Source organism: Alosa sapidissima, chromosome 2 (assembly GCF_018492685.1).
Source record: "Alosa sapidissima isolate fAloSap1 chromosome 2, fAloSap1.pri, whole genome shotgun sequence".
Taxonomy (NCBI): domain Eukaryota; kingdom Metazoa; phylum Chordata; class Actinopteri; order Clupeiformes; family Clupeidae; genus Alosa; species Alosa sapidissima.
Window position 1 is genome coordinate 26,576,082 of NC_055958.1, and position 144,179 is coordinate 26,720,260.

The 144,179-nt window shown below is 42.6% G+C and overlaps 4 protein-coding genes and 2 long non-coding RNA genes across 26 annotated transcripts; 3 read left to right on the forward strand and 3 right to left on the reverse strand.

The window, feature by feature from the left end:
- The first annotated feature begins 25 nt into the window (after positions 1-25).
- Positions 26-1,275, forward strand: LOC121704030. Its single transcript, XR_006030211.1, has 3 exons — positions 26-812; positions 895-1,006; positions 1,187-1,275. It is a non-coding gene; the product is annotated as an uncharacterized LOC121704030 (long non-coding RNA).
- Positions 1,276-19,609: 18,334 nt separating this feature from the next.
- On the reverse strand, positions 19,610-28,337 carry nmi (N-myc (and STAT) interactor). 4 transcript variants are annotated; one of them, XM_042066593.1, is made up of 10 exons: positions 28,223-28,337; positions 28,011-28,059; positions 27,300-27,359; positions 27,059-27,217; positions 26,700-26,816; positions 26,276-26,438; positions 25,841-25,947; positions 21,609-21,795; positions 20,815-20,918; positions 19,610-20,483 (listed from the first exon to the last, which is right to left on the reverse strand). In XM_042066593.1, exons 2-10 carry the CDS (start codon positions 28,047-28,049, stop codon positions 20,283-20,285), a joined length of 1,137 nt encoding a protein of 378 aa, XP_041922527.1. In that variant the 5' UTR covers positions 28,050-28,059; positions 28,223-28,337; the 3' UTR covers positions 19,610-20,282. The 4 variants fall into 4 exon arrangements, with proteins under 4 accessions (XP_041922527.1, XP_041922510.1, XP_041922534.1 ...); XM_042066576.1 differs by having other exon boundaries at positions 27,300-27,362; XM_042066600.1 differs by having other exon boundaries at positions 28,155-28,288.
- Positions 20,692-42,290, forward strand: parp14rs3 (poly(ADP-ribose) polymerase family member 14-related sequence 3). 4 transcript variants are annotated; one of them, XM_042066542.1, is made up of 30 exons: positions 20,692-20,702; positions 28,504-28,690; positions 28,861-29,051; positions 29,251-29,272; positions 29,388-29,579; positions 31,189-31,259; positions 31,454-31,478; positions 31,609-31,770; positions 31,901-32,137; positions 32,341-32,577; positions 33,029-34,563; positions 34,843-34,915; positions 35,041-35,145; positions 35,409-35,471; positions 35,581-35,757; positions 35,856-36,022; positions 36,117-36,168; positions 36,344-36,448; positions 36,708-36,770; positions 36,890-37,066; positions 37,437-37,609; positions 37,769-37,862; positions 38,412-38,531; positions 38,645-38,707; positions 38,806-38,982; positions 39,067-39,249; positions 39,341-39,988; positions 40,171-40,334; positions 40,465-40,639; positions 41,726-42,290. In XM_042066542.1, the coding sequence occupies exons 2-30, from the start codon at positions 28,519-28,521 to the stop codon at positions 42,019-42,021; spliced, it is 5,919 nt and encodes a 1,972-aa protein (XP_041922476.1). In that variant the 5' UTR covers positions 20,692-20,702; positions 28,504-28,518; the 3' UTR covers positions 42,022-42,290. The 4 variants fall into 4 exon arrangements, with proteins under 4 accessions (XP_041922476.1, XP_041922485.1, XP_041922466.1 ...); XM_042066551.1 differs by lacking the exon at positions 20,692-20,702 and adding an exon at positions 27,691-27,856; XM_042066532.1 differs by lacking the exon at positions 20,692-20,702 and having other exon boundaries at positions 28,362-28,690.
- Positions 42,291-42,501: 211 nt separating this feature from the next.
- Positions 42,502-49,458, reverse strand: ubxn4 (UBX domain protein 4). Its single transcript, XM_042066570.1, has 13 exons — positions 49,272-49,458; positions 48,419-48,521; positions 48,285-48,313; positions 48,007-48,125; positions 47,535-47,727; positions 47,076-47,208; positions 46,854-46,908; positions 46,563-46,727; positions 46,353-46,480; positions 45,666-45,768; positions 44,748-44,879; positions 43,928-44,151; positions 42,502-43,334 (listed from the first exon to the last, which is right to left on the reverse strand). Exons 1-13 carry the CDS (start codon positions 49,351-49,353, stop codon positions 43,196-43,198), a joined length of 1,605 nt encoding a protein of 534 aa, XP_041922504.1. The 5' UTR covers positions 49,354-49,458; the 3' UTR covers positions 42,502-43,195.
- Positions 49,459-53,043: 3,585 nt separating this feature from the next.
- On the reverse strand, positions 53,044-100,372 carry LOC121692492 (R3H domain-containing protein 1-like). 12 transcript variants are annotated; one of them, XM_042071198.1, is made up of 27 exons: positions 100,234-100,372; positions 82,005-82,207; positions 81,548-81,761; positions 78,430-78,462; positions 77,908-78,000; positions 76,346-76,481; positions 76,112-76,190; positions 75,862-75,921; positions 75,368-75,508; positions 74,800-74,908; positions 74,558-74,653; positions 74,384-74,412; positions 74,197-74,250; positions 73,829-74,046; positions 70,876-71,151; positions 68,336-68,460; positions 67,019-67,198; positions 65,735-66,154; positions 64,280-64,424; positions 61,135-61,292; positions 60,782-60,933; positions 59,320-59,423; positions 56,192-56,364; positions 55,673-55,817; positions 55,350-55,438; positions 54,864-54,948; positions 53,044-54,469 (listed from the first exon to the last, which is right to left on the reverse strand). In XM_042071198.1, the coding sequence occupies exons 3-27, from the start codon at positions 81,719-81,721 to the stop codon at positions 54,387-54,389; spliced, it is 3,357 nt and encodes a 1,118-aa protein (XP_041927132.1). In that variant the 5' UTR covers positions 81,722-81,761; positions 82,005-82,207; positions 100,234-100,372; the 3' UTR covers positions 53,044-54,386. The 12 variants fall into 12 exon arrangements, with proteins under 12 accessions (XP_041927132.1, XP_041927133.1, XP_041927130.1 ...); XM_042071199.1 differs by having other exon boundaries at positions 75,368-75,505; positions 78,430-78,465; XM_042071196.1 differs by having other exon boundaries at positions 78,430-78,465.
- Positions 99,040-102,217, forward strand: LOC121692577. Of its 4 annotated transcripts, none has more exons than XR_006025276.1 (5): positions 99,040-99,354; positions 100,316-100,389; positions 100,493-100,648; positions 101,325-101,524; positions 101,713-102,217. It is a non-coding gene; the product is annotated as an uncharacterized LOC121692577 (long non-coding RNA). The 4 variants fall into 4 exon arrangements; XR_006025277.1 differs by lacking the exon at positions 99,040-99,354 and adding an exon at positions 99,375-99,607; XR_006025275.1 differs by lacking the exon at positions 99,040-99,354 and having other exon boundaries at positions 100,314-100,389; positions 101,400-101,524.
- Positions 102,218-144,179: the final 41,962 nt, after the last annotated feature.

Genomic DNA, 144,179 nt, shown 5'->3' on the forward strand with positions numbered 1-144,179 from the left:
CCAACTGAAACATTTACTGCGCAAACCTCATTTGCCTTTACAGCAAATAGTTAAAAGGCTTTCTGAAAGAGACCCTCAGACACCCCAAATCGACAAAGGCCACAAATTCATGCACCTCCATCATGATGGTCCATTGGTGCCTCATTTGGGACATGGGGATCAGTATAGAAAGGTTGTAACTAAACATTTCACCTTGTCATGTAGGTTTGGGGATAATTGCATCCAGATAGTTGAGGACATCGCTCTTGTTGACAACATAGTAAAAGTAGCTGAGGAAACATATGTGATCTTCCGGAAATTTACAAAGAAGGAATCTTATGTCCAATACCCCTTCGAATCAGCCAACATTGGCTGTTACAAAGTGTGGGACTTAAGCAGCGGTGTCGGTGTTGTAAAGCTCCAAATAATAAAAAACAAATATATACTTTTCCCCGATAAAAAAGAGTTCATAGCCATTCCCCTCATACATACAAAGTAAATATTTTTTCTAAAAATTCATAAAAATCAGTTCATAAAAAGCAGTTCATAAAAAGCAGTTCATAAAAATCAAAAATCAGTTCATAAAAATCAGTTCATGTGTTAATAACCATCATCTTTACCATAAAAAAATAGCATGAAGCAGTGGTGCCTTGTAAGGTTCAACAGTGGTGGAACAGAAGTGGTGCCACACATATGGCTTCAGGGGGAGAAGGTTTTCTGGCCTCCATACCCTCCAAAGGAGTCTGGCAAGGTCCGTGCTGCCATCAGGAGGAGGGAGGAACCAAATGAAAATTGGCAGACTTATGAGCCTGTCAGGGTCCTCATAAGCCGAGGTGGTATTTTTATGTATATTGACATTTTATCATAGCCCTTTGTATCAGTATCAAACAAATCAAAACAACTCTGTGTCTGCAGATAACTTTGAGGAAGCTGAGAGGTGCCTGGAGAGATATGTGAAGCAGCAATGTGACACCACCGATATCCAGTCAGAGGAGGAGTGCCAACAGCCTCTGAAAAGGAGAAAGAAGTAATAATTTCCAAATTCACAGTGCAAAGTTGTTGAATTGTATGTGCACATGGCAATCCTCAGAAATATATTTGTTTGCTGTAACATCGGAATAGTTGACATTTTGAATATTTCAGTAACTACAGATGAACAAATGTAAATACTGCAGTGTATTTATAGTTTGTCCACGTTCACTTCTAGACCAAACCCAATCTACCAAAATTTGGATGACTCTGAGGAAGATCAACCTCGGAGTAAATATCCTCGAGCTCCAAAAATGTTGTTCCCAGGTACAGTATAGTAGGTGTTACGGTTGTGTTCACTGTGTTGTCTGTTCTCCTCCCATTCTCTACCTCTGCTCAGGTGCACTGCATCTGAGGACCTTGATTAGCAGCACCTGACCAGCTGATTGAGTTAAAGGCTCCAGTATCCTGTTCCTGACGAGAGGCCTTTGGTGTGGGGACTGCTGGCTGTCTTGCTGCTTCTCAGCCTGTGATTTTGTCTGCTCTTGATTTGGACTTTGTCACGTATTAGTTTAGTGTCTTGATCTTAATAAATCCCACTGGTTGGGTGATTTTAAAAAGGTGTTATTATTAGGAATTTGGGTCAATAGTGGGTTTTTGTTTGCCCCTAAAGGGCTGTCTAAGGGTGGGGTGTAACATAGGCCACATTGTAGTGTGTGTAACAAAGTAAGCAGAGAAGCTAATTCAGCGTAATAACCTGTAACGTCTTTTATACCAGTATTCAGTAGAACTGTAATTGGGTATTATTTGATTTTTCGTTACTCAATCAAAACAACAAAACAGCAATTTGATTGATATTACCTTAACTACACAATTACAGAACGTGAGCTTTTAATGTTTTTTAAAATGGAGATATAGCGTTTTGGAACCAAACTCTTAATTTCTTTATTTTACGCTTCTTTACATTGCAAAATAAAGGAATGCTTGCACTCAACCCAAAACTATTTGTTATTCCTGTCAATAGATGTAACCTTGCAGAAACTGCTCACCACGGTCACAGAGTTGACTAAGGAGGTGAGGGACCTGCGGCAGGACTTCAGAGAGTTCCGCCAGTCCTGTAGGTGTGGCCAAAGTGCTGGGGTGGTGGGCTTGACTGAAGAGCCACTGCAACTGCCTCTACACTGTATGGAGGAGCTGGAGAACACAGAGGTGATACTCCAGTCCCAGGAGGCTAGAAAGGCAATGGTAATTATTTAATGATTAAATAGTGGTCACATTATTTTTCTGATTGAACTTACCTCAGTGTTTCCCATACATTGACTTATTTGTGGCGGCCCACCACAATATCAACATTGACCACCACACAATGATTTTCCAGGTTGCACTAAATTGTGCTTACATCTGATTAGCATCATAACCACGCTGTGCTAATTTGTTAAACTGTTCTATTCAAGTTAATTCTGCAAAACAACCACCACAAATGGAATTCAATTCTCTGGGAAACACTGTACCTGACTGCACAATTTTGTTAAACTGTTTAACAAATCTGTTAAACTATCTGTGTTTAAGCTCATCCCAGACGAGGATACAAACAAATCAGCCTTTAATATATCCCATTCAAAAATGTCTGTTTTGGCACATCTTTATCAATCTGTTAAATTTAGACTTGACAAACCTACATAGAGCAACATTAAATCATCTTTGAAAAAGAGCATTGTTTATTTTTTAAACTGAAGTTACTTTTTTTATTTTGATAGGTGGCCCGCTTCACAGTTATTGGGGGGACCACCCTGGAGATCAGGGTCCGGCGCATGCTGGCATACAGCATGACCAATGAGCTGGCCTCAGGCCTAAACTGGGCTGGCAAGAAGAACAAGGATGTGGCCAAACAGAAGCGGCCCTTTAAAGAAATGGCTCTCTGCAAATGCATGTTTGGTAAGTTATTCTCCTTAAGTATGAATGCAGTGCAGTAAAACAGTATGCCCTCAATTGAGTAAATAAACTCAAGCTTCACACTTCTGCCCCATCCTATTCAATTTACAACCAATTGGACTATGCAACAGGGAATTTCTTATTTATTTAGTTGATCATTTTTTCATTTTGTCTTGTCTATTGGTGTAACGGGTACGCTGGCAATTACGCCGCTCATTTATGCATCTCTTGTCTTGTGTGTCGTTACCACTCCGCACACCAGTGTCGCACTTTGCCGCTGCCGTCGTGTATAGCCTACTATTTAGCTCTATTTTGTCGGCGGCGCTCCATAATACATTGTTGCCAGTTAAAAACTTCGGCGCAGATGTGCGTGCCTAATGACCGCGCACTCACGTGGGCACCAGCATCCACAGTGGCACACTTGCCACGCACATCAGCGCAGACGTTTTTTAACTGGCAAACACTGGAAAATAATGGATTTTAAATAGCAGCGCCAAATAAATAGAACTGATTCGTAATCTAATCGGTGGCGGCAAGGTGCGACTGGTAGCACAACTCGACAAGTAGCCCAGTTTGACTGAACCGATGTGCGTTGGCCTTTAAACGAAAATGGGAATGAGTGAAGCCTGCTCCTAATTCGGCCAATTCGCTTTTCTAAAGTGTGTTGAGACATACCGAGAGTGAATGTATGTCTCATAGCCCATCTCTGCTTGTCCACTGCACTCCAAAATCTGGCGCTAGTTAGCCGATGCTACCAAAAGCTTTTTCAATGGTGGTGCTTCGGCATCGGGCTAGCCATGCAAATAAATCACTGTTTTACACCATTTACGAGGCTCAATGTATCTCCACACTTCATTGGTAGAATTCCGAGGGCCCTGACATTTAAAACGAGACATTGAGAACTTTGAAAAAGCACTGGTAGTTTACTTACAAGACGATTTATGCAGACAGTATCTTCACGAAGTTTAGCGTTTGCAGCCATCTTGAATTTAGTCACGATAAGTTGAGCGACAAGTAAGAATGAACAGGTATGATAAGGGATCAGATTCCAAAAATAATTCAGTGGAAATGGATTCCATGGATTCCAGGGATTCCAGTTTTTTCCAGTAGCAGCAACTGGAATCCATGCATTTCCACGGAATTATTTTGAATAAAAGTGTGAAGTGTGGAGATACATTGAGCCTCGTAAATGGTGCAAAACAGTGATTTATTTGCATGGCTAGCCCGATGCCGAAGCACCACCATTGAAAAAGCTGTTGGTAGCATCGGCTAACTAGCGCCAGATTTTGGAGTGCAGGGGACAAGCCGAGATGGGCTGAGACATACGTTCACACTCGGTATCATGTTTCAACACACTTTAGGTCAATATCACACCGGAATTCTCCTTTAATGAAAGACATATACTGTTGATAAAGGGTCATGCACATAGGCTGTTCATTGACAGTAATATTCTTTGCCATTGGGCTATATTATATCTGATGCAGCAAAGGATAATTCTGTAGCCTGGCTTATAGACAGCTAATAATTATGACCGCTGCGCAGCGAAGCGGCGGTCATATAGGTTTAGTAAGATTTTTCTTATTTTTTTTCTTTTTCGCATGTCCAAATTTCCGTCAAGGATTCCCGGGATACTGAAAGACCGGGGTAGACGAAACTTGGTGGGCATGTAACCCCATATGGATAGCATGGAACCATGGTTTTTCGTTTTGATCTGTAGCCCCCCCGCTGGACTGGACCCCCTGAAAGGAGGGTAGGGCAGACACAGTTTTAGTGTATATCTTGAGAACCGTAGGGCCTAGGATGACCAATTTTTTCCGTATGTTTGCCTCCAGGGGTCATGTTAACCCATTCCATGTGCACACATGTGCATAAACAGATACACACGCACACACATACATTTACAGTAATCATACGTATGACACATACTCACACAGTAGACATATGTACGCATGCATGCAAATGCACAAACACACATACGCAGGCAAACACACAAGCACGCACACACACACATAAACATAAACGTGTACATGCACACAATTCATGAATTTCTCAGAATTATGAACAGGCAAGATGGGGGTGGGGTTGTATAAAATGAATTTTACATGTGAAATCTATGAACTAATCATGTTTTGGTACTTGTTGTCTAGCAGATACCAGTGAGAATTGAGTGTGGATAATGCAATTTAGTGAGACAGTTAGAATCATATAGGCCTTTCAGCGTGATTTATTTTTGTGGAAAAAATGTGCTGGACTGGGCGGCGGTCATATTTTGTACCGCTCTGCGGTACATCTAGTTAAAACGGCTTCATGTGTCGACGATTGTCCATGAATGTCAAATCAACTGTGTGCTACACAGATTAAATACTAGGTATAAATGACAAATTGAAAGCCATTGCATTCCAGATAATTATACTGTATTTCAAACAGTTTGGGACTTATGGGAGACAATACTATTATGTTGATACTAATTTATTTTATGGCCACCTACACCTAGATAATAATTTGGAATGAACTCTTTTACAGTAATCTAAGAACGTAGGCTATAGATAGTTTTGAATATCCATATGCCAAAGTTGTTTTAAGTTTATTTATTCATTCACTCGTTTTGTTCAAGCATAGACTGTATGACTGTAGAGAGTGAAGCTAATCAAACTCGCAATTTATTTCAAACCATTAGCATTGTTGTTTTAAATGTAGGCCTATGCTTTCATTATTCTCAAATTTCTGTAGGCAACTATCATTTTTTTTCTCTCGATGTTAAATTTGATGACTTTCGATGAAAATCCTGTAGATGGCGCTTGCCAAATCGAACAGAAATCGTCTAGTATTGTCTTCATTTTACGACATATATCCTCTTTTCGTCAATCTACTGTTTTGGTCTACTGTTCTACCTCGTGCACGAGCAGAGATGAAGCTGAACTTGAAAATGTAATGCCAGAGGAATTACAATAGTGGATGGAAAGCTGCTGGCTGTTGGTAGGGAGATTCCTGGAAAAAAAACATTGAATCACTTAATCTTTGAGTTCATACAAACCCTCGTACCAAAAAAACCTTGTGTGTCAAAGCGTTCTTGAGATATAACACTCAAGGTGTTTTTCACATTGACATTTGACCTCCAACATCAATTCACTTCATCTTTGAGTCCATACAAACACTCATACCAAATTTCAGGCATGTATGTCAAGGCATTTTTGAGATATCGCGCTCAGAGTATTCATGGACTTGACCTTTGACCTCCAACATCAACTCACTTAATCTTTGAGTCCATACAAACACTTGTACCAAATTTGAAGCATATGCGTCAAGCCGTTCTGGAGATATAATGCGCTAAGAATGAGATATGGCTGTGACTTTTATTTTGACAGACGGGAAACACTTAAACAGGATCTGTAGTTTTAGGGAGCGCCACATTGTATGCATTAGAAGCTGAGACGGTTGAATTCACAGGTGACACCTGTGCCAGTGTTCTAATTAGCCCGGGAACTTCTCTGGGAGCTTAAAGAGTGCAGCTGGCTTTAGGCCATTATGACATCACAGCCATACAAGTCTATGGGGGAAAAATTCGCTTTTTGACATTTTTAATCCCCTATTTCTCAAAGTATAAACTTTTAAGAAAATCTGAAAAAGTAACTCTCTTGTCCAACTCCAGACCTACACAACGGTTATTTCAACATGTCTGTACGTTAAGCAGTTAGAGTCGCATTCATTCTTGAAAAGGTAAAAAGAAAAGGTTATAAGAAGAACTAGAAAATGTAATTTCAAGGAAATTACCAGTGCATGAAAATATAAATATACTGTATATTAACATAAAGTGCAAAAAAAAACTTTTACTTGCAACAGTTGGCAGGAGTCATAGTTGATAACAACTGACACTTGAAATGTCTAAACAGTTAAATAGTTGAGTAGTTAAATAGTTCAATTATTTAATAGTGAATTATTGTAGTGAGGACATTTATTTTGAAACAGTTGTGGGCAGAGGAAATAGGAACAGAATCTGTAGTCTTAATAGAGCCAGATTGTATGAATAGACAAAGTTGAATGGATGTTGATAGGCAGATTGCTTAATGGATGTTGGTGGATAGTTTAATGGGTGGATGAGTGAATGGTTTGAAGAGGATGAATGGATAGAAAGTTGGATGGAATGTGCCTTATATCCTTGTAGAATGGAGAGACACAGAGAGAGTTGGCCTAGTTAAGCAGAAAGCAGTTGATACAGGTGCAATCAGTTTAACTGGCCCTTTGATGGGTCCTAGTAGTGAGCAGCTCGAAGTTGATACAGGTGCAAATCAAGTTAATTAGCCCATTGTGATGTCATCAGCCCATGTTAAGTCTATGGGGAAAAATAAGCTTGTTTTTTAATAATATCTCAAAAAGTATAAAGTTTACAAAAGTGAAAAATACATTCCCCACGTGTCCTTCAAGACCTACATTACAAAGTTTGAACGAAGTTTCTACGTTAAACGGTTAAAGCTGAATTAGATGCAGAAATTTGGTGGGAAGAAGAAGAAGAAGACTTCGAATAACAGAACAGTGCATTTTCATGCACTGTAAAAAGAAGCCAGATTTCAAGATCCACTATAACTAAACCTCGCTTGAATAAACGAGGTCAAGATGCCGCTAACTTGAGTTAATGGAACGGCTTCAGCCCCAAGTGAAAGTCTACGCTAGTTCAAGCTAGGCTATTAATAAGCGCCGCCTTTATTAGCGAGGTTGATGGTATACCCCCCTGGTATGAAACAGGGTGTAGCTGGACTTTGGTTTCTAAGGGGGAATACCCTCTGTCCTCAGGGGTCAGTATGAGATTTACTTTACACTTACAATACTACAAGTACTACAAGTTATATGTTTTGTTTTTACATAAGCTGACTGACTTTATTGTTTATGTTTGTCTTGACTAAGAGTGTATCTCACATGTTTTGCTTTGTGCAGTGTACACATTAATTCATGTTTTTATTCCATCAAGTTTACATAATTTTTAATGCCTCTGAACATCGAAGTTCATGCGTTTTCATGCCATTTTATGCCTGAATTTTCACAAAATCTATTTAATTACTTCATGCTTTTTAATGACCCGTGGAAACCCTGAGTACAGTGCATACGGTAAGTATTCACAGCGCTTCACTTTTTCCACATTTTGTTGTTTCAGACTCATCTTTAAATTGATTCAATTTTTATTTTTCTCATCAATCTACAGACAATACTCCAACACCAAGGGTGGTGGCGGCTGATCCACAGCTTCAGACTGGGTAAGGACACAGGACTTTTTGTGGACCTCACAATCAGTGAGTTAGTCGACGGTCTGCCTAGCCCACTCCTCACTGTGTATCTCCTGTAAGGCTTGCTGTAAATAGCTGGAGCTGTTCCCTGCTGTTCTTGGGCGCAACATCGCAACACACCTCCTGTCCAGTGCCAAATGGGTTGTGAGGACCGTAACGGTGGCAGGGATCGAGCTGTTTTAAAATGTCAGTGCTCCAAGGGCAGACGGGATTCATGCATTCACTGCACCTGGGATAGTCTCCACCCACCAGGTAATACTTTGAATCCATGTCAATTACCTCCCTGGCTTTTGTGTAAATGCCAGAATGGTGCATCTTCCTATTGCACTGGGTGCATTTCAGAGGGATGCCCCACATCCGCATTGGAGCCCACAGCAACATCCACTGGCGGAAATAATGATGTGGAGGAAGAGGTGAGGTGGGGCTGGGGGATGAAACCAGCTCTGAGACAGGTTTTGTTTCAGCTGTCCTACTGTCACATACAATGTGGGCGATCCACTCCTGGTCAGCTGGCTGGATGACTCTGGTAAAGAAAAATCACCCAGTTTACCTCAGGAGCTGCAGAGTGAGGGGGTGTCGTGGTGGTGCCGGTGACGTCTCATGGGCTGTGGGAGGAACAGGGGCAGGAACATCGGGTGGGTCACTGTGTTGCTGTGGAATGATAGGAGCAGCAACATCTGTTGGACAGCTCAAAAGGTGACACTCCTCTAGGTGCAACAATCTGCACTGCCCTGAGAACCTGTAGCTGCTGCACCTGCACTGGCCTGTGAAATCTCATTTGTTCCAGCTACAGCACTGGCTTGTGGAGAAGGAGCTCTCCCAGCTGCTGCAGTGGCCTGTGAACCTGGAGCTGCGGCGCCTGCACTGGCCTGTGAACTATAATTTGTTCTAGCTACAGCACTGGCCTGTGGAGCACTCAGCTGACCTGCACTGGATGCTGCTGTCCCTGCCTTCTCTGCTGACTGGAGAAAACAAAACTGGGTTTACATTTAAAGTACATTTCCCCTAAGCCTAACTCCTTAGGGGGGGGGGGGGGGGCAGGGGTAATGTAAGAGTCCTGTGTTGTTTTGTTTTCCCTGTTTAGTGTTTTCCTTCATGTCTGCTCCTCTTGTTTACTTCCTGTGTCCTGGGGGGTATTCCAGAAAGCAGGTTTACTGGCTTAACTGGGTATGTTAACCCAGAGTTAGCGGTAAACCTGGGATTTCAGTTCCAGAACGCTCAAATATGATCAGGCTATGTAAGTATGGTAACATAGGCTCTGAACTTAACTGGGTATGTAAACCCAGAGTAAACGGTAAACCTGGGATTTCAGTTCTAGAAAGCTCAAAAATGATCAGGCTATGTAAGTAACTATGGTAACATAGGCTCTGAACTTAACCTGGTAGGGGGTAGTTTTTGTTCAGGTTATGTTACATTTTGTTCGGTTATTTCAGTGCATGTTCAACCAGGCCGCTATTTTTACACTTTTGACAAAGAAGCACAAAATCATGTAATATTCATCCATGCAATTCACCGTGAGAGGGCGATAAGACCACAATATCACATGATGGCCTATCCATTCTTTTCCAAACGAGTTTTTCAAGAGCGCTAGAGTCTAAATCTAATCTAAATTAATCGCATATATAATATTTGCTGTGAAAGTATTTTAAATATTTAAATTCAAATGAATCATTGAATAATCAGCATTAATGACATTAAAGTTCAAAAACTCTTTTATTATTATTTTAATAATGGCCATAATAATCTATGATATGACCTAATATGCTGAGGAAATAAATTCAAAAGTGCTTCGGGAAGAACAGAAGAACTACAGGCCAGTCCCGGCCCTGTCACTGCAAGCGTCTCATGCTTGATCACCCTCACCCTCATTGTTCGGAACATTTACATTTTAAAAACGGCCTGATGGTGTTGATAAAAATAAAGTGTTGAAAATAAAGTCCTCTGCAATGTCTGCAGCAAGGAATTTGCTTATCACCGGAGTTCATCAACTCTATAGTCGCACATCAATGCAAAGAAATAAGTGTTGACATTGAGGGGAGTGTTAATTTATTTTCATTGTGTCCCCTAGGTTTTATTTGTGGCCTGAAATGCCTTGTATGTGAAAAAAAAACTTCCTCCCGAAGCACTTTTGAATTTATTTCCTCAGCATATTAGGTCATATCATAGATTATTATGGCAATTATTTGAACAGTGAAAATAATAAAAGAGTTTTAAAAACTTTAATTTCACTAATGCTGATTATTCAATGATTCATTTGAATTTAAATATTTAAAATACTTTCACAGCAAAAATGATATATGTGATTAATTTAGATTAATTAAATCACAGAGTATGTAATTAATTAGATTATTTTTTTTAATCGATTGACAGTCCTAAAAAAAGCCTAACTTTCCCTAACTAAATGTCTTGCGCGCCCAAAGACAATATGTGCGCTGTTTTGAAATTTATATTGCGAGAACGACAGCTTGAATAATCCATCAGCAAGCTGCAAACAGGGTTGATGCAGCCAGAAGTGACACATGTCAGATCTAAAGATTTTTCACGCAGACGCGACTACCAGAGGATGATTAAGCACAAACTCTTATTTGCCGCAAGGTAACGTCACCAAAGCAAAGAGAGTTGTTCGTACATACTTTCACGACATTTTGAGTTGGCATGCAAATATTCAGTCCAAAATTAAACAAATAACATAACTCTCACCGAGATTCGTACCATAGATCCTGAAGCCATATCGTGATTATCTCTCCACTACACTTAGGCGGAACTACACTCCGCTGCGCGTCGGAGTTCTTTGCCTCTCGCCCTCGTCCATTAATTCCGTATAACAGGACACCTCGGCGGCCGTTATCCCTTACATAACAAGCCTAGCATACAACTTCTGTAATTGCTGTGTGTGTGAGTTGTTATTCTCTGTCCTGCTCAAACAAAAGCTGTGCGTGCATATAGTTTGCATTACGTTGATTTTACAGAAAATTGTTGTCATGCAGTTAATGGGATAGGCTACTGTGCAGAGCTGGGAAGTTATGGTAATATCAGCTAAATTGGGCCACATTTTCACATCAGTTGGGAAAATAATATAATACTATGGCTTTTCCAAGTGTTTTTATGATTACTAATGACTGTTTTTGATCATTTTGTGTCGATGTCATAAAATATAATTATTTAGGCCCTACAGTTCTTGAAACATCAACTGTGCCAACTTTTTTTGCATAAGCAGTTTCAGGTATAATGGGCCAGCATCTAAGGTAAAATGGGCCAGCTGTTTCAGGTAAGCATTTGGCCAGTCAAAATGCAAAGGGAATGGTAATTTATCATCAATTTTAATTTCAAAACACAATATTCATATGTGCAAACTCACATATTCAAATGTGCAATTAAAAAAGACCATTTTGGAACAGCACAGATTAGTGAATAGATCAGTGACAGATCAGTGTGTGTGTGTGTGTGTGTGAACACATTTTGAACGAAATGCACAAATTACAAAAATTCATACAAAACTGGTAACTGATATATTAAAAAAATAAAACATTGATATCATTAGTACGTGTGTATGCGATGAAAACATGTTTCAAAGACAGTCTTTGCAAATGAACCCATCGTCAGCACAGATCCCATTCTCTTCGCCACAGGTTTCGTGAAACCAGGCAGAACAAGGGTCACATTTTACCCATTCCTCAGTAGTCTTAGGATCCTCTGGGTCACCATAGTGGGTGTTGCAAACTTTGCAAGGTGACTTGCTTTTTTCCTGCTTTTTTTCCCCTTTTGGTTGCTTGCTGAGCGGGCACTTGCTGGCTTGCTTAGCTGGTTTCTTGCTGGATGACTTTTTTATTGTGATATAGTCTATGTGTTCCTCACTTGTAAGATTATATGAGGGTGGCTTCACACGTTTTCTGATGGCTCTCTCCCTTTGTGGCACTGTGATCAAGTCAGTGAATGTCACAGACTGAACAAAAAGAAAATAACAAAAAGAGCCTATGTTATTGCAAGACATAGGATAATTATTTTGTGTACATTTTATATAGCCTAGAAATCTAGACGCGCCCCTAGCGGCAGCAAATTACATCAGGGCTAGTCTAGCAACTCTCCATTGGCTTGTAAGCTCCAGAAATTGAAACTCAATCAGGCCAATGAAATTGTGTATAGAGTTGTTAGGTGGGCTTAACATAATGATTGATGGCAGAGTTGCAACGGTTTGGCTTGAATTCCCTGCTACTTGAAAACAAATAAGATGGATGTTGCTCTTGGCGAACAGTGTGACACAAGTTAAGCTTTTATTAAGTTGACAAACGTTTGAACTAGCCAACTAGCTCCGCTGGTGGGAAACGCATGGGACTCATAGCGCTGCCGCTGTCCTATTGCGTGCAGAGGGAATTTGAAAGACAACTGATTATCCCGCCCCTCGGACTGAGCACTGCGAACGGTGAGTGCCCAGACCCTACATTTTAATGTGGGTCTGGCTCGTCAGGCTACATTTTATATGATTAGGGACTAAATTGTGTGTATGTGTGTGTATGCATGAATGTGCATGTGTATGTTTGCGTGAGCATGCATGTGTAACATGTCAAGTTTGAAAGTAGTATAAAATATCACTTACTGTGGAGGTGGAAGGTCCCTCATCCGGGGAGTGTGTTTCTTCCTGTGGTGTGAACTGGTTGAAGAGATCATTATCTTCCTCCGGTACTTCCTCCAACACCACCTTCTCATCATCTGGATGGGAGGGCTGATGTCCAGAGAGCAGAGCTGATGGCTGGCAGGCAGAGTGGGTCAAGGTCAGCAGGGGCGACCATGGTCCAGTGGGCAGGGGTGGGAGGGACTGTGGTCTTGTGGGCGGGGTTGGGAGAGACTGCTGTCTTTATTGAGTGGGAACATCCCTGTCCCCCGGAACCCTGCCTGGGCATTTTCAACAGTGGCAGCCTTTGCCCAAGCCCTGCTGAACACCGCAAAAAATTCCATCCATGACAGCTTCTGCCCCGCCATCATCCTCGTCCACTCCAGGTTATAGACATGTCTACTGTGGCCGTCAAGGAGGAGAAGGTGGGGCCTGGGGTCATCCTTAGGGAGGGACTGAATGAACATTTGACCCCACTCCAGAAAGAGGTCAGAGGTAATCCAGCCATTGTCTGAACACCTTACACTGGTGTTCTCCGGGCACCCCTGTAGCCACTCAGAATGAACACGCTTCCCCTTAAAAATAATCATGGTTCGGCTGTATATGCCTTCTGCATTGAATGCTGCCAGACAAGTTGTTGTCTCCCCCTTCTCTCCAGCACACACCTCCACACATTACTGGCCAACCTGCCCAACGACCTTTGTGGAACTGAACTGGTCCTGAAGGCCAGACTCGTCACAGTTCCAGATATGTGACGGTGTGCCCTCAATACCCAGCTCGACCAGAAGACTCTCATATTGGGTAAACCACTGGTTGACCACCACTTTGTTAAGTCCAGCAGCCCATGCTGCAAACAGGACCTCTGGTTTTCGCATCCCAAGCTCTGGGTTGCGCTTCAAAAAATTGTGGAACCAGTAGTATCCAGCCCTCCCTGCTGTCTTGGGGAAACCAGATATCTGGTTCTTAGCTGCGAAATCAAAGGCTACCTGCTGCACATCGCGTTTGGTGAATGATAACCCCCTCTGCACCAAGGTCTTTAGGGTGGCAGCAAGCTCCCTTTCAGCCTCCTGTGGAAGGTAGGGCTTCCGCCCTGACACGTGTTTGCTGCTCGTCACCTTTCCACTAATGCGTCTTTGCAGCATGGAACGCGGCACACCCCATGCACATGACAAGAGGTGCACACTCACTGGAATTCCTGTCTTCACTCTGTACCTGTATTCATCTAAGGCCCCCTTCATCCTCTCCACTTTCCACAGATTGTAGTTGTTTGGCCTTCCTTTCTCTCCCTGTTTTATCTTTGTATCCTCTCCTCTCTGGCCTTTGCTCCTCCTCTCTTTTCTCTCTTTCTGTCTGTTTTCATTTCCTCTGCATTTCTTTCTCCTCACCTGTTCTCTCACTTCCTGCTTGTCTCCTCTCTGCTTGTCTCCTCTCTCATCCTTCCTCCTCTCATTTCCTCTCTCTTTCCTTCTCCCTCTCTCCTCTCCTCTCACTTCATTTGCATTTGCCATACTCACTGTAAATAAAATATCGACCACCATTATTAGGGGGGGGGGGTCATGGTGAGTGTGTGTGTCTACGTGTGTTTGTGCATGTGTGTGTCTACGTGTGTTTGTGCATGTGTGCGTGTTGGTTGGTGTGCGAGTGTGTGGGTGAATGCGTATGTGCATGGGTGTGTGTACACACACACACACCCTCACACACATGTGTGTTTGTGAGTGACACAGAGGATGGCCCATTTTACCTCAGTGGGTTAAGGTAAATTGTGCTGCTAAGAAAAACATCACTTTTACAAAAAATAAGTTCATATACCAAACTAACAGCATTATTTCTGGTAGATGCCATCAAGACAGATATTATGCATAGTTTTTTATGTGCATGTTTTTTTTTTTTTATAGATTTATCATCCTTATAATAGTTTAGTTAGATTTGATATGCCAGGCTACTTACCATGCAGCTTTCTGGTGCAGTCTTGATTTGAACTATTGCCCCGCCCACCATAGCAACCATAAACAAATCAAATCACCAGAGGGGTATTCCAGAAAGGAGGTTTAACAAACACTGAGATAAAACTTAACTTCTGGGTTGTCTGAACCTGTGGCGACTAAACCCGAGCTGTCGGTTCCAAAACACCGGTTACCAGTTAGTTCAATCAACCCTTTGTTAGATAACCTAGAGTTGTGCGCGTTCACGGCGAACTTATAAAGGCATCATCTATTGAGAGTCGAAACCATGAGTGAAACCGGCGAAACGAAGAGCACTGTATTTTTCAGAGGCGGAGTAGTGAGGCTTACAAGGAGGAGAGAACTGTAATAACAAAAAAAGAGCAACAGGCTACTTAAGCGTCTGCGTCCGAGACCTTGCTTGGCAGAGAATAGCCTAACTGACCCCTGAAATGCGTTGACCTACGTTTAGGATAGCCTATTTAATGTCAAAAGCACAATTAAATAATTCAGTGGACATCACGTAGGCTATTGTATCGACTGCTTTAAATGATGCTTTATTAAACTAACCTACCTTGTCACAGATTGAGTGGGCCATAGAATTCTTTGAGAATCCCAAATGTAATTTTCTATTTTAACGCAAGTTAAACTTTTACGCCTCCATCATCGGAAGGGTGAAGAATGTCGGAAGGCATGGGTAGCCTATTGGACACATTTCGGTGCACATTTGGAAAATTTAAGAAGTAATGCTGACCTGCCAGTTGGTGAAATTACACTCAAATGATCCTCGTGGGTTTGTGTCCAGGAAAACGAATGAAGTTGCGCAGGAACTGCTTTAGCGCAAGGCAAACTTTACGCACCGACCGACAGCTTGCCGATATGCTCTGCGTCTAAATTCCCTGTCGGAGAGCGATCATCGATGCACATAATTTCAAGTATTTGGAGAGAGGCAAAAAGTGTAGCCTATTGAAAAACTATTTTATCCCAAATGCCATCAGCATTCTTAACCAAACTAGTGACAACACGCATACCTGGCTGAGCTGTTGTGTAGGCCTAGTCTTTAAACTTATTTATTCATTTTCTATGTTTTCCCTTTTTTGTAGCCTACTGCACTGTAATTATATCTTCAGTGTGTCTGAGATGTTTTTGTCCATCCGATGTCTGGTGAGCCAAAGGCAAATGTCCTATGGTGTTGGCTATCTATAATTTATTTTATTATATTCTAATCCATGCGTAGCCTAATGTAGGGATGCAGTAGAGAATGCTTTTCAAGTAGCCTAGCCCAATTTAGGATTCAGCGGAAAAACTATAGCGCTCTTGAAAAACTCGTTTGGAAAAGAAAGGATGGGCTATCATGTGATGTCGTGGTCTTATCGCCCTCTCACGGCTAATTCCACGGATAAATATTACATGATTTTGTGTTTCTTTGTCAATCGGACCTTCTTCAAAATGAAACGTCATTGCGTGACAAGTGTAAAAATAGCGGCCTGGTTGAACATGCACTGAAATAACCGAACATAATTGAACATAACCTGAACAAAACCTACCCCTACCAGGTTAAGTTCAGAGCCTATGTTACCATAGTTACTTACATTGCCTGATCATTTTTGATCTTACTGGAACTGAAATCCCAGGTTTACCGTTTACTCTGGGTTTACATACCCAGTTAACTTCAGAGCCTATGTTACCATAGTTACTTACATAGCATGATCATATTTGAGCGTTCTGGAACTGAAATCCCAGGTTTACCGCTAACTCTGGGTTAACATACCCAGTTAAGCCAGTAAACCTGCTTTCTGGAATACCCCTCTGTTACTTGTCAAGCACAGTTATGACAACAGTTTGAAATCCTTTGCAGTCATTGGCTCTAAATTCCAGAGGGGCTCCCCCAAACCTTAAATGGCCCATTTTAGCTGATAGCCCATTTTACCTGATATCACCACTATTTTTCATTTGTGTAAAACTATACAGGTGGTTTTGTGTGTTTTTACTGGTTTTGTATGACTTATTCCCAAATGACACGTATTTCCTTGAACTGTTGAATTTCTTACCAAACTGGATACATCTGTCTTTTATTGTAAGAAATCAACCTACTTTTTACTGACTTGATTGAATATCATAGGAGCAGCTTCAAGGCAGGACGAGTGTAATTTTGAACTTACTGAAAGTAAGTCCGGAAATGGGTGCGAACAGGTCAAGGGGAGCCACGGAACTGGGGCAGTCTGTAATGGATACACACAGAACTGAGGTGGCAGGGTAACAGGAGTGTCTGAGACCTGTGTTGGGGCTATCTAAGGTGCTAGGCTGTCCTGCCAAGTTGGGGGTATGGCTCGGAGGGTGAGACGTGGGGAAAGCGCCTAGAGTGCCAACAAGGGCCATCACTAGTAAGAAGGTGCCTGAACCCAGCTGGCGAGTGACTTGGGAGAGGAGAGGAGCAATATTAGGCCAGTTTGTATCCTCTGTGGGGCCTACAGATCCCAGCCCAGTCTGAGGCATGGACGCACCCCAAGATCAGCACTTACAACAGGGCTGTGAAATTTGTGGGCATGGATGAGTGTTGTTGGTGCAGCATGACAGCCGAAGCGTCCATGCCTCAGGGTTCCAGCATGTCACTCTGGATGGGCTGCAACAATGGGATGGGAGTGGGGTTGTGTGTGTCTGTACAAACTTGTGCGCACTGTATGTGTGCACCGCCTATGGTGTGCACACATGTACACGCATGTGCGCTTGTCTGTCTGTATCTTGTGTGCACCAAAGTCATAAAAATTGTGACAAACAACAACACTGATAAAAAAACAGACGATAGATCCAAGTACCGTGTCAAATCTAATTTGTACTCTCTAACGTTACCACTATGGCAACATCACGTCATGTTCCTCAGAGCCGTATATAGAGTTTGGCCAACTCAAATCATGGGCGCCATGTTGGAGACCAACATCAGATGACTCAGCCTAACCCAATTTTAACCATTAACAGGCATATAAATGTTACTATCAATGTTTGTCAATATATAAAAAGGCCCTTACAAAAGAATGTCAGTGTATATTTATCTTTTATATCTTAAGTGAGCCTGTAAAATGTCCATTGTAGTGAATAGTAAACAAAACACCAAATTAGGGCTGTCAATCGATTAAAAATAAAAATAAAATAAAAAATGTTTTACACTATTTACGAGGCTCAATGTATCTCCACACTTCATTGGTAGACTTCCGAGGGCCCTGACATTTAAAACGAGACATTGAGAACTTTGAAAAAGCACTGGTAGTTTACTTACAAGACGATTTATGCAGACAGTATCTTCACGAAGTTTAGCGTTTGCAGCCATCTTGAATTTAGTCACGATAAGTCGAGCGACGAGTAAGAATGAACAGGTATGATAAGGGATCAGATTCCAAAAATAATTCAGTGGAAATGCATGGATTCCAGTTTCTTCCAGTAGCAGCAACTGGAATCCATGCATTTCCACAGAATTATTTTTGGACAGGGGCAGCGGCTGAAGTGCCCTTGAGCAAGGCACCTAACCCCTCACTGCTCCCCGAGCGCCGCCGTTGAAGCAGGCAGCTCACTGCGCCGGGATTAGTGTGTGCTTCACCTCACTGTGTGTTCACTGTGTGCTGTTTGTGTTTCACTAATTCACCGATTGGGTTAAATGCAGAGACCAAATTTCCCTCACGGGATCAAAAAAGTATATATACTTATATACTTATACTTTGGAATCTAAAATGGAGATACATTGAGCCTCGTAAATGGTGTAAAACAGTGGTTTATTTGCATGGCTAGCCCGATGCCGAAGCACCACCATTGAAAAAGCTGTTGGTAGCATCGGCTAACTAGCGCCAGATTTTGGAGTGCAGGGGACAAGCCCAGATGGGCTATGAGACATACGTTCACACTCGGTATCATGTTTCAACACACTTTAGGTCAATATCACACTGGAATTCTCCTTTAATGCCACTTGGTTAGATTTTTTTTTGCAGTGTTTAAATTGACACGGAGGAAGCAACATTGTCTGAGTGAATTGAAACAGAAACACAGCAAGTAGTGGTGAATAAAAAGTTCCCCTTTGATGAAGTCTTGGGTCTGACATTCACCGATTCTAAATTGTAAGGAGAATATCTGCCTTAAGGAGATGATGATTGACAATCTATTGACAATGGAGAGTGTATGGAAAAGGTTAATTGATTTAAGACTTCAAGCATCACTAGCAGTGAAATTGAACTAAAGTTACGTATTTCTAGATGGCTGGCATGACTGGGGCAGCTGTGGCCTACTGGTGAGTGCTTCAGACTTGGAACCGAAGGGTTGCCGATTCGATCCCCGACCAGTAGGAAAAATGTGGGCGGGGGAAGAGCACCGCTCTCCCATGCCCCCATCCACAGCTGAAGTGCCCTTGAACAAGGCACCTAACCCCTCACTGCTCCCAGAGCGCCACTGTAGCAAGGCAGCTCACTACTCTGGGTTAGTGTGTGCTTCACCTCACTGTTTTCACTAATCTACGGATGGGATAAATGCTGAGAACAATTCCTTGCAAGTATACTTGGCCTATAAACCTGATAAAAAAAAAAAAAAATTAGATGAGTACATTTACCCCCTTCATAAACTCACTCAATATTTTTTTTAATTTCCAGTAGGACTTTATCTCTGACCATTTTCAACTCATAGGCTTTTGAAATCAAAATCCAATGTTTTTTTTTTTTTGGTTCAGAACCAAAAGCTTCTGTTCCTTATCAGCCAAGTGGGGATAAAAAAAAACCTTCTATGTGACCAAGCTGCACTAGCAACAGTCATCACAATATGACCAAGCTGCACTAGCAACAGTCATCACAATGTAGAGTCAACATGAACAGCTATTCCTGTCCCGTCAGTACTAAGCAAGCAATAACTTGACTTCAAGATGAAAGATGTACAGTATGCGGATTTATTACAAGTTATTACAATCCATATGATGAGATATTTCCTGAGAAATATACATTCAACATGTTTATAACTTTCCACATACATTGTGTCCTGTATCAAGTGCATTCACACAGCAATAAACAAACCAATATATCCCATGCAGCAGCATAATGAAGTACCATAATTATATCATATCAACATGCAAGTCCATGTAAAGTCACTTAAAAATGTCCTTTTTAGAATCAGCTCTGTCAGTTTTACTGCCATGATTTCTGTACCCATATACTGTAGACTACACTGGGAACTGGGTTATGATTTCAAATTCAAAGGTTTTGGCTAAAATCAAACGACTGCTTAATATGTCAGAATTCCGAAAAATATAGGTTACCCTGATGAGCAAGAAAAAAACAGAACTACGCTGAAGTGTAATATAGTACAAATACAAACATGACTGACAACAGTACTACAGAACCAAAAGAACCATTCACACACTTCCTGAATGCAAAATGCAGACATGCCCCATGTATGGTTTAATGAACTAACAAATCAGCATAATTTAAGTAATTAAACTGAACTTGAAGAAACCTATTGAATAACAGCAGTGATTAAAAATGAGAAAATTCTTCTTCTAATTATCTGGTCTATGCCTGTCAGCCTTGTGCAGATTTGACACAGTTGAATTTAAGCCTCCACACCCACGTCTTCACTGAAGAAGGCCTTCACCTCATTGCCTGTGGAGACGTATTTGATGCTCTCTATCTCTCCCCCATAGTTGCTGGGCTTCTGGAAGTGAATCTCCAGGTGGTCCTGCAGATCTTCCTCCTCCATGGAGTCCTGGATGCCGCTCAGAAGAATGGAGCGCTTCGGAGTGCCACAGTAGGTCTGCAGCCAAACAAAGACATGCGTCACAATATAAGGCATGTGTTTAAAGGTGTGTTTAAATAACTAGGAGTAAAAAAGGAAGGCAGTTCAGTGGACAGTACAATAATCCTATGCTCAATCTGAAATCGAAAATATGCTGTAACACTCTTTATCGCATGGTATTCTGCTACCATGTTTATTCTTCCTGAATCTATAAGGTATCTGAAACTTGGAAATGAGGTAGAATTAAACTACTATTATAGCAACACTGTGCCTCTATAAGTGGGACCAGTAAAGTCCAAAAGAAAACAGCCCTACATCAGCAGTCTCAAAATAGCATATAGAAACTGACCTGGAACTTTTTCAGCCGATAGTTGTAAAGTGGAGCAACATCCACTATCATTTCTCTGCCAGTATCCACAGGGTACTTCCCTCTCAGAGCCAGCCTCTCAGCAACTGAAGAAACAAGAATGGTTAGTATTCCTTTTGTTTACAGAAAACTACGAAAAGAAAGTCAGAAATACAGTAAATTAATGGAGGAACCATGCAAGTTAAACTAGATCAACCTGAGTAGTTTAAAAGCATAAGATAAAACAGAAAAAATGTTTCAAGTTCAAGTTAATAACTTAGGGCTGAGCTACACCAGGCGCGTAACTCAAGCGTTCCGTTCGCGTTGCGTCTGCTGCAACAATTAGCTTTCATTATAATCAATGGAAGTAGCTACACCAGACGTGACAGTGGGGCGTACGTTCGAAAAAAATAGACCGTTCATCTAAAATGGATTTTACGCGTTGTGAACAGCGCGCTTCAGTTACGCACCTGGTGTAGCTCACACCTTAAAAACAGTATCATCTAATTTAGCTTTTTAGACCTCCTGAATTACAAGTGTTTTTCAGTTGTATGATATTAAGTTGTTGCCTTCACTATTATAAAAAAAAAAAATTACAAAAAAAAAGCAGCTGTTGAAACTGAATGAATTATGTTTAGGACATGGAATCAACATGTGTTAGGACACATTTTGTATCGTGATGTTGCAGGCCATACCCAACTCTAATAGGACATGATCATTACAATGGAGGCCTTTTCTGCACTAAATAATGCATCTGTATTGGGCATGTTATTAAGCAGACAGACTCCTGACCACACCTCCAGTGTTGAGGAAGGTGATCTCAGCAGTCCCAGATCTCTTGTCGTACGAGACCCTCTCCACTTCGCCCCCTCCGCGACTTGGCCGGGAGAAACTGATCTCCAGTCTGTCCCTCATGCGCTCCTCGGGTAGGAAAGGGGGAGCCTGAGATACCTGCACAGTCTTCTTCGAGACATTCAGGTGCACCTAAAACACACAGGTCATCTGTCAGTGCCAGTGCAGTCTGGGTTTGTCCTCCCTGCTGCATAACTAAACCAGAGACTTTCTACACAGCACTCAAAAATATCCTCCATAGTAAGTATAAGTATATATACTCTTTTGATCCCCTGAGGGAAATTTGGTCTCTGCATTTATCCCAATCCGTGAATTAGTGAAACACACAGAACACAGTGAACACACAGTGAGGTGAAGCACACACCAATCCCAGCGCAGTGAGCTGCCTGCAACAACAGCGGCGCTCGGGGAGCAGTGAGGTGTTAGGTGCCTTGCTCAGGGGCACTTCAGCCATGCCTACTGGTCGGGGTTCGAACTGGCAACCCTCTGGTTTCCAATCCGAAGCGCTAACCAGTAGGCCACGGCTGCCCCATCAAGATCAGAGAGATGCATGGGGTTAGTTTGTAATGCCAATATGGCAGTTGTCTACACATATCACACCCCTTCCGCGGCAAAAAAGTCAACATGTGAATACATTGTTCCAATCATGTGGTGAGTTGTGAAGACATCGTGCCAATCATGTGTCGTGATCTTGCCACTGGAGCAAGGTTGGTATTGTGAAGCCATGCGCACGCGCATTTCTGCCGAAATAGATGCCCGTCATGTGCCCAAAAAGCATTGCAATATGGCCGTCGAGTGGAGGGACTTGCCTAAAAGGAATTTGACTAAACTTTTCAGCTGGATAAAATCTGTAATACTTTTGACAGATTAACCCTTAGAACCCAGTTGACGGGCCACTGGGCCCTCTACTCGTTTAGTCTGCTTGTCTTCAGGTGCTTCAAGAGCTAACGAGCTGATGAGCTGCACCTGAGGGTAGGTGTCCAGTTAAAAGGGCTGCTGCCTCTCCCCTTCAGGAGGGCCATTCTTACTTTGGGTTTTAGACATGCAACACTGCACTCAGACACATTACAAACACACAACATCCATGCATTACTGATGACTGACTTTGACCCACCTCACACTGTTTGTTTGATTGCTATTTGGTTAATTTGGTTAATAAATCCATATTTTAGTTAAAGATCCAACCTCTCAACTCCCTCTTTTGTTGTGGCCATACCCCTGGGTCATAACCCAATTGATGCAAAATGCGTCAAAAAAAAACCACACCCTTTCTTCTCTGTTACATTGCTCCAGACTATTCGTTGCAGCGAGATGAAACTTTTATTGTGTGACAGAGCAGAAGTGGGGATTTTCATATTTACAGTCAGTACTTCTCTGTGTTCACCTACGCACACATTACTCTCCTTTGTATTGCTTGTGAACCTGTGATCGCATAGATATGGCAAGCATGTCAGATGAAAGAGAAGACACAGAGCTATCCATTGGTAGCAAGTATATTGATCATTCTGGGTTATAAAAACAGACGAAGTGACCAAAATAATATCATATAGTACAACCAACGGTGCACACCCATTCTCTCATTTGAATTACTCACAAACCTGTGATCGGATAGATATGCCACACATGTCAAATGAGAGAGGAGACACAGAGCTATCGTTTGATACCTAGTGCATCTTTCTGGGTTCTACAGACGAAGTGACAGCAAAATAATAACGTCATACAGCTCGACTTACCCCACGTGTGTTTTTGTGGCAAAGTATGATCATAATCCAACGCTATCATGTGTTTCTCTATGGCAGGGGTCGGCAACCTTTTTTGCCTGGAGAGCCACTTTTATTATTTATTTCATCTCATTTATTATTTTTTTAATCTCAGAAGAGCCACATAAAGACGGTTACAAGAAAAAGTTTGGATATTTAACATACAGTACACTTTTTCACACTTTCATTCAACAGAGGATTTTTAAATAGCCTACATTTTCTACTAGTTTTAATGTGCAAGTAACTTGAAATGTAAAGTGGAATGAAAGTATAATAGGCCTTAAGCTTCCCATGTAGGCTAAACACCACCCCCTATTTTTCCAGTGTCCTTTGATATGCAAAGTAACATCATAGTTAACAACACAACACTCAATTTTCGTTCATTGGTGAAATTGAACATTAGGCCTACCAGAGATTAGATTTGGTGATGGCCTTGGAGTCTGGCTGGCTCATATTCAGTGAGGTGAAGTTTCATGCAAGAATTGAGCCCATTACCATTTAAGGGTAACTCCACGCAAAACTGTCATATCCATAACGCCAACTAAATACCATGGCATTGTGTTGGCGTTATGGATGTGACAGTTTTGCGCGGAATTGCGTGAGCGCAGGAGAAAGATTTCTCACATGCAAGTGGAACCGAACAGGGTTAACACAGCAATACTAACTAGTTGCAGTGTGCGATATATATAACGGGCAGTTCATTTCGCGTTTTCAGAATCAGTCTTTGGATGGAAACTTTCCCATTTCAGCCTTGTGTTCATGCTCGCAAGCTGTGGTCGTTGACGTTTCCTTTTTGACATTTTCCTTATCTAGCCTACAGCAAGCGCACACATCAACAATAACAATTAAAGTGTCAAGTGAGGTAGAAAGTTATATAGGCTAAATTACTCAGACAGACAGACTTACAATATTACATTTTGAAAATGAACGAACTAAAAAAAAATACATTTTAATTAAATACTCTAATTAATTTCAAAAGCTGAGCCGCATCACACGTGGGGTAAGTCGAGCTGTATGACGTTATTATTTTGCTGTCACTTCGTCTGTAGAGGTTGTTCAAAGAGCCGCATGCGGCTCCGGAGCCGCGGGTTGCCGACCCCCGCTCTATGGCAAAGCATGTTCATAATCTGGTTTTGAGATCCTAGCAAATTCCTGCATGGTATCCAATTCAAAGCTCACACTGCATCCCAATTTGTTCGACAAAGAAACACTTTTTTGCCTTCATGGCAAGGCAGTAAAAAGAGAATGTAGAGAATCATCCTGAGTGCACACCCAGGCTTTGCACACGCAAACTCGGATCAAGTCAGGTCAGATCAGCTCGTGTCACAGATATGGAGCGCAGAAAGGTAATTTTTCTTCACTAAATAAAAAATGGCATTTATTTCTCTAAGGCGCACACCACATACAGGTGCTGGTCATATAATTAGAACATCATGAAAAAGTTGATTTATTTCAGTAATTCCATTCAAAAAGTGAAACTTGTATAATGTATACGTTCATTCCACACAGACTGACATAAATCAACTTTTTCATGATATTCTAATTATATGACCAACACCTGTATGTCTGTAAATTGCTCAGCCCCAAAGTCACCCTCCACCATGGTTGTTATATTGCCAGATTCAAGACAATCTGGCCTACATACATGAGTCATGCCCAGCTAGCAGCTTGCTGTGGTGAGATACATAAAATCAAATCAATTCAAGTATTACGGTAATATATGAAATGGTGACAGATCTGGGTAGCCTAGACTGTGAAAAAAATATAGCATGTGTGAATGGCACTTACAATGACCAGGATAACTGTTTATAACTAAAGGTAGTGAGAATGGCCAAAATTAGTCTAGGGTTCATAGGGTTAACAGATAAACCTCGCCCTCATTTCTTGCTCCAAATGCAATTCAGCATAGACGAATACTAGATACAGTAGGGGTGAGCTGTTAGTAGAACTAGGGGCATATTGTAGACTGACGAGCCAGACCCACATTAAAATGTAGGGTCTGGGCACTCACCGTTCGCAGTGCTCAGTCCGAGGGGCGGGATAATCAGTTGTCTTTCAAATTCCCTCTGCACGCAATAGGACAGCGGCAGCGCTATGAGTCCCATGCGTTTCCCACCAGCGGAGCTAGTTGGCTAGTTCAAACGTTTGCCAACTTAATAAAAGCTTAACTTGTGTCACACTGTTCGCCAACAGCAACATCCATCTTATTTGTTTTCAAGTAGCAGGGAATTCAAGCCAAACCGTTGCAACTCTGCCATCAATCATTATGTTAAGCCCACCTAACGACTCTATACACGATTTCATTGGACTGATTGAGTTTCGATTTCTGGAGCTCACAAGCCAACGGAGAGTAATGTAATTTGCTGCCACTAGGGGCGCGTCTAGATTTCTAGGCTAGGCATATTGTTCAACAGTACCTCAAATTTCACAGAAGGCTCCAGATTCAAGCATAAGGGTTTGATGTCCATCTTGGTTTGGTCGAGGGCCACAGAGCACTTCGCCAGACGCAGGATCTGCTGCGCCACTACAAACGAAAAATACACTGTACATCCCAGCTGTTTTCACTCCTAAATAGGGATTTTGTTGAATTTCAGGTGAAGTTTGAAGTTGTGTGTGGATACTACCCCAGTAAAAAAAAAATTGTTATGCATAAAAGAAGACAATTATATATTTGTTCAATTTCACTTACCAACCAAAGTCTGATAAAACAAACAATGATTTACTTTCCAAGGTGTACAATCATGTCCATCACCATTCAAAACTATTTTTTTTCTGGCAAACACTACAATGACAGTATTTCAACAGGAAATGCTATTTTCACTATGTTCTGCATGGGAACTGCTTGTACGTACCCTTCTCTTCCTCGAAGGTGATGAGCGCTTCCCCGCCACTCAGGAGCGTGAAGGGTCTCTGAGTGATGGTGAAGACCCCCTCTGTGTCAGGGGAGGAGAGGGAGTCCTGCTCTATCTCCACGCCAGAAAACTTCACACGCTTCTCGGGGATCTTAGCTCGTATCTGAGAATAACACAGACACAAACGTCCATCTTGACAAGACTAGTACCAAAGCACTGATATATTTCACACAAAAAAATCAAAATGCCACTTGTTTCATTACATCACAGAATATACTGGTCTTAAGTTAATAGAGTTCACACCTAAACAAATGTCCTTCTCTTTTTAATAAACAACTGTCACCCTAACTGCTACATTCACCTAATCTAACAAATGGGAAACACCAACTATACTGCTAAAAACACAAAGCAAAGCAAAGCATACCTTAAACCTCCTCTGAAGATTGTCCGTATCTGCCTTTTTGGCTTTCCTTTCTTCATCGAGCTTCTGTAGTTTATTCCTCAGATCTCTGTTCTCTTGATCAATTTTTTGGAGTTGTATCTTTTTGTGAGATAAAATAATGGCAATCAGAGGGAACCGTTGTATTCCATCATTAAAGCTTGGTTGACCACAGAGTTTAGACATTCATCTGTGGCTATATGATCACAAATAATAATAAACTACACACAATTGTATAGTATATAAGCAAAATAAAGTATAAATAAAAGTAAGTAGCATATTGGCATTGATTAATTGTGATGGTGTAATAAAAATCTTTCATACATCATCAAATAATGATATACCTCAATCTCCTTTATTTTGTTATCAGAATCCATAGCCAGCTGTGCTTGGGCTTGCATGATCACAGATGTAGAGTTCTGGGCTTTTTTCTTAGTCTCATCTGTATCCAGTTTTTCCAACGTTAGTCTTGATTTTTCTTGATCTGCTTTCTCAACTTTCATCTACATCAAATTACATGATCTTTACAATCTAATAAGGAATATGAACACAACAATGTAACCCCATGTGTAGAATATACAGCACCTTCCATTGCTCCAAGTCTGCTTGTGCTCGCTTGAGGATCTGTTCATCCTCGCTGAGGAGCTGCTATGAAGAAGGATGAACAAGGATGCAGTCAATCAACAAGGATACAGATTCATCAATAGGCCTATGCAGGGGTCACTGGTTAGGCTACCATAGATAGATAGATAGATACTTTATTGATCCCCAAGGGGAAATTCAGGAAATATCAACCATATCAACATGGGGGAAAAAATCATGATGCTTTCAGGATGAAACGACTTTAGGTAAAATAGCATTTTGAAAGAAAAAAAAAACGAATTACACCTTTGAATTATTTTTGGCTTGACCTTTCACCACTTTTTCAACTCTGCCTGACCATGTCGCTATTGAGCACGCGCGACGTAGGCCTACTTGCTGAAATTTGACACGGAGAATGTAGCCTACTCACGTTTTATCAAATGTTGCTATTTGTTGAGATGAATGTTGATATTGAATGATACAAACATTAGCGTAGGCCTAGACTACAACGTTTACAAAAATGCAATGTTTGGCTAAACTGACGACGATTTGGCTACAGTGTAAGTACATGTAGCTATGCTATCGTCTGAACGCCGAAAGAAAGCAATTCGAGAACATAACTCATTGAATCAACTTGGTCAGGCTTTCTTTTAAGGAATAGAAATGTTTTACAAAATGTATTGATAGGCTACATCCTCAAACTTTATGATTTACCTGTGCGTTCATGGCCGTGTCGTCCTGACTCGTAGACATTACGCTAGAACTGAAATATGAAATCGAAAATATTCAGGTGAAGAACAACATCGTAAGGTACAACTCTCAGAGCTTGTGCTTCGATTGAAAAACGTTCAGGCTTACCTCAGCTCTAGTCGTAATTTCACCAGATAAAACTATCTAAATTGATATAGCCTATACATTTACCCTACCTGTTTTATGCTTTTCCGTGTTGCCTCTGCAAAACAAGTCCTTCTACATACGTTTGTTTCCTTCTGAGAAATCACATGGGTAGCCTAAAGCAAAAGCGAAAGTGTTCCAATAGCCTATAATGTCAGGAGCAGGTTAGTTTATTCGGGATTTTCCGAAGGACTGCCACGACTTTATCGTATTGGGTCTTGCCTTACCTTATTTATCATTAGAAGCATGCTATGATAGACTTGTGAGACGACAGCCTACATTGCAGCTGATTTTGATTTTCTCACAAACTTAGGCCTAGCCTACAAATATGGAAGAGAAAACATTAATTCTTGAAGGTCTTCCAGATGACTTAAACAACATCAGACCAAAGTTAGAATTATATTTCAAAAACAAAAGAAGGTCAGGAGGAGAAATAACTGATCTTCGCAAACACCCTACGGATGACAAAAAGGCTATTCTCGTTTACATGGATGGGGAAGGTGAGGATGTGTCATGTTATTTTGACGTTAATCATAAAGTAGGAAATAATGGATTTAGGCCTAGGACTAATGTGCTGTTGTGTTGATAATTGCATTTGACAGTGATAGTGTTTATGTGTGCTAGTAGGCCTACCGGCTATATGAAAGTTAATGACATTGTATTTTCTCAGGTGCCAAAAAAGTTCTTGATAAAACCGTGCATAAACTAGCTATTAAAAGCTTTGGAGAGGTGGAGCTGACAGTGACATTGCCAGATAATGACAGTTCAAAACTGGCTAAAACCAAGCCCCCGGTTGCACCTCGTCCTCAAATGAATAAACCTATTCCATCTAAGAAGCCGATACCTCCCTCACCGAAGAAGGTATGTAGCCTATGAGTTGACTGCATTGTGCACCATCTGAGTCAATTAGCCTACTTTTTAATCTGAAGATAGGATTAAGGAAGAACTGTTTTAAAATGAGGAAGTGATCTATTTTTTGATCGTGTGCCCTACATATTTGGAAACACATGACACATGAATTTCATTTTTATTTTATGTTCCTGTCTTAAATAATGCTCAGGGAGTGACTGGAGAAGCTAAAGGTAGGCTATGCGTCCATGACACTTATCTAAGTGAAATATTAGAATAGGCTATGGGTTTGCTACATTCTACACAAAATGTTTTCAAATTGTACAATGTTTGACTATTTGTTATTAGATGAAATAATCAATGAAAGCGCAGGATCCAAGGCTGATGAGAGCTCACAGAAAGTGGATTTGCTTCTTGTGAGCAGCAAAAACCCACTTTATGAAGATGTCTTGTCCATGTATTTTGAGAAATTCTCCCCCAGATCTGAAGTCAATAAACATGAAGATAATCACTGGATTCTCAAGCTCAAATCTCAGTCAGGTAAGATGATCTCATTGTGTAACTTATCGTGGCTAGCCAAAGCAAAATGTTTTGGGCCTACAGTATACTGTATGCTCCATGTAAGGTGCATTAGCACCTTGTTTGGCCTGCAGAAAATCAAATGCATGAAAATAAATAGACATATATGCATCAGCACTTACCAGAATCAAACATACAAAAAATAATATATAGCGGTCATTATCTGAAAATAAGTCCCGACAGGGCTACCAGGACCCTGACGCGCCAGCGGAGAATGTTGGGAAATCCTATTCAAGTCAATGGAGCATTCTACTAGCCAAGTCAAGTCAAGTCAACTTTATTTCTATAGCACATTTAAAAACAACTGAGTTGAACCAAAGTGCTTACAAACAAACATAAAACAATGACAATGGTACAACAACAATATAACATGGGGGGAAAATAAATAAATAATTGAAATAATACACAAATTGGTCAAAAATAAAATAAAGAATAAAGAGTGTGTGTGTGTGTGTGTGTGGGGGGGGGGGGGGGGGGTATTAAGGTAGATTAAAAGCTTGGGAGAAAATGAAAGTCTTTAAGTTAGACTTAAAGCAGTCAATGGTTGGAGAGGACTTAATATGTACAGGTAGACTATTCCAGAGTTGGGGGGCAACAACAGAGAAGGCTCTATCACCCTTAGTCTTAAGGCGTGTTTTGGGGATATAGAGAAGATTCTGAGATGAAGACCTAAGTGATCTTGGAGTGCTGTAAGGAATTAGTAGGTCACCTATGTAACTAGGTGCCAAACCACTGAGGGCTTTGAAGACAAAAAGTAAAATTTTAAACTTAACTCTGTGCTCCACAGGTAACCAGTGCAGCTTAGCCAACACAGGAGTTATATGCTCACGTTTCTTAGAGCCACTTAATAATCTAGCTGCTGCATTTTGAACTAGCTGAAGTCTGTTGAGAGTGGAGTGGGTCAGGCCTGCATATAATGAATTACAATAATCTAGTCTAGATGTTATGAAAGCATGTATAAGAGTTTCAAGATCGGAGAAGGACAAAAAGGGCTTCAGTTTTGCAATGGTTCTTAACTGGAAAAAGCTGCCTTTGACCACACTATTTATTTGCTTATTAAAATTTAAAGAGGAGTCAAAGAAAACCCCAAGATTCTTTACTTCACTGTGGCAGTTTGCAGAGAGAGGTCCTAGTGCATTTTTCAAGATAGAAACATCACTTGGAGGGCCAAAAATAATTATATCAGTTTTACTTTCGTTCAGTTGAAGAAAATTTCTTGCCATCCAGCATTTGATGTCACTGAGACAGTTAAAAATATTCTCCAAAGAACAAATGCCATTAGTGTTAACAGCATTGTGAAGAGCCTTGTAACAAACAGCTATACATGAACCCACCCCCATATTATCTATAGCAGAACAAACATTCAAAAGCTTCATGTGGGCCTCCATAATAGACTTTTGCTTTTGATATTTGATATGTTGATACTTATCTTTGATATTCTATTTTGATATTACGCATACATGTGGTTTTACAACTGGTAAGTGTTATGGAGTCTTTTTTAATTCATTAATGTTGGAAAATGCATTCAATAGTCAATGTAACATACATATTGTATCTTGTTTGTATGCAGATGTTCAGAAGGTACTTAACCACAGGGGACACAAGTTCGGCATCTGTGTGGAAGTGTACCATGATAACACGGTTGGCATTTCTTTAGTCTCAATAAAGTAGTTTAGGCTAACACATTCTATGTCAAACATAAATCATAGTTTTGCATGGGAATAAGGAATATAAAATGGCAGACCTCTGTTGTCATTAATGTTGACCTTCATAGTTTCCTTGAAATTCTGTCAGATAATTGAAACCTATGTTTTTCATTTTTCTTTGCAACAAAGCAGCCACAGCCTGGATGTCAAGAAGGTAAGTCAGACTCCCTGGATGCACACATGACTTTAAAACCAGTATAGTGGAAAACTATTTTACTCCTGTTACATGGGTAAACTCAACCATGTAGTTAGGTATAATACATGTATGTATTTGTCATGCTCAGTATCTAAAGAAGAGATCAGTGAGGCCAATACACTCATTGTGACAAAGAAATCCTCAATGGACAATGGGATGATCGACATGTATCTCGAACAATTCTCTGAGAACTTTGAAATTCACAACTATGGAAAGGAACAGTGCATTGTTAAATTTGCCAACCAGTCAGGTAAAACCATTGGAATTTATTGGCACCATCTCCTGTATTTAATCCAACTGAGTAACAAGACAAATAACAAAATAACAAACAAATAACATCATAATAATGCATGTGAACAATGCTTTTGAACCTCCAACAGATGCACAGAAGTTTCTAGCCAGGGAAAAACATGATCTGGATATCTCAGTTGAGGTCTACAATGAGCAAGCCATGCAGAAGAGACAGGACCCTCGTCGATTCCTCCTTAGTGGGTTTGGGGACTCATGCAAGCTCAAGGTTGTCTCATTGTACATCGGCAGCTGCAGTCAAGGGAAAGAACACACATGGGAGATTCTGGATGACGAAAAGATACTGGTGACTTTCAAAAGTGACATTGGTGAGTTTGGAACATTGCATATGAAGTTCTGCTAGCCGTTTCTTTGTAACATGATGAACTAGTTATATATCTTCGTGTATGTGGGCTTAAATGCCCAGAATAAAATAAATACTTTTATTATTTTGTGTAAAAAATAACCTTTTAAAGAAATACAAATATATGATTTATTTCAATAATTTAAGTCTACCTGTTTCTATCCATAGACATACAGTCCTTTTTGAAGAGATGCTCCACAAAAAAGTGTCAGAACATGGAGATCACAGCCACTTGTGTACAACGCGCTGACTCTGTGTTTGTGCAAGGTGACATGAGCACAGTGTCAGACGATGCACTGATGCTGTACTTCAGCAACAAAAAGAGGAGTCGAGGTGGAGAGGTCAAGTCCCTGCAATGGCTCGACAGTCGAACAAGTGTCGTAATTGCCTTTGAGGATTGTCATGGTATGCTCTCCTTCATACTAGTTTCAGGATTGTAGAAAAGCAGGTTCTGTTGGTCAGCATCTGTAGCAAACACAGTATCAGTGAGACAATGAAGGATCATTAAAGTGAAACTATAATTTACACGCTCTTTTGACCTTTACTCATGTTTATCTTACAAGGAGGAGATGTGTTCATTTTCCCCTCACTATTTTCTTGTGAAATCTTAAGCCATTTAGCTTCCATTGCATAATACTTAATTAAACAGTGCATGTCATTCATGTTAATTACAAAAACAAAATAAATCCAGAACAGTCTAACTTTTGTTTACTGACACAGCTGTTGCTCTCACTGATACAATACTTTAACCATGTTACTACTGTTCCTGTTATCTTAATTGCTCTGTTGAAGCAGACTTTGGTACTTTGGCTTGTTGGTGCCCTGTTGTAAATAGAGCCTTTATCCCCTTTTACAGTTGTCAGCCAAGTCGTGGAGAAGAAGCATCACATTTGTGATAGAGATCTGAGTGTTTCAGTGTTCCATTCCAACCTCCAACAGCCACTGACTGGCACAGCCCCCTCCTCATTGGTCCAGCCCTCGGATGTCACCATCCCCATCCATGAAGCCCTCTATGATTACCTTACTCGCAATGAAGTGTGCAAGAAAGAGATCACGAGCGAACTAGCGAAGGTCCACAGCAATGTTGTATTCGGCAAAACCACAGAACCATGTCTGATATTGAGTTTTGATGCAGTCCCTGAGTCGCTGCTCGCACTGAGGCTGGGGTCCAGCTGGGAACGTAAAGCCAAGAAAACAACCCAAGACATTTTAGATAAATACAGCGTGGATGAATTGGCTGTTGGGCCAGACGTCTGGGCTCGGACTGAGGGTGAGAGCATCAAGCTTAGCTCCCCCAATGCCACTGTGCGCTATAAGAAAGATGCTGTTAAGGTTGTGGTTGTGGGTATGCAGGGTGACGTGAGGAGCTGCATGGAAGGTATCAGGCAGACTGTAGCGACTGCTAGCCAAGAGTTGGAAAAGGAAAGGAACACAGTTGAGAGACAGATCCAGGTGGGCTCCAGAGAGGAGCTAGATTTCATATGGGACCGTGTCCACACCCAAATTAAGGATATGGAGTTTACCAAAGATGATACAAGCTTGACTTTTGTCCTCAAAGGCTTGAGGGATCGTGTGACTGAGGCAGAGAAGATCCTGAAAGACAAACAGAGTAATGTTGTCAATCAACCTCTTGCGTTGTCATCAGCTCTTGTAGATTTTATTAAGCTTGCTGGGCCAAATAAATTTGAGAGAGACTTAGCTCAGAACAACATTTTTATTTCCCTCTCAAATCAAGAGGAATCTGTTCAGATCATTGCGGAGAAGGGGGATATTAAGAGTGCCGAAGACAAGCTAGGGGAGATACTCCAAGAACAGGAGATCCTTCTTTCCTCTGACCCAGAGAAGGTCATCCTGGGTGAGGAGTGGAAGTTGTTTTATGAGGGCCTACTCGATGAAGTCAAAGCCAGCAACAATGTCCTCCATCTCAAAGTTCTGGAGGGGAAGATTGAGGTGTGTGGCTTCACCTCCTTGGTTGCAGACGTGTCAAGGAAACTCAAAGGATATCTAGAAAACAAGAAGCCTACAAGTGAAGAAGTTCCCCTGAAGTCTGTGAAAGAAGTACAATTTGTTGATTCATGTATGAACCTCTCAGAAGCTCCCGAGCTGAAGTCCCTTCACGTGACCATATTAGCCAACAAGACTGAGGCCTCCCCTTGTCTGAAGATTACAGCACCAAGCAGTTCCATCAAAGATGCTGTTACTCTGGTGAAGAACAAACTGACACCAATTGTGAATGACACGTTCCTCTACTCTAAAGCAGGGCAGTCCAAAGTTCTGGAGAAAAATAAACAGTCCCTTCAGGCAAAAGCAAAGGAAATGGGATGCAAACTCTTCTTCACAGTCCAGAAACCTCCTGATGTGAAAGCAACAGCAACCGCTCCACAGCCTACAGTGAGTCACTCCAAAGTCTCCCATCTTCGGAATGCAGTCAAACAGCAATTCATATTCATTTCATCACTATCACTTCATCAGAATGTTCAACATATTTTTACAAGACTGCTGCTCTTGTGGTTCAATCACTGCATGATATTAACTGCACTAAATAAGTTAAGGTTGCACATATTTGTCAGTGCATGGAAGTTCAGGATAATGTGTTCTTATGGTGATGCTCAAAGTTGCTACCTTTGATTGACATTAGTTTACTTGTGTGTGCATTCTATCTGTGTGCAGGCTAGAGCAGTGGGAACAGCCCCTACTCCCCTCTCTCCCATCCAGCTTCCAAGTTCAGGAACCGACCTAAAAGGTGACCTAGTGTGTTTTGACCATTATTTTCCTACCTGCATTTTGATGTTGTGGTAGCCTATGTAAGGCAGTGAATCTCACCAAGTGATTTAATTCTCGTTGCATGTTGCATGCTCTTGTGAGCAGTGACCGTCAGTGGTGTGCCAGTATTCCTCAGAAAAGGAGATATTACTAAAGAGGCAGTCGACGTCATTGTGAATTCTACTAATAGCAGTCTGAATCTTGACACTGGTAAGCTATCATGTTGCTATCATTCATCTGACCTAGCTGGCCCTCCCTCTCATTTTCTTTCTGTCTTTCTCTCTCTCTCTCTCTCTCTCTCTCTCTCTCTCTCTCTCTCTTTCTCTGCCTCTCCCTCTCTTATATTATATTTTTCTCTATCTGTGTTTACATGGTTTGATAGTGCAAAAGTATATTGCAGGATTAATAATTAGTAAATGAGTAATGAATTTCACAACATGATCACATATAATTTGAGTATGTCCTCCTAACAGGTGTTTCAGCTGCCATCCTTAAAGGAGCAGGCCAATCAGTAGAGGATGAATGCAAAGCTCTTGGTAAGTTAGAGAATCATGTGATCATTCCACAGAATTGGGAGCACACATACGAACATATTGCATAATTATATTTTATTACATTACATTTCATTCCGTTTTTATTTTCAAGGCACTCAAAAGAATGATGCTGTGGTTCTCACGTCTGGTGGGAGTTTATCGTGTAAACACATTGCTCACATGGTTGGGCCCACCACTGCTGCTGACATCACATCCTCCATTGAGAAAGCTCTAGATCTCTGTGAAGGAAACACAGCGTCTTCTTTGTCAGTTCCAGCCATCGGAACTGGTGAGAATACTGCACTTTTGGGAAATTGTATTGGAATGTTGCATGTGTTTGAGGCTCATAATGCTGTTGGTTAATGCAACATCAACTCATGCATACAGGGAGGGGTGGTATTAAAACACAGGACTCCCTTGGAGCAATTCTCAAAGGTCTGGAGAATCATCTGTCGCGTACCACCTCATCAAGCATTAAGGCCATGAATCTGGTCATTTTTGAGCAGAAAGTTTTTGACGAATCCTCTGATTACTTCAAAAAAAGGAATACAAAGGTTAGTCACTGTAACAAGCTTTTAGCCTATGTACTGTATGACCCCCTCTAAAACTGTTATTCTATTAAGTTGATGTTATTCTTGTTTTTTGTAGCATTCCTCTACTATTATATACAATCCCCATGGAACACTTCCTGCAGATGAAGGTACAGTATTGTACTGTAGTTACTATGTTGAGGTTAAAATGTTTTCATAATGTGAGTGTTATATACAAGTATTGTATAAAAGAATACCCCTAACTGTAAAATATCAGTCTACAAATCGGTTTGCTTCATGGTTGTCATGATGTTTATATGCTCTCTTTTTTTTTATCTACTTTAGTGAAAATTGGTGGTGTGAGAATTCAGGTGAAGAAAGGTGACCTTACCCAGCAGACAGTGAAAGGCATTGTGAACACTACCAACGCTGACATGAGCTTGAAAGGAGGTACAGTTTCTAAATCATATGTACTGCCAAACTACTTATAAAACTGATGACCGAAAGCTTCTTAGGTGGCATAGCCAGGTACACAGTTGGCTCAAAACTATAACATACCAGGGAGGCATTCATGAATGCAAAATCATTTGTCAAAAAAGATTAAGTCATACACTGAAAATAGTCTGAGTTCTTCAACAGCAGTGATATTACTACTGTAGATCAAGCTATTTTATGTATTGTATAACAGCAGTTCCTATCTATTTTGTAGGCGTTTCAGGAGCTATATTCAGGGCAGCTGGAACGTCAGTCGAGCAGGAGTGCCAGAACTATGGTGAGTCCCGGCAATGTAATAAAACTCCAATATAATGTGAGTCCCGGCAATGTAATAAAACTAATATTGTTCTGGTTTACCTTCTCACCTTTGTACTCGTCTATGTTTGTATGATAAAGGTTCGCTCAAAGGCAACACAGCTGCAGTGACTAGTGCTGGCAACCTGCAGTGCGATTTCATTATTCACATGTTGGGTCCGCACTCTGCTGCCGATGCGACAGCTCGCGTACAGAACGTTCTGGAGAGGTGTGAGGAGAAAGGCATCACCACGGTCTCCTTTCCTGCAGTTGGCACTGGTAAAAAGACTTCATGGCTAGACATTACCAGTACCGGTATATGACGTAACCATATGAAATATGCCCACTGTATGATTTTGATGGAGTACACACATCAACAGTTACACACATTGTACACATTGTATACATGTGGCGATTGTACACATGTATTGTTTCACATTGACCAATGTTGCTGGGTAATGTTGCTGAGCAATGTTAGAAGTTTTCCACTTTAATTTGGAGAAACAAATCTGGACATGTCAAATCATTCGTGGGCAACTTGTTAACATAATCCAATCACAACACTATTTAGTCACCTGGTCACCTGGCAACATACAAGGTTACCCCAAGTTTTGTCATCACTTTCATTCTTTTTCATGTTGCTGTGAAGGTGGTGGTGGTCTGAAGGGCCAAGAGGCCATCATGGCCATGTTGCAGGGTGTGGAGGACCATCTCTCCAAGTGCTCTCCCACCGTCCTTAAGCTGGTCTACATCGTCATTGACCGGGACGAGATCCTCCAGGAGTTTATAAATGGCATCAAGCAGTGGACAGCCAAAAAGCAGGTATGGGTCACCAAGTGAGTCTTGCTGTCCAAGGACATGGTTGGCACAGGGAGATGGAACTTGCAAACATAGAAGCTACCCCATCTTAAGAATCATTTGTTTCATCATGTGTTTAGTTAATTATATTTGTGAATTGAATATTTCCACATGTGTTGACAGGATGATGAAGATAGTGATGATGATGATGACGATGAAGATATTAAAATTAAGGGGGCAGAAGACAGCGATGTGGAGGAGGAAGACATCTTAGACGGTTAGATTTGAGAACACTGAAGACCGTGTTCAAATCATGAGTGAAAGTCTGTGTATGAGTTTTACTTGTAATGGGTTAGCTGTAGAGTTCTCAGACAGTTTGTTCTTCAGCTAATGTTTTTGTTGTTAGTCGGGTCTATGAATACGGTCAAGGTCACGGTGAAGGTTTAGTCTGATATGAAAAATGATTAGATCAGTGTAATTCTCACAAAGATATACTGTACCTGAAACCTTGGCACCAATTTGAATGTGGGGCCTGTTCATCATTTTGACTGAGAAGCTCATGTAGAAATTCAAGCTTGTGTGCCATTTCAAGCATGGGGCCCAGGCGCCAATTTGACCATGGTGCCTGTGAGCCCATTCAACTGCTTGGCGTGTGTGACAACTGCACCTTGGGCCTGCATGACAATGGGGACCCCACATCTGTGTTGTTTGTGTGTGCTGCTGCTGGCTGGTCTCTGTGTTTTGGCTGCCAGGCTAATTTTGTGTACTTCACAGTTACAAGGGAAACTGATTGTAACAAGTCTATGTTTTATCCTCTTCGGCACAGGCAAAAACACTGAAACAATGATTGGGCAAATTAAAGTCAAAGTGTTTTGTGGTGACATTACAAAAGAGACAACGCAGGCCATAGTCAGTAGCACAAACACAAGCCTCAACTTGAATTCAGGTGAGGTGCTTGCCCTCTCAGTGTGACATGATTTTATTCTTCAAAGATGTGACCCTTTTTGTGTGTCTTTGTAACACTTTAAATCCTAACCATGTATACTGTGTAATGAGCAGGAGTCTCAGGGGCCATCCTCAAAGCGGCTGGACAGACTGTTGTGGATGAGTGCAAAGCCAAGGGTATGTATTCCGATCTCCAAATTGATCTCAAAACAGGTCACTGACTATTGATATCAGAAAGGTCGCTGATTTTTAACAATCCTGTTTTTCCTTTCAAGGCACCCAACCCAGTGATGGTGTAGTCCTGACCCAGGCAGGGAACCTGGCAACTAAGCACATTGTCCACTTGGTTGGTCAAACAAAAGAGAAGGAAATCATGAGCTCTATGTACAAAGTCCTACAACTGTGTGAACAAAACAGTATCCAGTCTGTCTCCTTTCCAGCACTAGGAACTGGTAAGCCAATGGTAACAGCGGTCATTACAGCACATATTGCAATAAAATGCATCGTTTGGTAATGTGTTTCATCCATTTTCTTAGGTGCTGGGAACTTAGGAGCTGCTCAGGTTGCACGTGCCATGATTGAGGCCGTTTCTAATTTTGCAGTCGATCGCCCAAAATTTATAAAGGCTGTTCACGTTGTCGTATTCCAAACCAAGATGTTACCAGACTTTGTGGAGGCTCTAAAGAAGTTTAAGAAAGTGACCCCCATAACAATAAGTGGTGGGTGCAGACATTTTCCCCAAATCATAAATATATATGCATTTCTTTGATGACATCTTTTAACATCTGTCTCTTTGGTTATCGTGTGCAGGCATATTAAGGCAATCCTTTGGGGCTTTGGAGAAACTGCGCTCTTCTATGTGTAGCCCTGCCAAACCCTCAGTATCTTCATCTGCTGCATTAACCAATGTGTCATTCCCCATCATGGCCGTTGAAGCTTACAGTACATCCCATAATGACCTGGCGCTGGTCCGAAAGGTCCTGGACGACCTGCTGTCGGAGGAGTGTGACCGTGAGGAGGTGGTCTCCAGGCACCTCCCCCAGCTCTCCGAGTCCGACAAGCAGGCCTTAGTGGCCCTCAGCCAGGGCCAGCAGGTGGAGATCACCACAGAGGCCAGCGACAAGCTGTCCGTTTCGGGGAAGAGGGACGACGTGCTGGCCACAGTGGTGAAGATCAAAGACCTCCTCCTGGGGGCGCAGGAGAGGGAGACACGCAAAAGCGAGGAGAAGAGGGTCAAGGAGACCCTGCGGTGGGAGGTGGCCGAGGCCGGGGTGTGGAAGGCGTTCGGATCGAGCGTCAGCTACACCATCGAGCTGGCCTTCCACCGGAAAGAGAAGAAGGTGACTTTTACGGACCAAGGGGAGACCTACACGGTGGACCTGAAGGAGAAAACGTGCACGGACAGTAAGGGGAGAACGAGGTGTGTTAAACGAACTCTGCTTGGTGACTCAGACACAGGTAAACTTGACTTCTTTGTTATTTTTTTACTTCCTCAATTTTCAGAGGTCACTGATGCATTAATCTAAGTGGGCTCCATCCGTGTTGAAGTCATAGGATTTTAGTGCATAATCATTATTGTGGCACAATTCAATGACTAAATAACTTCCTCAACATTTTGAACGTTTTGTCCTCCTTTTTAGCTGTCATTCATCATCCAGCCACATGGACTCCGATGACTGGGAAAAAACATGAAATTGTCCCCCTCTCAAACACATCAGAAGAGTACAAGAAAATTGAAAAGGGGTTTTTGAGGAGTAGCATAAATGTTGACCAAGGCTATGTTCAAAAGTATCAAGTAGTCAAGGTAACTCACTTATCATCAAGTAACAAGATCCAAACATGTGCTTCATTAGTTTTGAAGAAATCTCTAGGCTGTGTCTTTACTCCTAAAAACATATTCTAAGGGTTTAACATTGATTTATGCCCACACACAGATCGACAGGGTTCAATGTCGGGACCAGTGGCAGAGATATGCGGTATTGAAGCAGACCATCGATAAAAGGCTCCCAAAACAGAAGAATCAGCGGCATCTTTACCATGGAACAACCAAGGAAATCGCTCAAAAAATCAACATGTATGGCTTCAACAGGAGTTTCTGTGGAAGAAATGGTACGGTTTATTTCCTCATTCACCTAGCCTGGCCCCACCACACCTAGATCTTCTTTTAGCAAGATTTTATCTACTGTAGTTCATAACCGTATACCTCAAACAAGAAAAATGTCAGGCCAATCAGTGACAAGAGGGGAAGACGAAACCAAAACTTATTGTGATCAACAGTAGCAGCAACACCTGCAAACATCAAACATGCAGTTGCGAAAATACAAACATTTATTTACAGAAAAGGTAGACCCACATACATTGTTTCCTGACTGTTGATGCCGTTTATTGTCCGTTTGTAATGTTAGGCGAAGTAGGAAGTAAGGTTAGGAATCTCTGGCCAATGTGATTGGTAAGGCTGGACTAATGATTTTAAAGTTAGTGCCCATCGCGATGCAAGTGTTGTAAACGAATCCCAATCGTGAGTCACCAGACTCTATTCACTTCATGAATGAGTCTGAATTTCACCGATCATTCACCAATATCTTCCTTGAAGAAATGTTGAAGTGTGTTTATTTATTTTAGAATACCTTAATGCTTTGAATAATAATAAAAATGATAAAATAATAAATAAAATATTTGTATTCAAAAATATCATAAACGATAGAATATATATCGGTAGTTGCCATTTAATTGTCATTCTATGATATTTTACACCTGCTGAAATGATGGAAATTTTGCACAAACAAGTCAGTTCTCAAATGAGTGAACTTGAGTGTTTGTAGATTCTGTTCTTACCTAAGAACAAGACAAGTGTACAATTTGTATTGAGTTGAACACTGCCTGCCTGTCTGCAGGTTGGACATGTGAATAAACAGATAACTCGCATCCAGAGAACTAATGAGTTTTGAAGAGAAATGTGCAATGAAAAGCACTCAATTCCATAAACATTTAGTGTACAAAGCAGTCTGACCAATCTATTTAAAATCACAAGTATTAGTGTTGCCCTCTTCTCCAGCATTCATCACTTCAGACATAAACCTCTAAGGCCATCTAAGCTTTTTTACCTACACGTATTCGTTTCCTCTGAAATTATTGTCGAGGACAATTGTCTCAGAATAACATGTTTTTACTTTAAAATTCCGTTTTTTTGTACAGCCACAGTGCATGGTGAAGGAACATACTTTGCCAAAGAGGCATGGTACTCAAGCCATGACACCTACTCCAACCCTGATGATCAAGGCCTGAAGTACATGTATTTGGCCAGCGTGCTGACCGGCTCTCCCTGCAAATCCAAAGGCGGCATGAAGGAGCCTGACCCATTGGACGCCAGCAACCCAGGAGCTGGCCTGCACGACTGCGCCGTGGACAACCTGCAGAATCCCTTCATCTTTGTGGTGTTCTGTGATGCTGGTGCCTACCCTGACTACCTAATCACATTTAAAAATGCATGATTGAATGCATAAACAACTGGCTTGTTAGTTTTGAAGGAAATGGAGCTTCTTCTGAGAGGAATACTGTACCAGTATATTATACTTCTCACGATCATGTAATTCTAATAATCAACATTTACCTTTTGAAGTAGCTCTATTCTATACAAATGCATATTCTATAAACTTTGTAATTTTAACTAACTCAGGGCCAACATGTTTTGTTGTTAAGAGTTTTCAGCAATTTACTCTATTAAATTGGAATGCTGGGACACGTCCAGACTGAGTAAGAATGGCTCTTGTTTGTTTCAAAATGCTTGATAACAAACTTGAAACCATATTGCTGTTATGAAATCTAAAGTAACCATTTTTAGACTTTCCTTACATGTCTAAATATAAATGTAGCATTTGAATGCATTAGAAGCACGACAAGAGTCTACTAACGAGAACTGTGAGTCAACCAAAAAGACAGAAGGAATTTCACACCAGCCCGTCGAGAGCTTGTTTGTTGAAAAACATCTTTTATTATCAGTCTTCTAGTTAGATAAGAATGCTAGAGTGGATTCCATCATCAACTAATAGAAACACATTCTAATTCCGTGGCGGTCTTAACCAAGAGCTGGGAACCTTGATATAAAACGTGTTGCTGGTGGCAAACGCATCCTTGCCTAAGAGCCCTTGGTCAGGTTCATGTAGCGTCCTCTAGGTCAACGGGATTACTGTTAAATAAAAACCCATCAATTCAGTACTCTGGTCATTCCCACACCAGGCAAATAGGGCCTCCTAACCAACACATTTGTTTTCTTTTTTTTTTTTTACATTTAATCCAGGTTAAGAGAAAAAGACACCATTGTCATTGCCTACAGGAGAAGTTGTCCAGTAGATTGCTCACAAGGGGTACTCGGTCAAGATGATGGCATTAACTGGATTATAATTTATACCCATGCAGAGGGATTAGCTGAGGAAACATTTATGGACACAAGAGGGGGGCGTGACACCACTATAACCCCCTATTCCATAAAAAAAAAAGCAAAGGCCTAAAACTCAGCGTAACCCACCATTTGGACTAACACGCGCACTTACATACATACTTACATACATACACACATACACATTCAAAAGATTGCAACCGGATCAGAGAGAGAGAGAACTGAAAGAAAGCGAGGAGAGGTATGGAAAGGACTTGTTGCTTTTCGCTCTACATCTGCTGGGTGGAGTTGCCATTCCAGGTGTTGTTCTCGTCCTCGCTGTCCTCTTGGGTCCGTAGCCGGTAGATTTTGCCATCTTTTTTGAAGTCCTCCGGCCGTTTCTCCAGGACCCTTTTGCGAATCGTCTCCCTGGAGAGGGAGAGAGTGTAAAGTTGATTACGAACATATACCTTTAGTTTTGGCAACAATTACTTAATTCATTCAAGCCAATAAAGCCTCATTTGATTTAATTTGAGAGGGAGAGATGGAAGATCAGGGAAAGGAAACACAACTGGTTTAACACAGCCTTAATAATAAAATAATAAAAAACACACTTTATGGCTCAAGCACTCAAATGGAGCTATGCCATGAGCCTGTAGTCACGGGATGCATGTTATGAAGGGAATACTGAGACCCTTGGAGCATTGTACTGGTGTTCTCTTTGGCCATTGTGCTCCTGTATTCTCACACCCACTGAGTGCCTGGTCCTTCCCACCTAAATGCTACCTTCAGTGCTATGACTTTGTATTCCATAAGTAATCGTCTGTGACAAAGTGATTTTCACTACGGAAGAATAGTACAGGGATTTTGAATCATTTTGCACTTTAGCACCACATCCAACAACAACGTACTTGACCCCAACATCCTCATAATTTCTACGTCAAAACAAGGGAAACGGGACCTCCCAACTAAAACGGGAGAACTCCCTCGGTGACCCCGGACAGACTGTGATGGCGGCTCACCTCTTTGGCTCGGCGGCGGCACCTCCACTGGAGGGTGTGGCGTTGCGTTGTGGGGGGGCCTGGCCGGCGGCCGCCGCTCCTCCCGAGGCAGGCGGGGGACTGCAGAAGAGGAAGCCGCTCAGGAACCTCCACACAGCCAGCAGCGGGTAGAGGATGGTGCCAAGCAGCGCCCAGATGCCCCCACTCGACGACTGCACCACCGAGTTGGCCGACCTGCCCGACTGCTGCAGGTGACATGTCCCGTGCACAAGGAAAAAATAGAAGAGAAACGGTTACACGGAAAGGCGGGATTACATTTGGCTTCTGGTTAAAACAGCACTATAAAATATTACCATCTCTGTTTGGTTTACAAGTGGTACAGTTGTAACCTGGCAACAACTTAACCATCACTGTTTAGGTTAGTGGTTCTCAACTGATGGGCCATGAAACTAAATTGAGAGGAAGCCTGAGGAGGCCATGTGTTTTTATACAGGCTTATGAAATAGACCAGAAGGCTATTTTTTAAATGCATCAATGACCCTGCTTCTTAACTAAAATGGTTTTAGGTTTCCTAAAGTGGTTGTTATGGCCTACAGCAGTGTGCTGTAAACGCTCTGTATACGCTCGTAAACACTCTGTATAGAAAAGATATGGGCATAAGAATGAACACCCCTGTTATAGCCTATAATAATGTGTAACCATAAGCCTTGCTGTTGTTTTGATATTTGGTGTGCCTTAACCCCAAAAACGTTGAGAACCTCTGGTCTAGGACAACACTTCTGCTTCCATATTAAGCATTCTTTACCAGTAATGACAGCCAGGAGAAATGAAGGTTACTTACAGGCAGCAAGACAATTGAGGCGCTTGGGGCTAGCTCAAGTTCCAGCAGGGTTTTCTCCAGATCATCTCCCGTAAATTCCCTCCTGGGGAACATGGTAGCCAGGGAGAAGTTACCGTACCTGTTACCAACCTCCTATATATGAGAGAGGGGGGGGTAGAGGGAGAGGGAGAGGGAAAGGGGGAGAGAGAGAGAGAGAGAGAGAGACTCTTGAGATATTACACATGGACATGCACCAGTGTAAGGAGCCAAAGAAAAGATGTGTGTAATTAGAGACATAATGTAGTACCTTGGTTCTGTCTGCCAGCCTGTATCATGTAAATTCAGTTTTTTTTACTATATAATATTTTTGGGTAGCTCACAGCAGAGACCCATTTCACAAAGGAAGGCTTCCTAACATCAGTGACCTCTGGGAGTGTTTGAGATAAACACATTATTCCCAATATAGTCTTCACAGACATGCATTACTGCCACCACATCAAACACAGACACTTTTATTTGACAAGGAGTGTCCAAACAACAATGGCCCAACCTAGATTTGTCCTTAGGCAAACCTCCTTATCCAGGGAATTGTAAAGAGTGTCAGAGCTACACATTCAGTGTGTAAAGTCTGGAAACTGATCCGTTGATCCCGAGCACACTTCTCCGAGCGACCTGGTGAGCCATCAGCTGTGCTAACCAAGCAGACAGTGTTCAGTTTACAACACTGTAACGCTAAAGCCTATAAGCTGCACTGGGGCCAAGTCAAAATTAACAAAGTACGGCCCACAGGCTGCTCCAATCACCAGTTAACAAGGCCAGTTAATGTGGGGGGTATGGAGACGACGCAATGCCACACAAACACACGCTTAATGCACTTTTATCGTCCACCGGGGGAAGGTAGACAGGCGGACGGGCGGAATCATCACCATAGAAACAAACCTGTGCGGCAAACTGCCGGGCCTCCTGCAGCCGGGTCTCTGAGGGGAACTGGTTGGTGAAGAAGGAACCGTCTGGCAGGCGGAACTGTATCCTCGCAATGGCACTGGGAGAGGGGGAGAACACACACCGTAACGCACCTGCACCTCGCCAGCGCTGGCAAATCCCTTGTCATAGGATGAAGACGGAGCGGTTTACGGTAGAAGGCGAGGGCCAAAGACACACCAAAATAAACTCCCGATGGATCACTTATACCGACATTTATGGTGTACAACAAAGATAGTTGAGGCTGGGTACTAGCTGTTACACAATCAACACAATACAATTAATGATTGAGAACTCACAACATTTGGATGTGTCGCTGATCATTATACTTCCTTCATTTGAAGAGGTCAGATGCAAAACCCTCTAAATCCATCTGACCACTTTTATTATAAGTGGGCATTTTTTTTATAGGTTTTTGCCTACAAAACGATATTTCAGACCTGGAAGAGAGTATTTAGCGGGTTTTGAAGCAAAATTATTTGATTAACGTATACTATGTGTGGAGAGCATTCACTCACCATCGTTATCTCATTTTTGACAGAGGTGGCGTTTAGAGGGTTTTGCATCTGAACTCTTAATTTTTCATTAACTGAGATCAACAAGCGGTAAACAAATGTAGAATGCTCTCTCTGACTGGTACTGTACCTCCTCTCCCGCGCTGAGGACTCCTTCTTGGCCTCCTGCTCAGCCTGCCGGGCCTGTAAGGCTGCGAGCCTCGCCGCCTCAACCTCCTCGTGGTTCTTTGCGTAGCGGGCAGCACGGTCAGCACGATCCTGCAGATGGAAACAATCTTTTATTTGCACACTTTTCCGATTCTACTGTAGATCCTACTGTAGCACATCAATAACTACGTACCAGTGCTATCTGCTGTTTGACTCGATCGCGCGCTGCCTTCTCCTCAGCCTTCTCCCGATTCCTCTCCTTCAGCATCTGTTTGGTTCGCTCATCCTCCTGCTTGCGTTTGTAATCCAGCATGTCCTTCCCCAGCTTCCGTCGCTCCATCTCCTTCTTAATCTCATTCTGCCAACGCACAGGACATCAGTGATGGAGTGAGCAGTGGACCGCCATCAGATGACAAACTTTATTTCAGCACTGCATATCCAAGCATTTGGATGTACATATGTTGAGACTCTGAGAGCGGCTTACCTCCTCCTCCCCTTTCTTTTTCTGCTCCCTCTTCTCCTCCAGTTTCTTGGACAACCTAAACAAAAACACTTATTTACTTAAATAAATGCATTATGTCTCAAGTTACTCTCATACTCGGCTCAATATAACATGTGTCTCATACATTAGAGTACAATTCTGTCCATCCATCAGCTAAATTTGATCCTCTACACAGCTCAACCGCTGCGTCCGGTGTGCGCTCACCTCTCCACCCTGGCGTCCAGCCCTTCCTCGGACTGTGATGCGAGAGACACGTCGTCCGAGGACAGGCTCATGTCGTCGCCTGGCGTCTGAGGGCCCGAGGCGCCGTCCTCCTCAGCTGGTCTCGACAGGCATTCTTACACAGCCGAGAAAACAGAAGGGGCCACATGAAACAAGTGACTTCACATACCAGATTCTGTTGTCATGTACTGCTGTCAAATACTAAAGAGAAGATGTTTAACTTGTGTAGCAATATTGCAATTTTAGCAACACAGCAGCCACAGCAGCATCCTTTACATAAGGGTACCTTCTACATAAGCAGGAGTACAAAATACAGTTTGAATCACAATCTAAACATACCCAAGCTGGTCTTGGCAGACACATATAATGAGTGATGAGTGGAAGTGAGTGAGTGACCACTAATTTTATTTTTGTGCTAAGATGGAAGACAGGAGCTTTCACCTTTTGACGTGCCGGTGGGGGCTGGCTCGTCCAAGCTCTCCATGGGGCAGGCAGGCGGCTCGGGGTCAGGAGGGGCTGGTGTGTGCTGGGTGGCTGCCTCTGGAGCCATGCTGGTCTGGGGGGACAGTTCTGCCTGCATTTCCATCTCGGCCGCGTTGTTGTCGTCTTGATGGACTACCTGCTGAAAGTGCATCTAAGATGCAGAGGACACACACTGAAGGTTACCAAAAAGAGTAGAGGTCAAAAGCCTTCCATTCCCTCAGAAAACAGACACACATCCAGGAAATAAATCCTGTCATGGCTGAAATAGCTTGCCAAGTTTGCTTCCTTTTTACCTCCCCCAATAAACTATTTAAAGGGAAAATGTGGATGTTTTTAGCTCATGGTTAAAGGTAGAGTCTGTGGTTCTTTAACTGGCGATATTTCTTATTAATGTGGCACATCACTCTGATAAAGAGACATCAAGCCAGACCTGTTTGACTTTGTGTATTCTCTTTATGAGTTCTTCTGCAGACACACTGCCAGCTACAACCTCCAGGGGAATCCCATTCTCTCCAATGAAGAAACTAGACGGGACGCATACCACAGGATCTTTTTTCATCAAAAATGTTAAGGAAATTCATCAGCTGGCAAACTAACAGTTACTGAAAACCACTAATGAAACTTTTACATCCAGAATAGCTGAATCGAAACTGATACCATATGTTACACAGGTCTACTGATTGAGAGAGTGCTTGTGTGGAAGGATACATATTTGAGAAAACTGGACACATGTCTCACTGCAAGAAACAGAGAACGTCATTAGACACCATCTTACTTCACAAGGCACAATCGGTCACACACATGATGAACAGAATAATTTCCCCCCCGATAAACCACTGTACCTTTTGGCGTCTACTTTAATGGCTACAAATGAGTTGTTGGATGCCTCGGTGACTTGCTCATCCTCCCAGCTTGACATCATCTGTGCGGATAGTTCATCGTCACCTATACATGGGCGGAGACAGATCAAGTACGTTACACTGAGGGATCACTAAAATCACGATGGACGTAAAATTAAAACACAGACTTGAACAGACACCTTCATGGAAAGACATGACTGGTACATTCGCGGAGTTGCATTTTTTACAGTCTATGGTTGCAACACTTCGCGCATTGTAATAAACACAACTCATGAGCAATCAGCTGGCCTGCACCCAGCTGACATGAAAAATAATAGTATCTGGTAACGTTAGCGTTGTTTAATGTAGCTGTAATCTACAAGCATCGAGCTAACAAGGTCGTCAAAACCGTAGACTGAGGATATTACATGCGGCCATTTAGCCAACTCTCTGTCTCATCTCTATCCAACACAGGGCCAATGTAGCTGCACCAAATGTTTCGTTTACTCACCAGATGACACGCAACAGTTCGCCTCAGTGTTAGCTAACTAGATAGCAAGATCGCTAACGTCACCTACTACTCCGTTTTGCTAGCTAATTAACTAGCTAGAACAAATTAACCATTGTAGCGTGATTTCTAGACAACGACACCGCATCACACGAGTCGAACAAGTAGCAGAAGGGTGTTTCAAGACACACTATTGTTATGCAATATTACAATAATACCAGCAGTCGGTAAACGCTATTACTTTAATGACACTAGCTACTTTTGCTAACCGAGTTGGCTAGGCCCTGACACTAATCCAAGTGCCTAGGAATGACAAACTAACATTGTCATTTGGGTTAAGACATGTACCTGTTATAACGACGACGAATACTGCATTTTGTTGTTTGGCAGCGGCAATAGCTGCTGGTATTGAACCCTCGAACCACAACATCTCAGCAGAATTTGTAGATATATCAATTTACTGTGAGGCAGTTTTTGAATGCATCTATGCTGACTGTGTGTACAGCTAGCTAGAACCTTCAGTCTGTAATCACGGAACAGGGTGCAAAGAATTATGGGAATTGTAGTACTAGTTGGCTACATCAATGCACCTGCGTAGGTTGGCTGAATGGGCTGTGTAGTGCTTTGCAAATGTATATGAAATTACTCAACATTTTGACTTTAGGTAACCTCTAAAATGGTACAACTAACATTAGAGATTATACCATACATTTGGAATGATTAAACCTTTCACAATAAACAAATTCAATGTGTAGCCTTGGCCCTTGGCTTAACCCACCACCCACATGAAAGCGACGTGTCACGTTAAAATAGCCTATGGAAAGTGCGTTCGATATGAAGTTTTGATAACTCTTTTGAGGCAATGTTAGTATTTTAATTCACTCAGGTCTTTTGATGTCGCAGATGGTAATGCCATATTCAAAACCTCTTTTAATTTCAAGTGGTGCTCGTGGCAGAACCACTAGTCCAGCGAGGAGCCGCTAAGGTCAAGCCCAACCTCTAGACCTCGACTGACGCGAATAAAGAAGACACGCAGTTTAGGCCTACCTTACGAGACCGATTAAATACTTTGACACATTTTAATGAAGATTCTGTTTTCAAGATCTGTTTACCCTCATAGGAATTAAAGCGAGGCGGTAATGAAACATCCTCTAAACCTGCTTTTCCAAGTCTCACCTGCATAAAATATAGGCTAAACACAGATATTTGTGCATTTACGTAGGCTAGATTACATGGTGTTTCGTCTACTGTTTTGTCATGTGGCCTTCTTTCTCAAACGATGTCCAGAGAAAGGTCCTCCTCGATGGACCCGGTGGTTCTGCAGTGAGCACCTTCTCTTTAATTTGCCCATTCTACATGCATGGACTTAGAGCCACCAGTGGAGGGCGTCAGAACTGTTCTAATGAATTAGTAGGCCTATCTGAAAGGTGCTGTGCCCTGTGTGTTTAGATATTGTTGGAACTGTAAGATTCAGAATGGTGATCCGTGATTATTTCGATTATTTGCCACGATAACAATAATGATCAGGGGACTAAAATATCCACTCCCAACCCCTGAAACAAATAAATAGTAGGCCTAGGCCTATATAAAATAAAGTAAATGAAATAAAACAAACTACAAAATCATTTTTATTGATTCCATGGTAGCTTAGGCCTTTATTCCATATTGTATATATGGATTTCTATGCAACGTCACGAAAACATGCGTGTGCAACCAAGAGGCAGAAAGCACCATAGAACAGCATAGAGCAATGCAAAAGAGCAAAAGAATAAAATGAGTTTTTGTGCTGAAAACTGCACCAATTCGAAATCACGATGGTTAGAGAATGTTAAATGTTCAATATCCCTAATGGAATGCGTGTCTTCGCCAAAAATGACAAAATACGATGTTATAGTCTATTAATAATGCAAATGAACGTCAAACTTAGTCTGAAATGAGATGTTATTATCATTGAGACAACAGGGGTATACAAAAAAATCCGATTGTAGCTTACAGCAGCTGACTATTTAGGTTTAGTTTATAACGTTGTGGACGGCCACCAAGCGTCCTCACGGCTGCGCGCGCATCTAGTTTTGTTGGTAAACGGGAAACCCGTGTATAGGCTATAGGCTATAGGCTATATCATTGGTGGAGCCCAGCATAACTGGATATGTATAGGGCCAACACAATATGTAGGTCTTCCCTATGGGCCTCCTGATTGAAAAAAAAAAAATTGACACAAGGCATTATGTCTACTGTATAATGTAGGCTGCAATTGTAAGAATGGTAATGACCTTCAGAGTTATTTATTGTCTCCAGATACACATTTAAATATAGAATCGGATGGTCTCCTGATGTGTGTATAAAAAAATTAAAACGAACATTTCAAATGTGTGTTACAGTATGTTGCTAAACTTACAGATAAATCCACATAATTTCCATGTTATGATTCATATTTTCTCTCACACACCTTTTAATTGTTTACATCATCTGCATGTTCTGAGATTTGTTTAATTGTGTGTATGTGACATTCTCATTTTGTTTAACGTTGTAGGTAAATACACCTCCTGAGAATTCTTATTTCATCCTCAAAATTGTATTATTCATGTGCATAAAGTACATATTAAGAATAGGTAACTAACCTAAATAACTAACCTCAACAATGTGCCCCCCCCCCCCCCAATTGCCCTTTAAAGGAAAGAAAAACACGAGGTCTCAATTACATATTGGAAGGTTGTGGAATTCCATGTTCTAATGGGACAGGTATCTTATATAAATTAGAACTGCATATAATTGCAGAACCTGTTCACCAACAATGACAGAAAGTAGAAGAGGGCAACACATAGATTATTAAATCTAATAGGCCCATAGGAGATTTATTATGGACATGATCTCTAGAACCTCCATGAGCTCCTATATGGAGAAGTATAATTGTTGAAGTGGTGACTTCCTACTGCAATACTGTATAGCCTTTTTTTATTATTATTTGTTCGGTGATATATGTCAATAATAACGGTTTATGTAGTTTTTACTGGCCTTCATCGGTCATCTGTCTGATACGGTTTATTCAGTTTACCCTCCAAGACAGAACACATGCTTTCTTGTGAGAGCAAGGGTCTGTGAAGACCAGGCATTTAGAATTTCCATATGTAATACTCCTATTATATGTGCATTAGAAAACACAGATTTTCCCAAGATCTAAAAGGTGACTATATAATTTGCAAGCGACTGTATGAATATGTCAAGGAGTCAGTGCAGAAACCAAAGATTTTGTGCATATAGGCCTACCTGTCCCTTGACATTGTGACATCTGCTTCAGTGGTACAATGCCAGTTGATCTACTTTCTTACCAACTAATCCTGTAATAGGTCCATTGAAGTGTTTGAACACCTTCATATTTATTTCACACGGGCCACACAAGCATACAACACTGCCAAAAGGACCCAGTGACACACAAATTTATGACAAAAAAAGCTCTCAGCAAAGAGCCGTTTCACAGGTCTAGGTCAAACCTGGCCGAATGTTCCAGATGTTGACTTAATTAGGCGTTGATAATTCTGTGGCAAGTGCAGCAACCTCTCAACACTGTCGCTGGATGTGAAATGGAGCTCAGTGTGAATGTGCAGATGAGAAGATGAAGTCATCCATTTTCTGGAATCACCGGCTCCCTCAGGCACCGCAGAAAACCACAAGGCAGGTGCGGAGATTTTTCTTGCGGTAAATTGCTTTGATGTTATTAGAGGGTGGAGAGAAAAATCTAGATGAACTGCAGGGCATTTCACAAGATGAGGTTGGAGGGAGGTTAACGTTGCAGACAAATGGCCCAATAAAAGGGAAATTGAGATGAATAGCAGTGACTACGACATTAGGTAAGGCCGGGATAAAATTGACTCCCCCCTATGGCTCCCAACCAAGCAGTGTCTTCAACTCACCATCTGCCATATGTATGCGGATGCACATATGTTAATAAATACTTGTACCAGCGACACGGTGGCAGCTAAAACCACCCATGTGTGGAGAGGACGCTTTGTTTGCTGTAAACATTTATTGGTTTTAAACAGAAATAAAAATGACTTGTGTTTGCAGACACAGCCTCTCAGAAGTCACACACATTCTTTCAGAAATAAAAAGGAAAAAAATATATATTTATATATATATCTTTAATATCTCAAATTGTATAAATGTGCAAACTTTTTTTCCCAGTGACCCAGCAGATATATAATTTATAAAGACCTCATAGTGAAGTATTTGACACAATATACACTGTATAAGGTGGCATGTGTCAGGGTAGATGGGAGATTGTAACCATTGGAAATTGACCAAAAACATGTGCAACGCAAAGGAGTCGATGGCTTTTGTGAAATGAGGTTATCTACAGGCTTTTCAACACAAGGCTTTTTGGCTTGTGTTTGGACGTTTTACAAACATTCATTGAGAAAACGAAGCAACTATCGAGACGTTATAAATTATTTACAAAAAACACGATGTGGGTCTTCACTGTAAAACGTGTCTCCGTTTTCTTCCGTTGAGAGAAGAGAAGCAGACATTTGGTAGAAGGCACAACAATAGAGACCTAACGTGCAGCCGCAGGCTTCACCGAGTGACCACTGGCATGTGAGATGGCGAAATCTTTTGCACCTGTGGATGAGGAAAGGTGAACGGTTGGGGAGAGGGTGTGGGATTAAACAATCATTGAACTGAGGTTCAGGTCTGAAAATGTATTTCACAAATAAAATTTCGAAATAAAAATCCTCCTAAATAACATACAAACAAACAAACAAACAAAACAATGAGGCTGCCATTCGACATATTCCTATCAATTCTCAAGAGAGCTGACAGAATTCTAGATTTCATTCAAGTTTTTTTCTGTCTATGTTTTTAAATGTTCTTGTGGCTTCAGTTTTTTTCCTTTTTTTTTCTTTTTCAGTGTGTAGAGGAAAACCTAAACCGCCACACATTTGTAGAAATCAAAAGGGGGAAAAGAATCACAAACTTATCACAGTCTAATTTCAAATGGAACTGGATGTAGATAGTCATGGCAACGGAGCATTGACAGGGCAGAGGGAAGATTCTGGTGGCTTTGTGTGTGTGTGTGTGTGTGTGTGTGTGTGTGTGTGTGTGTGTGTGTGTGTGTGTGTGTTTGTGTGCACGTGTGCATGCGTTGATGTGTGTATAGTTGGGAAGGGGGGTCCCTCTCACTGGGGAGCTGGCCTACTGAGGCCATGTCCTGTACTCAGACCGAGCCAGTCTGTAAAGACACAGTGTGGGCATGGTGCAGTGCGACTGCCCCCCCTCCCCCTCTGTGCCACCAGTCTGGAGTCACACACACGGCCCGTGGGCCTCAGAGGAGGCCAGGACTACTTGCCATGGCTGGAGCGCTGGAGCGCGGGCACTGGCCTCAAGAGCCCCCCCCCCCCCCCCCCCCAACCCCCTTGATGGGACATGTGCAGTGCCGGTCCCAGCTGCCCATCCAAAGAGTCAAGGTCACAGTTCCCTGAACAAGGGGTCCGCCTGCGTCCGGCCAACGCCTGACGGCATGTTTGTCATCTCCAGGACCTGCTCGCTTACTGCCAAATACAAAGAGCACATCAAGAGATCAGCGTTAATAATCTCAGCTGAAATACACGTTTCATAGAAGATAAAAACAGCAAGATACTGGGGGCTTGCCCTTTTCTCAGACAAGTTTCAGACGTTTTCTAGACTTTTTCCAAATTGTTGTCCACTTGTAGTTTTGTGAGTCAAAAGGGTGTTAGGGTGTTAACTTTTGTTAGAAATCTGACTTTGGACATGTGGACTTTGTATGTGTACATTACTACGATAGGCACTTCCTAACCTTTTCAAGACTTTCACTCAAATTTCCATACTTCTCCAGGTCTGGAAAAATGGCATACTATTCCAGACTTCCTAGACCTGCGCAAGCACCCTGTAGAAGACTGCCCAGGACAAAACTATGACCATTACCTGTTTCACCTACACTGAGATCTGCTGAAAGCGCTTTCCTTGGCTGCTTCCGCCCTCGACCTCCCTGCCTCATTCCTCCAGGCCCCTGGAACAGAATAAAGTCTTCAGCTGAAATCCTCAAGGTCTTTACAACCCAATATGACTTCAGTATGCATGACTAGCACACCTTAAAGGCACCCTTTTTTTTACCTTAACATAAAGTTTCCAAAATCATTTTAATGGCACATAACCTCATAACATGACGAACGACACTTCTGTCATTGTCTAAGCGGCCCTCTATAGGCGATTACCGACCTAGCAACTTTCTGTGACCCCCCCCCCCCCCCCCGAAATCGAAACGGAAAAGCTGCTACAGTATGCTACACAAATTCTGATATCTTTCTACAGACTGCTGCTACTGTATATATGCTACTGTATATACTCCTAATGGTGTATTGTGTGATGACTGCAGGCCCACTGTAGGTGTGCGTCCCCGGGTGGCCTCACCTGGTGGTTGGGTGGAGCGTGGAGCAGAGGAGGATGGACTTGGGGATTGTACTGGAGGGGCTGACCAAGCAGAGGGTACCGGGGATCAGCTGGAAAGAGAACGACAGTCAAGATCTCTGCACACGTATTTATGGCCAGCTCCGCCGCTTCACGACACAGTGCTTAAGGATCTTCAAAAGAGGCTGGAAGCCTCTTACTTTAGGGGGGTGTTTTTAACGCACATTAATATTTTTGCTAAAAGTATATACAGCAATGTGGTATAGCAGAATATTTCAGCTAAACACTGAAAGGGGCCTTCATTCCTGATGAAGGACAACACCTACCTTGACCTGGACCGAATGATCTTGAGAACTGCTGCATGATGGGAAGGGTGGGGAGGCCCGGGCGTATGCTCTTCACGTTGGTCAAGTGTGCTGGGGACGGGGACTGGGAGGGGGAGGAGGAGGGGCTGCCCAGCTGAGGGCTACTCTGTTGGGAGAGAGCAACAGGAGGAGAGGGGGTCAGTATGAGACCTTATGGGACAGAGCGCCTCATGTCTAAATTAAGTCAACTAAAATGAACTATTAAAGCCACAGGGTTAGGGTTGGGGTAATAACGTCTGGACCACATCTTAAGTTCTTAATATTCAAATCAAATTCTGAATCTAATATTGTGAGTGACCGCACTTCTGTTCAAAGCAAGTTAGCCCTAATCTTAGAACATCTCTAGTACATTTATGGAATCATCTGTTCACTCCGTCACTCAAATATAGAGGAGAGCAGGAGGGGACTCCTGAGCATGGTTCCTGGACAGCACAGTGGGTGGTGCGGAGGAGGCACCATCAGTGGGGAGTGAGGGCCCACCTGTGAGGTGTCCAGGCTGGATAGGTCCGGGCCCTTGTGGTTCCTCCCGTGGTCCAGGCTGTAGTACTTGTTGTTCTTCCACTGGGGAGGCGAGTGGGTCTTGTGCTGATTGGGTGGGATGGTCAGCTGCATCATCACCATCCCGCCACCAGGGGGCGGAGGGCCCGACACACCTGCACATCAGAGGAACATACATGTGAGCGTTCAAACAGACCTGCTGAGATTTGCAGCAAGGTTAAAAAGCAAATACCCATTTTTTCCAACGCTGGCCGTTAATAGAAGATTTACAGGGATTTAGTAGTAGATGACGTCCAAATCCTGCTTCAGAATGACAAAATCACGTTTTCAGAATTACAGAGGAGGGGATTGTCAATTTGACTAGAAAAGAAATGCCCTTGCCATTATTTCACACGTGCTTAACCAGCTCTCACTGCTTAAACACAATTATATCACATTCATCTACTGCTTTATTATTCACAGTCATCTCATAATTAGATTTCACTTGAAGTTGCGTGGAACAGAACAGGAATAACATTCCAATTCAATTCAGAGCCTCATTGTTAGTACTTGTAACAGCATGGACATGTTGAAGTGTTTTCAGAACAAGGAGGGTGCTAGGTCTCATATTAAATGGTCACACTTAAACATCAATTTATTAACTGAGGCTGACGATTTCTGGAGTGTTGGCAGCTAAAGCCTCAGTTTGACAGGAAGGTCTCGGAGTCACACTGCAGCTGCTATGCCAAATAAGCCTGTTTATGGGGGTTAAAAGTCACTTCCAGATAAGTGTTCTGGTTAAAGTGAGACTTACAATTAACCCTTTGTTTTCTGTTTTTATTTTAAATTCCTAACCTTACACATTCTGTTATTTCACAAGCACAGACTTAATCAGTGAGGCTGACAATTAGCGTATGCGTCCTCTGGTTCAAACGGCTGAGGCCTTGATAGCAGAGGTCATCTTGGCTTTACACATTACCCAAAAGGAGAACATGGAATATGCCTTTGGCAAAATATGAATTAAAATGGTCTGAAAATGTATTTTCATATAGTCATTAGGGATGTAAAGATTACCGGTATAATGGTAAACCGCGATAAAAATGTTGAGGATAATAATTACCGTTTTCATTTCAAACATCATGATTATCACTGTTGATTACCGCGGTGTGGAAACCGTGTGTTTAATCCTTCCCAGCTTCATCCGAGCCTGCTTTTGACATACAGTAGGCCTGGTACAATGGAACAAAACTGGTACTCTACTGATTCTGTTGTCTAATTGATGGTTTTAACTACGATTCGGATTAGGCTACACCTGATTTTAAAAGGCGAAACTTTTTCACAGCAAAATGTGCACTGTATCATGTAACCACTCTGCGTCTTTTTATGTTCGCGTCCACATTAAATCCATTCCACTCACGTTATCAGGAGAATACAGTAGCCTAAAGTTTTATTTTGAACGCATACTTTGGTCTCACTCATTGCATCCAAATAATAGAAATAGCAAACTCCAAGTTATGGTAGGGTAAGTTAAGCTATAAGCACATAGCCAATTAAACATGAAAAAAGTGAACGGGACACTATTTCAGCTTGTGTAGGCCTATCAGTGCTTTCTGAACATATTGAACACACTTAATAATACCGAAAACCGTGATCATTTTGGTCACTATAACCGTGAGGTTAATAGTAATTAGTAAGTAATAGTCATTGTCTGAAACTAGAGAAAATGAAACAAAATGCACATGATTTGTGCCATAATGGGCGCATTTAGTTTGGTTTATTAACAATTAAACTGTTTTGATGAAACTACAATTTAAGAACAAAGACCACACAAGGACTACCCAGGAGTCTGTAGGGTTCATTATCATCCTGCGTGTGTGTGCATGTGTGTGTATGCATGTGTGTGTGTGTGTGTGTGTGTGTGTGTGTGTGTGTGTGTGTGCGCGTGCATTGGCTGAGGCGCTGAAAATAATAATCCCAGCATGAAATTAAAACATTTCGGCCACTGACTCCAGAGGGATGGGGGGTGAGGGAGATGGATGAGGGGGAGGGGATCTCATTTCAGGATTTGAAAGGCCACTTTTGTCTCCTCTTTTAATTAGTTATTAAAGGAGAGCAAAACAGAAGAGCTTCGTCGAGACGCCTGGCGATCAGAGGGACGGGCCGCGAGAGGGCTGATTCACATTAACCGAGGACACATAAAACGCCAAATTAGAATCCGAGGACCCATGAAGGCCCTTTTTTTTTTCCCTTTTTCCGAGAAGATCGCCATAGCTGAGAACAAAGCAGCACAAGGAATTACTTTTTAATTACCAGCCCCGTATCTGGCCAGTAATTGGATCGTTAAGACTGGAGAGTGTAATTTTAATTGGCACCTTGCCGCCTTATTGAATGGAGGCCGGGGGAGAGTGAGAGGCCAGCCGCCATCGGGGCTCTTCAAAGTGTCTCCTACGACCGGCGACTGCTCCTCTTGTTGCCGCAAGACTTGCTTTGGGATGAGGAGGTGGTGGGTTAAAGTGGGGAGGCAGACATCCTTCGTTCTCATTTCCCAGATTGAATCGGATCAATATATTTTGATTTGTGGAGGAAACAGAGGGGAAGTCATTCTTCTCTGTGGCCTCCTGTGCTTCGGTTGATCCCCCAGTGTAATTTAGCAGCTGTGGACTGAGGTGAGGGGGAGATGTATTGTGTGTGTGTGTGTGTGTTGTGTGTGCATGTGTGTAGATGGTGAGGGGATTAAGAACGACAAGGTGGAGGAAAACAAAGCAGGCCAAAGCAAAACAAACTGAGAGGGAACTCAGATGTATGCTTCATGATCATTACTTATGATTTTTAATATAATTTCTAATTCATAGCCATGATCGCACTGAGAGTATCTATCTCAGGGGGCTTTGGGGCTGATGGGCAAAATGTGGTTAATGTGGCTAATCAGGTCAACTGAAATATCTGTGCAAATGTGGGGCTTTGCCTAGAAATCTAAAAACCACTACTAAAATTCATGAGGGGATTTTTATCATGTCTTTTAAACCAATCTGTGTGTGATCTCAATACTGAAATGACAGTGGAGGTAGTGGAGGTCCTCTGTGGTCTGAGTGCAGGTGGGGGTGGCGGTGGCCTGGTTTGGCCCGGTGTACCTGAACACTGCTGGGCAGGGAGCTGCTGGGAGCCGCAGGGGGGCGACGTGCGAGGGAACGGCATCTGCTCCGACCCTGGAGGCGGCAAAAACCCCACCGAGGAGCTGTGGACACACACACACACACACAGCTATGACCACATACCCACACAAACGGCCATGAACATGCATACAGTACATAGGCTACACATACACATACACAGTGATGAACACGTTGAGACACACTCAGCCATGAGCACATCTTCCCACTCAGACACACGCATAAACACACAAACACACACTGTGTTTGGCTCCATCTTCTTATTTCATACCAGAGGATCAGGAAACACACACCCAAGTTCATTCACTGTCTTTCAAGGACAAGATGACAAAATATTGACCACACCAAGAGATCAATACTGTGTAGCGCGCAAATAAAAGCAGATAAAAAAAAATCCTATAAAGAAAAAAAAAACTGATTTTTTTTCTTTCTCCACTAAAACGTAATCCAATTAACGGCCACACTGGTCATCCGTCTCCATGGCGCACACTAACACCTGGAGACCTACGGTGCCCTGCCTTGGCGTTTAATAAGGGGCCGCGTGAAGCCGCAGCAACAGTGGCGGGCAAGGCTTCCAGGCGGTGTGCCAGTGACGAGTTCTGCGCCCGCAGGACTAACTGCCTACCCCCCCAAACACACACACACACACAACCCCACACCCTCCCTGCCTCCCTGTTGCGGTGCGGCTCCTAAGACAGATGATGTGGAGACAGCGAGCGGGCCTCGTGGGACCAGCGCTGTTATATTAAGACTCACTGGATATCTGGCCATATAAATCATCTCGAGCGTGGCCTACTAAAGTCAATGTCACTTGGGAGAGAGGAGGTGGGAAAGAGAGGGGGAAAAAAACACATGTGAAAGTGACCTCTTCCTTATTCGGGCCATGGTGCCCCAGCTTTGGGCGGCATGGCAAGACTGACCTGCTTTGAGATGAAGGGTGCATATTTTTAACCAGCGTAGCGGAGACACTCCAGAGGTCTAAAGATTCTGTGCCATCTAACACCAAAGGATAGGGGTGGCGTTATGTGGGGCTACATAAATAATCGAAAATGCAACTTGTACTAATGAAATTAGCGAATCGCAAAGGTTGCAATTAATGATGCTGCTCGCAACTCTTAAGTCCCAATACTTAATCTAGTCACATTTATGATTTTTTTATTCACACCATCCTCCTGGTGTGATAGACCTGGTGGTACAGTAACTCACTTTACATGATGGCTGTGCTTCTCATACACTAGTCATGCCCACCAATCAGAAGTGGCCCAATTTAAAGCAAAATTTGGAATATTGAACTGAAGCTTGACTTTCAAAATGTCTATCGCAAATCAAATCTCAATCGCAATATCGGTCAGAAAAATCTGAATGCGATATTTTCCCCAAATCGTGCAGCCTGAGCGGTCTGCGTCTTCTCCTCTGTACGCACCTAAGGGTGTTCTGTTGGTTTGGTGGGACGATGCTGTAGTAGACCTGGACCCCCGTGGCAGGCATGGTACCCTGGCTGGACTGGTTGGGGATGATGATCTGCTGCTGATACGGCTGCTGGCCTACAGCCTGAGAGCCTTGAGGCAGGGATACCTGGTGGATCGACACACCACATTAAAGGTTAGAACTACAGAAGTCCACTATGTTTTTACCCCAATGCACGTTATCAGATCAGATGCATCACTTTATCAGAACCCAATTTCGTTGTCCAAGCGACTGTGCAATGACAATAAAGGTTAGCTAGTTATCTATTAATACGGAGATCAATACAGCCGAGTGGTTTTTGTATGCTACCTGATAAGATGGCATGGAGGGATACTGCACCATCATGCCTTGCATTTGGGTTCCCATATTGCTGTGCTGGCCACTGACCAGGCCCTGGCTCTGAGGCTGCTGCACCCCAACCATGTTCTGGTAGCTCTGCGCTTGATTTGGCATCACAGTTTGATAACCTGCAGAACCACAATTATGAAAGGGTTTATGGTCATATAAACATGAAAATTTTGCTGCAGGCGCGCACACACACACACACACACACACACACACACACACACACACACACACAATACCCCCTCATCCCACCATTCCCAAAAAAGAAAAGTGATTTTCCACTTTTTTCAGTTTAGTTTATAGGGGGGCTACACCGAGTGCGCAACTGAAGTGCAGTTCCATTAATTATAGCTGGTAGATGGTAGCTCATTGTTGCAGCAGACGCTACGCGAACGGAACACTTCAGTGTGTAGCCTCTCTATTAGCCTCAAGAAATTCCCATCATTTTCATATGCATCACACACAAATTAAACCATTAACATATCAAGAACACAGAAGTCCTCCATCCACCCGACTTGCATTTCAAGGTTAGCAGAAGGAGTGTAGTGGAGCGGTGATGTGATGCCCCTTCCACCCCGCCCCCCCCCCCCCTCCGGGCTGCCCTTTAGCTACTGCTGCATGGGGGGCCGGAGCCAGTGGAACAGTGGCGGTGGCTGAGCGCTGGGAGGCGAGGCTGGGCAATTTTCAATTTCTCCTGGCGTTTGGCCAGAGCGACAGCAATCAATTTATCCCAGATGAAAAAAGAAGTGGGACAAAAGGCATGGATAGCCCGTGGCGGGCAGGTGAGCAGGTGGGAGAAAAGAGAGGAGAGGAGAGGGGGAAGGAGGGAGGAAGAGAGAGAGAGAGAGAGAGAGAGAGAGAGAGTGTGTGACGGGAGTGTACTATTTTTAGCCCTAAATTCTCTCACCTCCACTTACAAATGGAGGATGAAGGGAATACAATATTAAACACTTTGGGCTGTGGCTGGCTGAGCGCAGGGATGAGGCAGAGGAGATAATGGCTGCTCCCACACCTTCCCCTTGTGCACGCATGCCTCCAACTCTCCAGCAGTAGTCTCTACTCATTTGGGGAAAAGGGGGCACCGGACAAGAACGAGGAAAATCTAGGCCTTGTATCACTTTATTTATCATCAACTGTTTTCAGCTTCAGTGTCTAACCTTCAGTAAGAGTTTTACATGTGCTTAACCATTATAATTACAACATTGCATTTATTTCAAAAATATCATATTTTCTTTTTGGGCAGTTTTTTATTAAACATATATAATTCTTGGTATAGCATTTTATTTAATGTAATTCATTTCTGATTGCTTTTTTTTTTTCATTTTTTCATTTTTTTCAAGCTTGTGTTACATTACTATTATCTCACTTGTTGAGCAGTGAACGGGTCATGTTACCTTTTCAAGTGGAATTCAAACAAAAACACAGTGGTGAGGAAAGGGACAAATTATCATCATCATTCATTTTGAAGGTCAGAAATGTGATCGGCTGCTTTCCAAAACAAATATGGCCGCCAAAAAGCAACAAACAAATCAAAACCTGATGAGCAATGCTACCTTTCATTGTGAAGTGTTTAGCCCTGAGTAATGTTTCATAATTCATCTGCGTAATGTTTATTCTTCTTAATACTTGATGCTCAGCTCGTTCATTACACAGGTATAGGGAAAAATAGCCACTCTCATAGGTTGCTTGAACTGACTCTGAGCTGAAGATTTAGCAAGGGACTCATGAAATATCTGCAGACATGAAACTGGAAACCACACTGCTAGAAGATCAGTGAAAAATGAAGTTTGCCTCACAGGCTGGGTGATCAGTGACGGTCGCGATGGCTCTGACACTCCTCCTGGTCTCTCGGTCCTGTCGTCGTGCCAGATGAGGAGTGAGGGGCTGGAAAAGAGACCGGTTCACTGTGAGAATCATAAAGCCTCTCAGACAGTGTCCCGGCCCCGCATTCAGCCACTCTGAGAAGACCCGACGACACGCCGCCTGCCGTTCTCCACACGCCATCACGCCTCACGCCCCATCCTAGTGGTCATCCCAACCTCACCCCAAACTCTTTTCAACCTCCTCAGTCCACAATCAGGTGGAAATTTAGCAGTTTCTTCCAGGGTTTGTAGTCTCCTACAAATCACCTTTCATAAGGCAAAACACACAAAATGGCCTACGAGTACAATATCACAAAATGGTGTTCGCTCACTGATGACACATGGGGCGGACTTTCACAGGGGGAAAAGCTTTTAGCCGAAACATCTGTTCTTACAGTGGTGGTCATGATGGGCGTGTCATGTTGTACTAATAGTGTGCTTGATTGGAAATGTTTATTGTGTGTGTTTAGTGTTTAAGGTTGGGAGGGGGCTGGGGGGGGGGGGGGGGGGGGGGGGGGGGAGTGAACATAATTGTCGCGCCCGCCACCTCACTCAGGCCTCCGCCCCTGCTGGTGTGCCGGTGGGGGGCCTGGCACAGCACTCTGCTTTGCTCGCCATCTGCATCTGGCCCTGATGAGCGCATTGTGTGTACCCAGCACAGCAGCATTAGGCTGGAGGGGAACATGGTGCAGAAGAGAGGGGGGGGGGGGGGGGGGGGTGAGGGGTTGGAAGAGAGGAAAGAGAGAGAGAGAGACAGAGAGAGAGACAGAGATGGTTGAAGAGATGGAAGACAAGGGAGAAAGGGGACAGGAGGATGAAAAAAGACAGAGAGAGATAGAAGGGACATAAAGAGAGATGGTAGAGAGAAACAGAAACAGAGGCAGGAGAGAGTAGAAGAGAACAAGAGGAGAACAGGAGGGAACGGAAGGAAGAGAAAAAGAGAATAGAGGAGAGAGAGAGGGAGGGGAGGGGTGGGTAGGTACACGCTTTCCCCCTGCAGCATTGTGTGAATAGCATCTAAAATAATAACACATTTCTCCACGGAAGGAGGCAAGCGAGGGCATTTCAGACTAAACACTTTCACTTCAATCAAGAGGCAATAAGCGGCTCCGCTCCTTAAATCCAGGAGGGACGTTTGAGAAACACATGAGTCAGACGTCTACACTGCACCCTGCTGAGTCGAGACGAGGCGATCTGAGCCGAGGGAGGGATTGGAGTCGCTCTCTCCACTCCTCGGGTGCTTTTACCTGGCTGCTGATTTGGGGGTGGGGGCGCGGCGGCGGTGGCCATCGGCTGGTTGGGGGGGCTGCTGTACGCCACGCTGCCCACATGCCGGTACTGCTGGCTGGAGAGGGGGTACTGCTGACCCGGAGCACAGTAACACGAGGCCATCTGCACGGGACACACAGCAGCGGATCAATGCTATTATCATAAATTATCATTATATATATTTTGCTATTATTCAACATCGCACCATTCTGGTCTGTGGTAGGTCTGTTTCAGTTACTCATTAACATGGATAATATCTAGGATCTCTAGGAAAACGAGATATTGAAACTGAGGGAATTTGCACTGTCTTTTCAGAGGGGTCTATACCAACAACCAAGTTAGAAAAGTACTGTATTTTCATATTCTCTACACATTAATAAACCTGTTCAATAAACTACCCAAGAAATAGTAGGGCATGTGCATTTAGCATTCATATAGTACAACTAGGCTTGTCCTGATTTTTGCTGGATGATATATTTTTCCAGTAAATATTGCGATAAGCGATATTATTGTAATTTTAGACCATTTTATGTCAATTTAATGCAAATACAAGGCCTCAAACTGGAACTACAGCTTTCTGTATGCGACTGAATGTGATGGTGATGTTTTAGACATTACCATCCTTATCTGCTCCTATCAGAGACTGAAAATGTGTATGTGCATGTGGCTCTGGTCAAGAGAAAACATACAAGATATAAACTAATTATTATTTTAGCAGACATATTCATGTGAACGGCACACATACGCGCATATTCATTTGAGTGTTCTCAAGTTTAAGCTCCCTAAGACTACAACTACAGAGACCTGAGACTGATAAAAACGAGAAATTATTTTATTCCATGCAGCGAACTATAGCTAGTCAGATTACCACTGACAGTATTTTCAACTAGGTAGCAATAGCCGTTTAAATATTAGATAATAAATCGGTTATGAAAAATTAGAAAAATATTAAGACCTGCACAAAATAGCAATCTTTGTCGTAGAATTGCACAACATAGAGATATTATTTCAAACAGCATGATAGAGCTTGCACTGCTGAGATGGATCCGCAACAGCAAAGGGAGTATACTTTAGAGACACCGATGTACACGACTGTATGTTTATACAGTATGACCATATCTGCAGAAGTACCCTCAGGCCTTTAGGCTAGTTGTTGGTGTGTTTTAGGATGCCGCTTTTAACATAAATATACAGCAAATATGTTTAATACTAATGAAGTGAACATAAACAAACAAAAAGACAATAATCGGTTAATATCGAGGTGTGCAAAAATGATTGTGGTCATTTTTATGTATCGTACGATAAGTCGATAACATAATAACAACACCTAGTGGTTGTCACATAGTGGGTGTGATTGAAAAGTCGCTCTGCTAGATGAGTCCTCCAGGGTCAGTGGAGACAGATGGCTTTATCAGACAGAGGCCCATCCTCACCTGCTGCAGTGGCTGCTGCATGTAGCCCTGCTGGGAAGTTTGCTGCTGCTGCTGCTGCTGTTGGTGGTGGTGTTGGTGTTGGTGGTGTTGTTGTTGTTGATGATGGTGGTGGTGGTGTTGTTGTTGATGTTGGTGGTGTTGTTGTTGTTGCTGCTGCTGCTGCTGGTGGTGGTGGTGGTGGTGGTGCAGCAGTGGCTGGGCATGGGGCGTCTGGCCTGGGGTGGCGTAGGCCGCGCCGGCAGGCACCCCGGGGTGCCCTGCTGGTGTCACCATGTAGCCTGTCTGCTGTTGGGGCGGGGGTCCCTGCAGCAGGACGGATGAGGGGTACATGGCAGTGTGGTGCGGCGCATCGCGGCCGTCGCCGAGCAGCTGGTGGTGGGCCAGGCTCATGTGGCTGAACTGGGCTCCCAGGTTCTCTTGCTGAGGGAAGTGAAGACGACAGGATGGACATCCATCAGAGCATGCATGAGGAGAGGTTAATGGCAGACATCAACTTGTTTTAGAAGAAGGAAATTAGCTTTTTTTTTTAGTAAAGACATTCAGTCTTTAGTTTTAAAGAGGAAAAAGCTAAAGGCATAAGAGAGGCTAGGGATGAAAGTGCTCAATGCATTCAAACAAAATTTTTCATTGTCGGGGGGAAAACAGACGACGACACTATCCCCCCCCCCCCCCCCCCCCCCCAAAAAATATGCTAATGGCGAGAGGAGGCGTGCATGGCTGAGCATTTAGAAGCCTCTATGAAGTCATGAGACGACTGGGGGTGCTGGCGAGAACGAATGTTCTAGTGAATGGGAGATGAGCTGAAGAGCAATGAGCACATTACAGGAGGCAACTCTGCGCCATTTGTTCTGCCCGACAGCTTCTCTATTTTTTAGTAGCTAGACCCATCCATCATGGCCTCCATGAAATGGCCTTACAAGGTTTGAACTTAAGCTCCCAGCATCCATCACACGCTTGGCTGTCTAGTGTTTCAGGACTAGAACTAGAGGAATATACTGTATGTTTATATTATGAACAGACGTGTGTGCGCGTGCGTGCGCACACGCACACACACACACACAGAAAGAAAAGTATATCCAAGGGGAAATCAACTCACAAAGAACTAAGAATATTTATGCAAGATGGAGATTGCTAAGGAGACCGACATGCACAGGAGAACAACAAAAGAATAGAAGAAACTGAGACAAAGAGAAATAAGAAAAAGCAAGCAAACAAATAAACAAACAAACAAACAAACAAACAACACAAAGACAAAGTGATGGAGAGCAGAGAGAGAGGAAGTACCACAGTGTAGTGCTGGTTAGGAGAGGCGGAGAAGAACGGAGGTGCGTAAGAGGCCGTGGCGTGGTAGTGGACAGGCTGAGCCGACGGCAACACGGGCGGCAGCAAGGACCGAATGGCTGGAGGAGGTGGAGGTGGTGGAGGTGGAGGAGGAGGAGGAGGAGGAGGAGGAGGAGGTGCAGACTGAAGGACAGGTCAGAGTGAGATAAGGAGATTAGACCAGAGATGATCAGACACAAGCTGAAGATGTCAAAGAGATTCTGTCAGAGACAGAGAGAGCGGGCAGGCGGCATTTTACTAACTAACATGGAAAAGTAAGATGGAAAAGAAACGTAGAAGGAACAGTTTAACAAAAACCTGAAAGATAAGAACAGTAGACTGGAATGTAAGGTGGAAACAACTATTATCAGACTTTGTACTTTGGTTACAGATGTCTACAATGAAAAATATGACTTTGCAGATATGTCTACAATGAAAATATAAAGAAACAAAGTACATATTGCCTCCTCAATTCCCCATGGGCTGAAGTAAAATAAAATTAGTTCTACATTAGCTAGATCACATGCAATCACCTCACAACTCAGCCATCATATGCAGTAATCACATAATGACCTCTTCACGCTCATCCTCACTCGCCTGCCCACCCAGCCTATCCCCGGAGTGGGCCGCGTTGGAGGAAACCATACCCCCCCACCCCCCGTCTCATTTCCTGTGACCAGCGAGGGTCAAATCAATTTCACATGCTCTGCTTTCTTTATGGCCCCTGGGCCCTGGTGAGGGACACGAACGCACTGTGATGATGACTCCTAATGGCTGTGCTGGGGCTTAATATGCTGATACACAATTAAGAGGCTACTGACTGGACAGTGGTGGGACCACACGAAGGGAGGAACAACTAACACATTAGGGGGGGACTCTGTGTCAGAAACTGCAGTCGCTCCGGAGCTCCAGAGAAGTTTAATCTCCTTCAAGCTGTGAGAAAATGCCTCAAGTCCACACCACTGGGACGGTCGAGTTCTCTTTCTCTACTGTCTTTCTTATTTCTACTGCTCCATGGAGTGTTTTAATGGTCAGACACCATTAGCCTAAATAAACTGTGAGATTTGTTAATAAACTGTTATAATTCTTTGTAATTTTTTAACAAACTTTTGGCTAGTTCCTACAGTTTCTGAGCACCTACCACTGTTCCTAAACTTATCTAAAACTGAGCCTATTTCCTAAATTGGATTTCAGGTGCTAGTTTATTTTTGTTAGCCTGAAGACGGCATCCAGTAGACTTTCAGAGCTTCAAGTAGAGCAGACCCTGTCTGTGGTACTGACCTGGGAAATGACGTGGTTGGCAGAGCCAGGTGGCACTGGGGGAGGCTGCTGGGGCCTACCAGGCTGTGCGCCCAGGGTGGGGCCATAGAGCACCGCACTGCCCTCAGCATTCACAAAGGGCTGACCTGTAGGGACAGAGAGAGAGAGAGAGAGAGAGAGAGAGAGAGAGAGAGAGAGAGAGAGAGAGAGAGAGAGAGAGAGAGAAAGAGATTGACAGACAGGGAGAGAGAGAGAGAGAGACACACATTCAAAATAATACTTGCATACTGATGACTCTCACACACACACACACACACTGACAACTCAATAATAATAATAATAATAATAATAATAATAATAATAATAATAAAAAAAAAAACATTCACATGGCCCAGAGACTATGAATTTCTGAAGGTTCTTGCTGGTGCAGAAAACTTTACTTTCAGCCTGCACTCATGTCTGCGAGGCATGGCTCAAGTCAGGCATTGATTGAAAAGCCTTTATTTAGACCGTCTAATCTACAGAGAGAGAGAGAGAGAGAGAGACCGGAACACGTAGCCTGCGCGTTGGAGGGACAGCCGACTCCAGCCCACACACACACACACACACACACACACACAGAAGCACATAAATAGATAGATAGATATCTATGTGTAGATACTTTATTGATCCCCAAGGGGAAATTCAAGATTGCTGACTGCAGGGCACAAGTGCTGGCTGTCAAGAGCTAACCAACAGTGAAGACCGAAACAAAAACTCCAGTCTTGGTGTGAAAAAGCACTTCACTCAGGCCCACTCTTAAGTCAAATGTAAAATTCCATGACTTTTCCATGACAAAACTGAAAATTGACACTGAAATTCCATGCCCTACTATGAATGGTACAATATACCGACCAAAGATTTCAGAGCAGCCTGAATTCAGCAAATTCCCTGACTATCCATGTCTGGAATAGACTTTCTAAAATTCCATGATATTCCAGAAATTCCATGACCTGTGGGAACCCTGTTCACTACATTCCGAATCGATTCAATCAGCCTATCTCCACAGGTCTTTTCTTGGTCATATTTTAATTTGTTTGTTTTATGCATTTTAAATCACCTTTTTCTTTTGTAAATAGGGTATAAAGGTTCTCACGTGGCAGCATATTTTGTAGTGCTGTTAGGTTGTGTGACACGCTTCAGCAAGAATTAAGAAGATCAAAATGGCATGTAATGGGTCTGCATATGGGACTTGGAACATTTTGGGTAGCTTTCATAGTCAGTTGAGAATCTGATCAAGCCGATATGAATGCCATTGTGCATTAATTCCAACTGGCAGTTCCGTTTCGCTGTGCGAATGTCCAGTTTCCCTTCTCGTATTTAATGTCAACTTCACCATCACTCACACGTAACATGACAGTCTATAATGCTGATTTGCATACATCTGGTAATATGTAGAAGACTTTAAGCACAACTCCAAATAACTAGAGAAAAGGAGAATGGCAACTCTTTCCTGAGCCACTCTTAACAGCCACTCTTAGCCACTCTTAACATCACCTAAACAAAATAGTTTAAAAACCCTTTATTTAATACTGGCTAGTGCTACATCACAAAAAGTCTTCATAAGGGCATTTACTCCACATGAACTTGAGTTTGGCATTCAGCCCTCATCAGTTCCCCCTGGTGACCCTGTGATAAGTGCCTTTCCTTGAGTCATGAGGCAACTGTATCTGAACACACTCCTGGGGCTTCCTTGCACACACCGGGACAACAACTCACATTTGCCAGCTCCTTAGTAAAGGTCAATAAGCAATTACCTGGCCTGGCTGCTTCTCTAACATGTATCAGTGTCAGCCCTGTAGCCCTTCTGATTAGCCGCATGCATATTTAAAAGCCAGAACAAGGTGAACGGGGATAAATGTATTATGAATTAGACTCCGCTATGGAAAGTTTCTGGGCTTTAACAGGGGGGCTACACCAGGCACGTAACTGAAGCGCTCCGTTCGTGTTGCGTCTGCTGCAACCATTAGCTTCTGCTATAATCAATAGAACTGGCTACACTTGATATGATTGCAGCGTGTACGTTCGAAAAAATTGGACCAGTCTTCTTCTTAAAAACTATTTTTTCGCTACGCAAACGTAACACTTCAGTTGTAGACCCGGTGTAGCATTTGCCATGTCCCTTTATCAAGGGTTCCGGAGAACATTTAGTTGCTTGGATTCTTCGGCTTTTGCTTTACTGATCTTGTGTTCAAATAAGATGCTTCCATAATTGTTTAAGTTCTGCTAAGTTTTAATGTGCTGCTACAGCTAGTCTAAACTGGATAATGATAGGGGATTAAAACCTATACCTTTATTTTTTCAGTCTCATAGGGATTATAGAGTCATTAACATGACTGTTACTTTTTAATCCATCACTGAGCTACACAACAGAGAGACCAAGATGTCTGTAAACAACTATGGAGAATGGGATTAGTTTCTTGGTTAACAGGACATTCTGGCACTGTACACACACACACACACACACACACACACACACACACACACACGCCCCAGTAAGACCCTGGCTGAGGGATACCAACCTGTGTGCGGGTTCAACAGGATACCGCTGGGGGAGATCCCGGTGGCTTCCAGAGGAAGCAAATAGTAGCTATGGTTAGCCAAGGGCGCTGTGTAGGAGGAGGAGGAGCCCCCCCGGCACCCCTTGTAGGGTGCGGGACCAGCAGGGCTGACGGCAGGGTAGGAAAGGGGCGCGCCAGGGCCTGGCTGCTGGGTTAGAGGCAGGGCGGGGAGGAGGGGCGGCTGGGAGCGAGAGAGCGAGCCCGTGGACGAGCCTACACTACTAGACGAGTCAGAACCTGAGAGGCAGGGAAGAGGAGAGGAAGAGGAGGAACAGGGAAGAAGAGGAAGGAAGGACAGGAGGCTTAGCCCACAGGTGTGTGTTAGACATGCAACACTATAATCATGCACTAGTGGTGGAAAGGGTGAGGGAGGTCAAAGGTCATGCTGTGTTTAGGGACAGGGACAGGGTCAGGGCAGAGAGGCTAACAGATCATAGATGAAGGGCCTGTGTCCACCAATTGCATTTTTTGCGCTGACTGCGGCTAAAGACCGTAACCTAGCAACAATAAACACTTGACCGAAGCGCTCTGAAAATGAGGTTAAGGGCGCTATCAGCGAAATACGCGATTGGTGGACACAGGCCCTAAATGCTTTGGTATCTTTCTGCCTAGACAGTAGCCGGAAACTGAAGGCACTGATTATTTGTGTTGCCATCTGAATTGGATTGACTGATTTAGACAATATGTCATGAAGGATCTAAATGTTTTTACGATGATCATTTTTTTAAGGTAGTACATATCTTAACATCTCTGAAAGGTCAAATCTAAAGAAATCAGATACATCACCAATTTCCCTCTCTAATTACCTCAGGGATCAGGGAGACAAAGATAATGATTTTATCAGCAATGAATGGCAATTTAATTAGCTCCTTGATTAAGATCTTGATTAATTTAGCTTCTTTGCTCATAAGTGGATATATACGTTGATTGTCATTGCACCCAGAGGACATTTAAGAATTGCTCTCAGTGATGTATAATATAGTGCTGACACTTGCTAAGTGTTTCTCTGGCATATATTATTGCCTAGTACCCTGAACTGTCCAACGTTGTTTAATTAATTATTATTATATTGCCCATGGGGGGAAAGCCAGAGAAATTTGGCCAGTTAAATCTACTTCATACTGTAGGTAGTGACAAAACACTAAACTATTTTAATATTTAGAATATGAACCAATTCTGTAGCAATTGCTGCTTCAATGAAAGGTAAAACCATTCATTTTTGTTTTGGCACAAAATAAGTTTGGACATTCAGTGAATCCATTCCAGAAAATTTACAGAGAGAAGCACAGATGTGGTGATACGGATTGTGAAATAGGAAGACAGTATAAGCACGCAAAGCTCCAATGAACAGATTCAGTACTAAATAAAACATCTTGCAGTGTTTCCCCTAGAATTTTTTCCAGCAGCGGTGCTGTTGATCGTAGGAAATTTGAAAAAAATCACTCTTAAATGGTGACTTCTGGTGGATTTTGTGAAATAAATGGACAGATTGAGTTACAAATTATGATATAACCATCCAACCAATCAACACAAGCATTTACAAAGCATGATTATTGCAGTACTTGAACAGGATTATTCATGTTTTCTTTCACCCTTTTCATTTACATTATTAGTATTAGCCACTGTACAACTGTACACTGTAGGCCACTGTACAAACTATTACTATTTAGAATATACAGTGCTGTGCATAAGTGAAGACATTTATATATAATAACATTTATTTATTTACGATACATGATACATTAAAAGAATAATTGATTTGTAATAATTGCATTGAGACAAAAGGCAAAATATGTTTTTTATTCCTCCCTTTAGTCAATTTCAGCATGGGTGTCTTAACTTTTGCACAGCACTGTATAAACTATATAGACTTCACTTTCATGCCATTACACTGTATTGGTGCTGTTCAAGTCGAATTGAGTGCCTGTCACTTTAATGCCGTGACGGCCCGTGACGCTGGCTTGATTCTCACGGTTTTAAGCTAACTTAGTAGCGTTGTTGTGCATGGTGCATAAGAATATGTGGATGAAATGAATTATGTTTCCCATGTCAATTCAAAGAAAATCTATCTTGGATTATAGCAGATAAGTGTCTTGTATCATATCTATAATTTTGGTGAGCTCTAAAGGGATTACAAACTCTCAGATGTAAATGCTTGCGTATCCTACTCAAATTCAATTAAACCCACCAATAGGCTAGCTAGACCTTAGTTTCACAGCCTAGGAATGTTAGCAACACAGGGCTTGAAAGCATTGCCTGTATCACAAACAAAAACGAACACAATGCGTGGAATTTATCTGGGAATGGGCTACTGAAGGTAGAGGCGAGCTATCTCGCTGGCGTGTTTAATTTGGTTCCTTGGTTAACATAATGTAGGCTACGTTTTTTTGCACAAAATTGCGTCTGCTAATAAACTTAAACATAAACACAAACAAGCGTGATCTCCTGTGGAATCCCTGACTGCGCCTTCAACGTTAGCCTACTATTATTTGTTGACATGAAACCTGAACAAACGGCAGCTGTTCCTGAAGTTCACTTGCGTCTATTTTTTTTTTTTTAATTAGGCAACTTTTTTTGCAGTGCCGCTTGAATTCCAGGAGCGGTGCTGCGCCGCTGATGTATACATTGTAGGGGAAACACTGTCTTGTGCTTCCCCGTAATGAGCGCTTTAGACCAGCAACTCAACACTATAAATGAGAATACAGAGAATATAAATCACTGAACCAAGAAGACGCCGACAATATATTGAATTGCCCTTGAATAAAAAAAGAAAGAAAGATCTACCTATTCATGTGTGTGTGTTGTGTAGATGTGTGACTACAGACTGGTTGGAACCTGGTGACGTTGGTGTGACCAAGTGGAGAAGCAAAGCGCTAGGGCGCTAGTGAGTAGGGTGGGTGGGCAGAAGGCTCACCTGTCTTGGAGAGGCGTCCAGTGCTCTTGCTACTGTTGCAGCTGTCGCCGCGCATGAGCACGGGGATGCCGCTGAAGCTGCTAGCCTTGGTCATGGCCGGACGGAGGTTGCGGTTGGAGCTGTCCGAGTCGGTGCTGCTCCACGGCCGCGGCTCCGAGTACCTGGGCTCGTTCTCTGAACTGCTCTGCCGGCTGTTTCCCGACCGGCTGTCTTTTAACCTGGAGGGGACAGCATGTTTTCGGCAACATTGGTTAAGAAAGTATTCTCTACCTGTGTGTTAAAAAAGGCTATCTTTAATATGATTCAACTACAAATTAAATGATAGCAAATCTAATGTGATGTGATGTAGAATAACAGATTGTCTTTACCTAAAAATCTGTCGTCTTTGCTGTGTGTTGTTATAGCCGTCGTCCTCCTGTATCCTGAGATCAGTTCAGAGAGAGAGAGAGAGAGAGAGAGAGGGATCAGAATGACTAAAAGTGTTCAGATACTGGACAAAGATTTTGCACAGTTCTTGTTTTTGATATATCCGAAGCCATGCAGAAAACTATTCACCTTTTGTCAGGAGGGAAGCTGTCAGGACCCTGTAAGACATGTGCAGAGTATAAATGGCAAGCCAAGCATGAAAAACACTGATGGTAATCAAGACTGTCACCATTATTATCCATCAGACAGGACACATCATTATTATCCAGGACACACATTATTATCCATCAGACAAGCTCTTACATCTTGGGCAAATATCCTGTCCCTGGCTCGCTGATACTCCTCCTCTCGCTCCTCTATAGACTTACTCCTCCTGTCCTCCTTCAGGCGCATTCGCAGCTGAAAGACAATCACTGTCAGTTCTACAGCCTTTAAAGAAGCATAATGCCATTGACAATCAACAGCTACTAAGGGACCGCTAGGTTAGGAATGATGAGAGTGGCAATATGGACTAATTGAGTTGAGAGACCAGTGTTGCTCATTACCAAGTTGTCATCTTTGTCTATGCTGGCATTGTCCCTTTTCAGAATGTAGCGTTTCTGGAAGTCATCTGTTTTGTCATCTTTGATATGCTCTGAAAATTTTTGATCTGGTCTGTTAAGACAAAAGTTTGATAAAAGACGTCATCGACTTTCCATCAAAGGTATAATGAAACAGATGTTTTTAAAAATCAGAGGAAAATGAGTTGTAAATCATCTTTCAACCTTAAAGAATAATTCCGGGATTTAGCACTTTGAATCCCTTTTCTGGTTAGTTTTGGATGAACTAGAGTGGTGGACAGAGAAATGTTGACGATGGGTCCTGTCTCGACTTTTTGACTCGTTTAGAATCGCCTTTGACTGCTTCAGAGTGGCCGGCTACAGGCATGCACAAACATGTAGCCAGCCACTCTGAGGCAGTCAAAGGCGATTCTAAACGAGTCAAAAAGTCGAGACAGGACCCATCGTAAACATTTCTGTGTCCACCACTCTAGTTCATCCAAAACCAACCAAAGTGCTAAATACCGGAATTATCCTTTAAGTAGAAATAGATGAGAGTCTAAGAAAGACTTACATTCTTGTATTGCTAGTTTTGTTGATGATGACAGATTTCCCGGTCTGGTCAACGTTGTGGTCTAAGCCAAAGTATGCAGCAACCCGGTGCAGCAGCATTCGATGATATGAGGTCATCGGAGGAAATTTTCTTCTCTGGCTTCTGGTGACAAATGGCAGACCCGAGGCAAATAAATAATGCATGTGTGTAAGTCATGATTAGAATTAATCTAACCCAGCATCGCAGCCCTACCATGTTCATTTAAACTTGCTCAATATATCCCAAAATGTCACCAGAAAGGCCAGAGCTACACTTTGTGACACATGACCACCCACAGTCAACTCTTGGCAACCAGGAGATTGAAGGTAAGTACATATATGAAATAGAGTGTTTCATTCATGTGGTGTGCTGATATTACAAGCAATTCATTATTATTCCACTCATGACACTGCTTTTTTGAAGTACAAGTATGATGTAAATGTTTGTATAGACGAGGTAATATAGTGTCTACATACTCATTATTACTGATGAAGTCCAGAATGTCTTGCTCCAACTTCAGCAACATCATTCGGTCCCTGTGAAGGAAATGTACAGATAATGGGTTTCTGGGGGACAAAACTGAGAGGAAAATATCAAATAACATAAAGAGATTAATATCTAGCAGCCAACTTTAATCTACAACCAATTTTCTTTTCTGATGACATTAAAGATCATATTAACGTCAGCAATAAAACAGTGGAAAACTTATTTAGATCGATTACAAACCTGGGATTGTTTTTCAGTGTGTTCACCAAGAATTCGTGGAGATCGATACCAGTTGAGTCTGTGTATTCTTGACTAGAATCTGAAGGGAAACAAACAAAAGCACTGAGCTGATTGTTCAAGCATGAATTCCTTCCTTGTTGTCCTGTCTGGATTCTTTTTGACATACAACACAAACCAAGCAAAGACCAAAACACACACACACTAACACTAACACATCCCTACGCCAACACACACCTCGAGACAGCATCTTCCGTGGCGTTTTCTCAGCCTTCTCCAGCTTGTCAGGGCATCTGTCTTTGCCATCCTCGCTCTTGGGTGGAGCCGTCTCCTCTTTGTCAAACGACTGTGAAAGCTGGACCTCAATCTCACCCTGTAGAAATAGGACAAAACACACGCTGCTGATTGTGCTCCACGATACGCTATCGAGAGTGTCCAGCCAAACCCCTTTAATGACTAAGGACATTCAGAGAGTCCAAACGGACCTGTTCCATTTAAGTTTATTTTCAGACACTGTTCTATATTTTGGGCCACTCATTGTTGCCCTCCTTTAATATTCAAACTACATTATGCTTTATAATATGCAAACTAGAACCATGAATTAATACAACATTTATAAATGATTATACAAGGTTTACAACATGTAAAAAAAAAGATGTCTAGTAAGCTAGAACAGAAATACAATTGAAGTGTTGCACCTCATGTTAAAAAAGAGCACCTTCTTCCAGTTGAGGTCATTACACATGTTTAAAATACAAAATACCAAGGACTGGATTTGGATTAAGCAAAATACCAAGGAATGATTTGGATTAACAAGATGATAAAATTGTTTATGATACTTTATCATAAACAGGTGTTATTCGTCATCACAAAGACTCCAAATGTGAGTTTATGTGGTTTTGTGTTAGCCATTATGTAGATTTGTGCTAGCCAGTAAGGAGATTTCAAATTCCCCGGCTGATGTATTGTCACTGAGCTGGAGGGAGAGCATGCTGGGAAATCAACTCCACTGGCACTCATGGGGTCTCTCGTCCTTGAGAGAGCATTAGAGACTTCTCCCTGAAGAAACCTAATTTATTTTTCTGTTCTGAATCTACCCTACAACCTGCTCTAGCACTTTGAGTGAATACAGGCAAAGGTGGACGAACCCTTTGATTTACTAAATACCCAGAATTGACAGAAGGCAGTCAATGCCAGCATGGCCTTGACAGGGCAGCCTGAGGAGAAGCCTTAAGGGAAAACGTTTTTTCTTTTCAGCCTTGAGCACTCTGGACCTCAACCCCCCTCCGTGACCTAAGCTACTGTATAGCCTTCAAAAAAAAAAAATTATACATTAGAAAACAGCACTCAAAGCATGACAAAAGTGATGGTAATGGCAACAGGCACACAATATGACACCGAGGGAATGGCACTGGCCCCCCTACGGTTTCCCAAATGAAGGGAAGTGCACACCGTTTACGCTGGCGAGCGCGGCTTGTGACTCCTACTGTGTGGGAAAGAAGCCTGCTAGAATGTCACTTGCTAATACCTCAGAGAACGCCATTGAAACAGAATTGGCAGGCAGAACACTCTGTGGGACACCTCGCATTATTCTGCTTGCTAAACCGAAGTCATTTTTATCAAAGTAAAGTTTTTGAAAATGTATATTTCCTTTTAGTTATATAAATATTCAACTGAAACTAAGCACAAAGAAAAAAGATGGGGAAGGGAATAAGTATCTCAGGAGTAAAATGGCAAGCTCATAGATCGAGTGATGATTGGCTGGGTGGTACTTCAGACTTGCTGCAGTGGAGCTTTACCTGATGTTCTCCAGGCATTTCTGTGGAAACAGATGGAGGAGAGGGCTCTTCGCAAATGGCCAGGCTCCGAACTAACTTTAACTTTGCATTAGACTGAGGAAGAGGCAAGGTTAGAGGGTCAATCAGGTTGAATGAGAACAAAAGGACATGCAGAACTTCCACATGATATGAATAATAAAAAAGAAAAGGTGTGAGGTTTGGGGGAAGGACAAATCGTGCAAACTCTCATACATGCCATGCATTATGACAGTTTGTCAAATAAAAATAAAATTAACAAGGCAAACCAAGAATTAAGGTCAACAGTAGGCAGGACATCACAAAAACAAACCAGACAAAATGCTACCAGAAAACAAAAAAAGACATTAAAACAATGTTTTGTTTAATAACAACATTGTTATTAAAACAAACAAACAAATGCATAAACAATTACCAAAAAAGATACATGCGAAATGTGTAGTAGAACACATTTGCAAAACAGGAAATCAACAGAACACATTTCCGACATGCCTCTTGCCACTGTACCTTGGACCTGATCCCTGTATGTCCAGAGCCTTGCTGCTGTGAGGTGGGCAATGAGACAGAGTGGAACACGTGAGAAACGGCATTTTCAAAATGAGCCGACTGCCTTTCTCAAGAAAAGACCTCAAACAGAAGGTTCTTTCGAGGAACACACCACACGGCATACATTTGCGCTTGTGTGAAAACAGATGTTCACTGTTATGAATTAATATGTGAAGATGTGACACAATACTATGCACCAAAAACAATTTACTGCCAAACAGCTTTGCTGCAGTGAGCTGTTATTCAAAGCAAGGTAAATTGGTTGGGGACTGCATCACAATCATTTGTGATGTATCTTTTTGGAGAACTAATGTAACACCTGTTAAATGTACACCATTTTGCATGGTGGCAGAAGTATTATGGGTTTGGAGTGAGACACACTGCCTCATGCTGTTGACAACAATCAACAGTAAACGAGCACTGGAGCCACCATATAATTTTCCCACAGTCATTTCTCTCAGCCCAATACCCGAAAACCCTGCATGCACATTCATCATTCTCAGAACCTCTTTTATGGGATCACATGCATTGCATTTCATAATCAAAGGTATTTGTAAGCTTCCAACAACAAAAAAAAAAAAACTAATCAGTTTTGCTGTTTATTCATGGTCAAATAGTACTTCAATAGATGCTAATGGTGTGAAGAAAATCCTTAATTTTAAAGATAGTGATGTACAGAGAAATCAATCTCATCAGAAAATTCATTCAATCTATTCTGCAAACAAAATCAGGCTATCGGTTCCATCTGTGTGCTCGTATGACTGGAAGTGGGTGTGATTTATACCAGAACCCTAAAATTCAAGTTTTTTTTTTACAGGATTTTTTTTAAATGGAGGAAATTAACACATACTGACAGACACTACAAACTGTACGCTTAATTTGTATGTATGTTTGCAGGCTCCTGTTTCTGATGCCTTGATGTGCTAGTTTCCATGAGAGGCAGCTGGGAACGGTCAACTCACAGCATGTTGTGTGCTGACTTGTTGGACGAGACTACAGAACAGATAAATGAAATGACTACTTAGGGAAATCAAAATGCTATGTTGGAAACAGAACGAACATTTCTTTTTTTATCTTGAGGCCATCTACAATTATATGAATCGATTTGAAGAAACATACTAGTTGACACACAGACATGTCAGTCATGTCGTGCTTTTCTGAATAACATAGGCTTACACCTCGGACTTAAAGGGACACCAGGCAAGCCTGATGCTTTTCCTCTACGAAACTCCCCCTCGCTCGGTCTGAAGCTCTTTTCCTTTTCTTTGCGTCTTCCGTCAAGGGTTTTCGCTGCTTCTTCGCCGGCTCTGCCATTATACACACGTTTGCAACAATCTCTAGCGTTTCGTTAGCCTGCCTCTGTGCTGTAAACTGATCCTGCTTCGGTCGGCGGGTAGGATACACCGAACTTGCAACTTGCAAAATTCTTCCTACAGGCAGTAGGGGCGGGCGAGAGAGCTTCATTCGCCCCGCAATGAGTCAGTTAACCATATACCGACTTACGAAGATGATTAATTAACACGAAAACGTTGCCTGGTGTCCCTTTAAGTTATAGATGTCTGGAATACATCCACCTATCCACATTAAACATAAATACATCTAAAACACATATGTACAACATATGAGCATGCACTAAATAATATCATATCCACACATGTATGTGCCAGTGTTTGATCTCAGTGTAGAGTTTAAGGGTTCAGATAATGTAGTTAACCAAGATGGATGCTTAACCTTCGAAAACCATGGATGTTATTTCACAAATAACTACGCACGCAGACAGACAGACACAAAATCTGCATCTTCTAGATTAATCGACATTCCACACAAGCTTGTCAGGTGAGACCGCATGCATGAGGTGGAGGAGTGCAGGTAGCAGTGTGCCGAGTGTTCAGTCAGCCGAAACGATTTGCAAAGCAAAGGAGACAGATGGCAGCCACGGCCGCTTGCTGCGCCTCCACTCCCCAACCGCACCCCCCTCCCCCCTCTCTCCGCGTCCCCCCCACCCCCCAACCACCCCCACCCAGCGGGCCACACAGACAGGAAGTCTTGTGGATCCGCTCAGATTGCGAGGTGCCCGGCTGTTACCTCAGCTCTCTACGCTTCTCAGCAAGCAAAGTATGTTGGGAATTTTCAGTTGTTTTTTTTTTGCTTCTCCAAAGGCAATGTGGGAGAAGTGATTTGTGGAACGACATAAAAGGAGGACTGTGGGAGCAACGCTTCAGAAAAAAAAAAGAAAAAAAGAAAGGGGGGGGGAATGAAAAAAGAAGAAGGAATCCAGAGCAGGCGATGGAAAATGTCGCCGCATCTAGAGGGTGCCACCGTTGAGAGCCCCTCGCTGTCAAGCAACATGAAATAAAGACACACCAGGCAAGCCTTCACAGCTCTGACCTTCACCGCAGCGCAGGTGAGGCGGGACGGGGGTACATCCAGCGCTGGCTTCCCACCGCACAACACAACTACCCGGCGATTGATTAGCTGTGCTAGACCCGAGACTCCCTGGGGCTCTGTGCTCTGGTTTACGAATTGGCATCGCAATTTCTCTGATGCCCAAGCTGACCCCTACCTGAACATCTGTGGTACAAAAATCAGTGGTTCTCTGTTATAATAAGACAGAAAACTCCCCTGCATCGAGTCAATGCAATGTTATTCTTCACTTCCAACTCATCTCAACGGTTTTCAATTCCAATGTGAACTTGTTCAAAAGATCTCCCTACTAGGGCTTGTGCCAATGCATTCATCATGTCTAATGTAACTGAAACACGCATTCATCGCATTTGCCTGCATAATCAGCCATAATGCCTTTGGCTGGCATCTACAGGCACCCCCCACCCCCCCACTCGGCGGCCATCTTGGCAACACACTTTGGGCCATTATCAGGCAGCTATTTTACTATTCAAGTGAATGGGGAGGCATACAGGAAGGTGCGGAATATGTGTAGACTACTGCCATACTGGCCTTATAAACTAACCCCATGCATTTCTATGGAGGATTCTTTGAGTGCTGCGTCTCCTCGTTAGAAAGTCTCTGCTTCTACTCTTTAGGCTGATGTGAATGGCAAGGGAGGTGAGGGGGGGTTTACCTGCATCTCCTTCTGGTTGTCCTGGCTGCTTTCCTCCTTGACTGGCTCGGGCCGGTCTTTGCTGTCAGACCCGGAGGTCTGGCCTTGGACCTCTGGCGCCGGGTCACTCTCCTCCTCCAGAACTCTCATTGTTTCACTCGTCTCCTTGTCAGTGCCAGGACCAGACATCCTCATCAGAGAAGGCTACTTGGAACATCTACCAAGAGCTCTGGACCTACAAGAGATCGGCACATGGGCCGAATTAATCACATTTCTGTCCATTTTTTTTTTACGTTGACATACCATTACATCTCTATTTGTGTCTCTTTATCCAAATTACATACTGCTTATTTAAACGTTCCTTATGAAGACGTTTCTAGGATGTCCATGTATGTTCTGTCAGCCACATCTACCCTATGCTGTGGCTGGCCAACATGAAACACCCCTAATGGTTATCAGCGTAGAGCAAGATTTTTACCCAGTGTTGTGTTTTACGGACAGGCCTGCGGTAGCGTGTTTTCGTGGTGTCCCAGTGAACGAGGCAGCGGTGGTGGTGGTGGTGGCGGCGTGTGTGGAGCGCGGTGGAAGCCCTGAGGGAGAGGCCCATGTCCCCATCACCAGCACTGGCTCCCGGCCGCGACAGCAGTGGGCGCCAACGAGCCACTCATACCTCTCACGACCCTGGAGGAGAAAAGGAGAGGAGGAGGAGAAGAGGAGAGGAGGAGAGAGAGAAGGCCAGGATTAAGGAGTAGGCAGCCGCACAGTCACTTGTTGGGAGATTACGTCACAGGATCGAGCAAAGATGCTATCTTTGTTTGCTTTTAGCTTGTGGCAGGCGGTGCATCTGAATTTCCCGTTAATGATCAGACTACACTGCCACTCTGCATCTAGCCCTCTCAGGGCAGACTGATCTGATTCATCAGATCCATCAGATCCAATTCAAGCTTCCAGGCACAATTACAAAGACAGAGAAAAAAAAACTTTCCATCAGATTATACATCTACAGAGTTTGTATAGTCTATAGCCTACTAGACCATCATATGAAATTCTGAAATCTGTCACATCTGGATAGAACACGAGCTGGCACACTTTAAAATTCAGCATCTACAGCACTTTGTACCAAATAAATCCCCCTTGGCTCTGGGTGGGTGCCACCAATGATGTGCTTCCGATGCAGAGCTTCAGCAGTCACTGCGATGTGAGCAACCCTTAATGATCAAATTAATCTTCGAACTACACAATAATGTGGAACATGCAGATTGTTGTCAGTGGGAACAAACAAGTGGAAAAAAACGAGCAAGCAGGCAAAAAGAGTTCGAGAGAGAGAGAGACAGAAAGAGAGAGGGAGAGAGAAAAGGAGAGAGAGAGAGAAAAAGAGGGAGAGAGAGAGAAAGGGAGGGAGAGAGAGAGAGAGAAAGAGAGGGAGAGAGAGAGAAAGGGAGGGGGAGAGGTGGCGGGGTGCAGCAGTCGGGGCTCTCTGGGTACTGGGCAGGGCTAAGCAAACAGGGGTCTGTGTCTGTGTGGCGCTGTAGCGCATTTATCACGCTAATGGAGCCGTGGCGGGGGCTGCTGCATTATTTAAGTGGCTGATGGGCCCGGCTGATTGGGATTCATGAGGACTGGCACTCCAGGGTGCCGCCACGGGCCTGTCATTGGAGAGGACAGGTGTGAGGGACAAGAGGCTCCATCACACTCACATACACACACACACAAGCATCCACTTACACACACCGTACACACACCCACGCCACGCACACTCACACCACCACGCAACCATCCACTCACACTCTCTCACACACACAGTACGCACACTCAGCCCCACACAGTACCAGATGAACACGCAGACATACATATGTTTGCACACATGCACCCGTTCTCACACTCACACACACACACACACACACACACACACACACACACACACACACACACACACACACACACACACACACAGACACACACACAGGCTGACACAGGTGTTCATCTGTCTCGCATCATCACACAGTGGCAGGTAGCAGTGGAGCCGCTCCTCCGCTGGGCCTCATTTCACCACTTCCCGCCGTCTCAGCACAAGCCTCCGCCGTCACAATGACAGCCTGCCAAAACCCCGTGCACCACACACCTCCATCACAACCCCCCCCCCCCCATCAAATGAATTCTGCACACTTCATCGCTAGGGGCTGCAATCGGGACCAGCTCAGAGGTGATGAGGCACTCTGCATATTACCCCCCCCAACACACACACACACACACACCACACAAAAAAATACACCACTCAAGAATGATTATGCTCCTAATGTGCAGGGGAAAAAAGCTGTTCTCGGCAGAGAGGGAGGGACAGAGAGCACGGGAGATGGAAAGCTAGAGAGAGCGGAAAATTTTGCTTTGTTTTTATGCGTCACATTTGGCCCTCTAAGTACACCCACTCCCACGCTGGCCTGACCCTCTCTCTCTCTCTGTCTCTCTCTCTCTTCTGTCTTTCTCTCTCTCTCCAGGGTCCTTGTGGCGAGAGCTCCAACAACAATGTCCAATGTGACTATTCTGCCAAGTCACTTCAGATTTGTGTTGTATAATGTCTTGGTGTTGGCCTGGTATCTGTTAATCTCTGCCGAGAATCTATTCGGAAGCGGATCTATTTAAAAAGCAAACAGTCAGTTGGAAGTGTAAATGTTGTGAAAACGACACACTTCAAGGAAGGTAAGTTTTTTTCTTTTTTTTTTTTAGGAAAAAAAAAAAAAACTTTTATCAGCATCACAGAAGCTGAAGCGGGCTGTCTGCACCAAGCTGTCTTGTGTCCTTCAGTCCCAAGGGGTGTGTGTGCTTGCATGTGTGAGTATGTGAGAGCAGGTTTGTGTGCGCGAGTGTGTCTCTGTGTGTCTGTAAGATGGGGGTAGTGCGGTGTCTGTGCATGTGTCTGTGTTCTGTGTGTGTGTGTGTGTGTGTGTGTGTGTGTGTGTGTGTGACGGGGGTGGGGTGCGGGGGGGCTCTCTCTCTTTGCTCTCCAAGAAACGCGGCGCTTTTCTGAAGACTGAGGAACAGCTGTGGTTCTGTGTCTCCACTCTCCGCTAATTGGGCGGTTGGTGCCAGGAGAGAGGAGAGGCGAGAGCGGGCCGGCGACGCGCCATTCACTGCCTCACCGCCAGAAGCCCGTGCCGCTGGCACCCAATGAAGGGAAGCCAAACACTGGGCCGCACGCTATTACTAGTGCCGAGGAGTCTTTTAAATCAGCGCAACCCATAAGGCAACACTGTCTGAGCTTCAGTTTGAAAGACTGACTGGTGAAAAATATACCGTATTTTCCAGACTATAAGTCGCACCACTTTTTTCATAGTTTGGCTGGTCCTGCGACTCAGGTGCAACATATATATATTTATATATATGTTTTTTTTCCTCTTCATGACACATTTTTTGACTGGTGCGACTTATACTCCGGTGCGACTTATAGTCCGGAAAATACGGTAAGTGAAATATTCAAATGAAAAAATTAGGATTTTCAAACCAAGATGTTTGTGAAAATGCCAATGTACATGAGTTAGAGATGCACCTGCCCATTTAGGCTAATATTAAAACATTATTACATTATTACAAGTCAAAAACATTCAAAATGAACAGCCTTTTTTTCTGGATAGACAATGAGAGAACAAAAATTAATATGAACAAAACAATGTAAATAAAATAATAAAGAAATCAATGGCACAAAAGACCCGACGAGACGTCTGCTATTCATTTTCTCAGAGCCGCAGCTGTGCACACTCGGGGCTGGTGTCTGCTTTAATATAATCCCCATCACAATGTTATTATTATTACTTCACAGCCAATTATATTTGGAGATGATTGACATTTGGCAAGCACGGGCGCTGAATATTAATGCTGGGGGGATTCTCAGATACCTGCTGCTTAATTCATCTTTTCATTTAACAGCAGCACAGGGACATGGGGGGGGGGGGGGGGGGGGGGGGGGGGGGAATCAGAGAGAGAGAAAGAACGAAAGAGAGGAAGCAAGATAAGATAGTAAGTTTGCCTTGACCCTTATGAATATTAGAGTTATTACAGGTCATTTGTATTCTGAGGTTGTAACTTCATGCTGCTGTGTTCCTCTCAGTCCTCTGAAATTAAAGCACATGGCTTAGCCTATGTTACAAAACACTGTCCCATCTACAATTGTGTTTCTTCTAACTCCTTTCTCGTTCTGCCCTTAAGTTCACAAATATCTCAAATTGGAAAAACAGAATGTGCATTTCAGGACTGAATGACAACGGCATCCTTACACAGCGACAGTCCCTTGCCCAGGCTGAAGAGCACAAGAAATATGACTATCTGAAAGGTGCTTAAAAAAAAACCCCTCCCCTCCTCTTTCATTCTCCTCTGAGATCACTGATCCCCCCATTCTAAAGCCCTGCCATCTGTCTCCCTGCAGGACTCCACTGCCGTCGCTCCGACTCGCCAGCTCTCAATGACACACACACACACACACACGCAAACACACACACACACACACACACACACACACACACTGCAGAAAGAAAGTGAAAGGAAGGAGAAGAAGAAAAAAAAGCCTCGCAGAACCACAAATGCAACTAGATAATGAATACCGTGGCCTTTGGCGACGCCCATTTGCCAGGCTTAATGAATCAATCCCAGGTGTAACCTTGTCCCACTTTCTTTTTTTTCCGATTCGATTACCCCATTTTACAGGGCTCTGCAGAGCACACCGAGTCTACGAAAGATAATTCTACAAAGACTCGCTCGCTCGGCACTCGGTGCCAAAACAATCCTATTCGCCCCTCAAGGTAGACTACAGGAAACGCAATCAGGCCAATTAGCGGGGAATTATTAAGCTATTAAGCAAATAAATGCGAGAGTATAAAAAAGGAGGTTATCTCGGGTAGCGCTTTAGAACTGGAACATTAACAGGAGACCTTCATTAACCTTCCTTCAATAAAAAAAGAGATATATATAGTTTTTTCATTTTGTTTTTTAAACCTTGCTGAACTCTGCAATGCTAGGACTCCTAGGAGTGACAAAAACAATTAAGGTCAATAAAAATAAAAAAAAACCAGGAGGAAACATCTGTGGCTCACTCAATGAACGAAAATTAGTTTTCAGCAGAACGTACACACAGACACTTTATGGATCTATTTGATTCCCACAACCTTGCATTTCCAATCAGACACGTAAGTTCAGCGATGCTCTGTTGAGGGTCATTTAAAAGCGGAGAATCACCACCTTGCAGTAGTGTTCTCCTCCACCTTCACTGAACCTCCCCACCCCTTCACAGTCAGGAGTGTTGAGGGCAAATAAACCGCTTGCTTCCACACAAAAGGGAGCCATCCAGGGGTCAGTGAGACGCGTCGCGTAGAAAAACACTGTTCAGACGACACAGCGTTCTGAGTGTCGACCACACACAGACACAGACACACTCACACAAACGCCTCCACAAAGCGTCTGCAAAACTTTTAACGAGGGCTGTCAACAGATCTTTTACAAACGATTTTCTATGGAAACCAGGCTCAAAAGGAGAAAAAAAACAATGATTTAAATACCACTTTACACAGGACACCAGCATTGTCTGTCAGAACTGCTATCATCACACCATGTTGTATTAGTTTCAATTTGCCTATTGCGTTCAACAATGACCTTCTCACCTGAAGTGCTGCTGGAGAAGTATGGATACCCAGGCAGACAAACCATCACTCACCTGCAACATAGTCGACTCCATCATTTTCATTGGTCAATACTTTAGTTTCCATAGTACCAGACGATGCATTGGCTATAGAAGTTGCTGTTTGAAAAAAAACAAAAAACAGAAAAACTCCCAAAGCAGCTTCCCCTCCTCCCCTCTTATTCTATTATTTCACCCTTTCTCTCTCTCCTCAATCTCTCCCCCACGCTCTCTCTCTCTCTCTCTCTATTCCTCTTTGCTCCCGTGCTCTCTATCCCTCTCTCTGCAGCGACTGCTCCGTCTGTAGCTTAACTGTCGGAGCCCATGGCTGAGGCTCAGACCCCCCCCAAAAAGGCTTGGAGACGGCGGCAAATCAACGGCCGGGCTGCGTGATGTCAGCGCGCTCTCAGCCAGTCAGCACGCGCGGCTACGCTGCCGGCGCGTCACTGGCTAAATTGAGCTCTTCATTAGCGCCTGAGCCGCAGCCCGTGGCGCCAAGCAGCGGAACTGTGGGAGGCTTTACCTTCCCACCCCCAACAGAGTGTATGTGTGTGTGTGTGTGTGTGTGGATGGGGGGTGGTGGAGGGTGCTTTGGGAGCAGTTTGGGTCATACGCCCGAACATACATTCACTCACTTCTCATACTCACACACACACACACACACACACACACACACACACACACACACACACACACACCTCACTGCCAGCAGGCTTATGCAGGATCAGAAGTGTGTAAGAGACAGAGGGCTTCTGAAAACACACCACCGTGCAGTGGTCTTGCTTTCAGCTGCACCAAATTTTATTCAGGAAACCTCAATTTCTCATTGATGACTCTCGCCTCCACTAGCCTTTTGTGTGGGATGTGCACTGTATGACCTTATATTTCATAAAACTAAAGGCAGCGTTTTTACGAGGCAGCCTAAAAGCAGCCTCTGTTCCTGGTAAATGGCCCTCTCTTCTCCAGAACCAGCTCTAATAAAGATCCAACAGGCTAAATGGTAATCAGGCTACTCTCCAACCCAGCATTTAAGGTAGCTTTGTGCAGTGAATTTTTGCATCTAAATGAAAACATGAATGAAAAATTACATCAGTAAGAGGTTGATACTTCTCTTCTTCAAGAAGCATAAAGAGTGTGACTATCATGGTAAGGGAGACGGGCTGAATCCCTGTTGGACTATAGATCCACTCATTTAACTTTTTGTCCTTGTGACATTTAGCATGGAACCACAATTTCCCTTTCTCTCTCTCTCACACACACACACACACACACACACACACACACGTACAGATGTATGAATGTTGTGCACGTCTCCTGAATTACCACTTCAGCTACAGCCCCCTCTCCAAATAAAGTGTCGGCTTAGGTCCTTGACACAGAGCAGCCAGGAACAGTGCGTTCATTAAAAGTGTTTACATTATTCGCTGGCGATGCAGGGCGCCGAACAGCAGGCCAGCGGAGATAGCACTCGGCAATTATTAAACGCATCGTTTCGCTGTAATAAGAACGTTTGAGGAGACTCGATTTGAGATGTGACGGTAATTGAATCGAGAGGTGTTCACAATTTCTGAGGCGCCGTTTCTGCAATTGTGCTGCTGAATTAACCCAGACAGCCGTGTGGTTTCGATTAAAGCCTTCCCCTTTGGGCCTTGCAGGCAGCGTTAATATCACAATATTACTGTACAAATACGCCCCAAAATGGAAACCAACATAAAAAACCCTAAAAAAAACCTGCATCCGGGTAGAATATTTCGTTAGAGAAGAACAGCTGGTTGCATACAGCAAGGACTGACCCACAGCTTCTTTCCTGAGTGACACCTGCATGGGCAGAGTGTTCTCTGAGTTTTCTTCGCAGAGAGGGAGAAAGAAGTGGTACGACAGCAGTCTGTCTCTGCCACTTGCAAAGGCTTCGGCGGTGAGTTCTCACCATTCCAGTGCTGAAGTTTCGGCGACGCCGTCACACTGACACGCGGAGGCGTGAACAATGCATGAGTGGGAGAGAGGCGTCAAACACACCAAGGCAGACGGATAGATATCCATAGCACCGCAACCCCCCAGAAACTATGTGTGTACGCGTGCACGCGTGTGTGCAAGCAGCTTCACAGGCACTGCAAATTCAATATGTCAGAAGCTATTCACAGATGATCTTTTAATTAATTTATTTTTTTAAATTAAGAGAGTTCGCACATCAGTCACTCTAGCACCAACACACACACACACACACACACACACACACACACACACACACAAATACACTGACAGTGAACCCACAGGCTCACTGTAACACACGGGTATACACGTAATGTGAGTCACATGCCATCACTCCAACGCACCCCAAACCTGTGAGATTTTGACAGTCCAATCATGGTTCTCCAAAGAAGTGCGCTGACGGCTGGCGAGAAACACAGCCAGGCGAGCACAACTTCCCTAATTGCCCCCTCGCCTACTCCGCCAGGAAAATGAACTTCTTACTTATTCAATTACAAAGACCAGATGTCAGACACAATGTAAAATAAATGTAGTCACAAATGGCAGGCCGTTTATATTGATCACCATAAATCTGAAGGAGGTGTCATGCCATGGCTAATTACATATGCTCTAAATCAGACGCTGAAAACCTCGCCACCAGAGAATATGTCAAAGTAATTTATGGTGCAACGTCGAAGGCTCTGAAAGACGTTTCATCCCAGCAAGGATGGAGGAGTTACTGGCCTGCTGGGGTGCTGGAATGACATGTCTCATGACACCTATTCCCTTACCTAGAACATCTCAGCATGGCAAGAAGGATTTCAGACTAAGGAACGTTTTCATATGGTAAGAAAATTGACCATCCTTTAGCATCTAGTGAGCAAGGTACATTTAAATGTATATAGGGTATAGATACCTGACATCCAACAGTTCCAAGGCAAGGCAACATTTATTTCTTGAATTTCCCCTGGGGATCAATAAAGTATCTATCTATCTATCTATTTATATAGCACATTTCATGTTTCCACCCAAACAAACAATTGTGTCCAAAGGATTTAAATAATTTGACGTATGGAAATTGACGTTTGGAATGCTCATCTTGATGCTGGAAGCACATTCTAAAGTCCTATGATTTAGCAGTTCAATGGTGAAAAATGGATGAAAATGTAATCACCTCCATATATTTCCTGAACTTGCTCTGCATACAATTTCATTCAGCTCACCCTTTTGCACAAAGCAACGTGCAAAAAATAGAGAACAATCAAGGTGCTGTGTGAATAGGAGTAAATAGTGTAATAAGTACCTACTACCTAGAAGGACATTTCAGAGTCAAATTCAGTCAAAAGGGTGTAGATGAGAGGGATAGACAAGATCGAGAAGGTCACGGGAAGTGCAAGTTAAATGTGCTCGGTTGTTCGTGGTGCTAGGAGAGAAGGCGCTCTCAGAAGAGCTGAGTCTTCAAGAGGTTTTTGAAGATTGAGAGGGACGCCCCTGCTCTGGTGGCAACTGGGAGCGCATTACATTATTGGGCCAAATTGGGAAAGCACAGAATAGTTTGGATTGGCGTGAGCTTGCGGGCGACAGTGCCTGGCGCCGTTCTTCGGCAGAGCGCAGCGGTTGTGTGGTGTGGTCGCATATGCCTTCCTCTCCATGCTCGAGTCTATTTCATGGCCTCATTGCGAAGTGTGTGGGTGTGACTTATGCGTAAGTGTGTCACTACTGGAGGGCAGCACATGTGCATGCATTTCTCTGTCAACCATTGGGAACCATGGGACGATGTGTGTGTGTGTGTGTGTGTGTGTGTGTGCGTGTGGGGGATGGGGGGGCTAACACATCAGTGTCCACGAGTGTTGATTTCCTCAAGCCCTAATGACCCGTCAACCTGCCAATACGAGCATGGACTGTTTTTCCCCCCAGTATTAATCAGCCACTAACGCCCACATACTCTCTCGACAGATATAAAAGCACATGCACAGATTTCCACGGATAGTCCTGCGGTAGCTAGCTCCCACGAGGGAGAAGGTTTAGGAATGATGGAATACAGAGCACTTGGAGCGCTGTGGCTGACAGCCGTCAAATTCTCTAAATCGCCCAGCAGTTTCCATCCCGGAGTCGCGACAAAGAAAATCAAAGTGGCCCCATCATTTACATCTCTCTGACTCTAAAGCTGCAGATCAGAAAAGGGTTGGTGGTGGGGGGGGAGAGAAAAAAAAATCTCAAATAATTACAGTACAGTTGTCTTTTCTTTCTGCAAAGAGGGAGACAGAAACAGAGAGAAAGTGCAGCGGGAGAGAGAGAGAGAGAGAGAGAGAGAGAGAGAGAGAGAGAGAGAGAGAGAGAGAGAGAGAGAGAGAGAGAGAAACCCACCCTGCATTCAGGCACCAAACACCTGGCACACGGCTGGTGAGACAACACTTCCAAGCGCCCGTCCACCCAACCACCTCCCTCCACCACTGCCCGCCCGCCCCTCAACATTTGCATAATAAAGAAAGCGTAATGGCAGCACTTACTAATTAAGCCTTGCGATGCAATTTTTCTGCTTTTCCCGAACAAAACGGGTGGTGCATAGAGTTAGAGCAAGTCAGAGAGAGAGAGAGAGAGAGAGAGAGAGAGAGAGAGAGAGAGAGAGAGAGAGAGAGAGAGAGAGAGAGAGAGAGAGACAGAGAGACCAAACGAGGGAGGGAGATAAGTGACAAATACGTTTATTTAAAATTTTCCCTAAGGGACCCGTTGATTCCTCCACGGAGAGGAGGGGGGGCCCTAATGAGGTCCCTGGGGGGGAGCAGAGGCCTGTAGCATCGATGCAGCGGGGAACATGACCGAGCTCGCGTGGACACAGGTCCATCCTCATTAGGCAGGGGTGGGGAGAGATATTGGGGAGGGGAGAGCACCGCAATGTAGCCCGACAGAGAAATGTGTTACAGGACACTTGTGCCATCACTTTATACTAGTGCTGTCAAACGATTTAAATTTTTAATCACGATTAATCGCTGAATTCCTATAGTTAATCACGATTAATGATATGATTAAAATTCTATTATTTTGCATTTCTGAACTTTCCAGGAGTCCATATTAACAATAAAGTAATTATTGTGTATCTTGATTGGGATTCAAATGAAAGCAAAGCAAGTTACTTTATTAACTGAACTTTAAGACGTAGGTCTATTTGATTATTTCAAATCAAATTTCAAAAGATGTGCAGCAGACCTGAGGCAACACAATATATTCTTCAGAAATAGCTGATATAAAATGAAATAAATGCTACCACAGAAGTGCATGCACAAAATGTAGGCCTACACACATTATAAAGGGCATAACAAACAGAAAATATTATATTCATACTATATTCATTATCTTTGAGTTCAGTTGAAAATAAGGAACTTTTTAACATGAGTTTAACACATAACATTTTATAGGCGTACAGTCTATGGTGCACTGTCACTTGCAACACACATCAACGCCGAAGTTTTTAACAGGCAAACACTGGATGAACAATGGATTTTATGGAGCAGTGTCGACCAAATATAACTGAATCGTGATTTACACGGCGGCAAAGTGTGATGCTGGTGTGCGGAGTTGTATTGAAAAGAATGGAATCTAATGTAAATGAATGTCGAAAGCAGAGTGCATCGCAAATAGTAGCAGCCAAAGAGGAATGTTGATAACAGAACAAGTGAATGTGAAAAAATCTTTGGCGGCACACAACTAATGCGTCAGCCTAGGCTACTACTCTTTGGCCAGCTTGTAAGCCCAACCAAGTGTGTGCAACATGCCTTTAGCCTACAAACGGCGGATCATCATAAAGATACATTTAATCTGCAAATGTTTCCATTCCATTCATCAGTGCATATTGTTTAGTTTCTGTTCTAGCTAGATCCGGTGTGGTTTTGTAGTTGTTCTAACGTTACACCAAAAAGAACGTTAATCTCGCGATAAAAAAATTGACGCCGTTAAAATAGGTTTACGTTAACGCCGTTAATAACGCGTTTAACTGACAGCACTACTTTATACTGGACACAGACATGTTTGTTCAGGTGTGTGTATGTGTGTGTGTGTGTGTTAAGGGTGTGACGATTTCGGTTTTAAGTCGAAAATCGATCAAAATTATATCTCAGTCGAACTTCGAAATCAAATGTAGAATCGATGATTCAGCCACACCCCCAATGTCAAGCTCAGCATACATGCCAAAAGACCAAACACACACACACACACACACACACACACACACACACACACACACACACACACACACAAACACACACATGCGTTCACACTCGCACACTCACACACCCACACACAAACACACACGTGTTGAACTGTGGAGCGCTATCTCCTATAACTTCAAGCTGCAGCCAGTTAAAAAAGCCTCTCCTGCTAAACCGATAGCCTGCTTCCGGTATTCACGTCAGTTAACACTAACTCAACTTAGCAAGTGAAAAAAAATCATAGTTACAGTCCAAAATTTGTGTTGTTTCATTTCATATTCAGGTCTGTTCTGTTTGCGGTAGGAACTGTTTCAAAATGCCCCCCACCACCACCACCACCAAAAGACAACTGGAAATGAGGCAAAAAAGTAAATAACTTAAAGAAATGCATTAATAGTAATATAATTGAAAAAAGATTGAAAATCTAATCAAATCGTGACTTTAAAATCGGATTTACAGAATCGTGACAGCCCTAGTGTGTGTGTGTGTGTTTTGTGTGGTTTTTTGGTGCTGCCTGGCAGGTTCAACCATAGCTACAGTATGATCCAAAAGCTTTCCATCTTTACTTACAGTGTGCTTGCAATGCAAAAATGCTATCTGGCAAAACACACACACACACACACACACAAACAATACAATCATTACAGTAGGCCAGTGTGACCAACATAATGTGAATTTGTAGTTAGATATTAATGGGGGATATACAGCCTACTGTTCTCAGAAGATCTCAAAACACTGATCAAACGGCTCAAAAACCACTTAACACAGCTCTGGCTGCCTCAGTGCCCTTGCTGCATTAGCTACTTAAAGCTATAGACTAGTACCGTCATTTAATTATGATCAACAGCCTACACCATCACAAATGAATCATCACAGTTTAGATCAGTAAGATATGAAAGATCTCAGCAGCATAACCTCTGGAGGAATCTATGTCCCATTTTAAAACACATAGGCTTATCTGGAATGTCATGAGCCCAGACACAGATCTTCTTTACACACAAAGCTTCGCGAGCAGCACAGCACCCCTCCACCCGCTGGAGGTGAGCTTTGAAGGGATCCAATTCACAATGCAAAACTCCCTCAGTGATTGACCTTTCCATAAAGGGACATGAAAAGCCTAGCCACCATCACTCCAGAGCAGAAAGGACAGTGTTTGAAGTGTGCTACTAAACCCTGCCAGTGTCCCCATGTCACACTCAACATATTAAACGAAATGGCCACAGACACTGATTAAGAAACCGTGTCAGGATAAAGAGGCCTACCCTCACACATGCGCAGACCTTTAAATATGGGGGAGTGTTGTCAGCCCCAATACTGCCATTATACTGACCGAGACAGCTTCAAGGGGAATCATGTCACTCAAAATATATTCAGCAGGGCCCTGAGAAAGACTCCAACCTAACCAAAGTAGATGAAGCTATTTTCATGCATCGAAACATCTTCAGTTTCAACTGGCGTCTTTTTCTATTGTTTTTTCCATGCTCAGTGAGGTTTGATGCTGGAAGTCGATCTTAAACTCTTTAAATCTCAAAAATAATTTCAAGTTTTTGCCTGAAATTTGCACTGTGCCTATTTACAAGGGCATTGTTCCCACCTCTTCTGGGGCCTACCATCAAATGTTGGACCTCTATAGAAAGCTGAGAACCTGTAGTAGGAAACAGTCAAAATAAATGTGTGATGTACTCACAAAAGTTACAGAGGCTAGAATATAGTTTTTTCTTTCTGCCAGATTACAAGCATCTCTGAACTGACCACATTTCAGCCCTCTAGGTCACTTGATATCACTTAGAAACACAACTGAGCCCTAGCACCAGGTCTTGTGAAGTTGTGTGCAAAAGTAGATCAATATAGAATGAAAATATGAGTGCTTTAGACTATTATTTGCCAAGGTATGCTCATGCGTTTTGTAAAATGCCTATGGAAACTTCCCATTTGACTTTTTGTTATCCAAAATGCATACTGACAATCACATGCTTACTGCACATGAACCCCTTTGTGTAGAAGCATAATCCTAGTCTCAAATGAAAGGTAACACTTTGAGGTTTCTTGTGAACTATTTAGATTGTATGGCAGGTGTTCTGATATAGACTGACTACACAAAGTATGGAATAATTACAAAAAAGTCTCTATTTTTGCATTTACTTTGTTGGTTCAATGAGTGTGTATAAGATAGACTATACATATATACAACTAATATTGGATAACACAACATGAAGATTCAATTTCTATGGATTCTTGTGAATATTTCAGTACCCAATATGTTGCATCTACTTATTGTGCTGCAGCAACACTGCAGCCAGAAGTCAGGATAGCACCAAAAGTGGAGGGGGGGGGGGGGTTTGGATCAAATTTAATTGAGACATAATAAGATTAATCTGAGAATGTTAAGCACTATACAGATTGTACATGAAAAAAGTTGTTATTTTTGGATTCCCAAGAGTCAAATCTTTGAAATGGTGTATAACATTACTATGCTACATAGCAATATGGTGCATACAATTGATTTAGAATGTTGGGGGGAGGTGGGGGAGGGGGTAACCGTCCCGCCGGCGGGACACTGAAAATGATGTGGTTTTAACCCTTAAAGGAGTACCGTCACACCGGTGTGACGGGAATGTTGAGAAATGAACATTCTAAAGAATATCTGGGTTCATTGAATTCAACATAGAATTTTAGAACCTTCAATTGTTGCGGAACTTAGAATGTTCAAAAACCTACACCTTTAAGGGTTAAAGGTAAGAAGCAACAAATGGCCGCCATGGCCCGAGTGTGACTTTCGTTCACTGGTGGCTCCATTGAACTCCTGACAAGCAACTTGTCATCCACCACCTCACACTGAAAAACAGTGGTTAGATCACAGCACTGACAAAAAGAGTGGATGAAGTTGGATAAGACACTTCTACGTACCTGAAAGATAATTCATTAATATCAGAAAGAAATGACCTACTTGCAAAGCAAAAGCCCTCTGAAAAACATTTTGTTGAATAATGCAATTGCGTTTGTGTTGTCTAATGCAAATGGGATTTCTACCTCTCAGGCAGGAAGAGTGGGCTAGCTCCTGAGGGTGTTCATACATACACCAGCGTTTGTTCACCTCTTGCCAGCGCTAATGCATCAACCAGACACTATAAATATTACCTGTGACAGATACAGGCCGTGCACACGCAGATATTGTGAAACAATACCACACAGAAAAATTAGCCTCGATGTGATTAGACACCCTGAAAAACCTGGGGCCTCATGTACAAAGACTTGCGTGGATTTCATACTAAAACATTGCGTACGTGCAAACCTGAAAAGTAGCGTACGCACAAAAAAATCCTGATGTATGAAACTGTGCGTACACAGCATTACAATCCACCCTCTCTCCTCCCTCAATCACACTCATTTTAATATGCTAACTAAAAGGCCACTCGAGAGCGCAGACCTCCGCGAAGACAAAATGGCCTATCCCGCAATATTAATAACAATGAAAACTCATTTGTGGATCCATTCATACTCAAACCTGCTCCAAATCATCAAATTAATTTAAAAAAGTGTTTATCCGACGAAATGGCAAGAATCTTATGTCTTTATCATCTGTAATTAATAACAAACAAAAAAACAGTGGCAGAGCGTAGCAGTAGCTAGCTATAGGGTCAGAGACCGTGGTAGAATTATTGGTCAGTCTGCAAGTAGGTGACAGGGTTCGCACAACTGGGTTTGATGCATTTGAACCATTACAACACAACTGCATTAATAAAAAAAAAACATTACATCAATCGTGTCCAAGTAGGCTACCACGCATCGCGCACTCGAGGTGAAATAAACAAAGTTGATCCAGGCCACATCGCCACAACATTACGATTTCTGGATCATATCCCTATATTTGCACACAAGTGTGACAACAATAATGCAAATGCTTACTCAAGGAAAGTCATATCCTATGCAGTCAATCACACTAAGGGAAATAGCTTATATCCGCACTTATTAGTCAGCCTATCTATTCTATCTATATGTGTAGGCTATAGGTTTCACATTCCCTTTTAATTCGTATCCTCTAATAAGTCCACAGTTGTCATTATAGATAGGTTGTTGCATAACTTAGTAGAATTTGAGCATATTGCATGTCCATTTATATAGAAACATAGGCCTATTTTCGAAGTGTTATCATTTTTAATAACCCACGTTTCACAATATACTGTGCAAATAAAGGCCTAGACTCGTGATCAACTAATGTTGTTGCGCTGCATTGCCTCTAAGTGTCGCCAACTGACGATACACATTGGAAATGTGCGTACACCAGACATGAAGTTTGCGTGGAGGACTGCACATTCTCACGTTCAAGTCATTCTTTGTACATCCGGACGTGAGCGTGAGAAGTGGCGTACGCAGCATTTTTGTGTGTACGCAAGCTTTGTACATGAGGCCCCTGGTCTGGACAACATGGAGTTTTATCTGTAGGGAGAACAGTAGGCAGTAGCTAACTGATCATTTTCTTTGAAAACACAACACACACACACATAATTAAGATTGTCTTGGTAGTGTATAGGTCTAATTGAGTGCCTGTCACTTTAAAATGTTCGCGAGGGAACCCTTGCAATTGTAACACAGTTAAAAGTTAAAAGGCTGCTGATGTGTGGATGCAATTCATAACGTTTTCTACGTAGTTACAGTTAGTTAAAAATAAAGGTTCGTACTTCTCTTTGGGACAAGCACTTTTAAGTCTTGGAAATCACTTTTCCATTTACATTGGGATTTTGCAAACATTCAGTGTCAGAGTCAATAAAATGAGCCCTGCATGAGTAACGAAATTGACAAGCAGCTGTAAGCATGCTAAACGACATCCAAACAGTATTCTAACGTTAGATACAACAGCATGCTATGATTTCTAAAGACAAAGTTCTCTCCTCAGCTCCTTCAGGGTGAACAAAGTGAATAATGCTTAGGATGATGAATTTGTTTAGCAATACAGACAGCCAAAAAAAGAATCCTGTCACATGCCGAAAACTCGTCCTACAGGCGTTTCAACCTTTCATTGAGGGTTAAAACCTACATTACAAGTACAAGCACATATGGAAAGTGAATGAATGGTAGGAGGAAAAGACTACTAGATCTATATTAAGAAGGGAAGAAAAGATAGCTGAATATGTACAGACTAGACGCTTTATTGTGTAATGAAATCTGTTCACATGAAAACTGTGTATATTACCTTTACTACTGATATATAACGGTGTAATGTAGGCCCACGCAATAACCTTATCCTATAGTCTAGTCAGCATTTTGATAAATGTGCATTTCTATAATAGAGAAGTGATAAATATTGTTACATGTTCCCATATGTTCATCAATATTTTATATTATTTTAATTATATCATAATTTAAAAAGCAGTGAAAACGGTAACGGTATGCAAAAGTACATTAAGAAAGATGCATCTCGTCATCCTGCAACCAGAGAGGATTAAAGCGGATCTTTGCTGCAACATTGAGGTTGAGATCAAAGATTATTTAGATTCTTTTAGAACAATCAACTGGCTCTAGAACAGTCTATGCGCAGGACCTACTTGCCGAAATCTGCCTGACTCTCGCGATGGTTAGTTCTAGCGAGCTCATCATTTATGTTGGCCATGGCCATGTATAACGTTAGCTTAGCAGACAGTGCAGCAAGGGTAACGTTAGCAGATGTACATTTAACAAGTTTCAATTGATATTGATTATTAATCACGTTTCCCCACCTTGATGACACCTCATATTTGAACTTTCTCAGCCTCGATAGTCTCACAACTCACATAAGAATGTAACAAAAGTTTGCCAACTTTAGCCAGCTAACCTTCACGAAACTTGAACCAATTTTTTCAGTAACATTAAGCTAAAACTTAACTAGCGCAGTATCGATAGCATAGTTAACTTAACTACGACTCCTTCGGCAGTGAAAAATCTAAATGATGTCTGGTTGGTCATTCAACGGCACAATGCATTGAAAGACTTAACGTTAAAGTTTCACATTAACTAAGGTAATTGAACTTCAGAAATATCCCCAAGGAACGTTAATCTTAACTTACGGAGCTAACACTAGTCAGGTTTACCAAATGTATTCACGTTAGCCAATATCGTTAACGTTCATATACAGTCTATGCTAACGTAGCACTTGTCTTGGAATGACTACCGTTAGCTAAGTTAACCTTAATAGGCCACAAACTGAATTTAAAAAAAAACCGGAGTGAAATACCTGAACGTTAACTTAACAAATGAGGAGATAACGTAGTGGTAGGTTAAATGTCATGCTGACTTTTAACGTTACAATAATGTGTGTGGGGCAAAGCCTACTGTACAGGCAATTATCCACAACATTAACAGAAACGATAGGCGATAACCTTACATTATTTCCAACCTTACCATGGGGATATGTTAGTAAGAGGGCCTCATCCAGATACCAACTAGCGTACTTGCTAACTACATAAACTGTCTAGTTCAGATAGCCATTCAAACTGCTATCGTTAGCCATTACGTTATTATATTTTAGATATAACGTATACATTGCTACAACGGGGTAGAAACAGTAATGTTAATGAACATCGGTTCGACGTGATAAGTTACACATTGCTTGAAATTAACTGAATACCATGTAAAGAAATAATGCGCTTAACGGTTAAAATTATTACATTGGTTTAACAACGATTAGTTAGCCAGAACCAACTAGCGGCCTAGAGAGAGCTAGCTAACTCGGTCAATATCAGGGTTTTCTTGTATTAGCTTGCTAGCTAAAAGCTACCATGTAAGTAGCGAGCTAGCCAACTGGCATAGGATTGGTTTCGCAAATTACATTCAAAATCATTTCATTCAAAATTGAGAAACGTCGTTAGACACTGAAGAATTAACGTAAATATTCTTACCTTGTCCACAATAAAGATGGTAGCTGTTGCAATCAACTATTGTGACACTGGACAAATTTATTTTGTTATTCAATCTACATAGGAAACATGAGAGCTCGGCGAGGGATAGAGCGTCCACAGACGGGACCGAACAGCATGCTACACATCGATTGACAGGTCATTTCGTCCAATCATTGTGATCACCTTAAAAAAAAAAAACATCACTGTCTTCCTCCAGTTGCCCACCTTTGAATACGAACATTTACTATTGTATTGACAGATCTGAGTAGCAGCAGCTAGCGTACTGTGGAAACTTTATGATGTCCAAGTTGGTGAAATCTCTTTGCCTGTGAATAGAACGCCATCAGCAACTATGGAGGACAATGCATGCATGGTTTTAAAAAGTTTGAGTTCTGAAATCAGTTGATAATGAGATGTAAGTAGACAACTATACCATTAAGAGTGAAAAATGTAGGGTTAACCCTAAATATGAAAGTTTTGGCATACAAGTTACACATTAGGCTACTTTAAGACTACCTGGGTTATTTTACTCTGACGGGATGAAGTAGGCTACAATCTTACAGACTGTCTCTATTCTTTGATTGAAATTAACACCCTAAAGTTAGGCCCAGTTGCTACTCAAGCGAAATTATAGGGCACTCTAAAGTACGACTAGTGTCATATTTTCATTTCCATATGTGACAGCAACCTCTTTTTGACAGTGGTCAGGACTAAAGTATCTACTGTATATCTATCAATCTATCTAGTAATGATCCTAAACTCAAAACCAGGCCTAGCCAAACTTTTATTTAAGCACAAAAATAGCATGTGCAAACCACTTGATTCTTAAGCCATTCAATTCTCAGGCCTAGATTAGTGGTCACTGACACATTGCATGCTGGCTGATATGGTTTTCAAATGTCTATGCCATTAGCTTTGCAGTACTTTGCAGTACTGTTAACCTACGACTTGCCAGTCAGTCTCTCATAGACATAGACAACCAATTATAGATCACTTGTTTTACCTATTGATTTAATTTATTTATTCATTAATTTACCCTACCCAGTGTTCAAAACATTTCTGGTCCTTGAAAGTTGAACTTTTTTTTTCAGATGGATGGTATCTTTCAAAATATGGTAGCCTACATGCTGTCTAATACTCCCCCCTTGTACTCCACCCCACCCCAGTAGTGTTAGGAGGCTCGTAGACAGGTGTCTTAAGGGAAGTCAGCCATCCAGTACAAATCAAGCTAGAGAAAGCCTGAAGTATTGATCACAGATGTCAGATTGTGTCTTCCTCATCGTATAACACTGTGAGTCTTTTTTATAGTCTTCATCAATTACGTAATGAAGTGGCCTGCCTCTACTCAGTCATACAGCTATCTGATTTCTCTTTCCTTTTTTAGTCAAATACTTCAATGAACATTCACTGGACAAATGGCTGAATTTTTCCAAACTATTCACCGTGATCTACTCATTCTCTCTCTTTCTCTCTTCTCAGTCTTTCAATCAGACCGTGGTTAGCATCTGAACTGAGCCGCTTTACGAAGCAACGATCCACCATCACCGAACACAAAGGAGAAATTTGGGGTTCATCTGAGGTAGCATCTCCCTGCCGCCCCATAAAAATTGACTGGTGCCTTATGAGAAGGCTGCCTGCCACTGGTGCTGCTGACGTGCGTAGCCTACTCCGCTGAAGAGATGGGCTGATCCATGGCCCCGTTATTTTTACATAATCACTGAGTGGGAGGCTGGTGCTGAGAGAAGGGGGCTCAAGCAGTGGGCGAGAGAGACAGAGAGAGAGAGAGAGAGAGAGAGAGTTCGGAGCCACTGAGATGTGTGGGCAGACACCCTCAACAAATGGATACCAGTGCCTCAGCATCTCAGTGTAGGGGAGGAAACTATAAAAAAAGGGAGTTATGTAAATACTCTTCAAAGCATTGGTGACACACACACACCGGATATGGTTATGAACTCCAGCAATGCAAAAATATCCACAGATTTTTTTTTTTAAAATCAGGCTATTGTAGTTGTGAAAGGCAAAGTAGATAGATAAATAAATAAGTGAATGAATGAATGAATAAATAAATAAATAAATAAATAGAGGCAGTGTAAATCATTTCAAAGGGAACAGTGAATTGAATGCAACTCCCTGTATTGATAAAGATTACACATGGTCGTTAATAGATTTGTACTGGCAGATTGAGGCAGGAGGGGAGGTGGTGACTGCACACTTCAAGTGGTAAACTTATTTATCTCATTTTATTTTATAATCATGTAAAAATTAAAATAGTAATATGCCCTGCTAAAGTTCTAGTAGTTTTTGATGGGCTTGATTACCATGCAGGCCACCATGTGGCTCTGTTCTTTGAGTATCTGATGCACCATGCACTAAATCCTATGGAACCCCTTCACTTTTTAGCTCATTTTTGATTTTATTACCTTTAATATATGCCTTTGTGGCATACCAATTGCCACCATCTTGGTTTTCTTCTGCTATATGCTATCACTGAATGGGTTATTTATGTGTAAATTGGTCATAGAAGGCAGACGTCTAGCACTGAAATTGGGGGGGGGTCAAGTTTTGCCCTTTCTCATTTTATGAAGCTGCAGCACCTCATTGGGCCAATCAGGTCTGCACTCTGAGCTTCATGAAGTCCCATATGGCATCTGCCTTATTGTGTAAATCTGGATTTTCCCCTTCTCTATCTAGCATCACTCAGCCATAGTCTAGGTGAACTTGATGCCAATATTCATACTCATTTGAATGGTCTTAGCTTTTTGTCTTTTTTTATCATTCTCACTGAAGCTACTGTCACTCGGGATGAATAAAATATCTATCTATAGGCCTATCTGTATATATTATGCACTTTTAACCCAGCCAAATGTCCTTTATGACAAGGTTGTATGCCCTCTATAATACATCAAGTAGTGTCTCAGATCAGCATGTCTATTTTATCTATAGCACAGTTACTGTGTGCATGTTTAGTCATCTTTGTGTGCATGTGTGTGTTTATACTTGTGACGTTTGTCCATGTGTATGCGTGAGTAGTGAGATAGTGAGAAACAGAGATAGAGCGAAAGAGAGGCATAGAGAGAGGGTGAGAGAGAGAGAGCAAACTTTCTGTATGGTTGAAATTGCCCCTCAGAGTGAAGGGTGTATGAGAGAAGTTATTAGAGTCAGGTGGCTCTAGAGGCGGCCGTGTGGGCGTGAGGGAGCGTTGCGGCTCTGAACGCAGAGCCCCGCGCTGACTCACCCCGGTGGGTGAGGGCCAGCGGAACATTGGGACACCCACGGCTTCGCCCACTTGTACTCCAGCTTTGCACTGACCTGGAAAGAGCGCTTAAAGAGTGAGAGAGAGAGAGAGAGTATGTGTGATAGAGAGAGAGACAGAGAGAGAGAGAAACAGACGGTATGCGGGTAAAACAAATGAAGCACTGTTGTTTTTTGTTTGTTATTTTTACATTTACCGACATCCCTTTCTTATAAATAGTTGGGCTGATGTTTCTGATGGCAGGTGTGCTTGCTTTAAGAGAGAGGGAGTGAGATCTTTGTCTGTTACCACTGGTTGCAACCCAGGAAGACAAATGTCTCATAGACCAAATGTCTCAAATCCACCAGATCTAAAGATTAGGTCTACTGTTTGACTCGGTTCAGTTCACAGTGTATAAGAGTTCCACACGGAACCGGATTCCTTTACAGGGAAGCTGCTGTTGTATGTGGCTTCTACTGCATTATACCCTTTCCTTTTCTGCAAAACAGCCCGCATCTGTAGCCTGACACACCGGCATGAGAATAGGCTGATCGCCCAGCTATAAGTAGGGCTCAGAACATGTGCTGATGATTCACCCTTCATAATATGAATATTTGGTCCTGAACCCCTTAGCCTCAGTGTGCTTAGTAAGTATTGATTTCCACAAATACACCGGTGCTTCATTTGGGAGTCTCCTTGGACATCCATTGAAGTAACAGCAGGTTGTCTTGATTGTCTGCACAACCACTGGGCAATGTTAATGCCTTTCTAGTGTGAACACAAATCACATCGCAAACTTTCAAAGACTGGTTGAACGGTTCAGCAGAGCCTTCACAAGCCACAAGAGGACAATCTGCTGGTCTGTCATCAAGTGATCTTGATGGAGATTATTGCAGTGACTTTATTAGATACCGTCACAGCCAATAAAGGAGACTATAGTTATGGACCGTTTTAATCAGATTTCAAGATATTCTTAATTTTGTTTTCACATTTAGTTGCACGCCAACCAAAGTACTGTTATGATCCTGGCTATTAATTGTATTTTGATTATAATTTGACATACGGTGAAACTTATGTTTCAGTTAGTCAGTCACTATTTGTTTGTGACGGCTTAACACCTGTTTTTTTTTACCTATAAGACTCTTATGTAACAAATAAAACATGATAAAACTTGTCTGGATATTGGCTTAAGATTTACACAATTAGTTTTGATGAGTTGTAGTAATCAGTAGTGAGAGATCTATTACAGTTGCCATGAGCATGACACAGTGACATCATTTATATGAGGCCTTTTGTGCCTCTAAAGAATCATCTTATTTTACACTCGATATATGCACGGTCAAGCAGTCTCATCAGGACCGCAATCAGCTCTGCGAAGCAATAAAAGAATCAGCAGAGAGGTGATCCTTAACCCTGCAAACCATCCCACCTGAAGTCATCATGGTGCTTAAAAATATCTAGACAAGGCCATTCTGATAATTATGATAACTTTAGTGTTGCACGGTGTATCGATACTAAAAAGGTATCACGATGCCTTCACACAAAAAACGATACGGTTTCCGACGTTTTTAGAATCGATAGTCTACTCTATTACAGTGCATTTTCACTGTACTGTTCTTCCTACTGTAGGCAACAACAACTTATTATGATTCCGCTTACCACTTTTTCCGTATGCAATTTCTCTTGAACAGTTTAACTTAGAAACTTCATTCAAACTTTGTAACGTAGGTCTTCAAACGGACCAAGCTGCTATGTCTTTTCAACTTTGAAACTTTTATACTTTTTAAACTATTAAAGAAAAACTTTTTAAAAATCCTCATAGACTTAACATTGCCGATTGTGACATCATAATACGGCCATTAAGCAATTAGAATCCTATGCCAGGTTAAGGCCACCTGCAGCCTCAGGCTTTAAGCATACAATCTAGGTCAATTAAGACTACACATCCTATTCAACTGTTTCCTCTGCCCAAAACTGTTTCAAAATATAAATCCTCACTACAATAATCCACTGTTAAACAATTTAACCCATTAGACTACTGAACTTTTTACATTCAACTTTTAAACGGTCTACTTAAACTATCATTAAACTATCTATCTATTAAACTACCTGTCTATCAACAACTTTTAAACTATCTACATTCAACTTTTAAACTATATACATTCAACTTTTAAACAGTCTACTTTTAAAAACGATCATTAAACTATCTATCTATTAAACTAGCTGTCTATCAACAACTTTTAACTTGTCATCAACTATGTCAACACTTGTCATCAACTATGACTCCTACCCACTGTAGCTAATTAGCATTGTTAGCATAGTTAGCATTTTAAATTTTTTAGCAAAACTGCTAAACTTATCTTCTACACAGGACACATTCTCACCTAGACAAGGGGAAAAGTGCTGTGAGAATCATGTTCTTTGATTTCTCAAGTGCTTTTAACACCATCCAACCCCTCAGACTGGGAGACAAGCTCTTGCAGATGGGTGTGGACGCTCACCTGGTAACCTGGATTACAGACTACCTGACCGAGCGACCACAGTTCGTCAGACTGAAGAACTGTCTCTCTGACACTGTGATCAGCAGCACCGGAGCGCCACAGGGAACTGTGCTCTCTCCAGTCCTGTTCACCCTGTACACATCTAAATTCTGCTACAACACCGAGTCATGCCACATGCAGAAGTTTTCTGATGATACTGCAATTGTGGGGTGTATCAGGGACGAGCAAGAGGAGGAGTACAGGAGCCTGGTGGAGGACTTCAAAGACCAAGGAGATGGTGGTGGATTTCCGCAGGCCCAATCCCGCTCTGCTACCAGTCTCCATTGATGGGGTCAATGTGGAGGTGGTAAGCACCTACAAGTACAGGGCTCTACAGTGCGCCCATTTCACTCGCACATACGAGTAAAAATGATGCCGTGCGAGTGCAAAAAAATATTTAGGCGCACTGGTGCGAATGACTTCTAACCATGTCAATGTTTGTCTACAAAATACACTGCAACATCGAGAAACATTACTGGTGCAAACCATAGAATCACGTCACGAATGCAGCATAAAAACTACACCTCCCATCAACGTTAGCAGTTTCGTGTTGTGACTCGCTAGTAGTCGCTTCTATCAAATCCAAGAGCGCGCAGAAAAAGCGGAAAGTTAGACTAGCCAGCCAAGATGCAAAGATTGAAGAAATTAGTTCTTCTATTCACCGAATTCATTGGATATAGGAGGAACAGGATGAGATTCTGAGAATGCAGTGAGAGAAGGAAAGGTAACCCAACATGCCTTTCAGCCCAGTTGACGTATTGGCTGCAATAAGCAAAATATAGCTGTAGCGAACCGGCACAAAAGTAGCCTCCCGTAATACTCCCATTTTATTCAAAGGTAGAACGCTACTGACAACTCCAGGCTTCCACGCATGCTTGTTTGTTTACACCGAATACAAGCCGAAGTGCAAAACGAAAGTAGGCCTAACGTTTGCCTACTGCCCCTATCAATGCAGATATTTCAAATAAAAACTTAAAGTATAAAACATATATCCTTGATTAGCCTATGTTGGGTTTTGTGGAAGAGAAAATGGACTGTTTTAGTAGTAGTATTAGGCAGTATGCAGTCAGATAGGTCACCATGGGCATATTTGGTTTAGCTATAGATGGATTCACAAATAAATAAATTAGCCTACATTTGGTAGGATACTTGATGTACAGGCTAAATGCAAATATGTCAATGTATTATATTATTTTACATTAACAAAATGTAGGAAAATAGAACAGACTGAAAATAAAGTAGGCACTGATCTTTAAAATCCTGTTTCCTGTAGCCTAAATGTTGTCAGTCATTCTTAATGTGACTTAACTGACTGTGCGCCCAAATTTTTGTCTGTGCTCCTAGATTTTTTAACTTAGGAGCACAAGTGCTCCTGAAAAAAAATGTTAGTGTAGAGCCCTGAAGTATCTGGGTCTCCACCTGGACAATAAACTGGACTGGTCAGCCAACACTGACGCACTCTACAAGAAAGGGCAGAGTAGGCTGTACTTCCTGAGGAGGCTGCGGTCCTTCAATGTGTGCAGCAAGATCCTCAGGATGTTCTACCAGTCTGTTGTGGCCAGCGTCCTCTTCTATGCAGTGGTATGCTGGGGAGGAAGCACAAAGAAGAAGGATGCTGGGCGACTTGACAGGCTGGTAAGGAAGGCTGGCTCTGTAGTGGGAGCTGAACTGGAGTGCATCACTTCAATATCTGACAAAAAGACCCTGAACAAACTGATCAACATCTTGGACAATGAATGCCATCCACTCTACAGCACTATTAAAAAGCAAAAGAGCTTGATCAGCTGGAGTCTTCGCTCACTACCATGCACAACTGAAAGGCTGAGGAAGTCATTTGTCCCCAGGGCCATTGAACTGTTTAATGCTTCACTAAAGGGAAGAGGAGAGATCGACTTCTCTGCTTAGTCTGTCTGCCTCTCCACCCTCTCCATGTTTGAGTACTGACTGCCCACTACTGCTTTACTACTGTTTTACTACTGTTTTGCTAATGTCCACAGCCTAATGTTTTTACTACTGTTTTCCTGCTACACTGTTTTTCATGCTATATTAGCGCACATGATCAATGGCTTCTGCTACAATACTGAATGGCTGTAACCCTATTCAACCTGTTCTTGCACTAACATAGTTTTTTTTTTTTTTATAGTTTTTTTTTATATTACCTTGTCTACATTATACTTTACTCTCCTATTTGTCCATATTATTTATGCTGGTCTCTAGACTTTATTATTGCACTGTTGCACTGTTGGACTAATGTTGGACTACTTTTTGCACCTTCACCATGACACTCACTCTCTTGAGCACCTTACCATGCACACATAACTAAAAGACTACTGTTGGACTACTTTTTGCACCTTCACCATGACACTCACTCTCTTGAGCACCTTACCATACACACAGAACTACAGGACTACTGTTGGACTACTTTTGCACCCTCACCATGACACTCACTCTCTTGAGCACCTCACCATGCACACAGAACTACAGGCCCTGTCACTACAAGCGTCTCATGCTTGATCACCCTCAAGCACACTAGATTTTTTACATTTAATTTATATAGTATATTTAGTATTTAGTTTTGTTAGTTTTTCTTATTTCCTACTGTCTCTATTGTACAGTGGAGTTTGATTATATGTTTATACTTATACTTATATTTACCATTTCTGCTGTAAGTGCATGTTGTGTGTGATGTCTGTATGCTACTGAGACCCCCTGAATTTCCCCTTGGGGATCAATGAAGTATCTATCTATCTAGAAAACATTAGCTAAGTTAGCTAAGTAGCATTGCTAGCATGTTAGCATTGCTAGCATAGTTAGCATGTTTAGCAAAACTGCTAGAAAACGTTAGCTAAGTAGCATGGTTAACTTGTTAGCATTGCTAGCATAGTTAGCATGTTTAGCAAAAATGTTAGCTAAGTAACATGGTTAGCATTGCTAACATAGTTAGCATGTTTAGCAAAACTGTTAGAAAACGTTAGCTAAGTAGCATGGTTAACATGTTAGCATTGCTACCATAGTTAGCATGTTTTGCAAAACTGCTAGAAAATGTTAGCTAAGTAGCATGGTTATCATGTTTAGCAAAACTGCTAGAAAACATTAGCTAAGTTAGCTAAGTAACATGGTTGGCATGTTAGCATTGCTAGCATAGTTAGCATGTTTAGCAACACTGCTAGAAAACATTAGTTAAGTAGCATGGTTAGCATAGTTAAAAATGTTAGCATAACTGCTAGCAAACATTAGAGTCATTCCAACTTTCAGTTATTGTCAAATATCTACCTATACACAGCCATTAAACTATTTGAATATCAACATTCATTAAACTTCCAGTCTGTCAACAACTTGTAAACTATTTACCTTCAACTTTTAAACAGTCTACTTTTAAACTATCATTAAACTATCTATCTATTAAACTAGTTGTCTATCAACAACTTTTAAACTATCTACATTCAGCTTTTAAACAGTCTACTTTTAAACTATCAACTTTTATTAAGCTATGCAACCACCATGTCTGTTCTAGGATCACCGCAGTAACCAGCTCTGTATTATCTATTTTAACTATACATGATATTTTACATCACAATTTTTGCATTTTAATTTTAATGCACTGGTAATTCCTTGGAATTGCATTTCTAGTTAAAATTAACGTTCTGTGTCTGTGTGAACTGCTGCCTGCTCTCACTGCTCCTTGCACGCATCTAGGCAAGTGGGCGTGTCAAGCAGGCATCTCTGAGTGAGTGGCAGCCAACATCAACAGTTCTTTGCCGACAGTCCTCGGCCTTGTGGATAAAACAAAAGGTGAAGTGAAATCTGGAACTACAGTAGGCTATTTCGGATACATCGCGAATAGTGAAGGCAAGCCATCAGGTACACGGAGGCCCGTTTGTTAAATATGTTTCAAAGTCATTTTAAAGCAGTAGCAGCTAGCCTAGCCTAGGCTACGCATGGAACTTGGCTTAACACCTCGCAGACATATCCCAACATTTTTAAAGAGTTCAAAGAACGACAGGTTAACGAATAGGCTATGCTATAGAAAACACGACTAGGCTACATGGTTAGTGCCAAGTTCTCCACTTATGTTTTAGTCTAGCCTAAGTGAAACGAGTACTCTCGGTTGTAAGTTAGACTGCAATTTGTTCAATAATTAGGCCTATTGCCCAGATGTAGGATAGGCTACCCGAAATGCGCTAATTAAAGCCCACAGCATAAAGAAATATCATCAAAGAAATAGACGTAATGTAGGAATCCAACAGATGGTAGGCCTATCTGACAAGACCTGAGTGGTTGGAACGTCGTACCTGTACACTGGCAACTGTCAAAGAAATCCCATGAACACAGGAAGGCCTAGGGTAGCCTATACTGTAGCCTACATCAGATGGCCTAAAGATTAGGCCCCTCTGCAAAGCATTCAGTGATTTGCATGCGGTAATTTCAACACTGACCTTGATCTAGTCTAGTTTGGCTATTTAAAGCTACTTTATTGCCAAAACACAACACAATGTAAATGAACTATACCAAACAATAAAGGACTTAATCACACAAAGTAGGCCTACTATTTTACTGACTATAAAAAATAATAATTATGTAGGAAGTCTATAAGTTTAGAAACCAGAATTGACCTGCACACTACAAAAGTGCAACGAATTCAACAGAAATGGCTCAATACACATGGAGGAGGTATGAGTCCTTTCTTTTCCAGATATCTTAGGATTTCGCCATAGTATCGTTTCAGTATCGAGCATCGTGATATTTATGGCAGGTATCGTATCAAAGTCATAATTTTGGTATCGTGACAACACTACTTCCAATGTGCATAAATGAGCAATTTAGCCTAAATATTTGCATTAGCTAGACTGCTATAGGGATGGCATTACCATATTAGCTGTGTCCGAGACACAGGCAAATTGTATGCTGCACTAAAGTCAAAGTCTTTTGTAAGATGTGAGACTGACAAGATCAATATTTGAATTTGTTTATATCTCTGAAATTCTTTTTCATATATTTCTCAAATTGTTTAATTCAAAACAATGGAAGTCAACAACACCCAAAAGCATGAAACAATAAAACCACTGAAAAGAGAATAATTTCTTCAAAAATAAAGGAAATAATGATTTGCTGTTTTTTTTTTCTGGAAACAAGTGTCTTCTCCACAAAGCAGCCAGATTAGCTTATGCGGTTTGATGTTTCCCCAATCACCAGATGGGTTCGGACTCCCTTCAGGTGGCGTGTGCTCCTTATGGGCTGGCGAGATAACATTTAGAAGTCCTACATGCTGTTGTCAGGCAACCGCGACCCCAGCTGGCTTCCATCTCCACCACATAGACAGGGATGATTAATGCGCGAGAACCCGGTGAGCACCTGACAGAGCTGCCGCCATTGTGTGCATATAGTCCTGCAGGGAGAGAGGAGTGCGCACAATTAAAGAAAAGGGACACCATGCTGGTGTTGAATCGCACTGCTCAAAGACTAACCTGGGGGAGCATTGGAAAGAAAAAGAAAACAGATCAGTTGTAAGCTGAAACAAATGAACGCTCTGTTTTGTCGCTCTGTACTTCCTTTGGTTTTTATTTCATATCAAAATATGGTTTCCTGTACGGCCTTTGTGGTTGCTCAGGAGTTTTATTAAATGAACCTAAGCAGTCTCATCCTTGTGTGGTTGTTATAAAAATGGCCTTGGTCATTATTCAGCTAATAAAACCATCATCTTTGATTCTTGCTCCGCTGCCAGGGCCAGGCATGTAATTGCCGGCTATTGAGAGAGGAGACTATGGCAGAGCAAAGTGGGATGATGAAGGTCCATAATGGCTAAAACCTTGGAGCAGTTAAGAAATGTTCATTTCTCACTCAAAAAGCGCTTAGGTCAAGCCTTACTTCTGAGGATGTGCTGCATAGAGCTCGGAGGTAACTGTGAGAGGGTGAACACTAGAATGGCTCATACTTGTTCCCCCTTAAATAAATAAATAAAAATACAAAAATGCAGTGGGAATGAGACATTGTGAAACTAATGTGAAGACCACTAGGTACTTGTAATTTTTCTCAACAATGATAAAAAATTAAATAGAAACAATTAAACATAGATATATTGCTGGGTAACATGTATGTGCAAAATGCTAAGAGTGAAGACTATGACACTATTTTTAGTCCATATAGCCATGCCTTACACATAGATTGACTTTTTTCAGGAAGTTTAAAAATGATTAGAGATTACCAAATACCAAAAGCTTGACACAAAATTATACCCCAAACAAAATAACAGATTTATGAAATAATTAATCCTAATTATTACTAAATTAATTAATGTTGACAACATGAGCGCTCTGAGCAGGAAGTCCCAGTTGCAACCATGCAACACGTGCAACCATTTTACTCCAGATCAACAAAAAATACATTCATACGTTTTCTGAATATCACCGGCGACATTTTAGTCTTACACACATTTCCACAACATATTTTATGATGAGAAATAAATTGCACTTGTTGTAGCATCTCTGGCCGGTTGTAATCTGCTCTCCTCTCCGCTGTCAGGAGAGATGAAACAGTGGCACATAGTTAGCTGTCAGTGGCTAATAACCACGCATCCTCCTCCCCTCCCCTCCATATTGTCCTGCTGTTGTTTGTGTTTGATTAATTGTGTGGGCGGAGGGAGAGATGCTGAAGCCTTGGATCCAAAAATAATGTTTCGGTCCTGCAGCCCACTGAAATCTGTTTGCTGTCCACACTGATTAATCTTACTGCTTGTGGACGAATCTTTTTTTCCCCTCTCTCTCTCTCTCTCTCTCTCTCTCTCTGCTCTTTCCTCTCTGTGATGAAGTTGAATCGTTCATTAAAGCTCACTATCTCAGTGTGAATTTAATGAGTGTGGACAGGTTAGCCTGTCGTCTGCTCCTCTACGCGCACATTATGGTATAATCACAGAGTTTTGTTTAATGTGTCCAATCAGTGGAGGTCCTGACTTTCACTTAAATTTCTTCTTCTGAGCATGTTTCCACTGGTCTCTCTCTCTTTCAATCTCTATCTCTCTCTCTCCCTTTATTTCTTCGCTTGAACAAATGAAATATCTCCTTTTTACTTGCTAAATGGTCAATGTAAAATGTGAAATATTTACACACTCATATGTCAGGTACACCTTTCATTAAGTGTTGAAGGTCTTCTAGGCAGAACTGAATCCTCTGTCTTCTGTCTCTTCTTCTTCTTCTTCTTCTTCTTCTTCTTCTTCTTCTTCCTAGGAATGCAGAAAACTTCAAAAAGACAGAGTTCAACTTTGGATGTTTGTTTTAAATAAAGATCAGGAGCGAGTGTGTTTCTCCTTAATGAGTATCAGCAATGGAGAAGACACCAGCGGTGGCTTACATGAGCAAGGTGACATTTACTCTCTGCGACTGGGGGCTTCAAGTGCTCGGCGACAGAGCCATCCTTGACACAGACTCTTTCTCGCTGTCATTTAATTAACCTCTATGTGGATTAAAATGTTATCCGCCATTATTTGGAATGGAGAAGGAGCAAAGCACGGGTTGCGATATGTTAAGAAGCTGAGATACAAGGTGTTCAGGTGCTATCTATTCTCCTCATGTTAGGATTGGATGCTTTGAGGTTTTTCTTTTTTTCACAAGGAGCTGTAATTTTGAGAGTGGGAAGCAAACTTGCTCTGGTGGATGCAAGTTTTCAGCAGGCTTCGGGGGGGGAGAAAATGAGCTGTTGGTGTCAAACCCGCGTCATGCTGTGGCGTTGTCCTGTTTTATGGTTTCTTTGAAATATTTTGGCGCGCTTGGGTACACTGATGTGTCATACTGTTTAGATCATTCAGAAAGTGACAGCCCGGGAAGCAGTAATCAGCACCACTAAAATCCCCGCAAAAATAATGAATAATGTTGTGTAATGACAAAATCCAATGCACGGGTCTGTAGGCACATTCATAATTTTAGAGAAAAAATGCTTAATTATCTGTTCCTTTAAAACCTGATGCAAGAGCTGATCCTTTTTGATGCTCTTCATGCGGGAAGCAATGCCAATGCTTCAAATAAATGGCAGTTTGTTGCCTAATCTGAATAACAAGTGAAAAGGAAACGAAGGGGGAAGAAATTTATTTATATAGTTTATATGGCAGTCCAATCAACATTAAGACTGGCAACAAATCTAAGAAATACAGCTTTGCTTTGAGACTGCTCTGCTTAGTTGAATGGGTCTGCATCATTACAATGTCTATGCTTATTGTGTGGGTGTGTGTGTGTGTGTGTGTGTGTTTGTTTGTGTGTGTGTGCGCGGGCACGGTTTTTTATGTGTGTTTCAGCAGCCCTCTCCCCACTTTAATAAGGCCAATACCCAAGTGTGTCAGCTTGCGGAGTGGTGGAGCCAAGGATGTGCTGACCAACAGTTTGCCGGCAGGCAGATCACACCTGGAGCTCGGTGACTCGGTGCATTCTGCTGAAATGGGCCACTTTTCCTGCTTTGTGAGCGGACTGATGTTTCAGTGGAAATGAAGGCACACTATGTTTTACTCCTAATATAGTGCAATACTAACTAATGCCTAACATGGCTATAAAGTCTTTTGTATAACATTGACAGTAACAGTACATTTTTTTGTCCCCCTCACATTCCTGATGATCTCATGAAATAATTTGTTCCTTTTTTCAGGAAGCAATGTCAAACAATGGCTCTGAAACATAACGTCCAATAGGTTCACTGTCAGGAAAATTACGTATAACATGCATTTATGCAAAGTGGTGGTCAGTCACCCATGGACTGTGGATTAAAATAAGTTGCATGGACCTCCGTACTCCCTTTCCCACACTGCTGATGTAAGCTTGTCAGGACAAAATAAGGGTACAAGGCTTGCTTGTATCTCCGAGACAAAAAAGGCACTGACACACATGAAAGACTTTATGGAACACTGCTGCAGAAAGGAAAGAGAAAAATTGAGAGCTAGATAGAGATAAAAAGCCACAATATTGGGCTACCACTGTGACTTGTCCTCTTCTTTCCCTATGGGGTAAAGGGAGAAATTAAAAAAGGGAGATATGGATGTCACATGAAAACCTCAAGGGCACCATTGTTTGAAATTGAGTAAATGTGAGAAGGCAATGTAGGACATGACAGCAAAGATATGATGTTTTACGTACTAGCAGATCCTTATTGTTACAAAAACATCAACCTTTTTAACACAGGGTTATATTCTGTGCTGAAATGACAAGCATCTACCCACCAGCTGTCATGTATTTCAACAGAAACAGACTACAAATGCATTACGGAGTGACAATAGCACCCCAAGATCACATAAGTTCCAAAGCACCTGTTAAAATTGGTGACAACTCTGTTCAGAGGAGATGACTTGGTTTGGACTCCGGTGGATAAAGAACGAATCTTAGAAATTAATGAGATCTTGTTGTTATTGCAGGAAACGTTCCTCCCAGAGAATTTCAACACCAGGCTTAGGTGACCTCTCTGCCGCTGCCATGGTAACATCAGAATGAATCTCTAATGTTGTCTGCCAAGAGATGATATTTATACCAATCCCACAATACACCAATTTTATGTAACTTACCTGCAGCAGTACAGTATGTTTTTCTACTTTAAATATCAAAATAGAATGTCAGACTCCAATATAATTGCAGGTGTCATGATCATTATATTTGAGACAGAATTAAACTTCCTCTGTAAAGGAGTGATTTTTTTTTCAACAGCACAATTGCTCAAAACAAACCAATTACAATTTAAAATGACAAGTATGAAGTATGAAATGACAGTGGAAAACTGGTTTGTGACTGTGATATCTTTCAGCTACATGCACAGGTTAAACTAAATCAGTGCAACATATATTTATGATTGTAATGTATATGTGCATATGTATATAAGTCAGTGTAGTTAATTGGATTGTTTATGATTGCTCCATGATAATGCTGACAACAGTTCTTAGTGGCTTCTATCTAGTCTTTCACGGTACATAAACATTACCCATATTCCTGTTTTCAGATCATTGAATTGCATCCTATGTGTCTGTTGAAAAACAACTAACCTGATCTCAGCTTTACATCCTTCAAGCTTTCAGACAGAATTGGCAAGGTCACATATATTCAGACTCCTGTGGATCGGTGTGTGTGAGTGGGGGAGGGGTCTGTGTCTGTGTTTGGTCAGCTGCCCCATACAGCCCCCCCCCAGCTGTGACGGACAGCTTGAACCAGAGGAGTCTCTGAGATGAGATGACAGTCAGCTCAGTATGTAAGGGACCTGGTTCGGGTCTCACCCAGATCTGAGCCACATCTGGCGCGAGTCTAAGCCAGGTTCGGGCCCATCCCACCCAGTCTGTTTGATAGTGCAGTCTGGCTGCAGCCTTGGGGCCTGGTTGGGTTGTTTGTCTTATGCATATAGGAGGTGCCAAAAACAGGATTACAGCATTTGCGAGTCATCACATCCCATAATCACCACTGATGTGCCATGAGGTATGACGGAGATCAGAGATACAGCCATGCATATGTGATTAAGTGCATGGATTTGAGGGGAATTTGAATTAAAAACGGGATAAGACGGTGATGGTGGTGACTGACTGTTGACCTGAATGGTGCTGCTTACACACAGAGCTCACCTAAATTATGACAATAATAACAACAACAACAATAGCGGAGGTTGTAATAAAAAAATATATCTTGGGAAATGTATTTTTTATTGCCTCGAGAGAATACTTTGTGTTTGAATTTGACTTATTGAGATAGAGTTATGGGAGCAGAAGAGGGGAGATAGAAATGAGAGGTCAAGAGTGAGGAGTGGAAATGAGAAAGACAACATATGGTTGAGGTATTGTTTTGATGATTGATGACAATTAATATTTAATATACTCTCATTATTTTTATTCTTGTTATTTTCACGCGTGTCCCTATTTTACTCGTATTTATTCACCGGTTAGATCATATCCCTGTGATGCCTCTCCACGCTTTCAATAGGCATGCACTGAACGCCGAGATTAAATCTGCTCATTTGAATGTTTGATTTCACATGAGCTGAAGTATTTCATCTATGTGTGAGATACAATGCTGGGCCCTCAAACATAATTACAGACACACGTGGAGAAGCAGTGTTTTCAACAGGGGACATTTATTAGATCCTCTTATGAGTTCTTTCATAGCCTGCATTAATGTGGCTGAATCAATGGCAAGGTTCTCAACAGATGATGGGGTTCGGTGTGATGGAGGTCTAATCACGTCCCGGTGACCTGACATTTTCACGCCTGCTCCTCTTCAGCTCAGGGAGGTTACTAATGAACAGGATGTGTAATTTGGGGAGGAATTAAGGGACTCCATTCATTCATGAGCAATTCTTCACGACCATTTGAGCCCTCAAATGAACATTTTTACTTGATGCACACTAAAAAATACTGGGTTATTTTCTCAACCCGCTGGGTTGAGGTTGTGGGGTTGTTCTTACTCATGTTGGGTTATTTTCTGTAACCTAGTTTGTTGGGTTGATAGTTTGGGACAGTGCCCCTCCTCTCCCCTACCTGACGTGAGTACACTACCCAGCACCAGGGTAACTTTAACACAGCTGCATAGTTATTTGAGAGTTCGAAAAAAAATGTTATTCTTCCAACCGTCCAGTTCAGCAGCTGTCAACATGCAATGGAAATCAGGCGATTTTAGAAGGTATGTATTGGGTTGTTTTTAACCCAATGTTTTTTAGAGTGTGGGGAGCTGAGAGAAAGATTTGCGGGCAGGGGAGCTTCTCTTAAATGTATTCTGTGCAAGTGCCATATGAGCTAATGCAATTTTTGTCTTGATTCTTCATAGGTGGAACACAGCATCTACTTTGTCAATTAATGTAGAATGAGTCGGTCTTAGTCGGTCCTAAGATGCTTGTGACTTAGTTGCTTAGTTGCTGTCAATGAAAAAGAATGGCCTTTTATCATTTGTCATTATGGAAATAGAGATGGGCATGTATATTTATGAGCATTTGAGCAGAACATCATCTTTGATGCCATGTCTTTTATGACAAACACTTCAATCAAACCACAGTTTAATCATAATAATGTGCCATAACAAGTATCTGTTGGGATGTGTGGGAGGATTTTGTCAATAAAATGAAGGAGAAGCATGTCAAAACGGCATGCTGGCACGAGTTTGTATGAGTCTTGGAATTATGTTTAATGTGATCATGGGTCTTTGAGCAAAATGCAAAACACAGCTTAAAACCAAAACAGAAAGAGCACTGACTTTATGCTGTCTGTTTGACCTGTCTGCAGGTCTGGGATGCGGCTGCCTTTAACAACACGACATCAGTTATTACAGTTTTCCCAGCTGGCCCACAGCATCACCACCGTGCTCCGGGTTCTTGGAGAAATCACTTTGCGGCGTGGCATGACCGAGAGGTATCAGAACAGGAGCAGCCCCTGACCCACAGCCTCTGGGTAGGTCCACTCACCCCACTGTATCCCCTCCTGGCGTCTCCTGGTTGACCCCTCTCTTTTCTTCCAGGAGGAAAAAAAGAGATCAGGTATCTTTCTCTCCAGAACAGGGGGAGAGTTTTGTCAGGGGGAGGAGGGAAGAGAGGGGGCGGCAAGACAAGGGAGGATAAAAATAGACTTCATTACTCCTCTATTACAGCCTATCGTCTGTTGCTAGGCAATGGTATCAAATTAACACTAATTATCATTTTATCACACTTCTTCTTCCCTGATGTTTTTCTCCTTACTTACGCTTTCTCTCTCTCTCTCTCTCTCTCCCTTTCACTCTCTGTCTCTGTCTACTTGCAAATGCCTGAATTGTGAATTAGATCATTTGCATTGAAGTACTGTCGACAAAACCAGGAATCCATTTATTAACATACTGATGTTCAGGAACAGTTCATTCGCTAACAAAATTAAGGTGATTAAGGGAGGGGTGGGTGGGGGGACTCCAACATTCATTTTAAATATATGAGTTTTCTCATTCACATTGTAGGCTGATAGCATTTGTCTCTCAGCGTGGTGCATGAAAACCTTCAGCCTGGGCCATATGGACCGTGCTGAATGCCAAAACGCAGCGCCACGCCAGAAAACATAAACAATTGCAACCGTCTCTCTCTCTCTCTTTCTCTCTCTCTCTCTCTCTCTCTCTCTTTCTCTTTTGAATCTGCATTTTTGAAAGCACACTGCACTTTCTTTCTGATATGTTGTAATTACCAGTGCATCTTGCATTGTGTGCCATGTCTATGGGCTCGCTCAAAAGGGGGAGAACCACAGTGATAACATTCCCTTTTTTGTTCCATGCAAAATAAGCTCTCTGGCTAATTAGCTGAATCGCGCTGGCCTGGCATTTAAGAAGCGCCCAGATCTGAGTATGGAGGTAAAGCAAGGGATGAGAGACCCCCACTCTACACCCCATCTAGGGGTTTTTGTGGTCCCACCTCAACCCCCTTTTTTTCTCCTCCGTCATTGTGGGTGATTTATTCTTGTGGAACTCTGGCACCAGCTTAGGCCACTGCTTGGGGGCATACTCACATTGTTCCAAACCTGCCCATTGTTTCCTGGTGCAGGGAGTAATGAGCGCCTGCCGAGGAGCAGAGCACATCGGAGCTGTCAGAGTGAAAAATGCGGGAACAGCGCTCCTACACACACACAAATACACACTCTCACATACACACACACAGAGACAGAGAGAGAGAGAGAGAGAGAGAGAGAGAGAGAGAGAGAGAGTGAGGGAGCTTCAGAGACAAATGTGCACACACGCAGAATTCACCCAGCATCCAAAAAAGGGCCGCTCGAAGGCTCTCGTTAAAGAATCGGAATTTGCAAAAGAGCCTCTCTCCAACTCACACACACACATACACACACACACACACACACACACACACACACACAGGTTAATTCTGGAAGACATCTCCAGCAATGGAGAGGATGCAGCCAAGGAAATTACCAGATTCACAGATTAAAGAGTAACGCATCCTTTGTTAGTTCACAGCACCTTGACTTGCATGAATTCTTTTCCAGAACATTTTCTCTGTCTCTCTCTCTCTCTCTCTACCTGCACATCTCCTCACCTTGAGAGTGAGCTCACCGCCTTTGATTTATTACTTTGGCGGGGAGAGTTTCCATCTTCCTTCCCCCTGAGTTGTCACTGCTGTTCTATAATTGGGCGAGCCACATGACCAGCCTAGCCAGGGTTTTCAGCTGTGCAGGAACCCACGTCTTTGGAAATTTCACTCCCTTTTCCCCACCCTTGTCTCTGTTTTGCGATTGGCAGGGAAAGTAGGACGGCTGGCTTCTACACTGTCATTAATTGTTCTGCCCTCTTCCTTTGCTCTCCAACAAAAGATGAGAGATTAAAAAAGAACACGACAGAGAGGGAACGGGTGTAATATTACGCTACCCCCATTTCCTTGGTCTCTACGAAATCTAGTGTCAGGTTTCAAACAACTGTGGGATGTTAAACCCGGCTGTGTGTGTTTGTGGTCTTTCACGGACTTTTCCAAAGCACCAATGCTCAGAGAGTGTCCTCATTGTGTGAATACTGGTCTCAAAACATCCCTTGAGTCCTACCTTGACCTTCAGGTGACGTCCCTCCAGGTTTCCCTTGTCTCACTGTATCCACCTCTGGAGAAGAATGTTCTAGAAAAAAAACTGCAGGTGTAATCAATCTCCTCCACTCTTAGCCTATTTAGGGGACGCTTCTCCGAATAAGGCATAGTGGGCTAATTTCCCCCAATATCTCCAGAAGACATGTCAACACTTAAAATAGTTCTTTGATCACTGTTGAGTGACTGGCTCTCATGGGGAAAAGGGGCTTATTGGTCAGGGACAAATGAATACATGTGTGGATCTGTGATTCATTTGTTATTCAAAAAGAAAAAAAAGAAGAGGAAAGTAGTTTTCAGGGGGAAAAAATACCGCAAACCACAGAAGGGTTTTAAGTTTATTAAAATGAGGATAATGATTTCTTGTCTCACGTGCTGCTACTGCCAATCAGTGCTGAATTCTGTGGTTCAATGAACAACGCTGCAGTCAGACATTGAGCTGACATCATAGATACAGAAGCAGACTGACAAGCCAGCAGAGTAATTGCAAAACATGTTTTGTTACAAAATTGAGTCTTTGTTCATGTCATGACATGTTACCCTGAATTTGGTCTTACACCAGTCCAAGTACTGTAGCTGGCGGTTTGTAGGGTTAAGCATTTGCTAGCAAAAGCTATAATATACAACCGCAACAACTTGCTGCGTTAGCCTCAAAATACTGTATATTATTTTGTCTACGTAAAATCTTTTTCAGATGTTCATTTTGGTCTTTGTCAATAAGATGGCTCTAGTAATAAACAAAAAAGATGCATTGAAGTATTGAAAAGAAACCAGATGTTGACGAGAAGTGGCAGTTTTATCTGTGCTGTTTCCTCATCTCCTATTCCCTTTCTTCCATGATGGAGTGAGGTCACTCTTTTCCCACATGAGCGAATTTCCTCTAGAAAATTCGCTCTATTCTTTTTGGCCACTGAGAAACTTTTCCTGTCTCCTCCCTGTCTTCCCTGCGCTCAGGGGACATCCTGTTGGAGACCAAGGCAGGGCTGGGCTGAGCAGGGCTGGGGGAAAGTGACAGAAGGAGACTCAGATGCGCGCACACCCTGGCAAATCCATCCTATCTCTCCCGGCACGCTGCACGTGTGAGAGAGGGAAGTGGCAAACGCTGAAACACATTTCCACCTCACTGACAGCTGCCTGCAATCACTCACAGACCCCAAACTCAGACAAGTCAGTCTCTCTCTCTCTTTCTCTCCATCTCTCTCTCTCTCTTTCTCTCCACTCCCTCGCTTTCTCCATCTTTCTCTTTCTTTGCCTTTGTCTTTGGCACAGCAACAGATTGCGTGCTTTAACACCCCAATTAAGGAGCAGGGGAAAGACATAGGCAGGGCACACATAATGAGCAGCAGTGTGCTGTGCTGTGTGCAGCCTCCTGAAGGGATGTGACAGCTTCCAGCTCAGCCCCACACCCCCTGCAACACACACACACACACACACACACACACACACACACACCCTACCCTCAAACACCCTCACACACACACACATTCACAAACACACCCTACCCTCAAACACCCTCACACACACACACACACACACACACGCTCACACAGACACACACACACCCTCAGCCACCGCGGCCACCCCTTTGCCTGTCATTAGTGGCCCGGAGCCTCAGCTGAAGCCACCTGCACAGTGTGTGAGTGTGTGTGTGTGTGTGTGTGTGTGTGTGTGTGTGTGAGTGAGTGAGCGTGGGGGTTTGGGGTGTGCTTGGCAGGCGTCCTCACCGCTGTGCCGCGGCTGGTGACAGGCCCTGAGCTGCGGGAGATGTGGTGGGAGAGAAGGAGGACAACGGGGAAGAATGTTCTAAAAGATGTGCTGAAATGCACAATTTTTTTCCCCCGCGCATTGATTTTTGTTATTCCTTCACTGAGCATGTACAGTCTATTTTCAGCTGCTACAACGCTGTCTATATATCAGGCTACAACAATATAGTGTTAGCATAAGACAGGTGATAACTGGTCTATATGCTTGTGTGATTCATACTTAATTATGAAAGTCATTGAGATATATTTTGCCTGAAATGATTTCAAGACTTAATGTGTCTTCCTCGCCGATATAATTAATGTTCACTTTTGAAAGAGATCTTTGATAGATTAATCAGTGCAATATAGATCATAATGTGTAATCAGAGAGGGTTAAAGCGGAGGATCTTTGGTGTAATATTCAATTAAAATACAAAATATTCCTCTTTGGTTCCCACTAAGGCAATGCTTCTATATGGGAATTGTTGCATGATGCACAATGTCCCCAGTTTATATTGTGATAACATAGAGATAGCCAACATGTGTGGGGTTATCTGTAATGTTTGGAACAACAAGCCCTGTTCCAAACTTGTCATCATTTATATCTTCTGCAGCTCATTAGTGAGTTTTATAAATGTGTGGGTCAGAGGGTTTAAGAATTATTTGTGACTGCTCTGGCAAAAGATAAGTGCGTAGGCTCTGTGAATGGATGGACTGGTTATGGCTATACTTTATATAAGTGCGTAAGCAATGTGCTCTGGTGTGTTAGATAAGTGGGTGAGTGCTTAGGCGGTGTACAAAAATAGACAGAAGAAAAAGAAAAGGAATGGCCAGATGAGAATACTGTCATGTCCATACTACGCGCACTACACACTGCATATATCTGTCCATACTACGCGCACTACACACTGCATATATCTGTCCATACTACACGCACTACACACTGCATATATCTGTTCAGGTCACTTGTGTGGGTTTTCTGTGTGTATGAGTGAGGATATAAGTGAAGGACCTCACTCTCACCTCAAATTCTCAAAATATAGGTCTTCAATCCATCGATCTCTGACATTCAGTTGTACTACATTTAAAGCTCTGCTATTGCTGCAGTAGAAATCAATCTTAGAATAAACAGATGCCAAATGCCAAATGTAGCAGCACTTATGGCTTCATTTTCGACAATTATGAGTTCTAACCTAAGATTTACTCCCCCAGACATGAAACAAGCGTCTGTTTCGTGTCTCCCTGACCAATGAGGTTGTTGCGAACAAGGAATTGGCCACCACAACAAAGAGAAGGGGCACCCCCCCACACACACACATACTTTAATGCCCCTCACCTGTCGACCAGGGCGCACGGTTCTCCCTGCGCACACACGTGCGTGCGCCTCGTCGGGCCGTGCGCAATCAGCCGCGTCCGCAATTACCAGCACCTGCAATTAGCGGCGCGCGGCGCGCCCATTGTGCTGGCTGTCTCGGACTCTGTAGCCCACTGATTGCCTAATGAGAGGTGATGGAGGAGGGAGCGGGGACCTGCCATGGATGGGAAGCCGAGCGTGGCGGAGCAGAGCCTGTCAGACACATCAGATCCCCTGTTCAACTCCAGCCCTGAGTGGAGCTCTGCAATTACTACCTTCACACGCTGCAAAGCCCCCGGTTCAAGATGGGGTGGTGGTGGTAGTGGTGGTGGTGGTGGTGGTGAAGGTGGGGAGGGAGACAAGGGGGTTAAAAAAAAGTTTCGACATGGCCAACCCTATCTTGACAGAGCAGTGAGACCTCTGAAACCTGTGATAAGAAAAGCAAGGGTTGTTCTGACGAGAAGTCTGTGTAATGTGTACATGGGGTGTACTGGTTGAGAAAACGAGAGAGAGAGAGAGAGCAATAATGAGAGCTTTGAAGTACAACATATTAAAATGCATTTCATTCACATTTCATAAGCATTTCATCCTCTTGTTTTTCTTTTCACTCTACAGCTTGAGTGGGTGGGAATGTGCCCTGATGGATACAAGGTCATACTTGCCTGTTTGATTGGAAAATATGTTTCCTCCTTGAGTTGAGGTAGGATTTTAGAGAAACAATTTCAATCCTTATCTAACATGGCGCCACGGTAGCTGTCTTGCTCGTCAGTGCTATGAGGTCTTTTTGCGTAAATACTTACATGTTCTCGCAAGTTTTTAAAAATGGTCGCCGAGTGTGGTCTCGGGACGCGCAGGGCAGATGAGCTGTGTTTTATTAGCGTGGCGTGCCGCGTGCCGCAACACTCCACGAGACACACAGTTCTCCGCCACTCAGGGAACTAATCTTCTTGACACGGCGTTAATGGCATGCCAGGAAGGTGCGAAGGAAAAGAAATGAGAACCTAGCAGGGGAAAAAGCGCCTCCTGTGCCGTGTGCAATCTCACCTCCCCACACGTACATTGTCACACTCGCACATTCCTCACCTCCAATTAGTAGGGAAAAGGACCTAAATTTAGAGTCCCATGAACTCTCTGAATAGAATTGAAACATATGGAGATGGTGGCAGAGTCAAGGAGGGGGAAGGGGGTGGGTGTTGGTTCAGGCTTATGGTGGGAATGGTGTGAAAGCTACTCATCTGCATACAGAAACTTACATTTAAAAGAACGCAAAGCGTCAGCCCACCAATGAAACTCTATTTGAAATTAACTGCGAGATAATCAAGCAAACTTGTGAGGGGTCAGTGACACTATTAAGTCATGCTGCAATGAGGGAGGCTTTGTTATTGCTGCTACTGGCTGTAAATATGTATTTGTTCAGCTGTGGTATTAAAATTGATGGGTTTTGTCTGTTGCTGTGCCCATCAGGATTGATGGCGCGGTGAGCTTTTATATGAAACAGGTTGATCATTGATTTTCTTTCAATAAAGAATCCTAAATAAATCATAGAAATCAAAGCTGCTCCATCCCATATTGCTTGACTGTCTCCATGGTGATAGCTTTGGGGCAAAGAGCCACTATGCATTCTGCTCAAAGTGAGAGAGAATGTAGGAAACTGAATGACCTCAAATTGATTTAGAAAAAGAAACACATTGACCATTCATCTCCATCCAAAGACTTCTCTGTGAGACTGTTGCTATGGGCAATTGCATTTTTCAAAGTCTACAATTTTATGCAGGACCAATTGCATCTGGTCGTATTGCAATTTGAGAGTTTCCCAGGCCATTATTCATACACTACATGTGCCTAAGTGAGGTGGGTGTTAGAACATTGGATGCATTCAACACAACATTATGCATTGCCTTTCACATCTTTCTTATTAGATTAAAGATGATATATGTACATGCTAGTTTTGGTTGGCTCTTAATGCTGTGTGCATACACACTGCGAGGTGGAATATTTCAAAGATTCTCATGAACTGTTTTGCTCTCGTTGACTAAGTGGCTCAAAAATAATATATTTATCCTTTTGGTATTTAATTTACTGACTGCCTTTAGACTGTTCATATCAGTGATGTCAATAACATGTTTAGCTCAAGTACCACTCCTATAATTCCTTTCACAGGCAAATAACATTTAATGAATGGACAGATATTTTCATCAAAACTTTGTTGTCAGGAACTCACAAGCCTTAATTTGTCATTAGCTCAGGAAAAAATACAAGGCCATGCTTCCACGTTCAGTTAATTCAAGCAACAAAAACGTTGTTAAAGTATTATTCATCCTCCAATAATGTCCCCGTTAAATCAGTGAACACAACAGCTCTCAAACCGGCAATGACACCACAGCGTTCCACGTACCGCAAATGTATCTGAGTCTCCATAATATATCCATTTTGCACTGTGTTGTAGGTGCATCAGTGCAGCAAATGATCATGGGTTTCGCGTGCTGCATGTTCAGAATTCTGCAATGGGATGATGGGAGTTATGACCCTCCACCGAGTGACCCCGCTGCCACCCCAAAAGGCCCAGGCAACACTGGGTCACCCTGTCCTCTATCCACTGGTGAGAGGACATCTGTTTTCTCTGTCAGGCTTTCGGCCAGAAGCCAATGAGCCAGTTACCCCAATGACCACTGATGGTCATGGCTACAGCAGGCTTCGTCAATGGACTGCAGAAAGTGTTGGTTTGATTCCGGCAGGGATAAAACTATAAAAATGTATGTATCACATCAGGCTATTCACAATTTACTAACATAGCTAACATAGTATCATGTATTAACATGCTAATTACATTGTAATTAGCATGTAGTGAAGGTTAGGTTAAGTTAAGGTAAAGGTTCAGAGCTATCAGTTTATTTTTTTAAAATCCAAATGGCTATGGAACAATTCTGAAAGTGCTGAAAACATTAAGAGGTAATGTGTAACATTAAGTATGATAGAATACACACCATAATATCATTAATTACAAAAAGCATGCAGTGAACTTTTCTGTGTTAAATTAGCACAACAATGTTGAGAGAATATCTTCAATAACTCATTGTTAATAAAGCTTTTGGGCACCTTTGAAACTTGGGTTCAGACACAATGAGCTCAGGAGACCTATAAAAACAACCAAGAATTCTCATTAATCCAAGACAATATTATGTAATAATAGTGTTGTAAAATTTATCATTAAAGAAATAAAACTCAGCAACATTAAGTACACAAACTGAGAGGACTGGCATCAGAAAGCCTAGCAACAGCACTGCGCAAGACATCACAACTTCTATTATTAGAGAAGGTTTCATTTGCTGACATTTCTGTTTGTTTAAAGCATCTTGTATTTGTTTCATAATACCAGAATTTGACACAAACTATTAAAATCTGTCACAACCAATACAATCTGACACAAAAAACTGTCTAAATATGATTTGTCTATCAGAGAACTATTTAGCTATGTGTCTGTGTGTCTGTTATCATGGTAAAGAAGATAAGCACTGCAGGCATTTCAAACAGCACTGGTGGCAACCTAAGACAGGAGAGATTATGGCAGTTATCCATTCCCAGAGAGAACCTATTCACACATGCTCAATATGTGCAATAGACCTATGGCATGCAGACCTGGCTTTAAATCTCACCCATTAAGCGATGTGCATATATTTAATATACATGCAGAAAAAAAACACTACTTGCAAAGCCTGCACAGAACAAGGAATGTTTGGGACTGGTAATGTCTTGATTCTTAAGTCTGTTTTCAGATCCATTCATCCACTTCATCAGCCCACTGAAATATTACTCGCTACCGTTTTAATGACAAGAGTTCAAATATGGCCCTGGCTGCTACCATATAGCCTGCTGTCATACATACACTATCAACACCAAAGAAAGGCATGCTCCTCCAAGCTTTTGTCAACGTAAGGGTTGTGCATTGTTGTTATGTAACTGTGATTGTGTCCGATTGTGCGATTGAGTCACTCAACCTGTCTCCCTCAAAAAGGACCTGGTTTTATTAAAGTCCTGCATTTTGGTCGTTTTTGTGGTTGTTTGTGGAGGTGGAGGAATATTCGTATAACTTTTGCCTTATCCGAGTGGTCCAGCTAAAGATAAATATTGTTAGTCACACACACACAAATGCAATGAATCCCAGTCTTGCCGTTCCTCAGCTTGGAGGAGATTGCACCTCTCTGAGCATTCCCCCGCATGGATTGCTCTCTGCCTGCACTTGGCTTCTGATGGGTGGTATTTCTGTTTCAGGTCACTCGGTTATATTATGTCGGTGAGCGAGAGTGCCTTGGTGCTTTGCCCTTGGCTTCAGCATTAGACAAAGAATAAAGGTGACTTCCATCTCATCCCTTTATTTTAAAAACCTTTTCACCCCCTCGCTCAAAAAGGCTTATTGTGTCCAGCAGGTAGGCTGATGAAATTTGACTTCTGAGTCCTGAGCTGCTTGAATGTGTCAAAGCAGCCGGCAATATTAATTCGGAGATGTCAAAGCTAGGCGAGCCGCATCGTGGCAATGACCCCTCCCCTTGTCCACATTAATCTACCATGGCGTGAAAGATCTGAGAGAGCACGCCACAGAGTTCAGAATGTGTTTTTTCGACTGACGCATAAAAACAGCTTACTGTAAGCAATTTACACCTAGTGAGCACAGAAGTTTTTCAATCTCGGCACGTCATTTTCAGAAGTATGTTGTATGGATACATTTGCGCATCTCTCTTTGCAACATCTCTATGCAGATTTCCATGAACTTCCATGAAACAACAGCAATAATATTACAAAGTATAAAGTTGTGGTATAAGGGAAGTAAATAGACAAGTTAAATTTAGTAAATAGACAAGTTAAATTTAGTAAAGTAGTGTTTTTTTATGTGGTCATTACTGCCTGGGGGTGTTGAGTCCAGTATTATGTCCCGAAAAGTTTTGGCAAGTTTTTAAGACAGTTAAGTACTCTACACTGTGAAAGCAAAAGTCTGCAAAGTTAGTTTAGGTGACATGCCGATGTCAGAGAAAACCTGAATAGGACAGCCTTTTTTCTTTGTAACTCTCCCATATAACAACCTCATCTTAACAACCTGGCAGTTGCTAGACACCTGATTAGACCGTCCCCGCTGCCGTGGCAACCCTGCAACTCTATTATATTTTTAACCTGTGGTGAGACAGGTGGGCCCCACTGTGTGTCAATCACCAAGTTTTTCAAACACAGGTTGATGAGCCCAAGTTGGAGCTGCTCTTCTTATCGCCGCCTTCCCGAGGTGACATGGCCCTTTGGAGCTGTCCACGGACGGCTACCGCAGTCAAGGCCTCAGCGGGAGATTCGCCACCTTGATTTGGCGGATCTTTTTCCATCAGGTTGTAAACACACACACACACACACACACACTCATTGCTATAGGGGCCCGAAGAACATGCAAAAACGCTGGCCCAGTACCTCTTGGGATTGCATGTCTTACTGATCTGTCTATTTAAGTCACTCTGTAGCCTGAGAGAAGGCTGATGTCTGGGAAATCTGCATACTTAATTCTGTCCTAGGACCTGTCAAAAAAAATGATGCCCGCAGGATATTCTCAAAAGCCCATTTAAAAATTTGAATGGGTCAGCTATCCGCCTACCTCCCTGCTTAAGCAACATTTCCACTGTTATTACATTTGTCTGGATGTGTCAACCAAAATGTGAATTGGACAGTATATATACAGTGCCCTTCACATTTATTGCCACCCCATGTAAAGATGAGTAAAAAGCGGTACTCTCAGAATATATATTTATTCTACAAAGGAAAACAAAAACAAAAACATGACAAACAAAAACAAAAACATGACATTTATCTCAATCTCCTGCTGGCAGATGTAAGCTTGTGTGCAAGAGTGAGCTTGACCAATTTTAAAACAGATGACCAATTTCAGATGATGGAAGATCCCGACTCTGCTGTGGCCTCTGAGCCTGTGCCACTAATGATCAGCTTTTATCTCTGTCTGTGTGCCGTCAAAATAAATAAATAAATAAACACAGCCTGAATGAGCTGTTCGCATGTCGACCATTTCCTAGCGGTCGCGGTGAAAGGAACCGGCGTCGAGGGAGAGCCGTATCCCAAACTCAAATGACATTTGAGAAAATCCATACAAGTCTCTGGCCTTTTGAGAGCTGACATGGGGTGAGGAAGACAAATTGCAGCATTTCCATGGTGCAGCAGAGAGTGAAACGCCAGCGTGCACCTTTTTGTTTTTCCTCCATGAACGCTGTAGAGAAACATTCAATGCCTATAGGGAGAATCAGGAAGTGTAAAATGATTAAAACCATTACGGGTTGAAGGCAAGCACTGAGAAGTCCAGGGCTCAAATGGGATTTATCGACATACACACATACAATATCTGAAAATCAGTATAAAAGCCACTAACACTAACTCTCTGACAGTAATCCCACCACATTCAACTTCAACTGGAAGCTGGATGTGCTACAACTTATTTTCAGTTTATCAGAATCTAAACCACAATACTCAAATAAATAGACCATCTCATTCTGACTTGTTTTTAAAGATATCGTCCACGTTGTTTGTTCCAAACCCCTCTCACCTCATGCTGACATATGCATGCACAAGCTCCCACTGACATGAAGGAAAGACTTTTGTCGCATTTTATCAGCTTTTCATCTCCAAAACATGGAGGGAGTGTGTGTCTGTGTGTGGGTGTGGGGGGGGGGGTCGTAATTTGATGGCTGTCAGTCCAAGGTGCATGTCTCCACATCAGCTGTGATTTTCACACCTGTTCACTTGGTTCATGGAGCGCCTCCAGAGGAGTGTCAGCTGGCAGATCTTCCAGCGGGAGGCTGGGGAGGCAATGGCATGTGCGACTGCCTCCTCATCTCTAGAGCTCTCCCCCCAAGCTTGCTTTTGAATAGCACTTCACCATTACGCGATCATGTCTCAACAGCATGTGCTGAACTGCTCCTCTTGCTTTTGGAAAACAACTGAAGTCAAAGGGATGCAAAGACTAGCCATTGTTTGACCACATATAGCTAAGGTACATACAGCATGTGAAACGTTTTGTTTCTACATTTCATCTTTCGTTCTCAATTTCAGACAGCTGATGAATCCATTCTATATCATCAAGTCAGCATGGTGAGATATGTCAGTCTAGAGATGAAAGTATAGTCTCATAATGGCTGTGGATAGCCTCAACCTCTATTCACTTTTCAGGAAATAATAATAATAACTAGAAAAAGCAATTCCAAGGAATTTCCAGTGCATAAAAAAAAATGCAAAACATATGACATAAAATATCTTACAGTGTTAAAACAGATAATGCAGAGATAGTTACAATGGTTTTAGGTAGACATGGTTGTTGCTATGCTAAATAAAGCTGTTGCTCTGCTGGTTGCTAAGATAATCATGTTGGTTGCTATGGGGGTTGCTAGGTTGACATGATAGTGGTGGTTGCTAGGTTGTTGCTAGGGTAATTAAGATGGTTGCTAGGGTACATATGGTGGTTGTTATGCCAAATAAAGTGGTTGCTATGCTGGTTGCTAGGGTAATCATCTTGGTTGCTATGGTGGTTTCTAGGTTGACATCATTGTTAGCCTATTTTTACAAAAATGGCTGCTACGGGGCCATAAAGTGAGGTACAAGGTAATGGAACCTTTCATACATTGTTGTGTTTCTTTAGAAATAAACTGTGGAAAAAATAGTCTTTAAACGTTTCAGATGTAAAGTTATTCGCTGTCAAAGTGACGCCAGAGTGAATGGGGGTTAATGGAATATGGACGGCAGTTGATGGCTTATTATCCTCAGAGCTTCCCGTAGGGGGTATGCTTTCTGAATGTTCACTTACCCCTTTGCTTGAAAGTGAAGTGAACTCGAAAAAAAAAAAATATCCATCATGGCAGAGCTAACTCTAAAATGGCAGTAGTTCTGTATTAAAGGAACACGTCGACTTTTTGGGACTTTTGCTTATTCACCGTATTCCCCAGAGTTAGATAAGTCATAGTTTAGCATAGGTTCCTCGATGTGGCCGGCTTCAATAACCTACACCCCCCAACAGTGACAAAATAACATAATAATAAAATGTTCCTATTTACATGCTGTGATTTGTATAGTTACAACATTTACAAATATCAATGTCAAATGAGACAGCCATTTTGTAAACATATACATACTTGGAACTATATTTTCATTCAGGGAAAAAGGGTTTGGAGAAGTAACACCGGAGCTTTTCAGGTGCTGCCTGCAAATCACTCCCGTCAAGTAGCAGTGCTTCGCCTAAATGTAAAAAAGTACCAAGTATGTATGAACTTACAAAATGGCTTTGTCTCATTTGACATTGTTGTTTGTACACGTTTTAACTATACAAATCACAGTATGTGAATAGAAAATTTTGGAGTTCTTTTGTCACCATTGGAACATCACAACGTTGGGAGGCAGTAAAAAGTGTTGAGTGGTGTTGTGCTGGGATATCGCCACTTGTGATGACTCCAATCAGAAATTAATAAATAGTTAGACTGGATCTAACTGTTGTATCATTTGTAACATTGGCTACTTCATACTTCTTTTCATACTTCTTCTTCTCCATATTAAATGGAGTGTTATGGGGTTGCTGGATGTACCTTTAATGAAGTATAAGTCTGACCGGTTCAGTCCTGTGCTGGATAGAAGCTGATTAAATATGCTGTGGAGTCATTCCAGTCACATTGGCATCTCAGTGGGTTTTCTGTGACTGGCCCAATTTCTCAATGTCACTCTCTACCTGCCTGCCTGCAACCTGAGCTCAAACTGGGGCTCCAGTTCATGCTTGCCCTGAACAGCGCATACAGCACATACAGTGTGTGATCTGGATTGAGTTATTTCAAAAGAGAAACAAGGAGAGGTCAGTAATGAGAATGGCTATATTGTCTGTCTCTGTATCTTGTCTATTTCAGTACACCAGTTTTTCTATTCAAGTATGACTGGTATGAAATAAGTAGGACCTGAATGAATGAGACTTTGAATAGGCTAGCTTGTGTATTTCACAACTGAAGGCCTTCCTTTTTCTAGCAAATTCTGCTCTTGCAGAAGGAATATTCTTTCAGAAACATGATGAAAGGTTTTCTTGTTCAGGCTCCTGTTCTGTATACTATTACAAAGAATAACTGCTTTGGGTAGGCATGCTCTTCCCAAACTGTGGTACCGGTGGTACACGAGCTGCCACTAGGGGGTACGTGAGATGGAAAGGGCAATGTCGGAAAGGTGATAAAAATTATAAATTATAAATAATAAATAATTTCGAATCGGGTTATAATGATATGGAAACGTGAAATTAAAGGAAATCATTTGTAAACTCTATAGCAGGCTATGTTTTCATTAAAAAAATAAGCTACCCACAATGCATGTGATTTCCTGCGGGCAGCCAGAATATCTGGCGCATTAGTTTCGTGGAAGTATAGGCTATGTAGAAGACTATGCAAACATGGAAAACTGGCTAAAAACAGGGACACTGTCTAAAAGGACCAATTAAAGGGATCGAAGAAGAGAAGCGAGAGAAACAGAGCAGGAGACAGGTAACAATTGGCCTGACGAGCCAGACCCACATTAAAATGTAGGGTCTGGGCACTCACCGTTCGCAGTGCTCAGTCCGAGGGGCGGGATAATCGGTTGTCTTTCAAATTCCCTCTGCACGCAATAGGACAGTGCTATGAGTCCCGTGCGTTTCCCACCAGCGGAGCTGGTTGACTAGTTCAAACTTTTGCCAACTTAATAAAACCTTAACTCGTGTCACACTGTTCGCCAACAGCTACATCCATCTTATTTGTCTTCAAGTAGCAGGGAATTCAAGCCAAATCGTTGCAACTCTGCCATCAATCATTATGTTAAGCCCGCCTAACGACTCTATACACGATTTGATTGGCCTGATAGAAGTTTAATTTTTCGAGCTCACAAGCCAACGGAGAGATGCTAGGGTGCGTCTAGCTTTCTAGGCTAGGTAACGATGGGATGGGGGCAGAATGATAAAGGTGGAGGTGGAGCGCAGGGGGATAAAAGAAAGGACGAGACAGAAAAGACTGCGCGAAGAAAACGAAAGTAGTCTATGATGAGGCATATAGGCCTCGGCTTCACGTGGATTGGGAGACAGACTGCCCAAAACCACAGTGTGTGGTTTGCAGTGAGGTGCTATCTAACCATTCTAATGTTGTTCTCCACACTGTTTTCTTAGCAAGACAACTCATAGACTGCACATTTTGATTTTGTTATTTGTTATCATGTAGGGCGGCTAATTAAACATGATGCCAGGAATGCGTCAATAGAATGTGTTACTTTTCGGATGGTGGGGGTACGCAAGCCGAGACAGGATCTAGAAGGTGGTCCGCGGGAAAAAAGTTTGGGAACCTCTGCTCTACAGTATGCCTCACTGGTGTATGAGTCAAATGTGATCCACATATCGTCTTTATACGGCTAAGAAATAAAAGTGTGAAAATCACAGAGAGAAAATGCAAGCAGTCACTGACTGCGCTGAACAGACTGGAAGCATGTGCTTCCCTCGCCGCGGTGTTTCGAGGTCACCAAAGGTCGCGGTGTAACGAGCTGGCACTGACCCACGGAGTCAGTATCAGCCCCACAGCACAGGGATCAAAGAACCGGTGTCAGCACACACACCCGGCAGGTACGCACGCACGCACACAGTTAGGAAGGGGGAGAGGGCTATGGTGGTGGTGCAACAAAGGGGGGGGGGGGACGAGGGGGGAAATGGTCAGGTTCCACCAACACACAAAAAAAGAGCGTGTGAGTGAGAGTAAAGGGGAATGTACAGAGTAGGACCCCCAACACAAAGTCAGTGGCGGTGAGCGAGCCCACCTCTTTTAGCTTGTGTAGTGCACCCACTGCAAGCCGACAGATATTCCAATTAACACCCCAGAACCCCTGTCGATGTCCTCTATGGCGTGTGTCTTCGCTTGCCTCCTCCTTCTTCGAACACCACCATCATACGCCGCATCGAAATGAAGGATCACAGTTCGGAAACTGCTTTTCCTTACCTCCATCCCAACGCTTGCTTCTTTGCTTGCTCTCATAAGGTCATCCTTAATGACTCAATAGCACCGCGCGATCGCCAAGGCAACACAGGTTTATTTTCGTAACTGTACTTTTCCTCGGTCTCAGCAGATGGCTGGCCTCTGTCTCAGTTGTATCGGTGAAAGAGTCGCCCCGTGGGGGGTCTGGCAGATTTCGTCCCTCCCTCCCTCTGTCCAAAATTACAGGGGACCAGAAAAATGGAACGCCATGAAAGAAAGTGAATGGAACGGCATGAAAATGGAGAAGCGAGTTGTTTGTGTTTTGGGCTGTCACTGGAGATTTCACTCTCATATCTTTAGTTGGGCAGCTTTTCCATTGCACCTGGATTGATGTACAAATTCTTTTTTTATTGTATTGTCACTTGCCCGTCTGTATGTGTGTCTGTGCGTGTGTGTGTGTGTGTCACAAACTGAATATAATTCTAATACATGTACAAATGTATAACAGCATTTTCTTTGACAACAGCATTTTCTCAAGCCACAGTATGTACCTTTCTGTTTCTCCCTTCTCTGTATGTACACATATCAGGGGCCATTATAAATGACCTGACAATTTTGACCTGCAGGTGAGACAAAACAAAATACATTTGTTATTACTTTTGTACAGCTGCGGATATGCAAATCATAATCACTGTGTAAGTATATCATTACAGTTGCATATTAGATAAGAAATCACCTCTCCGTCTTACCCCTAAACCTATACATTATATTCAAACTGATATATCTGCGGCTAATGACAGGGGCAGGCATCCTGACAATCGGAGATATGTTCTATTATTCCTGAGTTCCAGAGCCTGGGTTAATGAACTCGGCAGTCCCTATTGGCGCATCAGTTCCTCTTACGGTTCTGACACGGAGCACATGCAGTTCTGCTGATTGTGCACATCCCTCAGGCTCTTGAAGTTGTCGCATCAGCTGCCGCTCTGACAAGACCTGTCGAGCAAAACATCATCCTGGCAAAATGTTCCTGCACCTGCTTTGTTTCCTGCTGCCATTATGTCTCATGTACACCCCCTTCTCTCTCTCTATGTCTCGCTCTCTCTCTCACACACACACACCTAAACATAGTCTTCAAAAACCGTCATGAGGCCATGTATTGCCTTGGTGTTGTAATCATAACCCCCCACTAAGAATGAGGCAAGAAGCTATGGAATCTTCTTCAGTTTGCACAAATCATGGTTGTTGAAAGTAGTCGAGTTGTGGCGTGTGGCGGCTGCTCTTTGTGGGCGGATCTGAGGCGGGTGTGGGCTCTAAGCTCAGAAGGGACCAGCGCTGACATGGGAACACATCTCAACTGACAGGGAGAAAAATGGAGGCAGAAGAGCTTTACCTCTTTAGAAGTCAGCTGAATCAATTGGAAGGCGAAAGCTGAAAAGAGCATTATTTGGTAGTTTTCACATGACACGCCGAGATAGCACATCATCCCCTAGTCAAGTGCAGCCTGGAAAAACAAGCTGCTGTTACATGCTACTGGATTATGCTAATTCAATGTGTATTGTGCATACTCCAATCCTCGCACATACACACACACAAACATATTTTAGATCATTATAACAAAGATGAGTACATGTCACTAATGAGATTACCGCAGGCAGAGAGAATCAAAGACTAACCTATAACGAACCCGTCGCAAGTTAAGACTGTCGACAGCATTTCCCCAGTGCCATTCATTTTGGCCTCCTGTCGACAGCATGCATCGATCCAGACCCTTGATGACACTGAAAATGCCTCATGCTCACTTAATCTTTGCTAAATGACTCGGGCTGAACTGCACAGAAAAGGTGTGTAGGTGTGCGTGGCATGTGTCGGTGACCTGCATCGATCGGCCATTTGTATGCAGCCGAACGCCAAACGGCTGTTATTTTTGTCGGGAGCGAAATTGGCTTTTCTTTTGCGTGTGGGCGTCTGTGTGTCATTAGGGGGCTTACTCACACTCACACACACACACACACACACACACATGCATACTCTCGCTCTCTCCTCACTGCCTACTCACACTAAAAAAAACGTGGCCCTCTGAAGGGTGGCGTAATCCTCTTGGGTTAAGACAAAAATGGGAAGTGCATGGTGGGAGGATCTGGTGAAAGAACTGTTGGAGGAGGCCTTCGCAACATAGACAGGGAAATCGTTTGAAGCACACAGGACTTGGGGGCTCCAAACTGGAACAGACTGTACTGGGTGATTGTGAGCTTTATCTTCATGTGTGAAGGCTTCAGTCCATGGGCACCAAGAATTTATAAAGTTCCATCAGCAAATATGTCAGCAGATCCATAAACACCCTGGGTAGATTTGTAGATTTATTAGGCTATCTGGCAAATCTAATCACTTAGGCTATAACCGAAAGGCTCAAATTGTCTTTTTAATCTGTTGTGCCCTTCAGATTTTTTTATTTGATATGTAAATGAATCCCTTAAAATCATCAAGAGCATTTTCCACAATTCACTTAAAAAAAAAAAAACATTAATTAAAAGGCGTGAATCCCACTTTAGCTGATTTCCAGATGAGAGTTCTCCAAGGAGCGGCTCCATATGGTCTCCAAGTCAATGCCTGAAGTACATGTTTCCCTCCCCAAATCAATTTGCACGTTTTCTGTGCTTCTCCTGTTCTTCCTTTATGCCTCTGGTTTCTGCACAAACACCTCCCGCCTGGCCCCTCTGCCCTCGGCTCAGTCTGAGAGGGGACACGCCTTTCATGTCGTCCTTTCATCCAGACAGCCCTCTGCTCCCACCGCCTGCAACCTGCTCTTTGAAGAGCAGGACACACTCCCTTTCATGCGATTACTCAGGCAAGGCAAAGTAAGCTAAGATGGTGTCATCATGTTTGATACTTACAACTGGGTTCTTGCTTTGTGTATACAAGTGAGATGTAAAGGAAGTAAGTCAATCCAATTGAATGTTTTTCCCTTTTTTACATTGCTTTTTATTAGGCTATTGCTTGAATTGATATTATTGTGTACTACAACTATTCTCCTTACTATATTTGACCTACATTCATCTGTTCCCTGTTCAATTTTAAATATTATTATGCTGTTTTGTATTTATGTGTCGCTTTGGACAAAGGCGTCTGCTAAATCCATAACCATAACCATAACTTGAGTGGGGCTTTATAGTTGGTGAATGGAAATGGCAGGCAAACTACTTGACACATTTGTAAGTTTCAGCCACAATTTTATTAAATACTGTATTGCCGTTTGCTGATTTGTATCCAATAAGTGATTCTCCAAATACAGATAAGGTAATGCTAATTTGGAAGAGACATATGGAGGGTACAGACACTGATGAATGTACAAGTCACTTAGTATGATGCTAAAAAAAGGTTATATAAAGTCAATATTCATAGACAATGTATTAATGGTCCGGACATGGAAAAGTCTCCAACAAGTCCTCAACGACTTGGTTCTTGCCACTGTGACACCAGCTGAATTGAGACGAATTTGTTCTGTTTTAGAGGAGCCTTCCATTAACCCTGTGAAACGGTCACAGAGTATGCCAGAACAAGGGATGGATATACACTAATAACTAAGGTGAAATGACTTTTAATTTTAGAGTTGTTTACCCAAGGTATTCAGATCTTCTCCGAGCTCTGATTCCAATATGCCGCCCACAGATTGTTTGCTCTTCCAAGCCTACAGCAACCAAAAAAAAAAAAACAGGCCTCCTGGAACTTGTGAATGCTCAGCTCAGGGAGGGATGAGGACTTAATCCACTGCCTGAAAGGTAAGAGGCGTCTCATTGGTTACGTTTCCAAGGGAACAGAAACAGGATCCCCAAGGCGAGAAGGTTCTGCTGAAGAGCCAAGCGAACGCAGGGGCTGCAGAGACCGCTTGAACCCCTTTACGGCCGCACAAATCTAGAGCCATTCATCGATATACCCATGAAGGGCTCTTTCCCCTTTCCTCTTAAAAAAAACGATCGACAGAGTTACATCTCGTCCATTTTCCAACAACCCTCTTGTGCACTGTTGAGATTCCATGGGGTGTGTTGGGGTTAAAATCATGTGAAGAATGGAGTGGCTGAGTAGTACGATGAAAGGCTGCCATGAGCAATCAAAAGACTGAGGGGCCCGTTTAGTAAGTGCTCACCGGCCACAAGGTGCTAGGACTAATGTTAGTTATTCTGTGCGTTTCAGATGATTTAGTGCCCCTATGCACCACGCATTACACACAAGAGGGGATGTTAATGCAATGTGTGGGTGAGGTGTACTGACCCACCAAAAACAGCTCAATCCAAACGAAGTTGGAAAGATCTTGGAAGAATTCACACTTCACCATTACAGTAGACATTCTTTTATACTAAGGTATGAAATGGTAATGTTTTTTTTTTATATCATGCTATAAAAGGCTTAAAGGCAGAACTGAAATATCTGTGTGGTTCCATAACAGTGATGGTCTTTCCCTGGCTGCACTTTCTATTTGTTATTTTATGTGTAGATCTTGTAGCTTAGTTTGATGCTTTATAACTAAAAGGCTAAATCTAAGGTGGTTTCTCATCATCATTCTACTGTGCAGCTTACTTTGAGGATGTAGAGAGGTGTGAGAGTAAAACGTATTCTAATTTCATATTGTCAAAAGCAGCTGTTTACATTTAAGACATGAAATCAATATGGAAAAAAACACAGTAATTTCCTGTGTATTAGCCACAATGTGTATAAATTGTATAACACTGTTGTATGCAAATAAAAATAACACAAACAGTCTCATTGATAGCCCGCCTCCGTGTATTGACCTCATAGCTGAAGAAATTTAGCAAAATCAGTGTAAGTGGGTATTGCAGACTGGACATTGCCTAACATTTTTTTAAGTAACATCAAAGCAAACATGAATGTGCTTTATGTTTAGCTATTCCCTCGTGACTTTACCCTCATGCCTCCAAATAAGCCCTAGACACTGCATTTGCTCCCTCCATGTTGTGTGAAATAGGCCTTTAAAACCGAAGAGAAGAGATGACTATGTGGTGACAATCAGCCACTAAGGGAGATGGCCACCGGTCAAGAGTAACAGCTTTCACATGCTCAGACCACTCAAGACATAATGCAGGAAGAAAAAAATTTTAGAGTCAGGAAATAATGGGCTACATAAAAAAGGAAACTTTACTGTTTCCTGCCAAGAGCCCTCGGTGTCATATGCCTTTGTGTTGAGGCCATAAATTAGTCTTTGATTAAAACTATGGTATCTGCCAGGCATCTAATCATGGATTTGTCCCAGCAGTGATTCATTAGGGTGGAGACTCAGGCTCTATTTCCATATATTCACCAGTCCAACACACAATGTTGTTCTAACTCTCCTAAGAATAAAAGGTGGTGACAGAAAAGAGAGGTTGAGAGCCCATTAGGTTTGAATTTAACATGCTTGGGTGTAATAATCAGCATGTTCTTTTCCACTCCTTCATTTTCTCTCCCTGACCACTGATGCTTTAGTGGATTAAGAGGAATAAAAAAAATTAAAAAAAATAAAATAAAAAGATATGTGAAATATGTAAGCGGGGGGGGGGGGCAGTGCAAGGAGGGGGGTACATGAAACAGATTCTTTCCATCGCCATCCCTCTCCTCCCGTGATCTCGTCCTTTGTGTTTGGAGAGGATAAATGATCTGGAGCGGTGTGGGAGGCACTCCCCCAGGAAGCCGACAGCCATGCCAGCAACTGACAGAGGGACAGCGTTCAGCCTGGGACTCGCTTGGATGGAGGATGAGGAAGAGGAGGAGGAGGAGAAGAAGCGGCACCCAAAGAGAATGAGCATTTAGTGTGCACGGAGGTGAGTGGGCGTCGGTGCTGATGAGCTAGACTAGAGGGACTAGTTCGGGGAAAAAAAGGCTGTGAGGAGAGGAGGAAGAAGAAGAGGAAGAGGGAGAGGGAAAAAAAGAATTGGCGGTAATGCTCTTTAAGCCCCTAGGCCAATTGAAAGGAAATAGGATCTGAAGACCCTACAAAACTGGCATCAATTTCTTCCCAAGGTCCCACTGCTGACAGTGGGTGGACGCAGTTTGTAGTTCTGTTCTGAAAGCCCCTGAAATTCACCCTCTGAGAAAAATCAATGGCAGCTTTGGTGTTGTTTTTTTTCCTTCTTCTTTTTTGGCTGCTAAACCATCATATCACAGAGAACAAGGCCAAGTTAATGAATATCATTCATACCGAAACACGATTAGCCAGCTGTGGTGGAGGGCAGTAGGCAGCAGTGCCCTGTAAAATATGCTGTTTGGAGAGAGAGGGAGTTTTTTGGATTGTTGGTTTTTTTCTGGGGGATTAGGTCTTTGGGGAAGTGTTGGGAGAAGGTGCAGACTCCCACTGTAACCCCCTTTTCGCTCTTTTGTGGTGTGCCTGCCTACACTGCGCTGTCTAATTATAGTCCTGCCTAGCCTGAAAAGGAGGATCGATTTCTGCCTCTGCCCTCCAAAGAGACGAGACCCCTGTCTTCCTGAGGAGGCTATCTGGCCCCTGGGGCAGCGGACCCGAGGCTTTGTGAGCCACAGTAGGGTTCTCCCCATAGGCCAGTCCTGACTCCAGCAGAGATCAGATCCACATCTTATGTGATGGTAGGTAGGGGTCGACGCAGTCAAAGCCCTGTGCATTAGAGGTAACAATGCCTTTCCATTGGACCAGCCAGAGCAGAGGAATTCTACCACTCGATATGGGATGACTTTAGCCTGGCAAGATTATTTTATTTACTGTACTCTACATTACTCTATACATTATTATCCTCTATTTCCTACTCTACTCTATACATTACGGATATATATGCAATGTGTAAAAAAGGCTGGTAATTTCACGTTTAAGCGGTTTGGGTTGTGTAGTCAGCAGTGCATATGTGTTCTTTTAAAACAATCAAGGAGGAGGTAGTTTTTTCTTGTCCTCTTTTTAGTCCATGCCAATTTCTTCATTTCCCCTCTTCTCCTGGCCTTCTTCAGCACATCCAAACCCAATCACAGCCTTAAAGTGATTTTCAGACAAGAACTGTATCAGCATCCGTCAGCAGCGAAGAGATGACATTAGCCTTACAGAATTATGCATCCTCACAGAACATACTGTATAATGTTTTAAAGGTTTTTCTTTTCGCAATTCTTTTTTTTCCTTCTTTCAAATAATAAAAATACATGGGGTTTTTTGGATGGTTGTATAACAAGCGTTTTCCATTTTTGCTCGAGGTGCTGGCTGTGGCGGAATCCAGCTCATGGCTGAGCGCGGAAAGAGAGTGAGAGAGAGATTGAGTGAGTGAGTGAGTGTGTGTGAGAGAGAGAGTGCATTTGCCACCCACACCACTCCTATCTCCCGTTCCCCATTCAGGGATCACTTTAATCCCTCATAAAGAACCTGCGCCGCCAAGGCGCTAATCTACTCGTCTGCCTTTTCAGTTGGCGCAAACTGGCAAACCAACATGATCCCAATGAGTCAAAGCTGACAGTATGGCACTCACGATGATTTCACATTGCCCAATTACGTCTAAAATTATGATCTGGTTACTAAGGAGACAACCAAAAACCTGCTGCACAAACGCTGCAATTTCTGTTTTTCCACTAGAGCTCACAATGCTTGGTGAAGACGAGCGATCTTGCTTCAGGCAACACTGCAGAGAGTGCTTTGTGAAAACATCTAATCTGCTCAGGAAAAATTACAGAGATATGTGACCTACTATATCATCCACTAGTCTACTAATATACTTGTAGTGCTGTATTAAAAGCAACTACAAACCTTTCGTTGATCTGTAATCTGTACTCTTAAGTCATGCTTGAGTGATGCTGCTGGAATGTTCTTGTTGCTTTTGAGATAAAATATGTCAGTGTGACAGCCAACAAACTGGCCTTTTCAAAGTGGACTGTTCCCCGCCTGAAACAGCCATAGAAATGGTCATAGAGCAAGGGCCATTTATAAAAAAGCATGGTTTCTACATGATCTCATTCATTATGCTCAGTTCCCTGTTAACATTGGACCGCCTGTGGCAATCTATTTGTGGAGCCCATGGCACTCAGCAACTTAGCAATATACTTGCAAGATGCCTAAAGATGCTGGCCAATCTGAGAGAAGGCAATTATATACACTTCAGTGTTTCCCACAGAATTTAATTCTATTTGTGGTGGTAGGTTTGCAGAATTAACTTGAATGCAACAGTTTTTAACAAATTAGTGCAGCGGGGTTATGATGCTAACCAGATTTAAGTACAATTTAGCAAAACCTGGAAAAATCATTGTGTGGTGGTCAATGTTGATGATGTGGTGGGCCGCCACAAATAAGTCAATGTATGGGAAACACTGCACTTTAATATCAAAGTAAAAGCACAGCTGTTTTTTCTCCTGTAGGGTTATCTGGGTTAGCTAGCCTGGCTAACTTCTCCTTTATCACTGTGGCCCAGTGAACCTCACTGTACAATGCTGACTCAAGTTTGATGCATATTAATCCTAAGAGAGGATAATAGGGGGCAGTTTGCAGTTTGGACAGCAAACACTGTGGTATATAGATATGAGATATACAGATATGATGATTTTGACTCAAGGCTTTGGCGGCCCCAAGCCTTGTACTTTACCTCTTTGAGATTCCTCTAATTTGCAGATGGTATTGTCTCATAACAATTTCATCAGCAGGATCTGCTGGGAATTAAAGTAAAGAGTTGGGTCGCCATCAGTTCGGTTTGAGAAAGTGCTATTTGCCCACAGGGTCCGCTGGGAGAAGGACGTGTTTGAGTACGCCTGCTGTTCTTACCCACACCTTCCACTGCCCAACAGCACCCCTGCGCTTGCCAGAGAGAGAGAGAGAGAGAGAGAGAGAGAGAGAGAGAGAGAGAGAGAGAGAGAGAGAGAGAGAGAGAGAGAGAGAAAATCAACTGAGGTTTGGGGGTGGTGTGGGATAAGGGGGGGGGGGGTAGAGGCAAAGTGTGGAGAGTTGCTATGGCAACAGAGACAGAAGGATAAGCAAGTGCTTTCGGAGTGCTTAAGTGTGTTCCGCCCGGCGGCAGCACTCTTTATGGAAAAGATCACAGAGAGAGCAGCCAACAGCCAGTGATAAAGCTGTTAACAAGTCTCCTCCTCTCCCTCAGCCCCAGGCTTCGCTGCGTGCCAAACCAACGACGTAGCGACGCGTCTCACTCCTGACTAACTTGGAGGAGCACAGGTGAGAAAAGTTAAAAATAGAGCTTGATGAAGTTACACTGACTTTGGCATGTGTGCATGATATGATTGTGTGTGTGTGTGTGTGTGTGTGTGTGTGTGTGGTGACGGTGATGATGACTGTGAACATGAATAAGCTATTAACAGAGAAACATATCAAGTTGTCTACCCTTAAAAACAATGCCCATTAGTCTAAGCATAACATTACTAAGTTTTAGCCTTCATTTTTTTCAAAGGTTATTAAAAATACCAGTACTTCTAATCGCAATAATTAAACTTTTACGATGCTATTTGCAGATGAACCCAAACTCTAGAATGGTATTTTTTTTGTCATATATTATTAACATATGACAGTCTTGCTAAATTTAAACTACCTGCACCTTTTGAGATTTTCGCTCCTGCTCTGCTCATTTTAAT

What these genes read in the sequence shown, in the direction of transcription:
- ubxn4 (XM_042066570.1), bottom strand. Translation starts at nt 49,353, where the DNA reads ATGTTGTGGTTCGAGGGTTCAATACCAGCAGCTATTGCCGCTGCCAAA. An exon ending in TGTCCAGTTTTCTCAAATAT is followed by an intron (nt 48,126 to 48,284) that starts GTATCCTTCCAC and finishes TGATGAAAAAAG; the next exon opens with ATCCTGTGGTATGCGTCCCG. An exon ending in AAAAGAAAGGGGAGGAGGAG is followed by an intron (nt 46,728 to 46,853) that starts GTAAGCCGCTCT and finishes GTGCGTTGGCAG; the next exon opens with AATGAGATTAAGAAGGAGAT.
- parp14rs3 (XM_042066542.1), top strand. Translation starts at nt 28,519, where the DNA reads ATGGAAGAGAAAACATTAATTCTTGAAGGTCTTCCAGATGACTTAAAC. An exon ending in GACTTTCAAAAGTGACATTG is followed by an intron (nt 32,138 to 32,340) that starts GTGAGTTTGGAA and finishes TTCTATCCATAG; the next exon opens with ACATACAGTCCTTTTTGAAG. An exon ending in TTCAGGAACCGACCTAAAAG is followed by an intron (nt 34,916 to 35,040) that starts GTGACCTAGTGT and finishes TCTTGTGAGCAG; the next exon opens with TGACCGTCAGTGGTGTGCCA.
- LOC121692492 (XM_042071196.1), bottom strand. Translation starts at nt 81,721, where the DNA reads ATGAGGATGTCTGGTCCTGGCACTGACAAGGAGACGAGTGAAACAATG. An exon ending in ACGGAAGATGCTGTCTCGAG is followed by an intron (nt 76,191 to 76,345) that starts GTGTGTGTTGGC and finishes GTTTCCCTTCAG; the next exon opens with ATTCTAGTCAAGAATACACA. An exon ending in TAGACAAAGATGACAACTTG is followed by an intron (nt 74,654 to 74,799) that starts GTAATGAGCAAC and finishes ATTGTCTTTCAG; the next exon opens with CTGCGAATGCGCCTGAAGGA.
- nmi (XM_042066576.1), bottom strand. Translation starts at nt 28,049, where the DNA reads ATGTCTACGAGTCAGGACGACACGGCCATGAACGCACAG. An exon ending in CAGACTTGGAGCAATGGAAG is followed by an intron (nt 27,218 to 27,299) that starts GTGCTGTATATT and finishes AATTTGATGTAG; the next exon opens with ATGAAAGTTGAGAAAGCAGA. An exon ending in ATCGGCTGAAAAAGTTCCAG is followed by an intron (nt 20,484 to 20,814) that starts GTCAGTTTCTAT and finishes GTTTGGCTGCAG; the next exon opens with ACCTACTGTGGCACTCCGAA.